Here is a 104,827-nt window from a genome sequence, read left to right as displayed (position 1 = left end):
ACACTACTACACCACAACACATATACACAGCACCTCCCCCTCACACTACTACACCACAACACATATACACAGCACCGACCTCCCCTCACACACTACTACTCCACAACACATATACACAGCACCTCCCCTCACACACTACTACACCACAACACATATACACAGCGCCAGCCTCCCCTCACACACTACTACACCACAACACATATACACAGCACCGACCTCCCCTCACACACTACTACACCACGACACATATACACAGCACCTCCCCCTCACACACTACTACACCACGACACATATACACAGCACCGACCTCCCCTCACACACTACTACACCACAACACATATACACAGCACCGACCTCCCCTCACACACTACTACACCACGACACATATACACAGCACCAACCTCCCCCTCACACACTACTACACCACGACACATATACACAACACCCACCTCCCCCTCACACACTACTACACCACAACACATATACACAGCACCGACCTCCCCTCACACACTACTACACCACGACACATATACACAGCGCCGACCTCCCCTAACACACTACTACACCACAACACATATACACAGCGCCGACCTCCCCTCACACACTACTACACCACAACACATATACACAGCACCCACCTCCCCTCACACACTACTACACCACGACACATATACACAGCACCGACCTCCCCTCACACACTACTACACCACAACACATATACACAGCACCAATCTCCCCCTCACACACTACTACACCACAACACATATACACAGCACCAATCTCCCCCTCACACACTACTACACCACGACACATATACACAGCACCGACCTCCCCTCACACACTACTACACCACAACACATATACACAGCACCTCCCCCTCACACACTACTACACCACGACACATATACACAGCACCTCCCCCTCACACACTACTACACCACAAACACATATACACAGCACCCACCTCCCCCTCACACACTACTACACCACGACACATATACACAGCACCGACTTCCCCTCACACACTACTACACTACAACACATATACACAGCACCAACCTCCCCTCACACACTACTACACCACAACACATCTACACAGCACCTCCCCTCACACACTACTACACCACAACACATATACACAGCACCGACCTCCACCTCACACACTACTACACTACAACACATATACACAGCACCTCCCCTCACACACTACTACACCACAACACATATACACAGCACCGACCTCACCTCACACACTACTATACCACAACACATATACACAGCACCAACCTCCCCCTCACACACTACTACACCACAACACATATACACAGCACCGACCTCCCCCTCACACACTACTACACCACAACACATATACACAACACCCACCTCCCCCTCACACACTACTACACCACGACACATATACACAGCACCGACCTCCCCCTCACACACTACTACTACACCACAACACATATACACAGCACCTCCCCCTCACACACTACTACTACACCACAACACATATACACAGCACCTCCCCCTCACACACTACTACACCACAACACATATACACAGCGCCGGCAATGTCAGCCTCCCCCGTATAACACACATTGCTGGCCCCGGACTCCCGTATCGCGCATGCTCTGGGGCGCAGTAACCGGGTAAACTCTGCGCTGTTATGGCTGCATCATTAATATCGTTTTCACCGACCCGTTTTGGGGCCCCGACCGCTTCTTATTACATCTGCCCTGAATCTGATCACTGGGGTGTGTGCTGGGAGGCGACCCTCCAGGGGGCTCCATCTGGGGACAGGGTCCGCTCTCTGCGGGGGTCTCTCTGATGTCATTGGGTGGGCCGGTAATCCAGTCCTGGAATGTGCCTCTTCGGGGCAGGTTGGACTAGAACTCTTCTTAACCCCTGCTTTGCCAGAGAAATGCGTCATATGTTTGGTGCAGACCTGAACCCATTACTGGAATCATTCATTTCAAAGGGGCCTGTGCTGCCCTCTAGTGGTGGCTGGTCTGTAATTACAATTCATTTTATCCCTGCTTGAAATCAGGTGAGTTCATCTCAGGATGAAAAGTTTGGTGTACCTGCTCTCAGGCAGGGATCTCCTTAAAGGGGCAGTTGTTTCCAGTTGTTTCTCCCGCATGGGGAGGAATAATCATGCAGATCCTGAGAACAGGAAGTTATGATGGCCGCTCCCATGGGATACACATAAAGGGGGGGTTCTAATATATGTATATAGCAGATTTTAACCCGTAAATAAAGTTGTATATATATAGTTATCTTTTTTGTAACCTCATTGACCAATCAGATTTGTCTATGCACCTGTTATAAAGCAGGGAAGTGTTATCTCATTGGCCGCTGCGATACTGTGTGAGGATGCTGCCACCTACTGGCCGGTTGTTTGACTCTCCAGTAAATAAAACCTCAGGAGTCGCGTCATTTTATTCTCCCCTTTAAACAGACACATAAGGGCAGCAACCTATCAGTGCCTGCTTCTGTGTCATGTGACCATTAGGCATTCCCTGAAAAATGATGAGCGAAGCAAAAGTTTAAATTATGAAATTAATTAATTATTAAAGAATCCACCGGCAACTGAAGTGATTTAATGCTGGACTTAGTTACATTCAGAATAGTAAGTGGAACTGCAACTTTAAAGGGCCGGCCACTCCTAGGGCCACCGGGTACTAATGACAGGGACATGTTTAAGGGCCGGCGCCTCCTAGGGCCACCAGGTACTAATGACAGCAACATGTTTAAGGGCCACAGCGGCCCCTGGTGTTTATGTCATTGATATTATATATATAACGGCTGAGTTTCAGGGCTCTGGCAGGGAAGGGGTGCGGCGTTTTGGCTCTGATGCCAAGAAGGATTAAAGGATCAGCGCCGTCCCTCCGCAGTCCCTCGCGGCTCCCATCTGTCTCTATCGGTCTCTCCGATGGAAGACGCCGAGCGCTATGGATTCCTCCCCTATACACCAGGGCTACCTAAAGAAATACGGTGAGTGGGGCGGGGGCAAAGCGGGCGTTATATACCGGGTGGAAGAATGAATTATTATTATTGCCCCTTTGCAGCTGCCTCGGGGGGGGGGTAAGCGGAGCATATGACGCTCGTTTATCATATGATTTAATAATCAGCGTCTGTTACATTATTACTACCAGATCTTTATTCATTGACTTCCTTACTGCCAGACAAAGGGTTAACTCAATGGATTAATAGCAGAAATGATGCGCATGATGCGGGCATCGCCGGCCCGTCGGCTTCACTCAACATAATACCCTCACCACGTTCCGGTACGATGCCCCCCAAACCCTCACCACGTTCCGGTACGATGCCCCCCAAACCCTCACCACGTTCCGGTACGATGCCCCCAAACCCTCATCACGTTCCGGTACGATGCCCCCCAAACCCTCACCACGTTCCGGTACGATGCCCCCAAACCCTCATCACGTTCCGGTAAGATGCCCCCCAAACATCACGTTCCAGTACGATGCCCCCCAAACATCACGTTCCAGTACGATGCCCCCCAAACCCTCACCACGTTCCGGTACGATGCCCCCCAAACCCTCACCACGTTCCGGTACGATGCCCCCCAAACCCTCATCACGTTCCGGTACGATGCCCCCAAACCCTCATCACGTTCCGGTACGATGCCCCCCAAACCCTCATCACGTTCCGGTACGATGCCCCCCAAACCCTCACCACGTTCTGGTACGATGCCCCCCAAACCCTCACCACGTTCCGGTACGATGCCCCCCAAACCCTCACCACGTTCCGGTACGATGCCCCCCAAACCCTCACCACGTTCCGGTACGATGCCCCCCAAACATCACGTTCCAGTACGATGCCCCCCAAACCCAAACCCTCATCACGTTCCGGTACGATGCCCCCCAAACCCTCACCACGTCCCCGTCTGCCCCCGCCCCGTTGCCCCCCGCCCCGTTGCCCCGTTTAGCTCATGACTTCTCAGAAGGATTATTGTTGCCGCTACAGATAGAATTGAATCTTAATCCACGGGAAGCGCTCGGCGTGCAGCGAATGCCACGTAATCCACCAATCAGAGACCGGAATTCATCCGGCCCCCGAATCAAGACAGACGGACAGCCTGCCAGAAACACAGCTAGGCACGGAGGGGAACTCTTTATTAATGTCTGCGATATCGGCGTGACGGGGAGAGGAGACCCCGTAACACCCGGCTCCGGAATCCGACTGCGGAGCCCGAGGGAGCCACTCGCTGTGTCTGGATCCCGCTCCCTCAGCTCTCCCTCGGCTCCCTCAGCTCTCCCTCAGCTCTTCCTCAGCTGCGGAGCCCGAGGGAAGCTCCAGGGTCTGTCAGCCACTCGCTGTGTCTGGATCCCGCTCCCTCAGCTCTCCCTCTCAGCTCTCCCTCGGCTCCCTCAGCTCTCCCTCTCAGCTCTCCCTCGGCTCTCTCTCGGTTCTCCCTCGGCTCTCTCTCGGCTCTCCCTCTGGGTGCAGTTGGCAGCATGCGCTGCATTCACTCCTTACACTGGATCATCAGAGCAGGGATCCCGCCGCCGCGTCCTCCTCATTCTGGTCCGGCTCAGGGCTCTCGCTATTGGCTGAATTGGTCACATGAGAGTTCAAAGTCCCAGAGGTGCAGCGCAGGATACAATCTGGGGGCTACGCATCTATTCTCTGCCGGGGTAACTGCCCCTAATAGCCCTCGGGGTGAGGGGCAGATTCTCGGGGTCACGCAGTCTGACTCCTTCCTATCCCCCCCCCACGGAGATCATATATAAAACCCCCAGTTGGTGTTTTTGCCCCCAGTATTTTATGGTTGATCTCCGTGCTTGAATTCAGGTGACAATTAGGTGTATGTTTATGACAAGTCAAGGTTTCCATGACGACCGGTACCAGAGCCATTCGCTGCATAGTCTTCACGATGGGCTATTAAAGGGACTTCACACTGACATCATTCCCTCCTCTTCCGGCAGGCGGATTCCTTCTCAAGCACTGGAAGGAGCGCTACCTGCTGCTCACTCAGGACGGCCGCCTCTTCCTGTCCCGGGACTTGGAATCGGCCCCTGACCTGGAAATCGACCTCCTGTCGCGGTGCCAGGCGGTGCTGGAGGGGTCGGCCCTGGCGGACGTGCCCAAGCTGCCCGCGGGGACCCGGAGGGACTGCTGCCTGGGGCTTCAGCTCAACGAGGGGAGGAAGCTGCTTCTTCTCGCACCCGACGCCCAGGAGTGCAGGTACCCGGTGCAGAGCGGGGTAAACAGAGAGGGTGGTAGATAAGTGGAGCAGCCTCCCAGCAGAAGGGGTAGAGGGTAATACAGTGAGGGGATAGGCATATGGCTCCTGAATCTGATGATTTTTCTTCTTGCAGTAAATGGATAAACATCCTCCAGAAAGTGAAGGAGGTGAGTATAGAGCAGAGGTCTTTACTACCATCTCCTCTGGTACGTGTGTTACTGCATCTATCACTCCTTTGCCCCACTCTTTGATTTCAGGGCCTGTCCCTGCCTCCCCTCTCCCCGGCCAGCTGCCGACTCCATTCTAACTCCCCCATCAGAAGATGCTGCTGGAGAGACGCCGGCCCCCAAAGCAAGGAGAAGACCCAAGGGAAGGAAGGTAAGTGCCACCTCAGCTGGGAAGCCGCTCCTGCATCTTCCAGCACTGAGTGACGCCAGACTCTCTCTCCAGGCAGAATGCTTCAGTGTAAGGAGAGCTGCCCCCCTCGCTGCCTCCGCCACGGCCCTCAGACCCCCTGGGGGGTGAAGACCGCCTGCGTGCTGATGGGGGAAGCAGCGGCCGGCCCCACCTTGGCCTACATGGTCACCGCCGGCCAAGAAATGGCGTTCCAGCCCCCGCCGGACGCAGGCTGTCAGTACGACACGGACTTCGAGGGCCTGGATCCGGACTGCAGCGCGTTCGACTTCGGGGGATTCGCCTTCTGATTTATTTATACATTATACAGGGGCCGGTCACTGATTTATCTATACATTATACAGGGGGCCGGTCACTGATTTATCTATATATTATACAGGGGGCCGGTCACTGATTTACCTATACATTATACAGGGGGCCGGTCACTGATTTATCTATACATTATACAGGGGCCGGTCACTGATTTATCTATACATTATACAGGGGCCGGACACTGATTTATCTATACATTATACAGGGGGCCGGTCACTGATTTATCTATACATTATACAGGGGCCGGTCACTGATTTATCTATACATTATACAGGGGGCCGGTCACTGATTTATCTATACATTATACAGGGGGCCGGTCACTGATTTATCTATATATTATACAGGGGGCCGGTCACTGATTTACCTATACATTATACAGGGGGCCGGTCACTGATTTATCTATACATTATACAGGGGCCGGTCACTGATTTATCTATACATTATACAGGGGGCCGGTCACTGATTTATCTATACATTATACAGGGGCCGGTCACTGATTTATCTATACATTATACAGGGGCCGGTCACTGATTTATCTATACATTATACAGGGGCCGGTCGCTGATTTATCTATACATTATACAGGGGGCGGTCACTGATTTATCTACACATTATACAGGGGGCCGGTCACTGATTTATCTATACATTATACAGGGGGCCGGTCACTGATTTATCTATACATTATACAGGGGGCCGGTCACTGATTTATCTATACATTATACAGGGGGCCGGTCACTGATTTATCTATACATTATACAGGGGCCGGCTCGCTGATTTATCTATACATTATACAGGGGGCCGGTCACTGATTTATCTATACATCATACAGGGGGCCGGTCACTGATTTATCTATACATTATACAGGGGCCGGGTCACTGATTTATCTATACATTATACAGGGGGCCGGTCACTGATTTATCTATACATTATACAGGGGCCGGTCGCTGATTTATCTATACATTATACAGGGGGCCGGTCACTGATTTATCTATACATTATACAGGGGGCCGGTCACTGATTTATCTATACATTATACAGGGGCCGGTCACTGATTTATCTATACATTATACAGGGGGCCGGCTCGCTGATTTATCTATACATTATACAGGGGCCGGTCGCTGATTTATCTATACATTATACAGGGGCCGGTCACTGATTTATCTATACATTATACAGGGGCCAGTCACTGATTTATCTATACATTATACAGGGGGCCGGTCACTGATTTATCTATACATTATACAGGGGGCCGGTCACTGATTTATCTATACATTATACAGGGGCCGGTCACTGATTTATCTATACATTATACAGGGGGCCGGTCACTGATTTATCTATACATTATACAGGGGGCCGGCTCACTGATTTATCTATACATTATACAGGGGGCCGGTCACTGATTTATCTATACATTATACAGGGGGCCGGGTCACTGATTTATCTATACATTATACAGGGGCCGGTCACTGATTTATCTATACATTATACAGGGGCCGGTCACTGATATATCTATACATTATACAGGGGCCGGACACTGATTTATCCATACATTATACAGGGGCCGGTCACTGATTTATCTATACATTATACAGGGGCCGGTCACTGATTTATCTATACAGGGGGCCGGTCACTGATTTATCTATACATTATACAGGGGGCCGGTCACTGATTTATCTATACATTATACAGGGGGCCGGTCACTGATTTATCTATACATTATACAGGGGCCGGTCACTGATTTATCTATACATTATACAGGGGCCGGTCACTGATTTATCTATACATTATACAGGGGCCGGTCACTGATTTATCTATATATTATACAGGGGGCCGGTCACTGATTTATCTATACATTATACAGGGGGCCGGTCACTGATTTATCTATACATTATACAGGGGGCCGGTCACTGATTTATCTATACATTATACGGGGGCCGGTCACTGATTTATCTATACATTATACAGGGTGCCGGCTCGCTGATTTATCTATACATTATACAGGGGGCCGGTCACTGATTTATCTATACATTATACAGGGGGCCGGTTTATCTATACATTATACAGGGGGGCGGTCACTGATTTATCTATACATTATACAGGGGGCCGGGTCACTGATTTATCTATACATTATACAGGGGGCCGGTCACTGATTTATCTATACATTATACAGGGGGCCGGTCACTGATTTATCTATACATTATACAGGCGCCGGTCACTGATTTATCTATACATTATACAGGGGCCGGTCACTGATTTATCTATACATTATACAGGGGCCGGTCACTGATTTATCTATACATTATACAGGCGCCGGTCACTGATTTATCTATACATTATACAGGGGCCGGTCACTGATTTATCTATACATTATACAGGGGGCCGGTCACTGATTTATCTATACATTATACAGGGGCCGGTCACTGATTTATCTATACATTATACAGGGGGCCGGTCGCTGATTTATCTATACATTATACAGGGGCCGGCTCACTGATTTATCTATACATTATACAGGGGCCGGTCACTGATTTATCTATACATTATACAGGGGGGCGGTCACTGATTTATCTATACATTATACAGGGGGCCGGTCACTGATTTATCTATACATTATACAGGGGGCCGGTCACTGATTTATCTATACATTATACAGGGGCCGGTCACTGATTTACCTATACATTATACAGGGGGCCGGTCACTGATTTATCTATACATTATACAGGGGCCGGCTCACTGATTTATCTATACATTATACAGGGGCCGGTCACTGATTTATCTATACATTATACAGGGGGGCGGTCACTGATTTATCTATACATTATACAGGGGCCGGGTCACTGATTTATCTATACATTATACAGGGGCCGGTCACTGATTTATCTATACATTATACAGGCGCCGGTCACTGATTTATCTATACATTATACAGGGGGCCGGTCACTGATTTATCTATACATTATACAGGGGGCCGGTCACTGATTTATCTATACATTATACAGGGGGCCGGTCACTGATTTATCTATACATTATACAGGGGCCGGCTCACTGATTCATCTATACATTATACAGGGGGCTGGCTCGCTGATTTATCTATACATTATACAGGGGCCGGTCGCTGATTTATCTATACATTATACAGGGGCCGGTCACTGATTTATCTATACATTATACAGGGGGCCGGTCACTGATTTATCTATACATTATACAGGGGCCGGTCACTGATTTATCTATACATTATACAGGGGCCGGCTCACTGATTTAACTATACATTATACAGGGGCCAGTCACTGATGTATCTATACATTATACAGGGGCCGGTCACTGATGTATCTATACATTATACAGGGGCCGGTCACTGATTTATCTATACATTATACAGGGGGCCGGTCACTGATTTATCTATACATTATACAGGGGACCGGCTCGCTGATTTATCTATACATTATACAGGGGCCGGTCACTGATTTATTTTATGGGTTTATAATTTTGGGTAATATTACCGGCTATATGTAAAAAGGGCTGCCTGCCGCTGTCATGTATGTAGCAATAAGACACGTGTAGTATGTTGCATGTTCATGGTTTTGTCGTATATTTGTGGAGATTGGAGTCATTAGTGTAATTCATCCTGAATATTTATCTTCCTAACAAAATAAAATAATAAAAAAATAAATATAATTTCAAGAATTCTTGATTTTTTAATAACTTTATTTTTTGTGGGTGACGGCGACATCTTGTGGCTATCTGGCTAACTGCAGCCACAGCTGCTTACAGTGGAACTGCCACCAAAAACATTAACGTTATTATTATTATGAATTTGCCATTTAATGCACCAGTATTTAAAGCAGCCAGTTAGGATCTGGTGTTTATTAATCCGCGTTGTACAGCGCTGTGGAATATGTTGGCGCTACAGTACATAAAACAATAAATAATAATATATATTATGGCAAGCGTAGAACAAGGCGCATAAAAAACACTAAAAACATAGAATATGCAGGATTTATGCTCTGGACTGCTTTTATTTCCCCCAAATAGTTATAGAAACCCAGAATCTGTCTGCAGATCGGCCCCCATCCGGCCCTCGTCTAGTCGCGACGTAACGACTCAACCCTTAATCAGTCGTTGGTCTCGTCTTAGATTCAGGAGCCGTATGTCTATCCCATGCATGTTTAATCCCCTCACTGTATTACCCTCTACCACCTCTGCTGGGAGTCTGTCCCACTTATCTACCGCGCTCTCAATACTGAATGTATTCATTTCAACAAACCCTACTCACCCACAACCAATTAAGGTTTCCTGGAGCCTGTTTGTTCCCTACTCTTACATTTGTTAACCCAAATATTGTACAGATAGAGCTATAGATGATTGAAATAGTTGAGGAAACGCACGATATGTGGCCCCTCTAGGACACCATCCCCAAGTGCCCCCCCCCCAGAACAATGATAAGTTTTACGGGAAGCAGGCAAGGAGGACGCTGTCAGCATCATCATCGGGATTATCATGGGAGGTGCAGCGGGGAACCTAAAGTGTCCGTGTGGTGGTGACGTACCCCGTATCACCCCGCATCACCCCCATCACCCCGATTGATTGGTCGCGCGGCGGACACGTTTCAGGAGGGGTGCGATTTCTAATAGGGGACGAAGCTCAGCTGGAAGGCGGGGGGTTTCTTCCCAAATCCGCTGTACTCCGGGGAGAGGTCGATGTCGTCGGGAGATGCGGCCGATCGAAGGTCAAACGTCTGAAGGATGGAGGTGAGGTACAGGAAAAGCTCCATCCGAGCAAGACCTTCTCCGGGGCAACTTCGCTTCCCTGGGGGTGAGATTTTTGGGGTTCAGAGGATGGGATCAGGGGGTACAGGACTGGGGGTGAGATTATTGGGGTTCAGGGGATGGGCTCAGAGGTGTAGGGGTTAGAAGAAGGGGGTACAGGACTGGGGGTGAGATTATTGGGGTTCAGAGGATGGGATCAGGGGGTACAGGACTGGGGGTGAGATTATTGGGGTTCAGGGGATGGGATCAGAGGTGTGGGGGTTAGAGGAAGGGGGTACAGGACTGGGTGAGATTATTGGGGTTCAGGGGATGGGATCAGAGGTGTGGGGGTTAGAGGAAGGGGGTACGGGTCTGGGGGTGAGATTATTGGGGTTCAGGGGATGGGATCAGAGGTGTGGGGGTTAGAGGAAGGGGGTACAGGACTGGGTGAGATTATTGGGGTTCAGGGGATGGGATCAGAGGTGTGGGGGTTAGAGGAAGGGGGTACAGGACTGGGTGAGATTATTGGGGTTCAGGGGATGGGATCAGAGGTGTGGGGGTTAGAGGAAGGGGGTACAGGACTGGGTGAGATTATTGGGGTTCAGGGGATGGGATCAGAGGTGTGGGGGTTAGAGGAAGGGGGTACGGGTCTGGGGGTGAGATTATTGGGGTTCAGAGGATGGGATCAGAGGTGTGGGGGTTAGAGGAAGGGGGTACAGGACTGGGTGAGATTATTGGGGTTCAGGGGATGGGATCAGAGGTGTGGGGGTTAGAGGAAGGGGGTACGGGTCTGGGGTGAGATTATTGGGGTTCAGGGGATGGGATCAGAGGTGTGGGGGTTAGAGGAAAGGGGGTACAGGTCTGGGGTGAGCGTACCTGCCGAAAATGCCATGAAAGCCACACTCTTCCTAAACTTGCCGTTCTCATCCAGAAAGTGCCCCGGGTCGAACTCGTAGGGGCTTTTAAACATCGCGGGGTCAAACATGACAGAGTGTAGAAAGGGGATGATGGTCGTACCCTGAGGGAAGAGAGCTATGAATCCACCAGATCCCAGGAAACGGATTGTTACCACGGGACGTTCCTCACTCGGGGGGCCGGTACCTTGGGGAGGGTGAAGCCTCGGAAATGGGTGTCCTCGGTCACGCTGTGCGGGACTCCAAGAGGAAAGAAATCTGCGAACCTCATGATCTCATGAATGACGGCCTCGGTGTAAGGCATCTCGGCGCGATCCTCCATGCACGGCCTCCGGGATCGACCGATCACTCTTTCAATCTCCTCCTGGATCCTTTCTGGGGATATATATGGGGGACTGATAATTACCGCCCTGCATACTGTATGGGTGAGTGATTTGTTGCCCCTGGGGTGGTATTACTGGGAAGAGCGACCCAATGGGTTAAAGTCCTGTCACCTGACGAGGGAGACTTTGATGCGATTTGCTAATTTGTACCTTTCACGCGCGGATGTTTCATTAGGATGAGGAGCCCGTAGGCCAAGGTGCTGCTGGTGGATTCCTGGCCGGCAAAGAAAATATCGAGAGCCGACGAGAGGAGGTTTCGCTTGTTGTATTCAGTGCGAGGATTCTTACTTTCCTGCAGAAAAAAAAATCCCCAAAATAGGGGAAATTACAGGCGCAGACACTGGACGCCACGCGGAAAACCAGGGACATAACGCGTCCACAAACCATAAACCTGAGTAGGGTCAAAGAGGGAGTAAAATCCCACTTAGAATCATAAATTCTGTTTAAATCCCTCACTGTATTACCCTCTACCACTTCTGCTGGGAGGCTGTTCCCCTTATCCACCACCCTCTCAGTAAAGTAAAACTTCCTTCCGTTCCATCTCAGTCTCTGACTCTCTAGTGTTGGATTCCGCTCTCTTGTTGTAACTTCTCTCCTCCTTTGAAATAAATTCCCTCCCGTCTCCTGGTTGATGTTCTTCACTTTTTCCTTCCATGCGCGAGCGGCGGGCGTCTCACCTGCTTCATCTTGACGAGGAAGGCGTCGATGTAATCCCGGGGGTTACCGAGGTCCAGCGTTGCCTCGTGCTCCCGAACCACCTCGTCTACGTACTGCATCTGCTCCAGGTAATTCTCTCGAAGTTTGTAGTGAGGACCCGGCACGAGCCTCAGGAGAGACGGGATGAAGTTGTAGATCTGAGGAACGAGGAGATACAAAGTTACATCCCATCTGTAAAAGTGTTACAAAGTGTCCGAGACCCCCAACAATCTTCAGAACAAAATAAAATAAAATAAAAGAAAATATATATAAATGTAATTTCAAGAATTCTTGATTTTTTAATAACTTTATTTTTTGTGGGTGACGGCGACATCTTGTGGCCATCTGGCTAACTGCAGCCACAGCTGCTTACAGTGGAACTGCCACCAAAACCCCACCTCCAATGAAATGCTGATCCATTGGGGGGTCGTTAAGGTCAAAGAATTCCGTTTGGATCTCTGATGGCGCAGAGGAGCAGAAGACCCAGTAAAAGCCTCTACCTGGACCCAGATGTTGTCCACCCGGCGAAGGTTCTCGGCCATGAGGTCCAGCAGCGTCTGCAGCTTCTCGTCGCTGTAATCGAAGCGTTTTCCGAAGACCACGGAGCAGATGACGTTGGAGACGGAACGCCGGATGAAGAAAGCCGGGTCGAAACGAGACTCTGGAACAGAGGAGACTTGTGTGGCTGTCTCTGAGGGGCTTCAGTTCCATGGATCTTCTGAATCCCACCTGCCCGGCACGCTGCGTTATTTTTATTATCATGATTTATATAGAGCCAACAATTCCTGCAGCTCTTCTTACAGTCCCTACATTCAAAGGGTCTGACCGAACTAGATCGGGCCCCATATATATCAGGTAAGGAGGGTCCTGCGGAGGACTCACCTTGTGTTTCGCTGAAAAGCTCCAGCAGGAACCCGACCTCTTCCTGGACCCGCTCTTCGATACTCCTCTTGCCCATCCCGAAATTGCGCAGGGTGGTCAGAGAAAAGCGCCTCAGCTCCTTCCATCGCTCCCCGTTACTAAAAGCGATTCCTAGAAAACACAAAGAAACACAAAAGATGTAAAAAGAACGCTTTATTGGCCAACTTGCCTCCTCGTGGGAAAGTAACACAATTTGACATCTGGCGCAGAGGGATTTGGGGCCCAAAGGGGGACTGGCCAATATAAACCGGGACACTTGGCAGCTATGAGGCTATTTTCATTATATTTGAAATACTAGCCGTATCCTTCGCTGGTGAGGTCGACTACTGGGACTTCTGCGCGCCCGCTGAACTTCTCTGGCTGCTCCAGCAGCGCTTCCTTCACCGCCTGGTAGCCGCACAGTACGACGGCGGGCAGCGGACCCACGTACAGGGTGTATACCGGTCCGTACGTCTTACTGAACTGCGAGACACAACACACAATCATTCAGAAACCCAAAAGTTCCCACTGGAAGTACTGACCGGTTAGGAAATACCGGTAATTCTTTAATCATGTCAAATTTCGCCGGGAACACTTAATTGTCATGTGATTTAAAAGCAGGCTCCGATAGGTCATTGCCGTAGACACTGGGGGGAAAAGTCTCTTAAAATCTTCCGTGTTTCTGTTAAACCTTCAAGAAAGAATAAAATGACGGACCTGCTAAGGGTTCATCGCTCAACATCCTAGAGGGAGCAATTCATGTTTACTTAGTGGAACAGCGGCTTTAACTGGTATAATGTATTTTAAAGAAAATATCGAACTTTAATGCAATGTTTTAATTCAATTTATGTAAAAAGCGGCATTTTTCAATTCAATGAACACTTTTAAAAGGCAAAAAAAAACCTTGAGGCACCATCTGTCCTGTCGCCAGAGGTACAGAAAGAGTTAATCGATCACCACCAAACGAATCCCGCTCTGGAAATATTTTATTGTCTTAATAAATAAGATAATAAATAAGATAGATTAAATATATGAATAAATTAGATTATTAAATATTAATATTACATTATTTATTATTATTAAATGGTTAAATATAAAGTATAATATCTAATAAAAGATTACATTTTTAATTATTTAATATTAGTGAATTATTAAATGATTTATTATTATTAATACTTTATTAAATATTAATTTATTATATTAAAATTTAATAAAATGTTTTTTCCCGCCTCCTATTCCTTGTAACATAGTAACGATTGGATTGATGACATCACAGTTCATTACCCGGCCTCATCCCGCTCATACACCGTGTCACTGGGGCCTGTACTTCAGAGAATGCCCTGCAGGGGGCAGCAGAGACCAAGGCGTGACGTAACCCTTTGGCTCCTGGCTCCTTTTAGTAATGATGGAGGGGGCACTTATCACACCCCCAGTCCGGACCCCGCAGGAGTTTACTGAGTTCCTTGGTGGTCCCAGCAGAATGTACGCCCCATCGCCCTATCACCGAATAGAAATGTCCTCCCCGATACAACCCAGATCCCGAGCTTTCTAAATATTTTTACAGCCAAACCATCATTAGAATGAATTATGACGCCTAAACCCAATCAGTCGTTGGTCAGGAGCCGTATCGCTATCCCATGCAAGTTTAAAGTCCCTCACTGGGTTAGCATCTACCACTTCTGCTGGGAGGCTGTTACACTTATCTACCTTTCAGAAGTTAAAGCATCAAATTCCCATCAGGGCTTTGTGGAATTGGAGTAACTCGCTCTTGGCAATCTTTACCAGTTTGGGCGGAATTGGCAGTTTTAGTTCGATGGCCCTAGGAGGGACCGGCCCTTAAACATGTCGCTGTCATTAGTATCCGGTGGCCCTAGGAGGGACCGGCCCTTAAACCTGTCGCTGTCATTAGTACCCGGGGCCCTAGGAGGGACCGGCCCTTAAACACGTCACTGTCATTAGTACCGGTGGCCCTAGGAGGGACCGACCCTTAAACATGTCGCTGTCATTAGTACCTGGTGGCCCTAGGAGGGGCCGGCCCTTAAACATGACGCTGTCATTAGTACCTGGTGGCCCTAGGAGGGGCCGGCCCTTAAACATGTCGCTGTCATTAGTACCCAGTGGCCCTAGGAGGGGCCGGCCCTTAAACATGTCGCTGTCATTAGTACCCGGTGGCCCTAGGAGGGACCGGCCCTTAAACCTGTCGCTGTCATTAGTACCTGGTGGCCCTAGGAGGGGCCGGCCCTTAAACATGTCGCTGTCATTATTACCCGGGGCCCTTGGAGGGGCCGGCCCTTAAACATGTCCCTGTCATTAGTACCCAGTGGCCCTTGGAGGGACCTCCGAGGCTTCTTACCTCCAGTAGAGGTTTGTGCGTCTCTCTGCTCTTTAGCTGCAGGAGGTTGCCCAGGAGGGGCAGGGGTCTGGGGCCGGGGGGCAGATGTTTTTGTCTCTTTAATGTCTTCTTGATCAGCAGAACGATCAGGAGAACGAGACCCAGAGCAGGGAGCCCCTGGAGCCAGTCCATGGCGAGAGGCAGGAAGGAAGCTGAATGTATAGACTACTAACCGGGGGATTAAGCAAGAGCTCAAAGAGCATTTCCTATACATCGTCACACCCGCCCTCAGCCCACGTGGGCCGGGAAGAGCCGCTCCCAGCGCTGGTCACCTGACACGTGAATCCACCTTCTGCTCCCACCCGTCAGACCTTAATCATATGTCTATCCCATGCACGTGTAATCCCCTCACTGTATTACTCTCTACCACCTCTGCTGGGAGGCTGCTCCACTTATCCACTACTGTCTCTATAAAGTAAAAAGTAGAGACTTTATTATTTTTGATACAGGGAACTATGTGACCTTTCTGAACTTGCACCCAAACCCTACCACGTGCCCTTTAGCAGGAAGAGTACTTTTCATCGTTTTTCACCTCGTTTGTCAAGCTGCTAAAAAGACATAAGTATTAGAGCTTAACCATTTTTTTGCTCTGTTTGCTAATCTCTGCCACCTCTGCTGGGAATCTATTGTTTGGAAATGTATCAGAATTCCGGTGCTCAATTGGAAATCACTTTTTTTGCCTTCTTCTGGATCAACAGTGAGGGAGATGGGGTGAGCTGATGTAATTTCTTCAAAATTGGCAAAAATCCCCGTTTCTTGCCGAATTTCCCTCCTTTATTCAGGAAATGTCCGGGGTTGGATTCATTGCTTGGGGTCGCGAATAACTGAGCTGAGCAGTCGGTATTTACAGAAATATCACAGAACGCTGAATAAAACCTGCTTTCATCTCGTTTTCTCCAATAACCCCCCCTTTATCTGCAGACCTGGAGCCGCCATCGCTGTCAGTCATGTGATATTTTGGATGACTTTCCCGGCCCAAACACCGCACTGAGCAGATGCTTTATGGCGATGCTAATGAAGTCTGTCTCCAGTTCCCTGCTGTTTCTATACACATTATCAGGGCTTTTAGGGCTGTAGAACCCTGCGATCCCCTCATACCCAGCAAACATTCTGACCTCCTAGAAAAGAGGGGCATCAGGGGGGGGAGAGGGGCATCAGGAGTGGTGGAAGGGTCACAGGGATTTCGGGCCCAAGGAGGGACTGGACAAACTATATAGGTAGAGTTGGGTGAAAAACGTGTTGCAGATCAGGGTTTCCATGACCTGAGAACATAAAGTTAAGGGGGGTCTAATAAATATATGTAGCCCTCTCTAGCTACTGCAGCTTATGGGTCTCCCAGCCTCTGCCAGAACCCAAAATGGAGGAGCCAATTGTTGCTCCCATCCACCCCTGCACATGGGACATGTGATCAGCTGCACCAATCAGGTGACAGGGAGGCTTTCCCGGGTTTTTGAGAGAGGATGTGGGAGGCTGGAGGGCAGAGCGTGAGAGGGAAGCTTGAGGGAAGGACCTCCAGGCTGACAGAGCTCAGGACTAGGCCCAAAGTCAGGCCTGATTAGATTTATGCACTTTCTCTGTAGAAGAGACTGTCTTAGGGAAGCTGGAGAGGTAGGTGTCCCCGTGAGGTACCTGTGTGCTGCTTCACTTTTCTGAAGTCAGCGATGGGTTGATGCCCAACGCTCTCTCATGGCTGCTTATGCAATAGTGAATACCGTGTCAGCCCATCCTCAAACCTCCTGTGGCCGTGCTTTATTCTTCTATATCACGTCGGGAATGTATTATTTAACCTGCGTCTGTCATTAATTGTATTTGTTCTGTAATATCAGGCCTTGGCCAATGGCTACTAGCACAACCCACACATGAAGTCGTCGGTCGCAAAAAAAAAAAACACTTTTGAGACAATATGTGCGTATTGTTATTATTATTTAAACGTTATAACTATAAGAATAATCATAATTAATGAAAAATATTATATAGACATAAATTTTGTTGCTTTAACAACCTTTAGAGCCTACGTTTTGAGCAATTAGCAAACATCATTAAGAGTCCATCACTAAGACGTGTAGGTTACCTGTTGAAAATGGCATGAAAGCGTCATTCTTTTTAAACCGTCCGTTCTCATCCAGAAAGTGACCGGGATCAAACTTTTCAGGGTTTTTAAAATAATTTCTGTCTTTCTAGATTAAAACGGTGAAAGAATACCAGCCAGGACAGAGTTCTAATAACATTGACATGCTTTTGGGTAATATTCATGAAAATTGTACATTTGGGGGGATTTTCTTTAGGAAGCGCTGGAGTATAGGAGTCAGGCTCACCCCGACAATATAGTATTGTAAATAATAAAAAACTAATAGATCGCTTTATAGGCAAAGAGAATAAAGGGGTTGAGGAAAGATTAGCATCTGCATAAAGCCATCATAAAGAATGAATACGTTAAGTGATGTAAGACAGGAGACCGCATGGATCTTGGTTCTTTTCTGCCACCATGATCTATATCCCCGGTGATTGACCCCAGAAACATCTTATTGACCTTGGGGATGTGATAACCTCTGAAGGTCGTGTCTTTGCTGGCTGCATGACTCAGTCCAGCAGGGACAATGTCAGCAAATCTCTGAATTTCGTGAAGCTCTTGGTGTAGTCATTGGGTGTAACTGCCTGATCTACTAAATCAGCCGTCGGCTCGCAGGCGATTAATGTCCTCACGCAGTCCTCGTAAGGACACTTTTCAGCTCGTCGCCTCTGTCAGGATGGGTATAAATAATACAATTGCTTATAAAGCCCCCAAACCTGATTCCAGCGCCAGAAATCAATGTTTTCTGGATACTTTTTCTTTCTTAGGCTCAAAGCATTCGCAGGGATCGGTGATCCATCGGCAACGTCACTGTATTTATTATGAGACGGGACTTTTCTGTATCGGCTTCCAAAGGCTGCTCGATAAAGAACATTTCACCCCAAACCTCAATAATTCATTTTTTCTTTTATCTCATAAATCATTAACTCGCCGTTCAGCTGCTCGTCTTAACATCGGCCGTAAACTTTATTAGAAACAGAGAAATATACAATCTGACAAAATATATCAGCCCGGTTTTGACCTTAATCAGTCGTTGGTCTCGTCTTAGATTCAGGAGCCGTATGTCTATCCCATACCCTCTACCACTTCTGCTGGGAGGCTGTTCCACTTATCTACCACTCTCTCAGTAAAGTAAAACTCCCAGTCTCTGACGCTCTAGTGTTAGATTCCGGTCTCTTGTTGTAACTTTTCTCCTCCTTTGAGATAAATTCCCTCCCTTTATCAAACCCCTTTATTTATTTAAATGTCTCTCCCCCATCCTCTCTTCTGTCCCCCACATGTATACATAATACTCGTATTTAGTGCATTTGTTATGTGCCTGCAGGGGGCGCTGCACCTCTAGCGGTCAATCTGTTATCTGTAGAAATTGCGTATTGTGTTCTTTATCATTTATTTTGCATTAATGGCGACGAGTTTATATTCTGTGCCCCAGACTGAGAAAAAAGAATGAACGTCTTTAGTCAAAAATCTAATCGGAATGAAACACAATCCGCATGTTATATGCCAGGATTTCTCAGATGCCGGTTTGGGTGGGACCCGGGTTTCCTGATGAATTTGATCTGATTTTTTTCTTGCCGGACCAAGACATACGATGGCTCCTTATAGCCAAAAGTTTATTTATATAATACATAGAGAAATGGATGGACCGCCCCCTTCGCTGCTTTTAGCTAAATTCATCTGATAATAGAACAAATCATGTGTGCAGTAATTGTTTCGGTAAATATATTTTGTCATAAAAGCTCTGATTTGTAGCAAAAAGGACCCCAAAAAGTAGCATTATCTAACATAGTTCCTACATAGTTCCTACTATTTCTCACCTTTCCCCTCCCCCCAACCTTGGAAAGGCTGCCTGAACCAATCAACAACAACCAGCAATTTAACAATAGGGGAGAGCGGGAAGGGGTGGTACCCTCTGGCCCAGGGGGTGGGCGAGCCAAGCGCCCTCATTAGCCTCATCTAACTCCTGCTCGGTAACTAACATACACGTTGGCACGCATATTTATACACATACTCGCCCTAACACCCACACACAACACACTCTCACACTGATATACACTCGCCCTAACACCCACACACAATAACACACTCTCACACTGATACACACTCATGCTAACACATACACACTTACACACAGTAACACACTTACACATACTTTCACACTAATACACACTCATGCTAACACTCACACATACTGTTACCTTAACGTGCATACACACACCTACTCACTTCTTTACCCCTTGCCAGAGCCTTCTTTTAAGCCTCTTGCTTTTACCATGTGATCAATAACATCATGTTATGTGGACCCCCCTCACATTTCCACCTGCTCCAGCTCACCCCTAGAGGAGAGATAACTTAATGGGGAGGAATAATACCACAGATCCTGAGAACAAGAAGTTACTCCAATAATAAGTAGTTTCCAGAAGACTTTGCAAAGCGCTATGTAAAGTTGGTCATTCGCAGACAATACTTGGAATCAAAATATTTTGCACGCATAACTGTTGCACATAAAATGACCAGACTCGCGGGGCAGGAGCGTTAACGGGGAATAAAGGCCATTTTGTAAGGTTTTGGGAAGCTCCCCAGCCCGGTCACCTGCGGTGTTACGTCCACCTCCTCAATCGCTCCGGGAGATTTAAAGCTGAAGTTTTGTAGGATGGTGACGAGGAAGAGGAAGAGCTCCATTCTGACCAGCGCCTCCCCCAGGCAGATCCGCTTCCCTGGAAATATATGGAGGACCGATGGAGTTATCAGTAGAAACCACGAGAAGAGGACGGCGGCGGGAGGTGCGAAGGAGAGATCTCTCATACCAGCTGCTCCTGGACACCAAATACCGGTACTAACACAACGAGCGTGGGGTGAAATATAAAGAGGACAAGATAGAAACTCCATTGGTTTGGCCGGGTAGAGCGAGACGAGGTGAATTGGTGGTCACCGTGGCTCCGAACATACAGTATGACACCCGCTGTCACGCGCTCAGAGATCTCCAGTCACCCCAAAGACTCCGTGGGGTTACCTACCTGCAGCCAGGGGCATGAAGGCGTCATTCTTTACAAATTGCCCATTTCTGTCCAGGAAATTTTGAGGGTTGAATTCTGTTGGGTACGGGAAGCAGTCGGGGTCTTTCAGCGCCGTGGTGAGCATCGGAAAAATATTAGTGTCCTGAAAAACAATCATACGGGAAAAAGCTGGAGTGCGAGGTAACGCTGTCATGGTAACCGGCCCATTCTGTGTCGGCGCTGAGACTCTGGGGTGTATTCAAGTGGCCCCTGCATTTGACCAATGGCTTGCATTCTTAGTGAATAGACCCGGCCCTGAAAAGGTCTACACAGGATGCACAACATATCTTCCTTTGCACATGCGCAGTGGGTTCTCATCATTAACCCTTAATGACCCAGGAATTAAAACGAGAGCAGCCCAGAGATGGATGGCCCCCGTTCCCGACCCAACGTCTTCCTTGTTCAACGTCAAGCAGGAGAGCCGCCATATAGTGATCGTATCATGGAGATCGCGCGGTGACCCACCTTGGGAATGGTGTATCCATGAAATTCGACGTCTTTAGTTGTTTTCCGAGGTATACCAAACGGGACGAGATCCACGAACCTCTGTATTTCGTGGATCACGGCCTCGGTGTACGGCATGCGGCTCCTGTCTTGTAAATTTGGGCTGCGATTTCTGCCAATAACTCGGTCGATTTCTTTGTGGACCTCGCCTGATCGGAAGAGAGTAACGGAACGCGAGGTGAAAAGACCGGTGGGGGGAAAACTGGGAACTAGTAACGTTTGGATACCGCGGATGGATTGCCCCGTATTTATCAGAGAATCGGTCAATTATTTGTTCAACCCATTTGTAGCCCTTTACAGGACAAAGACCTTCAACAATAAAGTACCGGGACCAGCAAACCCGGGACAGACTCTGCCTATTGGACGATCCTTGGCCCGGCTCAGCACAGCCTCCATAGCCTGCGTTAGAAGGCGATGCCCACCATGAAGAAACAGAGCTGGATTATGACATCATACCCCGACGCACCATGTCTTAAAGGCAGGGGCGGCTTTTAAAGCCATGAAGACACCAGCGGCAGAGAGATCGGCCGGTGTCCCACATCAGGCCGACAGCATTGCGAGAGGTAAACACAGACGTGGACAGATAGCGGCCAATGTATGGGAACATTTTACAAGAATACGGAGGGACTTTGGCTGTCTGTATATAACGCTCTGGTGTTAGGAGCTTTTGCTGGTCAGAAAGTTTTGTGGCGTTTTGATTAATTACCGACGACAAGAGGATATTTCAGCAGAATCAGGAGACCGTATGTGAGGGTCGTGCTCATGGTCTCCACCCCAGCGAAGAAGATCTGCAGCGTGCTAAACACCAGGTTCCTCAGGGTAAATTCACTCTCCGGATCCATCTTCTCCTATTATAGAGGATTTAAAAAAATAGATATTCTTCTGACAAAAAAACCATTTTACCCAATAAAAATATCTAATACCAATACTCCATAACCCAACCTATGACTCCATATAACCCCCATAACCCCTCCTATGACTCCATATACCCCCCATAACCCCTCCTATGACTCCATATAACACTCCCAAAAACGAATTAAGTAGATTTTTACCTTCTCCATTCTTATGAGGAAAGTGTCCACGTAATCTCTTGGATTACTGGGATCCAGAGTCTTTTGATTCTGTTTCACTCTGTCCTCGACATAAAGCAGGAGTTTTTCCATGTTGTGAAATATATGTTGGTGGTGACCAGGAACGTGCCTCATGACCCTCGGGAACATGTCATACAACTGGGGAGAAATTAGTTTGAGGCTGAGATCTCTCCTTGTTTGTCGCTCCTCGTCCTGTTATCTCGACCCTCTCCCTTACCTGTCCCCAGGGCGAGCTCACAGTCAGAAATGTTTGGTACATGATGTCTAACACGTTGAGAAGCTCTTGATCATCATACTCGTGGCGATTTCCAAACATCAAGGAGAAGATAACGTTGCCAGGAGCCTTGTTTATACGCGTCCGGGGGTCCAAGAACACTTCTGAAACAAATCAAATTCACCCAAAAACATTTTAGACACAGGATATGCATTCTGACCGAAGAATGCATATTAATGAACTGTAATAAACATCCTTCGCCGTCAGGCTATGTGGGACACTGGAGTGCCCTCTTTTATCTGCTTCCTTCATTGTTCCATCTTATGGATTTTGTTCATCATGTTAGGTTATAAAGGGTTCACTCAACTGGAGTCAACTTACGCTAAAACCGAGCCAAGTGTCCTTGAGTTTCATCATTGCGAGCCTCACGATGATTTGGTGTCCACTATGTGAAGTCATCAGTCAAGATCGTGGCCCAGTTAGGTTCTGTTGAGTTTAATAAAGTTCTGGGCCAAACGACCACCTTCTAACGAGGCGACTAAATGACTTTTATTGGCCAAGTTGGTCACTCAACAATTTACATAAATATAGCTGAAAGTATGAGCTGGTGTCAAGCTGTAGTATAAGTATTACTACTAAACACTCATCTTCAGACACCAGAGAAGCCAGAAGGCTTGTTTTTTCCTCAGAGATCTCATGGTGCTGCCACAACCACAATGGATTCTGGGTAGACACATGCAAATAAGGCCAACAATGATCACCTTTTGCCTCTACATCCACTTTATACATGGATCCCTTGAAAGTAATTGCCCCGCTGTACAATACAGCCTTCAGACAAAAGTCAAGTAAGAGATGCAGTAGCCAGATCACCGTTCACAGACAGCATGAGGTTGGGATACTGGATTAATACTTGAGGCTTGACCTTATTTGCATGCGCCTACCCAGAATCCCTTGTGGTTGTGGCAGCACCATGAGATTTCTGAGGGAAAAAACAAGCTTTCTGGCTGTCCGGTGTCTGTAGATGAGTGTTTAATAATAATACTTCTACTACCCTGCTAAATTTAAGTGGAAGGGTTTTCCATCACCTTTACTCACCATAACTTATATAATGGTATTTCTCGTGTTACCCCCAAGCCTCAGGTATTAAGCCGGTATCGCAACATCATGCTGATGATTCCTATTAAAAGCAAAGCCACTGTGAGTGGTGATCTGACTGCTGCATCTTTTGCCCAGGTTTTGTCTACAGGCTGTCTTGTACAGGGGGTGATTACTTTTAAGCGGTCCACATACAAGGTAGATATAGAGGCAGAAGTGGACAGGGATCTTTGCTTTACCCCTAACACGTGGTTCTGGAACCATCTATAGGTTCTTCACCTTTGGTTTTCTTCAGCTCGGCCACCAGACAAGCCGCTTCCTCCTGAATCCGGTCCTCGATGCTCCTCTTACCCATTCCGAAACCCCGCAAGGTGGCGAGAGAGAAACGCCGGAGCTCCCTCCACCGGTGCATGTCGCTGGTAAAAGCAATTCCTGGTGGTTGAAGGAGAAAATGTTTGAGATGGATCTTTGTAGGCTGAGTAGATGTTGTGTTTGTGTCCAAAGGTGCCTTCTTGTAACGTTCCCAAAAAACATTGATGTTGCCAAAATATCGTTCCCATCTTGTTGACTGCATTAGTCTGGGCTGCTCCCCGATCACATGATCGTTATGGAAGCCCAAACAATAAACCGCCTATTTCAGCCAAGATTGAAAAACTGATAATTCTCACAGGAACGATAAACTGCGCCAAATTCTATTCTCTCCGCTCAGAGATTAGGCAACATGATACTGTGTGTGTGTGTGTATGTATGTGTGTATGTATATTTGTGTGTGTATGTATGTGTGTGTGGGGGTGTGTGTTAGTATGTATGTGTATATGTGTGTGTGTATATGTGTGTGTGTTAGTATGTATGTGTATATGTGTGTGTGTTAGTATGTATGTGTGTGTGGTGTGTGTATGTTTATGTGTGTGTGTGTATGTATGTGTGTGTATTGGTGTGTGTATATGTATGTGTGTATATGTGTGAGTGTGTGTGTGTGTATGTATGTGTGTGTGGATGTGTGTGTGTGTGGGGGGTGTGTGTATGTATGTGTGTGAGTGAGTGTGTGTGTATGTATGTGTATATGTGTATGTACGGTATATGTATATGTATGTGTGTATATGTATATGTGTGAGTGAGTGTGTGTGTGTGTGTATAAATTATATAGTGTATGGAAGCAGGAAAGTTGTATCAGCAGCTCACACCAGCAATTCCATTTTGTGTTACAATGTATATAATAATTAATAACAGTTAAGTTAATAGTTAAAGAGCTGCGGCATTATATCAATTGTGAGAAGCAAAAAAAGTATAAACGTTTTCCAGAACCCTAGATTAGTGGGGGACACCGGGGCCCGACTGTCTTCATGTATAAAAGTAAAATACCCCCTCGACCTGGTACAACCCACCAGGCTTTTGCCCCGTTTGCCAGCCCGGGTGGGAATCACAGAATATACAGATTTTGGAACTGGAAACAGCAGTTTGGGTCCGCGGTTTGGTTAACTGGGATAATATAACCAAAATATAGAAAAATATATAGAAAAAGTAAGCTTTTGGGGTGGAACATTTCCCGAGAGACCTCTGAAGACCCGACAGCGCATGTTCTTTTATTTTTCTATGTTGGTCCAATAAAAAAAATCGACTTCAGCTAAAGACGCCGTGGCCAAAATAGGGAGCGGTTCTACCAGTGCACTGATCTGATTTACAGAAAAAATGGAAACAATTATATACATTGACAAGAAATGATATCACATGATTTATTAATTATTACGTGTATTATTATTTTATTTATTTGGTTTTATTATTTCACTCATTTATTTTATTATATCTTTTATTAAATGTATAAATGTTTAGTTAATATTTAATGTTTAATAAATGTAATATTTAATGTTTATTAAATATATAAATGTTTATTATATCTTTTATTAAATGTATAGAGTATTTGATCATCGACCTCTTTCGTGTTCAAAACCTAGAAGAGAATTTGCATACATCGTCATATTGTAGCAATAACCTACTTCTAGTGCTGCTAAAATCTAACTGATTTTGGGGGATATTAAGCTTTTCTAGGGTCAGTCTGTCTGGGTCCGGAATCACTCACCGTAGTTCTGGTAAGAAGAATCAAATGTTGGAATATCCCCCCGAGCCAAGAAGTCGTCTGCTCGATCCACAAGGACTTCTTTCACCGTCTTGTATCCGGACATGACAACCACCGGCCGCGGCCCCATGTATATCGTATACACGTCCCCGTACTTCTCTCTGAGCTGTCGAAGAACGGGAGGAAAATCGGGTCAGAGTGTAGACCGGTCCGACTCATGATTTATAAAGTCGTAAAGTCTTGACCGATCTCATCCTCGATGAAGACCTACCTCCTGGAGGGTTTTTAGTAAATCCCCTTTCCTTAATTGTAAATAATTCCCCAGTAGCGGAAGGGGTTTAGGTCCTGGAGGAAGATTCCCGCTTTTCCCCAAAATCATCTTTAGACTGAAAATCAAGATAAGACAAGAGAGGCAGAGAGACAGCAGCAGAGAGACATCTTCAGACACAAACATGTTGAGATGGCGCTGATAGACCCGGCGCTTTCTCTGTGGGTTTAAATCGTGTTTTGGCTGAAATGCAGAGAATTTTCGGTTTTATATGCAGATGAAAGACGAGGGCGAAGGCGGAGTCTGAAGATCGAGAAGATAAACGCATTTGTATTTTGCAATTACATTCTTATGAAATACCGTATTTGCCCGAATATAGGCCACACCCCCCCACACTTTAGGTCTTTAAAGTGGGCGTGCGGCCTATGTTCGGGGTTTAGCGCAGGGATGCGCAGTTCGTGTCGCCCGACGCTCCGGACATGCAGTTCCAGGCGCCGGGCAGGTGTTTTTGTTCCGTTTTCATTTATCCATGCTGCAGGTAAGCAGCAGGGTTAGGATCCAGTTTCCCCGCAGCGCTGCAGGGGACCTGGACCCTTCTCTTCGGCAGCTGTGGATGTCTGGGCGATGACCTCCGCTGCCGGGCGTGACATAACCTTCCGGTGCTCCACCATAGAAGTGCTGGCAGCGGAGGTTACCTACGCGAATCGCACAGACGTTCACCCGCTGGACCTGCTAGACATCAGGGAGTATGAGTGGGATAGCAGGGGCGCAGAGTGGCACTTCTAGGGTGTATAAAGCATATCTAGGGGGCAGGTGGCCATCTCTAGTGGGCATAAATCTTATCTGGGGGGGCAGGTGGCCATTTCTAGGGGGTAGGTGGGCATTTCTAGGGGGTAGGTGGGCATTTCTAGGGGGTAGGTTGGCATTTCTAGGGGCCATAAAGCATATCTGGGATGTCAGAGTGGCATATCTGGGGGCTTAAAGCATATCAGGGGCAGAGGGGCATATCAGGGGCAGAGGGGCATATCTGTAAGTAAGGTGCATTATGAATTAAGGGTTATTGGTTTTCTGTCTGTAAATAACATGTGCTGACAAACTGATAGATGCCAAAATGTTAAAATACACGTATTCCTGTTCATTCATTAGACAAAATACTGTTTTACCATTACATTAATGTCTACTTTTTCTTGAAAAACATTTTTTTTCTTTAAAATAGCACCAAACTTTAAGGGTGCGGCCTATATTCCAGCCAATACGGTATATTTTCTGCATGAAATGTGCATCAGTGAGTTTTGTCCACTAATTAAATATATTTAAGTTTATATGAAGTTGACCATAGGGTTATGGGTGCTTTTTTTTTTCTATATTTTTTATATGAAGATTTTTTTTATATAATGTGTAAAAAGGGGGCATCGATTCTAGCTGTGGGGGAGGTTGACAAGGCCAGGAGTATTTAGAGTTGTCTTCTTTGGGCTGGAATTGGAAGCAGAGAGGCGTTGAGTTGATAATCTGCCCGATGTCACCGTTGATCCCGTGTCATGTGTTTGCGCACAAACTTTATTTTAATGTCCCCAGATATTTGACATCAGTGCCGTTTACACAGCCTGTCTAAACATTCCAAGGAACAGAGAATTCAAAATATAATCAGGAAAGGAATGTTACCGAGAAATGATTTTCAGGAAGATACAGCATCGCGGTAACAAAAACCTTAAAAGACCCTCAGATCACTCCGTCCGTAGTCCTCGGCTTAAATACAGCGGCTGGTTGGTGGGGTTGCTGCATCGAGATGATGTTCCCCTATCGCATGGTTGTTTCCTCCACTATTGCCCTCCCGTCTTCATCCAGTCCTTTATCCATGGTAATGATTCCTCACCCTATAAAATGCCGTCCTCTTTAGGGTGAGGCTCCCATACGCCCGAGCCTTGGCCTCTTCTCAGCGTCACCTTATCCGAACTTGGCATAAACACTGATATAGATAAACAGATATACGATGGAGGTAATTAGTCTTGAAGAAACCATTTTTTTAATTATATTTTTTGGTTGGTTTCCAACATAGGGTGGCATAAGCTGCTTGGGTGGCACCCATCGGAATGAAATACTCCATACTAACCAACCCAATGGAGGATCCAGACAAATGAATTCTATGCCCAAAATGAATAACAACAACACTCAAGATGGTGGTAATACCTTCATAAAGTGGTGCCACTGCTCTTTCGCACTTTCACTCATGCTCTATCACACTCTCATCCATCTTCGTATTCTTGTTCTTCGTCCTTTTTTCGTCCGCTGCTCCTTGTGTCTTCTTTCCTCGTCAGCTTTTCCGTGGACTCGGCTTCTCGGGTAACTTCCATAAAAGGGGCGGGGACTCTGGGCAGATGCTCTCACTTGATTGGCGGAACAGGGAAGGGGCTGTCCCTGTGACACAGAGAGGCCTCTTTCTTCATTATTCTGGCCTCCCGGGGAACTTTGGCAAAAGGGCGGACAGCCTCTTCTCCGTTCCACCAATCTGCGAAAGTTCCCCCGGGAAGCCAAGTCTATGGAGAAAGCGGATGAAGAAAGAAGATGCAGGAGATGCAAGTGGAATGAAAAGTAGAAGAAGGGAATCTCTTATTAAACAATTTAGGGGCCTTATTTCTTCATGAGGAAGAGGAGGACAGATGAGGGAAAGAGAGAGGGTGTGTTTGTATATGTATGGATATGGTGTTAGAGTGTATGTGTGTTTGTATATGTATGTATATGGTGTTAGAGTGTATGTGTGTGTATATGTATGTATATGGTGTTAGAGTGTATGTGTGTTTGTATATGTATGTATATGGTGTTAGAGTGTATGTGTGTGTTTGTATATGTATGTATATGGTGTTAGAGTGTATGTGTGTGTTTGTATATGTATGTATATGGTGTTAGAGTGTATGTGTGTGTTTGTATATGTATGTATATGGTGTTAGAGTGTATGTGTGTTTGTATATGTATGTATATGGTGTTAGAGTGTAGGTGTGTTTGTATATGTATGTATATGGTGTTAGAGTGTATGTGTGTGTTTGTATATGTATGTATATGGTGTTAGAGTGTATGTGTGTGTTTGTATATGTATGTATATGGTGTTAGAGTGTATGTGTGTGTATATGTATGTATATGGTGTTAGAGTGTATGTGTGTGTATATGTATGTATATGGTGTTAGAGTGTATGTGTGTGTATATGGTGTTAGAGTGTATGTGTGTGTTTGTATATGTATGTATATGGTGTTAGAGTGTATGTGTGTTTGTATATGTATGTATATGGTGTTAGAGTGTATGTGTGTGTATATGTATATGGTGTTAGAGTGTATGTGTGTGTATATGTATGTATATGGTGTTAGAGTGTATGTGTGTGTTTGTATATGTATGTATATGGTGTTAGAGTGTATGTGTGTATATGTATGTATATGGTGTTAGAGTGTATGTGAGTGTATATGTATTTATATGGTGTTAGAGTGTATGTGTGTGTTTGTATATGTATGTATATGGTGTTAGAGTGTATGTGTGTGTATATGTATATGGTGTTAGAGTGTATGTGTGTGTATATGTATGTATATGGTGTTAGAGTGTATGTGTGTGTTTGTATATGTATGTATATGGTGTTAGAGTGTATGTGTGTATATGTATGTATATGGTGTTAGAGTGTATGTGAGTGTATATGTATTTATATGGTGTTAGAGTGTATGTGTGTGCGTGAGTGCATGGTGAGTGTGGTCTCAGGGGTGAGCGTAGGTAAGTGGGTCCGTGTAAGAAAAAGCATGTGCTAGTTACAGACAAGCAAATACATTTTTTTGGCACATGGTTTTAACGACAGGCTCATAGGACGTGAATGAATTTTATTAATATATAGAATCTATCGCTATTAATAATAATATAATAATAATATAATAATAAGACAGACATTGTACGAATTAGGAATTCTTTATGTTCCCTGTAACGTGTTATCTAACCTACTCGTTAAATTGGCGTTGCCTCCACGTCCTCCTTTCTTCTACCTATAATTTACGGAACTAAGTCTGCCCCACTCAGTCTGTAAGCATGTCCCAGCGAGTACGCTCACTTATCACCAGTAAACACCAGTACAACCGCAGGTCTACCAGCTCAGCATGAACTTCTCTGAAGATGTCTCTCTGCTGCTGTCTCTCGGCCTCTCTTGTCTTATCTTGATTTTCAGCATAAAGAAGATTTTTGGGAAAAGCGGGAACCTCCCTCCAGGACCTAAACCCCTTCCGCTACTGGGGAATTATTTACAATTAAGGAAAGGGGACTTCGTACAAACGCTCCTGGAGGTAAATCTTTCTCATGCTCTTTTGTTGAGGATGATTGATTTGTTACTCTTCGTAGTTTGGAATCTGCTCACAAGTTTCGAATATTCTTTGGAACGTTGCCTTAAACGCCCCATTTTATTTAACCCGTTGATAATCCAGCAGAAGACGTGGAGGGGCATACACGGAGGGGTCAGCATAATTCGGCTGGCTGTCACCCAATATCTTTTTGTCTGTGGCCTAAGCCCAATGGTCAGTGGGGGCAGTATGCTAACGTTGGAGTCACCCCTCCCTGGGGTATTTATTTCTGCACCTTCACTTTTCAAACGTCCTACGTAGCAAAGTTCCTGCCCCTTCCCTTTTTGGGCGTGGCGGGGGGTTTCTCGGGGTCTGGCGTCAGTGCGGGGGCTACATGCAGGACTCCCCATGGGATTGCCGTGGGAAGTATCGGTTTCGCTACCGTGCATGGATAAGCCCTCTTATCGTCGATTAAACCTGTCCTGTAGGGCACGGTCCTAGTGAGCGATGGCGCTCAGTTTTGAGTATGCACTTAAGGATGATGTTAGTAGCTGAGGCTGATTGCGGGTTTATGCAAATATTGAGTGGATGTTTACAAGTTTGAAGTTATGTTTATGTTGACGTATATCGCAGGTATTTCATAAATCTGTGACCTTTAAAGTCCAGCAGGTCTCTTGAGTATTTATTGGGTGATTGATGATCGGCCAGGCCCCCGTCACGCTTATTCCCAATCCCCCCCCCCCCAATTTTCCTTTATAGATAAGTGAGCGATATGGAGACGTCTGCACGATATACCTGGGGACCCGTCCGGTGGTGATGGTCACTGGATACAAGGCAGTGAAGGAGATCCTTGTGGACAGAGCAGATGACTTCTTGGCTCGGGGGGCCATGCCAATATTTGACGCTTTATACAAGAACTACGGTGAGTGATTCCTCGTTTAACCTTCAGAAACTCGACCCCACGAAGCTGCACTCCTCGATATCTCTTTGAAGAGAAGGATTATCGCTGAGATATCCCCACGTCGTCCCAGGAACAGCGGTGGGAACATAGTCAACTTCTGAGCTTCCTTTAAATTCTCTCTTAGTTCATCTTCGTTTACTAATCTCCCGGGTCTCTTCCCCATCTAGCCTACCTTATCTACCAGGCATTGCAGGGGTTAACGGGAGCAGAAATCCGTAGGTTCGCCGTCAGGAGCTAAAGGGCATTGTGAACGACTCTGTTGATGGCTGAGGAGGCCCCTGCAGGCGACCAATAGACTCACTGGCACTGCCCTTTATCCCCTGACCATTGGTCTCCCCTCTCCAAGAGTTAAAGGTCTGTACGAGCGACTTTATTGGTCGCCGACAGGGGGCTCGTCAGCCACCAACCAATTAACCAATTAACCTCTTCTTCAAAAAACGAAGAAGAAAAAAAACAAACTCGAAGAATGTACACGAATATTCGCCCGAACCGAACACAGGAACGGGCGAATATTCGCTGAATACGAAGGTTTTTTCCCAACACGAAGAGTTGGCCGGCGACCAAGTCTACTTTTAATGAGTTTGATGCATGATAACATGGAATGAAATGGTTAATCTAGTTTTTTGGGTTTTTTTAATTACCAGATTGTTCTTGGCTCCAGTTTTTTTTGGGGGTGAGGCGGGTTCATTACAAACTGTGTGAAAACGGAACGACCCAAATAAAGTACAATTAAAAAATAAAAGAACAAAACCGGTGGAGCCGGATTCATGAACAGAAATGTGACTTCTGACCTCGTATTTATTTAGCAACGCATGATACTGTATTTTTTTGGATCCTGACTTCGATCGCATGGTCATCACATTATAGGATAAAAGATTAGATTATTTTTTTTCCACAGCTTGACCAATACTAGATTTTTGTGGGAAAAAAAATTCTGATATTTTGCTGCTTGTGATTGCCAAGCGTTTCCATTCCTGGGAAGTTCAAATGTCGCAAAAACTAAAGTTGGTAAAATCAAGAGATTTAGAGCAGGAAAAAAAAAAGATCGAGAGTGCGGTAGATAAGTGGAGCAGCCTCCCAGCAGTGGTGGTAGAGGGTAATACAGTGAGGGGATTAAACATGCATGGGATAGACATACGGCTCCTGAATCTAAGACGAGACCAACGGCTGATTAAGGAAAAAGTTTTGTTCTCTGCTTTTGTAACGTCTCGTCCTTTGAACGCCAGGACTGATTTACACCAGCGACATGCACCGCTGGAAGGAGCTCCGCCGATTCTCTGCCTCCACCTTACGGGATCTGGGTTTCGGAAAGAGGAGCACAGAAGACCGCATTCGGGAGGAAGCGGCTTGTCTGGTGGCCGAGCTCAATAAGACCAAAGGTCAGAAAAAAACGTAATCGCTTCCACCAAAGGCATTGTTTCTGATATGAAAGACAATAAAGGGGAACGGGGAACGGTCACCGTCTTTACTGCCAGTATCATTTGTAGTTTTTGCCCCATAATGTAATGTTTTCAGGCAGCTGCATTTTAGCATTGGTAGATGAGCAGCGCAAGCGCATGACGTTGTGCAGCAAATTATATCCACATGAGTCCAATGTGATTCAAAGTTTCAATCTTTATTAGTCTTCACAAAATCAATAAAGATACAGAGAGATCAACGTATCACGCCTTTTGCCTTAGTGGCTTCATGATAGACTTCATTATCATCGCCATAAAGCATCAGCTCAGTGCGGTGTTTGAGCCGGGAAAGTCACCCCAAATATCACATGACTGACAGCGACGGCGGCTCCAGATCTGCAGATAAAGGGGGTTATACAGCGCTGCGGGTATATTACTGTATACAGTGCTCGGGGTTATATTACTGTATACAGTGCTGGGGGGTTATATTACTGTATACGGCGCTGGGGGGTTATATTACTGTATACAGCACTGGGGGGTTATATTACTGTATACTGTGTGGGGGGTTATATTACTGTATACAGCGCTGGGGGGTTATATTACTGTATATAGTACTGGGGGTTATATTATTGTATACAGCGCTGGGGGGTTATATTACTGTATACAGCGCTGGGGGTTATATTACTGTATACAGTGCTGGGGGTTATATTACTGTATACAGCGCTGGGGGTTATATTACTGTATACAGCGCTGGGGGGTTATATTACTGTATACAGCGCTGGGGGTTATCACTGTATACAGTGCTGGGGGTTATATTACTGTATACAGCGCGGGGGGTTATATTACTGTATACAGCGCTGGGGGTTATATTACTGTATACAGAGCTGGGGGGTTATATTACTGTATACTGTGTGGGGGGTTATATTACTGTATACAGCGCTGGGGGTTATATTATTGTATACAGCTCTGGGGGGGTTATATTACTGGATGCAGCGCTGGGGGTTATATTACTGTATACAGCGCTGGGGGTTATATTACTGTATATAGCGCTGGGGGTTATATTATTGTATACAGCGCGGGGGGTTATATTACTGTATACAGCGCTGGGGGGTTATATTACTGTATACAGCACTGGGGGTTATATTACTGTATACAGCGCTGGGGGTTATATTACTGAATATAGCGCTGGGGGTTATATTACTGTATACAGCGCCGGGGGGTTATATTACTGTATACTGTGTGGGGGGTTATATTACTGTATACAGCGCTGGGGGTTATATTAATGTATACAGTGCTGGGGGTTATATTACTGTATACAGCGCTGGGGGTTATATTACTGTATACAGCGCTGGGGGGTTATATTACTGTATACTGTGTGGGGGGTTATATTACTGTATACAGCGCTGGGGGTTATATTACTGTATACAGCGCTGGGGGTTATATTACTGTATACAGCGTTGGGGGTTATATTACTGTATACAGCGTTGGGGGTTATATTACTGTATACAGCTGTGGGGGTTATATTACTGTATACAGCGCTGGGGGGTTATATTACTGTATACAGCGCTGGGGGGGTATATTAGCCTCGAAGGGTGAAATAGCACACAAAACCAGTGTGACGTACATCTGGGGTTGTTGGTTCCAGATCTGAAATGTGAGGCAGGATCAGAGTAGTACGTTGAAAGACATTTTACCTCCGTAACGGAGCATCTCAGATATACAGTAAGTACATAAAGTAGTTTCTGTCACTGAGAAGACCCTGAGAACATCTCGTGCTTTCACGTCGTAGGAGCTGCAGTTCACCCGCGGTCGATCCTCACCAAGGCTCCGTGTAACATCATCTTCTCCATTATGTTCGGGAGCCGCTGCGACTACGAGGACAAGGAGCTTCTGAACGTGCTGAATTACATCTATCAGTCGTTTGTGATCGCGAGCTCTCCGTGGGGGCAGGTAAGACGCGGACGGAACCCACAAAGGGGGATCGGTAAGAATCCAGCAGATCATTCAGAGAGATCTCTTGCAGTGTTTTGACATGTTCCCGAGGATGATGGCGTTCCTTCCGGGACAACATCAGATTTTTTTCCACTACCTGGGGGAACTCGTGCGCTACGTAGAGAAGAAGGTTGAAGACAATAAGAAGACTTTGGATCCCAGTAACATAAGGGATTACGTGGACGCTTTTCTCGTTAAAATGGAAAAGGTAGAAAAGTACAAATAAAAAGTAATGGGAGGGGTGGTAGGGAGGGGTATATAGCGTAATGGGAGGGGTTATAGGGAGGGTATATGGTGTAATTGGTGTTATGGGGGGAGTATATGCAGTAATAGGAGGGGTATATGGAGTAATAGGAGGGGTTATAGGGTGGGGTATAAGGAGTAATGGGAGGGGTTATAGGTGGGATATATGGAGTAATGGGAGGAGTGATAAGGAGGGGTATATGGTGTAATAGGATGGGTTATAGGGAGGGAATATGGTGTAATCGTGTTATGGGGGGAGTATATGGGGTAATAGGAGGGGTTATCCGGACATATTATTGGACATATATATATAGAGTTACATGCTCTGTCATTTTCTCAGGAGAAGATGGATCCGAAGACTGAATTTGATATGAGGAACCTGGTGTTTAGCACGCTGCAGATCTTCTTCGCTGGGGTGGAGACCATGAGCACGACCCTCACATACGCTCTCCTGATTCTGCTGAAATATCCTCATGTTCTCGGTAAGCGATTCCTCGGAACCCTAGAAATCTTTTACTGGCCACGTAAGAACTGTTTAACCCGCAACACCCACTCAGAACACGTATCGTTTACCAGATCCTGAGACTTTTTGGTGGGTTGGATGGACAGATTTGGTTTCCAGGTCATTGGTTTTTACTTTCCCAGAATCCCCTATTCTTTTAACCCTGAGATCCCTCTTTCAGACGAGGTCCACGAAGAAATCGACCGAGTTATTGGTAGAAATCGTAGCCCAAAATTACAGGACAGGAGCCGGATGCCGTACACCGAGGCCGTGATGCACGAAATGCAGAGATTTGTAGACCTTCTCCCGCTGGGAGTGCCGCGAAAAACGACAAAGGATGTGGAGCTACGAGGATACACCATTCCCAAGGTATAGAATACAGACGTGCCACAGGAACCCTCCTATATCTCCGATGGTGACATATGCAGTTTATACAGGCTGGGGGGCACCCAAGGCCTGGCTGTCTCAATGTCTGTGTTGGGTCTCAGGACGGCTATTAAGCGCATTATGAAACAGATTTAGCGATGGTGGATATCGTTTCCGGTGTAATAATAATTTCTCACCGTAATCATCATGTTTTCCAGGACACTGATATTTTTCCAATTCTCACCACGGTGCTGAAGGATCCAACCTGCTTCCCGTACCCAACCGAATTCAACCCCCAAAACTTCCTAGACGAAAATGGAGAATTTAAGAGGAATGAGGCCTTCATGCCTCTGGCTGCAGGTAGGGAACTCCATCGGATAATTGTATTTTTGAGAGTGAATGTCCTTATAACCCGTTATATCCTGTATATTCCTCATATTATATATTATATACTCTCCCCCCCCGTATAACTAATCCCGTCCTTATAACCCGTTATATCCCTGTATATTCCTCATATTATATATTATATACTCTCCGGACGTATAACTAATCCCGTCCTTATAACCCGTTATATCCTGTATATCCCTCATATTATATATTATATACTCTCCCCCCCGTATAACTAATCCCGTCCTTATAACCCGTTATATCCTGTATATTCCTCATATTATATATTATATACTCTCCGGCCGTATAACTAATCCCGTCCTTATAACCCGTTATATCCCTGTATATTCCTCATATTATATATTATATACTCTCCCCCCGTATAACTAATCCCGTCCTTATAACCGGTTATATCCTGTATATTCCTCATATTATATATTATATACTCTCCGGCCGTATAACTAATCCCGTCCTTATAACACGTTATATCCCTGTATATTCCCCATATTATATATTATATACTCTCCGGCCGTATAACTAATCCCGTCCTTATAACCCGTTATATCCTGTATATTCCTCATATTATATATTATATACTCCCCCCCCGTATAACTAATCCCGTCCTTATAACCCGTTATATCCTGTATATTCCTCATATTATATATTATATACGCTCCGGCCGTATAACTAATCCCGTCCTTATAACCCGTTATATCCCTGTATATTCCTCATATTATATATTATATACTCTCCGGCCGTATAACTAATCCCGTCCTTACAACCCGTTATATCCTGTATATTCCCCTTATTATATATTATATACTCTCCCCCCGTATAACTAATCCCGTCCTTATAACCTGTTATATCCTGTATATTCCTCATATTATATATTATATACTCTCCCCCCGTATAACTAATCCCGTCCTTATAACCCGTTATCTCCTGTATATTCCTCATATTATATATTATATACTCTCCCCCCGTATAACTAATCCCGTCCTTATAACCCGTTATATCCTGTATATTCCTCATATTATATATTATATACTCTCCGGCCGTATAACTAACCCCGTCCTTATAACCCGTTATATCCTGTATATTCCTCATATTATATATTATATACTCTCCCCCCGTATAACTAATCCCGTCCTTATAACCCGTTATATCCCTGTATATTCCTCATATTATATATTATATACTCTCCCCCCGTATAACTAATCCCGTCCTTATAACCCGTTATATCCTGTATATTCCTCATATTATATATTATATACTCTCCGGCCGTATAACTAATCCCGTCCTTATAACCCGTTATATCCTGTATATTCCTCATATTATATATTATATACTCTCCGGCCGTATAACTAATCCCGTCCTTATAACCCGTTATATCCCTGTATATTCCTCATATTATATATTATATACTCTCCGGCCGTATAACTAATCCCGTCCTTATAACCCGTTATATCCCTGTATATTCCTCATATTATATATTATATACTCTCCGCCGTATAACTAATCCCGTCCTTATAACCTGTTATATCCTGTATATTCCTCATATTATATATTATATACTCTCCCCCCACCCGTATAACTAATCCCGTCCTTATAACCCGTTATATCCCTGTATATTCCTCATATTATATATTATATACTCTCCCCCGTATAACTAATCCCGTCCTTATAACCCGTTATATCCTGTATATTCCTCATATTATATATTATATACTCTCCCTCCGTATAACTAATCCCGTCCTTATAACCCGTTATATCCTGTATATTCCTCATATTATATATTATATACTCTCCGGCCGTATAACTAATCCCGTCCTTATAACCCGTTATATCCCTGTATATTACGCATATTATATATTATATACTCTCCCCCCGTATAACTAATCCCGTCCTTATAACCCGTTATATCCCTGTATATTCCTCATATAATATATTATATACTCTCCGGCCGTATAACTAATCCCGTCCTTATAACCCGTTATATCCTGTATATTCCTCATATTATATATTATATACTCTCCCCCCGTATAACTAATCCGTCCTTATAACCCGTTATATCCTGTATATTCCTCATATTATATATTATATACTCTCCATACCGTATAACTAATCCCGTCCTTATAACCCGTTATATCCCTGTATATTCCTCATATTATATATTATATACTCTCCGTCCCGTATAACTAACCCCGTCCTTATAACCCGTTATATCCTGTATATTCCTCATATTATATATTATATACTCTCCCCCGTATAACTAATCCCGTCCTTATAACCGGTTATATGCTGTATATTCCTCATATTATATATTATATACTCTCCGGCCGTATAACTAATCCCGTCCTTATAACCCGTTATATCCTGTATATTCCTCATATTATATATTATATACTCTCCATCCCGTATAACTAATCCCGTCCTTATAACCCGTTATATCCTGTATATTCCTCATATTATATATTATATACTCTCCGGCTGTATAACTAATCCCGTCCTTATAACCCGTTATATCCTGTATATTCCTCATATTATATATTATATACTCTCCCCCGTATAACTAATCCCGTCCTTATAACCCGTTATATATTGTATATTCCTCATATTATATATTATATACTCTCCGGCCGTATAACTAATCCCGTCCTTATAACCCGTTATATCCTGTATATTCCTCATATTATATATTATATACTCTCCGGCCGTATAACTAATCCTGTCCTTATAACCCGTTATATCCTGTATATTCCTCATATTATATATTATATACTCTCCGGCCGTATAACTAATCCCGTCCTTATAACCGGTTATATCCCTGTATATTCCGCCTATTATATATTATATACTCTCCGGCCGTATAACTAATCCCGTCCTTATAACCCGTTATATCCCTGTATATTCCGCCTATTATATATAATTATTATTATTAAATATCGGGTGCTATTAGGGTCACTGAACGTCTGTCTGTATCTACAGGAAAGCGGGTCTGCCTTGGGGAGGCGCTGGTGAGAATGGAACTCTTCCTCTTCCTGGTAACCATTATACAGAACTTCAAACTCACCTCTTCTGTGCCGGTGGAAGAGTTGGACATCACACCCGATGTATCCGGACTCGGGAACATCCCAAAACCTTACAAAGTGTCTTTCACCCCCCGTTAACCCTTCTTCTACCATAGACAAGTTATCAGTTATAAAAAGTTTAAGAACAAAACATAAAAAACTGGCGGATTGAGAGCAAAGATTTTAAAAAATAATTGATTAGATGGAGAAAGCGCTCTACACGGACTGTGTCTAGAATCCCTCTAATCTACACTGATTGGACAGAAAAGGCTGATCTATTTGATTCACCGATTATTTAGCTCAAGACTCTCCCCGGGATCCGCAATCAAACGACTTATTATTGTAACATTAATTAAAATTTAGGATGGGAAATGTACTCTCTGTGCTGGCGGTTAATCTAAAACAATAATTAAAACATCGAGCCAAGAGATCTAATCAAAAAAAATGCCGAAGGATTTAATATACAACAAAAAAGAGGAGATTTTTTGCATAAAATGTTAAAACTGATATATACAATGCTCAGAAAAAGACCGGAAAGATCTAATCTATGGGAATGTTCTCAATACCCAACTGTTTTTATTGCAGGATTATTAAAAAAAAAATAAAGACCCCTTTTGGCCGATATGTTGTGGTTTTAGGCAGAATTGATGGCATTTTATATACTGCAGTAAATATTTATGGCCCTAATGAATGAAATTATTTAATAGAGTAGAGAAAATAAAAAAAAGGTATTCTGTTGGTAGCAGGAGACATGAACAGGGATGAGTGGAGGCTCTGGTGGGCCCTGGGCCGAAAATATAATAGTGGGGCCCCCTCCCTCCAGTATTGATAGAGATTCCTTTAGGTATCTCTCGTACATTTTATGTATGCCGGTGATGTCACGATGACATCACTAATCTCACTGTATTTGTTTTAATTTTTTTAAATTAATTTTGCATTAAAAATAATACTTTTTGAACTGTTTTGCCTTTGTGGGAAGAGGGAGAAACATTGTTCCCTCTGATCCACCCCCTGCATTGATCTTACTGGGATCAGCATACTGTTGGTCATCTCAATGCATGTGATCAGGTAGCGGGGGACAGACCCTGCGGGAGATATCCTGTCCGCCTATGATCTTCTGGCTGATGTCGGCGATGGCATCACACAGAAGAGATCGGGCGATCGGACATTCTTTATGTAACGGCGTACCGGCGCTCACGCCTGCAGCCATTACAAACGATCAGTCAGCAGGAAGCCGGCAATGCTGCACTCGAGGAAATCAGTCTATTGAAAAGCAAACAAAGCTCCTGGTCCAGACAGATATTATTTTTTTAATAAATCATTTCTTCGCGGATTGTATTTTTAATATCCGGCATGGCATATTTAGACAGTCTGTGCAAACGGCAGTAATAACAACTATCTGGGAACATTCAAATGAAGCTAGCGCACAAACACATGACACGGGATCAACGGAATCTTTGGCTTCGAAAGTTCTCTTAAGCTTACAACGTCAAACATTTTCTCCTTTAAACCCCAGGAAAAGCTTCTGCGCAGACGTAGCGAGACTGGCAACGTCCAACTCGAGAGCGCCTGACTCAATCCCACCAAAACGTGACTCGTCACGCCGGTCTAATGCTGTTTGGGTCATCTCTTTGGTGTCAGACTCTCTAATGGATACGTGGAAATTATGATTTTTATTATAATTTTTACACACTTTTTACACATATATATATATATAAAAAAAATGTACCCATAACCCTGATTCAAATAAAATTCTATATATATTTAATTAAGGGACAGAAATCACTGAAGCACATCTTGTGCAGAAAGTAAATTTCATAAGAATGTGATTGCAAAATGTTTATCGTTATCGACCGCCGGCGGTTTTCAGACTCCACCTTCGCGCTCGAAAATTCTCTGAATTGCAGCCAAAACAGGATTTAATTTTTTAAAAAAAACACAGAGAAAGCACCAGGTCTATCAGCGCCATCTCAACATGTTTGTGTCTGAAGATGTCTCTCTGCTGCTGTCTCTCTGCCTCTCTTGTCTTATCTTGATTTTCAGTCTAAAGATGATTTTGGGGAAAAGCGGGAACCTTCCTCCAGGACCTAAACCCCTTCCGCTACTGGGGAATTATTTACAATTAAGGAAAGGGGATTTGCTAAAAACCCTCCAGGAGGTAGGTCTTCATCGAGGATGAGATCGGTCAAGACTTTACGACTTTATAAATCATGAGTCGGACCGGTCTACACTCTGACCCGATTTTCCTCCCGTTCTCCGACAGCTCAGAGAGAAGTACGGGGACGTGTATACGATATACATGGGGCCGCGGCCGGTGGTTGTCATGTCCGGATACAAGACGGTGAAAGAAGTCCTTGTGGATCGAGCAGACGACTTCTTGGCTCGGGGGGATATTCCAACATTTGATTCTTCTTACCAGAACTACGGTGAGTGATTCCGGACCCAATAAAAGCTTAATATCCCCCAAAATCAGTTAGATTTTAGCAGCACTAGAAGTAGGTTATTGCTACAATATGACGATGTATGCTAATTCTCTTCTAGGTTTTGAACACGAAAGAGGTCGATGATCAAATACTCTATACATTTAATAAAAGATATAATAAACATTTATATATTTAATAAACATTAAATATTACATTTATTAAACATTAAATATTAACTAAACATTTATACATTTAATAAAAGATATAATAAAATAAATGAGTGAAATAATAAAACCAAATAAATAAAATAATAATACACGTAATAATTAATAAATCATGTGATATCATTTCTTGTCAATGTATATAATTGTTTCCATTTTTTCTGTAAATCAGATCAGTGCACTGGTAGAACCGCTCCCTATTTTGGCCACGGCGTCTTTAGCTGAAGTCGATTTTTTTTGGACCAACATAGAAAAATAAAAGAACATGCGCTGTCGGGGCTTCAGAGGTCTCTCGGGAAATGTTCCACCCCAAAAGCTTACTTTTTCTATATATTTTTCTATATTTTGGTTATATTATCCCAGTTAACCAAACCGCGGACCCAAACTGGTGTTTCCAGTTCCAAAATCTGTATATTCTGTGATTCCCACCCAGGCTGGCAAACGGGGCAAAAGCCTGGTGGGTTGTACCAGGTCGAGGGGGTATTTTACCTTAATGTGAGGCAGCGGCAGGATTCACCTGGTCAAAAAAAGATAAAACAGTCGGGCCCCGGTGTCCTCCCCAAATCTTGGGTTCTCGAAAACGTTTATAGTTGCGTTTACACTTTTTTTTGCTTCTCACAATTGATATAATGCCGCAGCTCTTTAACTATTAACTTACTTAACTGTTATTAATTATTATATACATTGTAACACAAAATGGAATGGTTGGTATGAGCTGCTGATACAACTTTCCTGCTTCCATACACTATATAATTTATATACATAATTATACACGTACATTAACACCAATACACCAACCCACACATACATACACACACATCCACACATACACACACATACATACACACATACATACACATACATACACATACGTACATACATACACACACACACACACAATATCATGTTGCCTAATCTCTGAGCGGAGAGAATAGAATTTGGGGCAGTTTATCGTTCCTGTGAGAATTATCAGTTTTTCATTCTTGGCTGAAATAGGCGGTTTATTGTTTGGGCTTCCATAACGATCATGTGATCGGGGAGCAGCCCAGACTAATGCAGTCAACAAGATGGGAACGATATTTTGGCAACATCAATGTTTTTTGGGAGCGTTACAAGAAGGCACCTTTGGACACAAACACAACATCTACTCAGCCTACAAAGATCCATCTCAAACATTTTCTCCTTCAACCACCAGGAATTGCTTTTACCAGCGACATGCACCGGTGGAGGGAGCTCCGGCGTTTCTCTCTCGCCACCTTGCGGGGTTTCGGAATGGGTAAGAGGAGCATCGAGGACCGGATTCAGGAGGAAGCGGCTTGTCTGGTGGCCGAGCTGAAGAAAACCAAAGGTGAAGAACCTATAGATGGTTCCAGAACCACGTGTTAGGAGTAAAGCAAAGATCCCTGTCCACAAAAAAAAACAACAAACTGTAAGAGGCACAGAGGGGCCAATTCACTAAAGGATGAGTTTGTACGGCCAATTCATGTATTTAAATATTTCACACCAAACACAACAGAGTCCAAAGTCAAGTTGCACTGTAATCCAAGGCACCAGCTCATACATTCAGCTATGTTTATGTAAATTGTTGAGGGACCAATTTGGCCAATAAAAGTCATTTAGTCGCCTCGTTAGAAGGTGGTCGTTTGGCCCAGAACTTTATTAAACTCAACAGAACCTAACTGGGCCACAATCTTGACTGATGACTTCACATAGTGGACACCAACTCATCGTGAGGCTCGCAATGATGAAACTTGAGGACACTTGGCTCGGTTTGAGCGTAAGTTGGCTCTTTATGCTCTTTGCGTTTGCTGAGTCCAGCGCCTTTAAGCTTTTCCAGTTGCGTGAACCCTTTATAACCAAACATGATGAACAAATCCCAAAATCCATAAGATGGAACAATGAAGGAAGCAGATAGAATAGAAGACTCCAGTGTCCCACATAGCCTGACGGCGAAGGATGTTTATTACAGTTCATTAATATGCATTCTTCAACCGGTCAGAACGCATATTAAGTTGCTTAATTTTAGAAGAAGCTGCAGCACAATAACCCCTCCGTGGTCCCATTTTTATGCCACTAATCAGTAGCGGGAAAGCGCTCCTATTGAAACCAATCAATACGATGTTGCTTATTATAAATATTTAGTAAATGTCTCTCTTTCCTGTGTCTAAAATGTTTTTGGGTGAATTTGATTTGTTTCAGAAACGTTCTTGGACCCCCGGACGTGTATAAACAAGGCTCCGGGCAACGTTATCTTCTCCTTGATGTTTGGAAATCGCCACGAGTATGATGATGAAGAGCTTCTCAACGTGTTAGACATCATGTACCAAACGCTTCTGACTGTGAGCTCGCCCTGGGGACAGGTAAGGGAGAGGGTCGAGATAACAGGACGAGGAGCGACAAACAAGGAGAGATCTCAGCCTCAAACTAATTTCTCCCCAGTTGTATGACATGTTCCCGAGGGTCATGAGGCACGTTCCTGGTCACCACCAGCATATATTTCACAACATGGAAAAACTCCTGCTTTATGTCGAGGACAGAGTGAAACAGAATCAAAAGACTCTGGATCCCAGTAATCCAAGGGATTACGTGGACACTTTCCTCATAAGAATGGAGAAGGTAATTATATGGAGTCATAGGTGGGTTATATGGTTAACAGAAGGGGTGCGTTATAGGTAGGGGTGACCACCTGTTCCATTTTGCCCTGGACAGTCCCGCAATGGGACTTCATATCCCGCCTCATTCCGGGACAATGCTCTCTCTTGCTTTACAATGAAAATTATTGAGTGGGCTGACTCCATTTGTTTTCAGTTACCTCCGTCTGAAAAAGAATTGAGCCCGCTCACTCAATAATCTGTGTGGGCGACGCTGGCACCGCAACGGAAGCCGCAAAACTAGCGTGAAAGGCTGCATATTTTTTAATAAAAGAGGGATGGTGGTGTAGTTCAAATAAAATGCAAGGACACAACCTGTTTTCCATAAAGTGGCTTTTATTTTCAACTGGGGACAGTTGACACTGGGAAGCTGTTAGGGGACCAGTTTGGCACTGGGATGCTGTATGTGGCACAAGGATGGCACTGGGAAGCTGTTTGTGGGACAAGGATGGCACTAGGAAGCTGCTTGTGGGTTAAGGTTGGCACTGGAAAGCTGTTTGTAGGACAAGGTTGGCACTGGGAAGCTGTTTGTGGGACAAGGTTGGCACTGGGAAGCTGTTTGTGGGTTAAGGTTGGCACTGGGAAGCTGTTAGGGGACAAGGTTGGCACAGATAAGCTGTAAGGGGACAAGTTAAGCACGGATAAGCTGTTTCTTGGGACAAAGGTTGGCAATTTACATCTAATATATCTTTTAGTTATACGTTAGGAAACATGTTTTGCAGTTTTTTATTGCGGAAACAATAAAAAAGAGATATTTAACATATGAAAAATTATGACCTTTTTATGTAGCCAGTGATTGCGTAAATACTGAAAATGGGCCGGCAAATATGTTTTCGCCAGTCCCGAGCGAACTTGGAAATGTGGTCACCCTAGTTATAGGGGTTTTATGGAGAAACGGAATGGGTTATAAGGAGGGTTATGTTCATCGTCTGAAGAATATCTTTTTTTTTAAATCCTCTATAATAGGAGAAGAAGGATCCGAAGACTGAATTTACCCTGAGGAACCTGGTGTTTAGCACGCTGCAGATCTTCTTCGCTGGGGTGGAGACCATGAGCACGACCCTCACATACGCTCTCCTGATTCTGCTGAAATATCCTCATGTCGTCGGTAATTAATCAAAACGCCCCAAAACCTCTACTTTCCGACCAGCAAAAGCTCCTAACACCAGAGCGTTCTATACAGACAGCCAAAGTCCCTCCGTATTCTTGTAAAATGTTCCCATACATTGGCCGCTATCTGTCCACGTCTGTGTTTACCTCTCGCAATGCTGTCGGCCTGATGTGGGACACCGGCCGACCTCTCTGCCACTGGTGTCTTCATGGCTTTAAAAGCCGCCCCTGCCTTGCGTCGGGGTATGATGTCATAATCCAGCTCTGTTTCTTCATGGTGGGCATCGCCTTCTAACGCAGGCTATGGAGGCTGTGCTGAGCCGGGCCAAGGATCGTCCAATAGGCAGAGTCTGTCCCGGGTTTGCTGGTCCCGGTACTTTATTGTTGAAGGTCTTTGTCCTGTAAAGGGCTACAAACGGGGTAACAAAATAATTGACCGATCCTCTGATAAATACGGGGCAATCCATCCGCGGTATCCAAACGTTACTAGTTCCCAGTTTTCCCCCCACCGGTCTTTTCACCTCGCGTTCCGTTACTCTCTTCCGATCAGACGAGGTCCACAAAGAAATCGACCGAGTTATTGGCAGAAACCGCAGCCCAAATTTACAAGACAGGAGCCGCATGCCGTACACCGAGGCCGTGATCCACGAAATACAGAGGTTCGTGGATCTCGTCCCGTTTGGTTTACCTCGGAAAACAACTAAAGACGTCGAATTTCATGGATACGCCATTCCCAAGGTGGGTCACCGCGCAATCTCCATGATACGATCACTATATGGCGGCTCTCCTGCTTGACGTTGAACAAGGAAGACGTTGGGTCGGGAACGGGGGCCATCCATCTCTGGGCTGCTCTCGTTTTATTTCCTGGGTCATTAAGGGTTAATGATGAGAAGCCACTGCGCATGTGCAAAGGTTGATATGTTGTGCATGCTGTGTAGACCTTTTCAGGGGCGGGTCTATTCACTAAGAATGCAAGCCATTGGTCAAATGCAGGGGCCACTTGAATACACCCCAGAGTCTCAGCGCCGTCACAGAATGGGCCGGTTGCCATGACATCGTTACCTCGCACTCCAGCTTTTTCCCGTATGATTGTTTTTCAGGACACTAATATTTTTCCGATGCTCACCACGGCGCTGAAAGACCCCGACTGCTTCCCGTACCCAACAGAATTCAACCCTCAAAATTTCCTGGACAGAAATGGGCAATTTGTAAAGAATGACGCCTTCATGCCCCTGGCTGCAGGTAGGTAACCCCACGGAGTCTTTGGGGTGACTGGAGATCTCTGAGCGCGTGACAGCGGGTGTCATACTGTATGTTCGGAGCCACGGTGACCACCAATTCACCTCGTCTCGCTCTACCCGGCCAAACCAATGGAGTTTCTATCTTGTCCTCTTTATATTTCACCCCACGCTCGTTGTGTTAGTACCGGTATTTGGTGTCCAGGAGCAGCTGGTATGAGAGATCTCTCCTTCGCACCTCCCGCCGCCGTCCTCTTCTCGTGGTTTCTACTGATAACTCCATCGGTCCTCCATATATTTTCAGGGAAGCGGATCTGCCTGGGGGAGGCGCTGGTCAGAATGGAGCTCTTCCTCTTCCTCGTCACCATCCTACAAAACTTCAGCTTTAAATCTCCTGGAGCGATTGAGGAGGTGGACGTAACACCGCAGGTGACCGGGCTGGGGAGCTTCCCAAAACCTTACAAAATGGCCTTTATTCCGCGTTAACGCTCCTGCCCCGCGAGTCTGGTCATTTTATGTGCAACAGTTATGCGTGCAAAATATTTTGATTCCAAGTATTGTCTGCGAATGACCAACTTCACATAGCGCTTTGCAAAGTCTTCTGTAAACTACCTGTTGGTCTATGGGAAGAGTCATCTCTTCTGTTTATTATTCCTCCCCATTAAGTTATCTCTCCCCTTGGGGATCATGCCAACGTTTTGAAACTGCCAAGTCTTTCATCTGTTGGTCCCACGTGGGTCTCCCTGTGCCTGCGCTGCTCACCCATACGTGAGTTTTATACCGGGGTCTGTATTTAAATTACTTTGCAATATTTCTGTGTAATTTTTTTGTCTTTTACGTATACATGTTCCTGGGTTAAACGAATCTTCATTTTACGTTTAAGTATAAATCTTTCTTTTTCTATCACTTTGGGTGAATTTATTTATTGTAAGTATAACTGTTTATATGTTAGCATGAGTGTGTATGTGTGTGTTAGAGGCAGTGTGCATTAGCATGAGTGTATGTGTGTAAGTGTACATGTAAATGTATGAGTGTATTAGTGTGTTAGTGTGTTAGAGGCAGTGTGCGTCAGCATAAGTGTGCATGTGTACGTGTGTATGTGTTGAAATGAGTGTGTGTGTGTGAATGTGAGTGTGTAGCAGTGTGTTAGTGTGAGTGTGTGTATAAATATGAGTGCTAATGTGTATGTTAGTTACTGTGGGGGGGCTGATGGGGCCACTTGGCTTTGGGATAGACATACGGCTCCCGAATCTAAGACGAGAGCAACGACTGATTAATGAAAAACCGGGCTGATATATTTTGTCAGATTGTATATTTCTCTGTTTCTAATAAAGTTTACGGCCGATGTTATGACGAGCAGCTGAACGGCGAGTTAATGATTTATGAGATAAAAGAAAAAATGAATTATTGAGGTTTGGGGTGAAATGTTCTTTATCGAGCAGCCTTTGGAAGCCGATACAGAAAAGTCCTGTCTGATAATAAATACAGCGACGTTGCCGACGGATCACCGATCCCTGCGAATGCTTTGAGCCTAAGAAAGAAAAAGTATCCAGAAAACATTGATTTCTGGCGCTGGAATCAGGTTTGGGGGCTTTATAAGCAATTGTATTATTTATACCCATCCTGACGGAGGCGACGAGCTGAAAAGTGTCGTTACGAGGACTGCGGGTGACCGCGGTGTTCAGATGTCGGCCCCCGGCCGGCTCGAAGACAGTCTGGAGAATCGTTATCAAGTTCCGTTATCACTTTCCTTGCTGCATTTCCATTTTTCCGGGAATTATTATTTCCGTTTCTGCCGGCACGCGCCGTCACCACGCCATTTCCTAATATTTAGATTAAAGCTCCAGTGGTTTTCTTTTCTAAACCCGCTTTCTGTAGCCAGCTGGGTGATTCCATGCATGAGGTGAAAGCTTTTAACCCTTACTGAGGTTTATCGATAAATACCCCCTTTGTCTGCGATAAAAGAGGAGAGTAAACAAAGGGTTAACATTGTTACAAACCTTAATATTCCATCAGATAGCCCGACGAGAGCAAAGCAGCAGATTAGTATTAATGTGCATAAAAATATATTTTTTATTTAAAAACAAATAGTACTAAGACATGACCTAAGGAAGGGGCATTTATTACAGGTTACAGATTTAAAGCTGCAGTTCCACCTCCTCTGCGGAATTTACTTATCGCAGCATTCCAAGTCCCGCCCAGAAATCATTCTCTAAAGATGTGAAATTCTGCATTCTTCATGTTTTTTGGTCAGAAACGCAGGCACTGATTGTTGCAGCAGATTCTGGTTACGAGGAATGAAGTCTCTTGGCGCCGGAGATTGGCGTCTCCCGGCATCTGATCCTCCCCGGGGAAGTGAAGGCCCGCAGAGCCCTTTGTTTATAATCAGTCCATTCTTCCCCATTTCGAGCCGGTTTGGCATCCAGTGAGAGCCGCATTGTCAGGATTTTCTTTGAATTGTTTTTTAGTTCCCCCGATCCCCAGTAGAGGGAGCTCCCGCTCCAGGCGTGAGACATGCGCGCCCCGGCTGCACAGCGGCTCTTCTGTAATTTTATTAAACTTCACAGCTCGTTACAGAAGTCGAAAAGCAGTCAGAATTGTGTGCGGCTCCGATGGCGCTGGGACTGGTCGGGACGTTTCTCCTGGTCTCCTGTATCACTGCCCTGCTTTACCTGATCGCATGGAGGGGCAAAAAGAAGCCGGGAAACCTGCCCCCAGGACCCACCCCACTGCCCCTGCTGGGGCATATTCTACAGATCAGCCTCACAGAAGTCCCCCGACAGCTGGTTAAGGTGAGGGGGGTACGAGTGTAATCCGGGGGCATTGGGGTGATACAGATGGCGCCTCAATCCCAAAACGTTACGTTTATCAGCATTTGTATTAATAATAAAAGCGACTTCAAGAACAAAATCCCCAACTGGGCGAGGGATTTTATGTCACAATATCAACTGTCGTAACTTGTTTACACGTTTTTCTGCTCCCATTTTCCTGCCTCCGCTATTCCCATCGGTATGAAGAGCTCACATTTCCTACGGATTATCACTTTAAATTAACCCCGTACACCACCCGTCTCTCTCTATTCCCATTGTGGGTATTTAAGGATTGTGTTACTTCCTATCCTTGTATATATCGGCCTGACACAAAGTATCAACGCCAACCAAAGACTCCAAATTCCAAAGACACAAAATGCCGGATTATTAGTCAGGATGATTTCATCACACATTTTATATCGTAATAATCACAGTGAAATCATATATACCGTATTTCAAAGGGAAAAATAAACCTGCAATATCATTTATATTGACTTTTATTATAGCAATTTGATAATAATTATAATAATAATAATAATAATAAGTGCGGAGTGACACTCATAAGACGCACCCACATTCTGAGCTCAATTTTATGAAAACCAGACCTTTTTAAGAAAAAAAATCAGATTGCATGTTATGTCACGACTACGCAACTCCCGGGGGGCCAAATTAAAAAAAAATAAATCACTAATTGCGTAAAGTCACTTAAAAAATATAGTAAGCGCCTCCAATACATCAGTAACTATGCAAAAAATTCAAATCGAAAATGTAAGTATAATTTCACTGATTCGTGAACTTTACGCGTGCGTAGCATGGTTTTAATATATTATAATTGTTTAATACGTAGCAACATTGAAAGGGTTAAACAATTTTATTGTGTTTTACGAGTCATTTTGTTTTATCCCTCACTATAATTAGCTAATAACGATCTGAAATATTTCTGGCCTTTTTCCTAAGAAAATATTACTTCCCAATTGAACCAAAGTGAATGAATTGAGCTGCTTGCTACAAATGTAACAGTTTGAAGCGTCTCGGGAGAAGCCAATGAGTCCTCAGCTCAGCCTATGGGACGCGGCCATTCATAAAACGTAAAAGCCAACCAATGAATGATAGTAATAAATGAAAAGGGGTGATAGGGGGCGCTAATCAGAAGAACTCTGTTATAATGTGAATAACGGAACGCGGCTCACGCAAAGTACAAATACTTTTATCTACTTTTTGGAAAAACAGGTTTATGAAGTGAAAGGAGAGTAAAGAGCTAAAAAGAAATAATACCTTTTTGAATTTTTTTGCGGCGCATCAGAAAAAAAATACTTTATATTTTATAGATGTACCAGAAAAAAAATAATAAAAAAAAACACCAAAAATGAACGCTCTGTGTTTGGTGAAAAAAAAAAAAAAACCTTCCTAAAATAATTTTGTATTGGATTTACCGTTTTCAGCGCTGGGGGTTCAGACAGATTTATAGATGAGATTCTCGCTCTAAGGGTCTGCCAAAGACACAAAGCATCCGGACTCCGGCGACATCAGAGGACAGACAATGTATCTGTGATGAGAGAGAACCGGAAAACAAGATCCTAAAGTAACCCCCCCGGCAGCCGTCCTTTAGAACCAGGAGCAATGGGAACGAAGAGACGAGGGGTCGTCCGACGCGTTTCGCCATCCTTTAACTGCATGCCCCCTTTCTTCTGTACCTGGATACATTGTCTGTCCTTTGATGTAACCGGAGTCAGGATACTTTGTGTCTTTTGGAATCTGCAGACCATTAGAGCGAGAATCTCATCTATAAAGCTCTCTAACAAGGTTCTTTTTCTGTCTTTGCGCTGGGACCTCAGAGGTCTCTTCTTCAGATCGTGTGACTTTACCCCTTTTTTGTATGCAGCTCAGCCAGACATACGGACCCGTGTACACGCTCCGCTTTATGGGACATGATGTGGTGGTGCTGATCGGTTACGACGCTGTGAAAGAAGCTCTCGTGGATCACGGCGATGTGTTTAACGACCGCGGCAACATGACTGTGACCGATCAGTTTTTCAAAAATAGCGGTGAGTTCATAAAAAATAGTAATTTTGGATTATGGTATCTGGATAATGCCAAAAATGAAAAGGGGAACCATCACAGCTTTTAATGAGTTGCCAAGATATTCGGTTCAAAAATCCACCTCGTTGAAGCTGAGACCGGTGGCGGCCTGTGGCAGATCCAGCATTAGCTGATCAATTTCCTGCCCCAAAACGCTCTCCCATTTCCTTTACGGACCCTTACAAAGGCTGCCTGGACCAATGAGTAACAATCAGCAACTTAACAAAAGGGGAGAGATAACCGAACGGGGAGGAATAATCATGCAGGTCCCGAGAGCAGGAAGTTGAGATCTCTGCTCCCATTGGATCCATATAAGAAGGTGTCCAATATATATTATTACATGGGATTATTTAGTGTGCCGATCCTGGAAAGTAGACCCGTGTCCCAAAAATTCATGGGGCAAGAGTCGATGGGCCGCCAACTGATGAATTCTGCCCCCCCCCATTTACTGTTATCATCGGAACCCTACAGATCGTCCATTATTATATGTTTTCAAAGGGATTCTCACGAGCAACGGAGGAAGGTGGAAAGCGATGCGAAGGTTCACTCTGATGACCTTGCGGGATTTCGGGATGGGGAAACAGAGCCTCGAGGAGCGAATCCAGGAAGAGGCGCGATGTCTTGCGGAGGAATTTGCGAAGAACAAAGGTTGGTCGAGAGAATCCACAGTCTATGGGTTCCGGTCAACGTTGTGTCCAGATCCAATAATCATATCTGTGAGAAGAAGCTCGGAATGAGTGATCATGGCTTCCATAATTATCTTATTATCTCTGCATTCCCCCCCACAGAGAGTCCGTTCGACCCGATTAACCTGCTGGAACAGGCCGTCTCCAACATCATCTGCTCCGTCGTGTTTGGCGAGAGGTTTGCCTACGAAGACACGCATTTTAAGAGCCTTCTGAGCTACATCAGAGGGATCGTCCAACAGCTGAATTCCCTCTCTGGTCAGGTGAATATTCAGGATGTTTCAACCCTTTTTGTGTCCATGGATAGAAATATATCAAATGCGAAAATGTGGAAAAGGTACAGAATTCTGAGATCGCGCCCCCTCCCCCCTCTGATATTCCATCCATGCAATTCTGTTGCAGTTACTTCAGATGTTCCCAGGTGTTCTCTGCCGGATTCCTGGACCTCATCAGAAATTGTTTGTGAATTTCGCAAAGATCGAAGAGTTTGTGGCGGACGCGGTGAAGACCCACCGAGAGACGCTGGATGCAAGCTGTCCGCGGGACCTCATAGACTGCTTCCTCATCAGGATGGAGGAGGTAGCGTCCGCTAAAAAAAAAAAAAAGTATCAAATGTTTGCTTTGGCAAACAGAGAAATGACCTCTAACAAAATGTTCCATCCATATCGTAGGACAAAAATAATCCCAACACAGAATTCCACGAAGACAACCTACTGGGAACGATAAGAGATCTGTTTTTTGGTGGGACGGAGACCACCAGCCTGACCCTGAGATATGCATTCCTGATTCTTTTGAAATATCCAGAGATACAAGGTAACAATACTGAGCGGTAACAGCTTAGGCAACTTATCTCCCCATCGACATCATTATCTAACGGCCTCATCTCAGGCCTCGTTTTGGATTTAGCTCAGCAGATGTTTTCTCTTCATGTTGTCCTCAGAGAAGATCCAGGAGGAGATTGATAATGTCATAGGCCAGAATCGCTGTCCGTCAGTGAAGGATCGGAGCAAAATGCCCTACACGGACGCCGTGGTCCACGAGATTCAGAGATTTGCTGACATCCTCCCCGCTGGAATACCCCGCGAGGCCAGCAGAGACACGACCTTCAGAGGATATCACATCCCCAAGGTCTATGAGATAACATAGATAAACAAAAAGGTGTCATTAGTACCCGGTGGCCCTAGGAGGGGCCGGCCCTTAAACATGTCACTGTCATTGGTACCCGGTGGCTCTAGGAGGGACAGGCCCTTAAACATGTCACTGTCATTAGAAACCGGTGGCCCTAGGAGGAACCGGCCCTTAAACATGTCACTGTCATTAGTACCCGGTGGCTCTAGGAGGGACCGGCCCTTAAACATGTCACTGTCATTAGAACCCGGTGGCCCTAGGAGGGGCCGGCCCTTAAACATGTCACTGTCATTGGTACCCGGTGGCTCTAGGAGGGACCGGCCCTTACACATTTCACTGTCATTGGTACCTGATGGCTGCAAGGAGGGACTGACCATACCATTTTTTTTTTATTTCAGGGAACTTGGGTTTCCCCAGTCCTGACCTCCGTTTTAAAGGACCCCAAGTACTTTAAAAACCCCGAACAGTTTGATCCCGGTCACTTTCTGGATGAGGACGGACAATTTAAAAAAAACGATGCCTTCCTGCCATTCTCTGCAGGTGAGAACTTTGTATCAGTCATTAATATTCAGTGTCATGCGGATCGTTGGGTTATCGACCTTTTTGTCTTCCTCTCCAGGTAAACGAATGTGCGCGGGGGAAGGGCTGGCTCGTATGGAGCTCTTCCTCTTCTTCACCGCCATCTTACAGAAGTTCGCCCTGAAGCCAACAGTGAAGACAGAAGACATCGAGATCACCCCAGAGCCGAACACCAATGCTTCAAGGCCACGTCTCTACCAGATGTACGCCGTGCCGCGCGTGTGACTCTGGTACATGCTTAGTAAACCGTTACGTTCCTCCTCAGAGACACATTATGAAGCAGTTTGTTCTCCTTGGTAGATGTGGAGGTGATTGTCTAATGAGGGTCCTTCATAAACATTAAATACTTTTAGACTGTTAAGGATTTTGTCTATTTCTTTGATGATAATAAAATCCATTCCATGACAAGCCATCTTTAGGCGTCTTCTGACTCCTGCTGCATTATATTGAGATATTTATTATTGTGTGCATTATTACTTTATGAACCAAAACCAAAAGAATATTAACAATGATCAAAAGGTTAAAAAAAAAATTACTAAAACTGAACAAATATTCCTTTTACATAAAGAAACAAGACAAAGTTGCCCACTCTACCCACGATTGTTTATTACTATACTTTCTACCATATAAATTTACCGACTTCTCTGGGCACGCAGACATTGAAATGACCCTAGAGCCCGGCACCGGTGTTCAAAGACTTCAACTTTGCCAGATGTGCGGCATAAAGTCATAAGAAAGAGCCTCCCAGCAGAGGTGGTAGAGGGTAATACAGTGAGGGGATTAAACATGCATGGGATAGACATACGGCTCCTGAATCTAAGACGAGACCAACGACTGATTAAGGTTTGAGTCTTTACAGCAGGAGAAACGGCAGACTAGACGGGGGCCGAGAGGGGCCGATCTGGGTTTCTATTAACACATCAACTACAAAATGGTAAAGAGAGAAGCCATCGCAGACACAACCTTCGGTAGCAATGTTATTAATTACACTATATTTTTAGCCTTCAATTAATGTATTTTGGTGCAAAAAAAACAAGAATCCATGAATTGAACTTCTAGCCTTGATACGAAAGTTAATATTAACGAGGACTCAATCATTAATCTGAATCGCTCCTCGAGTAATAAACATTCCTGATAATAAAACTGCAGCTACTGCTACTAATTCTTACGGGACAAACGTATCGGGGCAAAACTCGGCCGGGTCTCGTGCAAAGTGCTAAATACCAAATGATCCGACCGTCTTCGTGTTGATCGCAGAAAGTTACTTTATACAGAATTCTGTGTATTTTGTGTATATAATAACGCAAATAATACATTATAAGCGCTCCGCTGTGCAGTGTAACCGAAGCAACGACCTATTATTTGTATGAAATATGAAATCATTTAACGAGACCATAGAAATCCAGAACCTGCCGGCAGATCGGCCCCCGGCGGCCCCGTCTAGTCGCCCGTTTCTCCTGCTGTAAAGACTCAAACCTTAATCAGTCGTTGGTCTCGTCTTAGATTCAGGAGCCGTATGCCTATCCCATGCATGTTTAATCCCCTCACTGTATTACCCTCTACCACTTCTGCTGGGAGGCTATTCCACCAATCCACTACCCTCTCAGTAAAACCTTTAGATCTAGATTATGGCCTCTTGTTCTAACATTTCTCCCTGGAATAAACAACAAGAACACACAATTAAAGAAACGCCATCTGCGTACCTTCTGCACAGAATATACATTTTCGATGAGATGATTGTTTAGTGAATATACATTTTTTGGTTCACCATCGATGAGATGATTAGTGAAATAAAACATTTTTTGTTAGTTATGGCGTTGTGCTGCCTGTAGGGGGCGTCTGACCACACGCTGGCCAGCGATCTGTTACGGTTTACTTTGGAGTGTCGCCAATTCGCTGGATTGTTTATAAGGAAAGATCCGCAGAAAGCGGTTTGTTCTCACGATGGCGCTGGGACTGGTCGGGACGTTTCTCCTGGTCTCCTGTATCACCGCCCTGCTCTACCTGATCGCACGGAGGGGCAAAAAGAAGCCGGGAAACCTGCCCCCAGGACCGACCCCACTGCCCCTGCTGGGGAATATGATGCAGGTTTCAGCCACAGAAATACCTCGGGACCTGGTTAAGGTGAGAATAGATAGAATGTTCCATTATATGTAACGGTTACAGCATCCAGATTACACGCAATGAATGTTATTAACCCATTGGGGGGAAAAGGGGTCTTAGGTGAACGGTACATTCTGCAGCTGCGATAGAAAAAGGGTCCGATTAACTTAATTTGCACCCAAAAACATAACAATGCATATTTTTTTAGTTTTGTCCACTTTTCCATTTTTAACCAATTAATCACCTTTAATTATTTGACTTTTTATTGAGGGATTATCAGATGCACAAAAGAAAGCGCAATCTGAAAATAAATTAAAAAACAGCAATATTTCAGGGGCCAAACTTGGAACGTTTAAATAACGATCGTATTCATTGACAGAAGGATTTTGTTTCGAGTCACAATGTTTTGAAACAGATTTTTTTTATTGGATTTCGGGTTTATTAGATTAAGGGAACTAGAGAGAAAATTATATTAAAAGCGGCGTTCCACTGAGAAAAGAAAAACAAACATTTTTTGTAAAAAATAAGTCAATTTATTACTTCCTCAAATAAATCTAAACCAGATTTATTTTCCGTGTCTATGGCAATAACCTATCAGTGTATAACCTGGTTTTGTGTCACATGATAATAAAGTGTTCCCCACAAAAATTTATAAGCGAGGGGCCAAATTTTACAGAATTATTTCTGGGAAGGGTTTTGGGGATTCAGCAGTGGGGAAGATGTTTCTCACGCTGCGCTTTGTTAGTGTTAAATTCCGCGCAGTAGGTGGAACTGCAGCTTTAATATAACAGAGAATGCACTAAGAATGACCCGCAGTTACAGTTATATCGGTAGATGTATCGGCTCCGAGGCTAACAGCCGGATTTCTCAGGAGCGCCACATTCTACACAAATTACCTCTCATTCACTATTTCACCCGAGCCGAGGTCACATTTACTCCCCTGCCCCGGGCTGACCCCTCTCCTGGCTCCCCCTGCTGGATTGTGGATTGTCCCACCGGGGTGAGGGTTCCGGAAAAGGACAGACTCTGAGTGAAGTCTCCGTTTATCTCCGTAGTTGAGCAAAACGTACGGCCCGGTGTACTCTCTCCACCTGGGCGGCCAACGCGCCGTGGTATTTGTCGGGTACGACGCAGTGAAGGAAGCTCTTTCGAACGACGCGTTTGTCGACAGAGGGATCAATAAGGTGATTTATATGCTGTTTAAAGATTACGGTAAGAATGGAAAAAAAACAATATTCATTTCAAAAACAAACTTTACTGGCCGAGGTTCTTGGGTTTACGCCGCGGTCAGGTTGATGATTAATTGGGGGGAGAGTCTTGGTACTGGAGAAGGGGACCTTCTCTGAGTCGGTACCAGCAGCTAGAGACACACGCGGTGCAAAGGATTAGCAGACACACGTCTCTAAAATACAACTCAAACCCCCCCTCCCCGATATCCCTGAAACGCGCCGGGGAGCCAACGACACAAAGGAACCGGATTATTCTGCCGGAATGAACCGTGAACGTGCATCAGCCACCAGAAGTGTGGAAATTCTAAATAAATGTCTATTCCATGCAGCCTTAAGGCATTTTTTTTTTAAAACTTTCGCATCAGATCAAAAATGCATTTTCACAAAAATTGTGTTGTTTTCTTTTTACCCCAGTTGTAGTTTTTGCCCCATAATATAAGACGTTTTCAGCCATTTGTTCTCGCTCTGTTATCTGATCCCAAACTACTTGACAAACCCCCGACTCCTTATCATACGGTGTGTGAGGAACAATTGAACGGCTCAGTCTTAATCACCCAGTCGGACTCTCTGACTAATGAAAGTCTATGGAGCGACGGACTTCATTAGAATTGCCATAAAGCAAATATATCACATGACTGACAACAATGGTGTCTCCCAATAAAGGGAGTTTATTGAGGGTTTGTTACTGTATACAGTGCTGGGGGGGGGTCCATGGGACTTCCACTTATCTTAGCATTTCCCACTTCTGTTCATTTAGCACCAATTTTCCCGTTTAGATATTTGGTTTCGGTCTGGTTGAGTAACCCCCATATTAGTTTACCTGGGGGATCGATGTGCGATAGGTGGAGATGGTCCAGCCAGTCTCACGTAGAAATATATCAGGACCTTCAGCTGGGAAGAGTTACCAGACTTGTTTCTTTGTCACGAATGCCATGGACAGCATTTGGATCAGAACCAGGGCCGGCCCTATAATGGGGCAGACTGGGGCAATTGCCCCAGGCGGCACTTTAGAAGGGGCGGCACTTTGCCGCCCCAAGCACTTTTTTTTTGAAGCGGAGGAGAGAGAGAGGGGCACCGAGTGGTTTTCGCTTACCCGCTCGGCGCCCCTCTCTCTCTCTCTCCTCTGCGGCGAGTCTCCCTGTTCGGTCCCGGTGCCGGCTCGTAATGCAGAGCGCCGGAAGTGACGTCAATTTCCGGCGCTCAGCATTACAAGCCGGCACCGTGGCAGAGCAGGGAGACTCGCCGCAGGACTGTTTAAAGGTAAGTACCGGGGGGGATTGTAGATTATGGCGTCGGCGAAGTTTAAAAAGCCCCAGGCGGCGTTAAGTCTTCGGCCGGCCCTGATCAGAACGTTAGGGGAGAACGGACGCCCACCGCGTATTGGGAGACGCCCCAGCTCATCGTACGGAGCGGAGCCGGCGGAAGGAAAACGCGCCGAGCTGAACCTGAAACACGAGGTTACTGCACGGCTTTATATTTTTTTCAGGGCTCTTCAGGAGCAACGGGGAGAAGTGGAAGGCGCTGCGCCGATTCTCCCTCACGACCCTGAGGAACTTCGGGATGGGCAGGAGAAGCATCGAGGAGCGAATCCAGGAGGAAGCCCGATGCCTGGCGGAGGAATTTAGAAGGAACAAAGGTTCTTTAGAACACAAATTACTTCCTATGTGATTAGTAGCTGGAACATTATATAAATATATATACACAGTGTACATATAGCATATAAATGTTTCTCAACTGGACGACGATCCATAGCTGGCCAAGCCATACATAAAGACCTCTCCAAATCTACCGGTTTCCTTACTGGTGCCAGGAGCTTCTTGGTGTTCTGATCTGATCTGTTTCTTTCTGTCTCTTATTCTCATTTCAGACACTCCATTCAACCCACAATATCTCCTGGGCCAGGCCGTCTCTAACGTCATCTGCTCCGTGGCCTTCGGTGAAAGATTTGACTACGACGACAAGGATTTTAAAAGCCTCCTGGGGTATTTAAGAGAATTTGCTGCCCAGTTCAGCACCCTTTCCGGCCAGGTGACTTTCTGGGTCCTCGTTAATTAACTTCCCCAGATTCTATGACGGGGGCCGAATACGTATCTTTCTTCTCACCTCCGTTGACATGTTTCTGACAGCTGGTCCAGATGTTCCCGTACGCCCTCAGACGCCTCCCCGGTCCGCACCAGAAAATCATACAAAACGCAGAAAAACTGAAACGGTTCGCCAGGGATATGGTGAAGTCTCACCGAGAGACGCTGGAGGCAAACTGCCCCCGGGACTTCATAGACTGCTTCCTCATTCGGATGGACGAGGTGAACGCGCAGGGGGGGGGGTAAAAATATTCCACCGTCAGGACCATCATGTTTTTGGAAAGAATTAGTTGGGGTTTTTTTTTTTAAACAAAATTCTAAATACTTATTTTTCCAGGAAAAAAATAATCCCAACACTGAATTTGAAATTGACAATTTATTGGGAACGATCGTGGATTTCTTCTTTGGTGGGACGGAGACCACGAGCATGACTTTGAGATATGGCCTCCTGATTCTGATGAAGTATCCAGAGATACAAGGTATCTGCGCCGAGTGAGGGGAATTTCATTAGTGATTTTAGAATTTTTTGCATAAATTTCAGCATTAGAAGCATCCTTCCTCGCCGTGTCGAATTCCCAAACCCTGCCCAGAAATTACTATTTTAAATTTTGTCTCATTGAACAATGATTTCATTTTTCAGGGAATGTTTAATTGTCACATGACGCAGGCATTGATAGGTTGTTGCTATAGAAACTGAAAATGTGCTGTATCTTTGTGATGAAACCTTATGTAAAGTATTTTCCGTGATGGGAGGAAATGAATAAGTTTACTTTTCATGCCGTATGTTTTAATCCTTATATCGTCTTCAGAGAAGGTCCACGAGGAGATTGACCAAGTCATCGGCCAAGATCGCTGTCCATCGGTGGAGGATCGGAGTAAAATGCCCTATACAGACGCTGTGATCCACGAGATTCAGAGATTTGCTGATGTTACCCCTGAAGGAGTGCCGCGCGCAGCCAGCAGAGACACGACCTTCAGAGGATATCACATCCCCAAGGTCACCATCCGCTTTGGAGAAATAGAAAAATTAAAGCATAATAACAAATATATCAGTTAAAAAAGTTACCAAAGTATATGATTTTCCCGGCTCAGACACCACACTGAGCTGATGCTTTATGGCGATGTTAATGACATCCTTACGCCATAGACGTTCATTAATCAGAGAGTCCATCTGGTTGATTAAGACTGAGCCATTCTATTGTTCCTCACAGTATAAGGAGTCGGGGGAGTTGTTTAGTAGATCAGGGATCAGATAACAGAGCAAAAACTCCTACAAATGACTGAAAACATTTTACTATGGGGCAAAAACTACAACTGGGGTAATAAAGACTTGTCACCTTTATACAAGTCACTTGATACATGGTGGTCCTAGGAGGGGCCGGCCCTTACACATGTCACTGTCATTAGTACCTGGTGGCCCTAGGAGGGGCCAGACTTAAACATGTCATTGTGATTAGTACCTAGTGGCCCTATGAGGGGCCGGCCCTTAAACATGTCGCTGTCATTAGTACCCGGTGGCCCTAGGAGGGGCCGGCCCTTAAACATGTCGCTGTCATTAGTACCCGGTGGCCCTAGGAGGGGCCGGCCCTTAAACATGTCGCTGTCATTAGTGCCTGGTGGCCCTAGGAGGGACTGACCTAGTTTTTTTTTTACCGTTTAGGGCACTATGCTGATGCCGGTGCTGACCTCTGCCCTAAAGGACCCAGAACACTTTAAAAACCCTGAACAGTTTGATCCCGGGCACTTCCTGGACGAGAACGGACGGTTTAAAAAGAATGACGCCTTCCTGCCCTTTGCTGCGGGTAATAACACCGGATTAGTGAATAATGCCCATTCATTGCTTCATTCATTCGCCGCTCATCTCTCCGCTCTCTCTCTCTTTAGGGAAGCGGATGTGTATCGGCGAAGGCCTGGTTCGCATGGAGCTCTTCCTCTTCCTCACGGCCATCTTACAAAAATTCACTCTGAAGCCCGCCGCGGACACAAAAGACCTTGAAATCACCCCGGAGCCGAACACCAATTCTTCAAGACCTCGGCCGTATCAGATGTACGCCGTACCGCGCTAAACACGCTAAACACGCTAAACATGGCGCAAGTTACTTCTCTACTGGAAGAAAAGTTATTAAACAGAAACCTAGAACCTCAAAGTGTTTTAAATAAATGTAACAATTTTATTAAAAAAAAATGTTTTTACACTGATATAAAGCAATTTGACGAAACTCCTAAGCTTTGGTTTATTTTAAATATTTATAAATGTGAAAAGTAAAGTTTTAAATTGTATTCCTTAAAAAAAATTACATAAATTGAAGGAATTATATAAACGGGCCTCGGCCCCTAACCGATGGATCCATTAAATTACGGATTAGATGCTTAGATTCTAGAACACATATAATAAGCTGTTTATTTGTGCGACGCTGTGGAATATGGTGGCGCTATATCTATAACAGTAAATAATAATTACACTTAAAAATATAGAGAGAATTGTTTAGCTGCACAACGACCTGGAGAAATTTATAACCGTTTTATAATAATGAAATAATAAATACTTTTTTTTTTTTTAACCGGATCTTACGAATATCTAGTACCAAAATCCATAAAAAAAATTCCAAATTTCAGTTGTGGGGGGGGCAGCCCGTATGCATTCCCATCCCCCGCATACAAAATAAGATTGTGAATACCGCCTCCTGCGTGATAGATCTAACGAAAAAAACTGTGGATCTAACCGGATCTAACGAATATCTACCAAAATCCATAACAATACAAAAAAAAAAAAATTAGTTGCGGGGGGGGACCAGCCCCCTTATTAAATATGCAATATCTCAGTAATTAGACTAGATCTAACAAAAATGTTGCCTGATCTAACCCGATCTAACGTGGAGCTATCATAATCAGTAACAGTTTCTTGATTTTTTTGTTGGGGGGGCTACGGGATAGGAATTGGAAAGAAACGCATTCGGTATCCTCAATAAAATAAGGATTTTTATAAACCCCCCAACCTTTCCTCTGCCAGAAGTCATCCCGATTCCCCTCGTTTACAGTCTGTTAAAATGCAAATGTTTAATTCCATCGTCAAACCTGAAAGCGCGAGAAATACGATATTTATTATAAAAATAATAATATTAAACTATATAACCGATAACCCGGACGTGATGCGGACCAAAGAATGTCTCTTTTATTCCCTTTTTTGGTATAGATTTAGCGTCTCCGGGTGATGCTAAACCTCCTGCCCCGTCTGTGCGTGCCGGGTCCAAACTACCACTTATTATAAGGATCTATTGACATATAAGGACATACTATACATGTAACGCTGCACCCTCCCCAGACACGCCTAAACACGGTCACGCCTCGGTCACGTTAAATAGTGCCGGCTGTAATCAGCTGCACCCAACAAACGACAGAGAGACGCGACGAGGCTTCTGCGATGGCTCCGGTATCTCTGGCGACCATCCTTCTGGTGACTGCCGTCACCGTCCTCATTTACCTGATCTCTCGCAGGGCCAGGGGCAGGGGCAAGGAGGTTAATCTGCCCCCAGGACCCAAACCGCTGCCCCTGCTGGGGAATATTCTGGAGGTCAGCATCACAGAGGTGCCCCAGGACATGGTAAAGGTGAGAAGAGCTCCAGTGCTAAGGGGCGCAGGATACCGGGTGTTTATTTTGGGATATAATTCATGGATGTAATAATAATACCAATAACACTATTATTATTACTATTATTTCCTTACTAATATTTTTATTATTATTATTATTATTACTATTATTTCCTTACTAATATTATTATTATTATTTTTATTATTATTATTTTTATTATTATTAATAATAATAATATTGCAAGACAGTCAGAGACTTACATAGAATGGGTGTTTTACTTTAGTAGTAGTAGTAGATAAATGGAACAGCCTCCCAGCAGAGGTGGCAGAGGGTATTACAGTAAGGAATTTCAACATGCAAATGATTTTTGAATTTTCTTCATTTATTTATAAAAACATTAAACTTATCGATGAGACTTTATCACGCTCCGTGTGTCTTTCGGCAGCTCGGCGGGATCTACGGACCCGTTTTCACGCTCCAGATGGCCGGGCAGCGCATGGTCATCTTCATTGGGTACGACGCGGTACGAGAAGCTCTGGTGGATCACAGCGATGTGTTTAGCGACAGGGGATCCCTGGGCCTCCTTAACCTGCTATTCAAAGATTACGGTAAGAAGCAAAGAGATCTTACGCATAACTACCCTCCTTACGCTCCTTTTCTAGGTAATCGCCAGCTTTTTGGGCCGCATAAAATCCTTTATTTATATGAATTTTTAATGTTATGGGTTTTTTTTATTACATTTTTTTCTGCGTCTGTAAATTATTATTATTTTTTATGGTTTCATATAGCGCCATCATATTCTGCAGCGCTTCGTCGGAGTTACTTAATTAGCAAAAATGTGACTCATAAGTAAATATCCTTTAGGAGAATCAAGAGGGACCCTGGTTTATGCCCCGCTTCAACACTTTGGCTTGTTTTTTCAGACGCAGCAGAGTCTTGATGGTTCAACCAATACGCAGAAAACTATCTCTCGTGGTTCCATCAGTCCACAAGGCACGGTGTTGTTTAGTTACGTTTTTTCTTAGATCTATTCATTAGAAATAATTTTTACAGGCATCGCTCTGAGTAACGGCGAGAGGTGGAGGGCCATGAGACGATTCTCTCTCACAACGCTGAGGAATTTCGGAATGGGGAAGAGGAGCATCGAGGAGAGAATCCAGGAAGAGGCTCGGTGTCTGGCGGAAACATTTGGAAATTACAAAGGTCGGTGAAAAATATCTTTAAAAAAAAATCCATAAAGCCAATGATGGAGAAGAAGGTATTTGTAAAATCTCCATTACTTGCGACGGACGACTCCCGACGACCTGCACTAAAATTATATTTATCAGGAGAAGATGTTCTTCACGTCTGGTTTCTTTCCTAGAACCCGGCATACATCAGTATTCCCCGTTTGTCAGATTAGATAACATTTTAATGGTTCTAACAGATACTCCATTGGATCCATCGAATCTTCTGAGACAGGCGGTCTCCAACGTCATCTGCTCCGTCGTCTTCGGTGGAAGATTCCATTATGAAGACAAGAATTTTAAGAGTCTTTTGTTATATTTAAGGGAACTTTTCACGCAGCTAAATTCACTTTCCGGACAGGTGATTATTATTATTATTATTATTATTATTATTATTATCATTATTATTATTATTATTATTATTATACTAGAAAATGAGAAGTTGTGGGTCAAATTTAAAAAAAAGTTCAACGTAAGAAAAAAATTCTTCTTGAGCACAAACTCAGCTCTGAATGCAGTAACCCCCCCAGCGCTGTATACAGTAATAACCCACCAGCGCTGTATACAGTAATATAACCCCCCAGCGCTGTATACAGTAATATAACCCCCCAGCGCTGTATACAGTAATATAACCCCAGCGCTGTATACAGTAATATAACCCCCCAGCGCTGTATACAATAATATAACCCCAGCGCTGTATACAGTAATATAACCCCCCAGCGCTGTATACAGTAATATAACCCCCAGCGCTGTATACAGTAATATAACCCCCAGCGCTGTATACAGTAATATAACCCCCAGCGCTGTATACAGTAATATAACCCCCCAGCGCTGTATACAGTAATATAACCCCCAGCGCTGTATACAGTAATATAACCCCCAGCGCTGTACACAGTAATATAACCCCCAGTGCTGTATACAGTAATAACCCCCCAGCGCTGTATACAGTAATATAACCCCCAGCGCTGTATACAGTAATATAACCCCCAGCGCTGTATACAGTAATATAACCCCCAGCGCTGTATACAGTAATATAACCCCCCAGCGCTGTATGCAGTAATATAACCCCAGCGCTGTATACAGTAATATAACCCCCCAGCGCTGTATACAGTAATATAACCCCAGCGCTGTATACAGTAATATAACCCCCCAGCGCTGTATACAGTAATATAACCCCCAGCGCTGTATACAGTAATATAACACCCAGCGCTGTATACAGTAATATAACCCCCAGCGCTGTATACAGTAATATAACCCCCCAGCGCTGTATACAGTAATATAACCCCCAGCGCTGTATACAGTAATATAACCCCCAGCGCTGTACACAGTAATATAACCCCCAGTGCTGTATACAGTAATAACCCCCCAGTGCTGTATACAGTAATATAACCCCCAGTGCTGTATACAGTAATAACCCCCCAGTGCTGTATACAGTAATATAACCCCCAGCGCTGTATACAGTAATATAACCCCCAGCGCTGTATACAGTAATATAATCCCCAGCGCTGTATACAGTAATATAACCCCCCAGCGCTGTATACAGTAATATAACCCCCCAGCGCTGTATACAGTAATATAACCCCCAGCGCTGTATACAGTAATATAACCCCCCAGCGCTGTATACAGTAATATAACCCCCAGCGCTGTATACAGTAATATAACCCCCAGCGCTATATACAGTAATATAACCCCCAGCGCTGTATACAGTTATATAACCCCCAGCGCCGTATACAGTAATATACCCCCAGCGCTGTATACAGTAATATAACCCCCAGCGCTGTATACAGTAATATAACCCCCAGCGCTGTACACAGTAATATAACCCCCAGTGCTGTATACAGTAATAACCCCCCAGCGCTGTATACAGTAATATAACCCCCCAGCGCTGTATGCAGTAATATAACCCCAGCGCTGTATACAGTAATATAACCCCCCAGCGCTGTATACAGTAATATAACCCCCCAGCGCTGTATACAGTAATATAACCCCCCAGCGCTGTATACAGTAATATAACCCCCAGCGCTGTATACAGTAATATAACCCCCCAGCGCTGTATACAGTAATATAACCCCCAGCGCTGTATACAGTAATATAAGCCCCAGCGCTGTACACAGTAATATAACCCCCAGTGCTGTATACAGTAATAACCCCCCAGTGCTGTATACAGTAATATAACCCCCAGTGCTGTATACAGTAATAACCCCCCAGCGCTGTATACAGTAATATAACCCCCAGCGCTGTATACAGTAATATAATCCCCAGCGCTGTATACAGTAATATAACCCCCCAGCGCTGTATACAGTAATATAACCCCCCAGCGCTGTATACAGTAATATAACCCCCCAGCGCTGTATACAGTAATATAACCCCCAGCGCTGTATACAGTAATATAACCCCGAGCGCTATATACAGTAATATAACCCCCAGCGCTGTATACAGTAATATAACCCCCAGCGCTGTATACAGTAATATAACCCCCAGCACTGTATACAGTAATATAACCCCCCAGCACTGTATACAGTAATATAACCCCCCCAGCGCTGTATACAGTTATATAACCCCCCAGCGCTGTATACAGTAATATAACCCCCAGCGCTGTATACAGTAATATAACCCCCAGTGCTGTATACAGTAATATAACCCCCAGCGCTGTATACAGTAATATAACCCCCAGCGCTGTATACAGTAATATAACCCCCCAGCGCTGTATACAGTAATATAACCCCCCAGCGCTATATACAGTAATATAACCCCCAGCGCTGTATACAGTAATATAACCCCCCAGCGCTGTATACAGTAATATAACCCCCCCAGCGCTGTATACAGTAATATAACCCCCCAGCGCTGTATACAGTAATATAACCCCCCAGCGCTGTATACAGTAATATAACCCCCAGCACTGTATACAGTAATATAACCCCCAGCGCTGTATACAGTAATATAACCCCCAGCGCTGTATACAGTAATATAACCCCCAGCGCTGTATACAGTAATATAACCCCCAGCACTGTATACAGTAATATAATCCCCAGCGCTGTATACAGTAATATAACCCCCAGCGCTGTATACAGTAATATAACCCCCAGCGCTGTATACAGTAATATAACCCCCCCAGCGCTGTATACAGTAATATAACCCCCAGCGCTGTATACAGTAATATAACCCCCCCAGCGCTGTATACAGTAATATAACCCCAGCGCTGTATACAGTAATATAACCCCCCCGCGCTGTATACAGTAATATAACCCCCAGCGCTGTATACAGTAATATAACCCCCCCAGCGCTGTATACAGTAATATAACCCACCAGCGCTGTATACAGTAATATAACCCCCCAGCGCTGTAAACAGTAATATAACCCCCGCGCTGTATACAGTAATATAACCCCCAGCGCTGTATACAGTAATATAACCCCAGCGCTGTATACAGTAATATAACCCCCAGCGCTGTATACAGTAATATAACCCCCAGCGCTGTATACAGTAATATAACCCCCCAGCGCTGTATACAGTAATATAACCCCCAGCGCTGTACACAGTAATATAACCCCCAGTGCTGTATACAGTAATATAACCCCCAGCGCTGTATACAGTAATATAACCCCCAGCGCTGTATACAGTAATATAATCCCCAGCGCTGTATACAGTAATATAACCCCCAGCGCTGTATACAGTAATATAACCCCCAGCGCTGTATACAGTAATATAACCCCTAGCGCTGTATACAGTAATATAACCCCCAGCGCTGTATACAGTAATACAACCCCAGCGCTGTATACAGTAATAACCCCAGCGCTGTATACAGTAATATAACCCCCAGCACTGTATACAGTAATATAACCCCCCCAGCGCTGTATACAGTAATATAATCCCCAGCGCTGTATACAGTAATATAACCCCCAGCGCTGTATACAGTAATATAACCCCCCAGCTCTGTATACAGTAATAACCCCCATCGCTGTATACAGTAATATAACCCCCAGCGCTGTATACAGTAATATAACCCCCAGTGCTGTATACAGTAATATAACCTCCCAGCGTTGTATACAGTAATATAACCCCCAGCGCTGTATACAGTAATAACCCCAGCGCTGTATACAGTAATATAACCCCCAGCGCTGTATACAGTAATATAACCCCCAGCGCTGTATACAGTAATATAACCCCCCCAGCGCTGTATACAGTAATATAACCCCCAGCGCTGTATACAGTAATATAACCCCCAGCGCTGTATACAGTAATATAACCCCAGCACTGTATACAGTAATATAACCCCCAGCGCTGTATACAGTAATATAACCCCCCAGCGCTGTATACAGTAATATAACCCCCCAGCGCTGTATACAGTAATATAACCCCCAGCGCTGTATACAGTAATATAACCCCCAGCGCTATATACAGTAATATAACCCCCAGCGCTGTATACAGTAATATAACCCCCAGCGCTGTATACAGTAATATAACCCCCAGCGCTGTATACAGTAATATAACCCCCAGCGCTGTATACAGTAATATAACCCCCAGCGCTGTATACAGTAATAAAACCCCCAGCGCTGTATACAGTAATATAACCCCCCAGCGCTGTATACAGTAATATAACCCCCCAGCGCTGTATGCAGTAATAGAACCCCCCGTAACTTTCCCGGCTCAAACACCACACCAAGCTGACGCTTTTTGGCGATGCTAATGAAGTCCGTTCCTCCGTAGACTTTCATTAGTCAGAGTGTCTGGCTGGGTGATTAAGACCGATCCATTCTATTGTCCCCCGCAGGCAGTATGATAAGGAGTCGGGGGGTTTAGTAGATCGGGGCTCAGATAACAGAGCGAGAATCATACAAACGGCTAAAATAAAAACAGTATTTAAAAAACAATTATACATTTTTGTTTTTCCAGCTTTTACAGATTTTCCCAAATCTGCTCAGCCGCGTCCCTGGTCCTCATCAAAAAATCTTCGCAAATTTCAACAGATTAAGAGAGTTTGTGATGGACATGGTGAAATCTCACAGGGAGACCCTGGATACAAACCTCCCCCGGGACTTCATAGACTGCTTCCTCACCAAGATGGAGGAGGTAAACCTGTAGCAAGCAAATGGTTAAATAAAAATGTTAATTTTAATCAGCATTAAATAAATATGACTTCTTCCAACAGGAAAAAAATAATCCCGGTACCGAGTTTCACGACGAGAATTTATTAGGATCGGTTCTAGATCTGTTTGTTGCTGGAACCGAAACCACGAGCACGACTCTGAGATACGCGTTCCTGATTCTGCTCAGGTATCCAGAGATACAAGGTAACAAAACCGAAGTGTTACGGCTCTACTTATTACTTCCAATCGATTATCATTCCCATTTTACAATTAATAATTAATAATATACATCGAAGGAAGATGTCACAGGCTGAGCAAACTCATTCGTTTTTTCAGTTTATTTTTAAACCAATAGGATAGCAGAGAGATCGCATGATCGGGAACCTTTATAAAATGGAGCACCAATATCCCTTTCCATCTTTATTATCCCAGATCTTCAAAGTGATTTCTTTCTTTGGCTAAAAGTAATGGAAGGCATGGTTGCCGCCATTTTAATTGTCATGTGAAGGGTTGTATATCCTCATTAAAAAGAAATGCAACAATGTCTCCTACAGAGAAGATTCACGAGGAGATCGACAACGTTATCGGTCGAGATCGCTGTCCTTCAGTGGAGGATCGGAGCAAGATGCCCTACGTAGACGCCGTGATCCACGAAATTCAGAGATTTGGGGACATCATTCCCACAGGACTGGTCCACGCAGCCAGCAGAGACGCGACCTTCAGAGGATATCACATCCCCAAGGTCAGCAGGACTTCAGCATGTCGCTGTCATCACTTTGGCCCCAGGGGGGTCTGACAGCTTTATTTAATCTCTTTCAGGGTTCTTTGATTTTACCTCTTCTGACTTCTGTTCTGAAGGACCCAAAATACTTTAAAAACCCTAAACAGTTTGATCCCGGACACTTTCTTGATGAGGACGGACAATTTAAAAAGAATGACGCCTTCCTGCCATTCTCTACAGGTGGGAAAGTAGTATCGGTCATTAGTAATCTTTGTTTTGTGGACATTTGGAGTCCTTTGGTCACAGATGTCTCTCTTCTTCTCCAGGTAAACGTATGTGTGTGGGAGAAGGCCTGGCCCGGATGGAGCTCTTCCTCTTCTTCACCGCCATCTTACAAAAGTTCACCCTGAAGCCAACGGGGAGGACAGAAGACATCGAGATCACCCCAGAGCCCAACAGCAACGGCTCACGAGCGAGAACTTACCAAATGTACGTTGTGCCACGGTGAAAACACCAGATAACAGCCAGTCGGGTAACATTCTTTGCTGGAAACAAAGTAACATCTCTGACCGTAAATTATATTTTTCATATTAAAATAAATATGGAGATTATACAAAATACAACATCTCTGGATGGCTTTAATTGATTGTGTGTGCTGGTTACTGGGCCTTTTGGGATCTTCACTGGAGGACTTTCTGCTCTGATATAAGATGGTCCTGTGGTCGGACATGCATCATGCTTCCGCCAACGATGATTATGGGTTAATTCTAAAGCTTTGTAGGATGCAACGGCAACCCCCAATCTAAGGGAAGGGTCTGGAGAAGTTGGCGGTAGGGCTCCTGATATTGGGTCAGTTCTGTTGGCCCCACTTTCCTAATATAAAAAAAGTAATTAGAAATACAGGGGGGGGGCATAATCTGGAAACAATGGATTGTAAAAACGACATTATTTTATAACATTATAAAACTGACTGGTGTACAGGAATCAGCATGTGATGAGAGGGTTAATATAAACAATATATTCTCCATGCCCATATAAGGAGATAAGATTACAGTTTTATCAGTTTCGATGCTGATCCTACAGGAAGCTGGTTACAAAGGTCAGCGCGACATGTGACGTTAATGAGCCACGTGCCGATTACATACAGATTGGTGTAAATATACCGAAATATTTACTAAACCGGGACAATATTTAAAATATGAGAACCAATGAATAGGTAAATAATAATAATGGATTTAATAATAATTAATAATAAATTTGGATGAAATATGACTATTTTAATGTGTAGATAGCCCAAGACTATGAACAGCCTCAACTTTCCATTTTTTCCCTAATTGACAGAGTTTTAACAGTTTTTTTAGACTCCCTGGTAACAGTTTTTTTTTTTTTTTTTTCTCCAACCCCCGATGCTACGGACTGATTTGCACTTAAAGGGGGATTAGTGAAGGAATGCAGGTGTCTTGGCAGGTGTCTTAAAATATTAATTTAAAAAACCACAATAAACGGCACTGGGAGGCTGTAACGGTGTTAATAAAAGGGAGTCATGGGCAAAAAATTATTTAATTAAAAAAAATAACTTCCGTCTAGTCGCTCGTTCTTCCTGCTGTAAAGACCAAATCTTAATCGGTATTTGGTCTGAGTTAGAAGCCCTATGGCTCGCTTGTTTTTACAGTACTGGCCCAGAATTAATAATAAAATAGACCAGATATTTGAGATATTTAAGAAAATATTTGATTTCATCTGGAATTAAAAAAAAAAAGAAATAAAAAAAAACACAAGCAATTCTTTGGTATTTTTTTTTTTTTTTTTAAAAGCAAGCCTTATATTCCAAAAACTTAAGTCAGCAACGCCGCCACCTAACGGTTTCTGAGAGAATTCCCGGACTGAGTCACAGGTGAGCTGTCACAGGACAGCCGGTGTATTATTATATTTGGGTTTCCTCCAAATACAAGCCGCTTGTTCCAAGGGGCAGCTGAAAATGTGTCAGGTAATGATAAGTTGATACATTATGTAGCTCTTTTATCTTAGCCCAATATACTAAACAATAGAATAGCTCAGTATCAACTCAGTCAGTCAGACTCTCTGACTAAAGTCTATGGAGGAAGGGACTTCATTAGCACCGCCATAAAGCATCAGCTCAGTGCGGTGTTTGAGCCGGGAAAGTCACCCAAAATATCACATGACTGACAGCAACGGCGGCTCCAGGACTGCAGATAAAGGGGGGTTATTGGAACAAAATGCAGTATACAGGGGGTAGTATGTTATCGTATACAGGGCTGAATTTTTTGTACTATATACAACCCTGGAGGTTATTACTGTATACAACGCTGGGGAGTTATATTACTGTATACAGTGCTGAGGGGTTATATTACTGTATACAGCGCTGGGGTTATTACTGTATACAGCGCTGGGGTTATATTACTGTATACAATGCTGGGGGGGTTATATTACTGCATACAGGGCTGGGGGTTATATTACTGTATACAGCGCTGGGGGTTATATTACTGTATACAGCGCTGGGGGATATATTACTGTATACAGCGCTGGGGGTTATATTACTGTATACAGCGCTGGGGGTTATATTACTCTATACAGCGCTGGGGGGTTATATTACTGTATACAGCGCTGGGGGGTTATATTACTGTATACAGTGCTGGGGATTATATTACTGTATACAGCGCTGGAGGTTATATTACTGTATACAGTGCTGGGGGTTATTACTGTATACAGTGCTGGGGGTTATATTACTGTATACAGCGCTGGGGGTTATATTACTGTATACAGCGCTGGGGGCTATATTACTGTATACAGCGCTGGGGGTATATTACTGTATACAGTGCTGGGGGTTATATTACTGTATACAGTGCTGGGGTTATATTACTGTATACAGCACGGGGGGGTATATTACTGTATACAGCGCTGGGGGGTTATATTACTGTATACAGCGCTGGGGGGTTATATTACTGTATACAGCACTGGGGGTTATATTACTGTATACAGCGCTGGGGGTTATATTACTGTATACAGCGCTGGGGGGTTATATTACTGTATACAGCACTGGGGGTTATATTACTGTATACAGTGCTGGGGGGTTATATTACTGTATACAGCGCTGGGGGTTATATTACTGTATACAGTGCTGGGGGTTATATTACTGTATACAGCGCTGGGGGGTTATATTACTGTATACAGCGCTGGGGGGTTATATTACTGTATACAGCGCTGGGGGTTATATTACTGTATACAGCGCTGGGGGGTTATATTACTGTATACAGCGCTGGGGGTTATATTACTGTATACAGCGCTGGGGGTTTATTACTGTATACAGCGCTGGGGGTTATTACTGTATACAGCGCTGGGGGGTTATATTACTGTATACAGCGCTGGGGGGGTTATAACTGTATACAGCGCTGGGGGGTTATATTACTGTATACAGCGCTGGGGGTTATATTACTCTATACAGCGCTGGGGGGTTATATTACTGTATACAGCGCTGGGGGGTTATATTACTGTATACAGTGCTGGGGGTTATATTACTGTCTACAGCGCTGGAGGTTATATTACTGTATACAGTGCTGGGGGTTATTACTGTATACAGTGCTGGGGGTTATATTACTGTATACAGCGCTGGGGGTTATATTACTGTATACAGCGCTGGGGGCTATATTACTGTATACAGCGCTGGGGGTATATTACTGTATACAGTGCTGGGGGTTATCTTACTGTATACAGTGCTGGGGGTTATATTACTGTATACAGCGCTGGGGGTTATATTACTGTATACAGCGCTGGGGGTTATATTACTGTATACAGTGCTGGGGGGTTATATTACTGTATACAGCGCTGGGGGGGTTATATTACTGTATACAGCGCTGGGGGTTATATTACTGTATACAGCGCGGGGGGGTTATATTACTGTATACAGTGCTGGGGGGTTATTACTGTATATAGTGCTGGGGGTTATATTACTGTATACAGCGCTGGGGGTTATATTACTGTATACAGCGCTGGGGGTTATATTACTGTATACAGCGCTGGGGGGTTATATTACTGTATACAGCGCTGGGGGTTATATTACTGTATACAGCGCTGGGGGTTATATTACTGTATACAGCGCGGGGGGTTATATTACTGTATACAGCGCTGGGGGTTATTACTGTATACAGCGCTGGGGAGTTTTTATTATTTTTTCTTAGACCTAAAAATATCAGATTGTTAAAGCCTTGGATGTGATGTTTTTTGTCAGTTTTATTATCATAACACCTTCCCCGGGCAAAGTGCAGAACGTTATCAGACATTGGAACCCTGCGTTCCAGCTGAGCGGCCCGGACTCCGTGTCAACTGAGTTTGTGGGGCAGTTTCCAGCTGATTTCCACTCGATGCTGACAGATATAACCTGGGCTGCAGGCCATGGATATAGCTAGTGCACGGTGTCAACCGAGTTTCCATGTTCCGTGTCAACCGAGTTTCCATGTTCCGTGTCAACCGAGTTTCCATGTTCCGTGTCAACCGAGTTTCCATGTTCCGTGTCAACCGAGTTTCCATGTTCCGTGTCAACCGAGTTTCCATGTCCGGTGTCAACCGAGTTTCCATGTCCGGTGTCAACCGAGTTTCCATGCCCGGTGTCAACCGAGTTTCCATGCCCGGTGTCAACCGAGTTTCCATGCCCGGTGTCAACCTAGTTTCCATGCCCGGTGTCAACCGAGTTTCCATGCCCGGTGTCAACCGAGTTTCCATGCCCGGTGTCAACCGAGTTTCCATGCCCGGTGTCAACCGAGTTTCCATGTTCCGTGTCAACCGAGTTTCCATGTCCGGTGTCAACCGAGTTTCCATGTCCGGTGTCAACCGAGTTTCCATGCCCGGTGTCAACCGAGTTTCCATGTTCCGTGTCAACCGAGTTTCCATGTTCCGTGTCAACCGAGTTTCCATGTCCGGTGTCAACCGAGTTTCCATGCCCGGTGTCAACCGAGTTTCCATGTCCGGTGTCAACCGAGTTTCCATGCCCGGTGTCAACCGAGTTTCCATGTCCGGTGTCAACCGAGTTTCCATGCCCGGTGTCAACCGAGTTTCCATGTCCGGTGTCAACCGAGTTTCCATGCCCGGTGTCAACCGAGTTTCCATGTTCCGTGTCAACCGAGTTTCCATGTCCGGTGTCAGCCGAGTTTCCATGTCTGTGTCAACCGAGTTTCCATGTCCGGTGTCAGCCGAGTTTCCATGTCCGGTGTCAGCCGAGTTTCCATGTGTCCGGTGTCAACCTTTTTCTAATGCATTTCGCTTACACTGGACTTTCAGGGTAACTCCAATACAAAACCCCACCACACACTTCCTCCGAAATTGAGCACCCACCTGTACCAGGCTCAGCCGCTGAGTGGGGCAGATTTACTAAAGGAAGGGTAGCAGCAGGGCACAAAACTAGAACAGGGACAGAGCAAACGAGTGCAAAGAGCTACATTCCAGAGTCCTCGTGTCTCGCCCTGACTTTCCGCGTGTCTCGTGTCAACCGAGTATCCATGTCCGTGTCAACCGAGTTTCACTGGTGCTCTGGATCCTGCCCCATCTGTTCTGCCCCGGTACCGATCTGGCTTATTTCCTAGAATACTGAACGAGCAGGTTCCGGGGAATAAAGAGATTATAGAGAGGGCAGAGAATACATGGAAAGGTCTCCCGGCAGAGATCATAGAAATGCATTCAGTACTAGTGATACATATAGAAAGCAGATTTATATAACCCAATTACTCCAGAATATGCTGAGATTTTATAAATTCATTCAAAAATACAACATTTTTATTAATGATATAACCAGTTTTTGCCTTCAAGGGGTTATTATGTAATACGTATACATAGAACCTGCTGGCAGATCGGCCCCAATACGGCCCATTATTCCTGCTGTAAAGACTCAGATGTTAAGCAGTCGTTAACCAGAGTATGACATCATATCCTTGGGTTTTATGATGAAAGCAGTGCAGGTGTGTGTGGGGGGCAGATGGGAGGTCCACAAGAGAAGCACCAACGACTATAAAATTGTGGGTAAAACCAGCCTAGCACCCCTCTCACATGGACCCACTACGGGTAAAGCCTCAATATGCCCCTGATCACTCAATCTATTGTGATCTATCATAAGTTAGAATCTTATGAAACACCCCAGGTGTGACTGTAATCAGAGGGCGGAGGATTCCGTTTTTTGGATCTTTATACACTGATCGTTAATTACACATTTCTTCTAATGACTGTAATTTAGAAACGTGGGGCCGTCCCTTTAAATAATTAACCTGTTCTGAGTATAAATACAGAGAGGTTAAAGGAGCAGCACAGTGCAGAGGACGCCTCGCTCCAGAGTTTTATCATCACGATGGCGCTGGGCCTGGTCGGGACGTTTCTCCTGGTCTCCTGTATCACTGCCCTGCTTTACCTGATCGCATGGAGGGGCAAAAAGAAGCTGGGAAACCTGCCCCCAGGACCCACCCCACTGCCCCTTCTGGGGAATATTCTGCAGATCAGCACCAAGGAATTACCCCAGTCTCTGGTTAAGGTGAGGAGGCGTTACTGGGGCATTTAGTGAGATCTAGTAGCTCTGAAGCTGATCCTAAATCACCCAATACTGAACCATAGGGAGATTTATACATAACTGTGTCAGGGCAGCCCTGCCAATGAGGGGGCGAAGGGGAATTGCCCCGGGGCATGCACTAATTTGAAGATTTGGAGCCTCTTAAAGAAGCCCCCCTCCCTGCAGTTCAATATTTAGCCACCAGGGTGGGTCGACTAATACAGATTTTGGACCATTTACACAGGATTTGTCTAAATTATTTAATTTGGTTTCGTACAAAAGCTGAGGGTGCAATTAGGGGGCGTTTTTTTTCCACAAATTGTGATGTTTTATTATCATGTAGCCAGGATCCACCACACTAAAGAAAAAGTTGGCAGAGATTTCTACTGCAATCAAAAATTGTTCATGTTTTTTGCTTAAAAATAATTCACTTTTGGTTTAGCTTTTTTTGCTTAAAAATAATTCACTTTTGTTACAATCGACAAAAAAGCACTTGTTTTGCAGCTTTAATAGGTTTAATTATTTTTAAAGATATTTGTTGTGTTGGAATTAATCTACTTTTACTGCATATACTTTTATATCTTAAATCCTAAAAGAATTCTACTTTTTTTTTTTAAATCATCTTTATTGATTCATATTTTATGCTTTCTTAATGTTTGTTAATAAAACCAGCATTGTGCTTAAGGAATGATATTTGTATCCAAGGACAGGTAAATATGTAATGTTAGTCAATTTTAATTTGAAATCAATAATTTGTAAAAAATACGAAAGAGAAATCAAAAGCAAAAATTTGAACTACAGCTCTTAAATAGTTAAAGAAGAAAAAAAGAGTATTGTAATATTTTGTTATATAATTCACAGAAATCCCTTTTTGGATTGTTTTTGTGCTCTTACATGAATATATAATTAAAGAGAAGATGTTTTCTAATAAGCGTTGTATAAGTTATCCATGTTTTCTAATAAGCGTTGGGAGAAGCCGGTTTTCACTAATTGTGATTCGCTAAAACTCAACAATTCCCACTCAATGTAAATATTTTCTTTCTCGGTTGAAACGTAAGGATCTCACACATACAAAACCCGGTTTAAATACATAATATGAGATTAATCCGTTGGGGGGGATTATGTTACGGGGTTTGTGAAAATCCGTTCTCCTGTTAGTTCTTATTTTGAAAACATCCTTTGAATCCACTGGATAGATTTGCGCAGCAATCACGCGCTCTGCGGCGCTCTTCAGTGGTATTTAAGTACTCGCATTTTTTTATATTTTGCAAGCGTGCGCAATTTAGTGAATAGACCCCTTAGAATTTACTAATCTGTTGTATTATATGGATTCCTACCAGGGGTTTTCATTTCAAGGAACAAGTTCATCTTGATACTCAGTACTGATGTCTCCTGTCATTCCCTCTTCAGCTGAGCGAGCAGTACGGACCGGTGTACACTCTTTACCTCGCCCGCCATAGGGCCGTCATGCTCACTGGATACGACACGGTGAAGGAAGCCCTTATAGATCGAAGCGATGCGTTCAGCGACAGGGGAAATATGGACCTGATTGATTTTCTGTTCAAAGATTATGGTAAAATACACCGTACTTTACACCCACAAATATACAGCGAGGTCCAAGTATCCTTAACTCCTTGACGACGATTGACTGTCCAGGCACGTCACGCAAAAACAGTCAGTTAATGACAATGGATGTGCCTGGACCGTCATGACTTTAAACGGGTGTACAAAGCGATCTATGTTCGCTTTCTTCACCCAAACGATCTTGTTGTAATGCCTCCATGACAAGGTATTCAGCAACACCGACATCAGCATCAGGGGCCATGTCTGGCCCCTCCCAGGGACATCAATGTTCTGAAAAATCGCCACTGTGAGAGATTTTGCCACTCGCAAGATAGCGACGTATCCTTTTAATAAAATAAAACAAAAAAGCTTCCAAAGTTTCTAAGAGGGTCTCTCCAGACCCTCCCAAACAGTCATGCAACTCAACGGAGCCCAGCTTTCTAATCACAATTTGATTAGTAAAATAAATTTCATAATAATAATAAAATATATATATATATATATATATATATATATATATATATATATATATAGGGAAGTAGAAGTATTATCAAACACTCATCTACAGACACCAGGCTTGTTTTTCCCTCAGAAATCTCATGGTGCTTCCACATTCACAAGGGATTCTGGGTAGGTGCATGCAAACAAGGTTAACAATGATCACCCTCCTGCAGGCCTCCTTATGGCCGGGGAGGGAAGAAGGGGTCACATATCCTTTGGGAATGTGAGCCCCGAAGAAAACAAAACAAACCTGGTGTCCACTGTGGCCTTATGGCACTTTGGCACTTTCACTTTTTTTTGTGTTTTTTCACAATGAAACAAGAACCTCGGGGCTTCAAAAAAAACAAAAAGCAGCTGTCCGTGAGCGGTGATCTGGCTACTGCATCTCTTACAGAGTTTTGTCTAAGAGCTGTCCTGTATAAAGTGGAAATAGAGGCAAAAGGTGATTATTGTTAACCTTATTTGCATGCGCCTACCCAGAATCCCTTGTGGTTGTGGCAGTGCCGTGAGGGAAAAGAGCCTTCTGACTCTCTGGTGTCTGTAGATGAGTGTTTAATAATAATACTTCTACTACCTCTTAAATTTAAGTGGAAGGGTTTTCCCATCACCTTTACTCACCATTACTTATATAATGGTATATATACACATGTGTATACGTATACACACGTGTATGTAGATATACCATTATATAATAATGTCCCCCCCCTGCAAGTCTTAAAAAAGAGGTAAAATACTGGCATGGTAAATGCTAATGGGGTAAATGGAATTGGCCAGGTACAACAATGTTCCAGTTGGCAGGATGACCGCATGTCAAACTACAACGTGTGTGGGAAAAATACACACAAAAAAATATTTCAAAAATGGTTTTGAAATAGCAAAACATTACTTGCACTTATTGCCCCATAACGTGCAAAAAAAACCCCCCATAAAAACATTGGGTATTTCTAAACTCAGGACAAATAGAATCTATTCAGCAGGTTTTTTTTTCATTCGTTTTATAGATGAGTAAAAGATTTCCAGGTAAAAGTCAGAAAAAGTCTTTTTTTTCCCTCAAATTTTCACCATATGTTATACTTTGTTAACAGTAAATGATATGATACAATCAAAATAATGACTTGTCCTGAAACAAACAATATATAACGTGTGTGGGTTCAGTAAATGGCAAAAAAGAAAATTACAGCTTAACACGAGCATCACAGAAGTGCTAAAACAGCCATTGTCACAAATTGCACACAAAATAAAATCAGCCATTGTCACCGAGGGGTTAAGGACCGTTACAGTGAAACAAAAAGTACCATAACACATAAATCAATGGAGCAAAGAGAATAAAGTCCTGCATCAACACTCCCCACCGGTAGTAAAGTCTTCTCAAGGAAGCGGTGGGGGTCCCGCTTTGTATTTAGGGCCTCATGCAGAAATTCTAACCTTATGGCACAAGTTTTTTATAGTTTACTGGAGAGCCACTAAAAACAGATAAAAGAACGATTATCTAATCTCAGAACATCTCTGATAAACGATCAGATAGATAATCGTTCTTTAATTTTGGTTGCAGGGATTATTTTAAGCAACGGGGAGCGGTGGAAGGTCATGCGCCGATTCTCTCTCATGACCTTGAGGAATTTTGGAATGGGGAAGAGGAGCATCGAGGAGAGAATACAAGAGGAGGCGCAGTGCCTCGCGGAAGCGTTCAAACAGCACAAAGGTTGGTGGAATTTATTTTTTTTAATTGAAATTATTTGCCACTCTTTAACCCGAACCTCATGGAAGAAAATATTCATAGTTGTTTGCATCTGATCACAAACGAGGTCACATATTATCACATATTATGTTTCGGAAATCCATCCATTTTTGCCTATTTTCACGCTCCTCAATGCTCCTGCAGGATTTACAGTGAAAATATGCAAAAAACTTGAGGTTTTCGGTAAAACCCCCCACAGAAGCATCAACTTTCTCATGTCTTGTTATAAATCCCACTAACATGCGGTTGTATAGATTCAAAACCATAACACCCAATAACTACCACTTTATTGTTGTTATTATAGTTAATTTCATTGTATTTTTTTAGTCAAATCCAAATTATTTAACACATTTTAATATCTAACATATTTTTCTATCTCCCAAACCTCGACAGATACCCCTTTTGACCCAATAATACTTCTAGGCCAGGCCGTGTCCAACGTCATCTGCTCCATTGTATTTGGGGAAAGGTTTGATTATGAAGATAAGACTTTTGTGAGTCTCCTGTTATATATCAGAGAGATCATCACATCGATAAACTCAGCTTCTGGCCAGGTGAACACTTATATGCTTTGATTGTGATTAACCGTGAAGAATCCATTCCATTTTAATTCCATGATTTACTCGTTTTTTTCCAATTAAAAATTCCAAATTTACTTCTGGGACCAAAATTATACCTCGGATATCTAGTCAGGAGCAATTCTTGTGCAAAGAGATGGGCAGAATCAGACGGATCTGCTGGCATCATCTACGTTTCCATAAAAACATTGTTCACCCTGGGTGAAACCGGGACGTCGTATTAATCGGTGGTTAAGATGAATGCAAACATGGGTGGAAACGAGCTCTACTAGAATTAGCTACCGATAGCGAAACAAAAAAAGGTGATATCGTGTCCTGGGCAATACTAATAAATGATTATTTTTTGTTGTAGCTCCTCAATATGTTCCCAAGTGTGTTTAGACATATTCCTGGTCCCCACCGGAAAATATTCACAAGTTTTGACAAAATAAGAGAGTATGTGATAGACTCCGTGAAATCGCACCAAGAGACAATGGACGCCAACTATCCACGGGACTTAATAGACTGTTTCCTCACACAAATGGCCGAGGTAGAGTTGTCAAAGAGTGCTCCTCTTCTGAACGTATGATGTCCCGTTACCTTCTTTTTCTCCGTAGGATCAGAGCAATGCCTTCATTAAACTGTCTTGTTTTCTCGCAGGAAAAAAATAATCCCAACACAGAATTTCATCATGAGAATTTGGTAGGAACCGTAATAGATCTGTTTTTTGCCGGGACGGAAACCACAAGTTTGACCCTGAGATACGGCTTCCTGATTCTTCTCAAATACCCAGAGATACAAGGTCAGCCATGCTGAAAAATAGGAACCCTATAAAATAATTACCATTTGTAATTGCAGCAATATGGTAAATGATACGGTGAGCTGAAATTGCATCACATGTGAGCCCTGAACATTTGCAGATTTGTTTTATCCATTCAATAAATGTGGTGACATAAGTGGCCCCATTTGTTTTGTACTCATGGCACACGATAAGATGATACTCATATGTTACTAATATGATTAAAATATCTAGTATGAAGAAATGGAAAGTTGGGATAAACAAGGTATTAGTTGTTTTTTTTCATATTTGTTTATATGTTTATATGTTGTTTTCAGAGAAGATCCACAAGGAGATCGACCAAGTCATTGGCCAAAATCGCTGTCCGTCAGTGGAGGATCGGAGTAAAATGCCCTATACAGAGGCTGTGATCCACGAGATTCAGAGATTTGCTGACATCGTTCCTGCTGGACTGGCTCATGCAGCCAGCAAAGACACGACCTTCAGAGGATATCACATCCCCAAGGTCAATAAGATGTTTCAGGGGGTCAATCACGGGGATATAAATCATGATGGCAGAAAAGAACCAAGATCCATGCGGTCTGCTGTCTTAAATCACCTTCATCTGCTTAATCCCTTTATGATGGCTTTATGCAGATGCTAATCTTTCCTCAATCCCTTTATTCTTTTTGCCTATAAAGCATTACATATTAGTTATTATTACAATAATATATTGCTAAAATTTAAATGTTTGTTTTAAGTAGGGCAAGTCTGATTCCTATACTCCAGCGCTTCCTAAAGAAAATCCCCCCAAATGTACAATTTTCATGAATATTACCCAAAAGCATGTCAATGTTATTAGAACTCCGTCCTGGCTGGTAATCTTGCACCGTTTTAATCGTTTTATCGTAGGGCACTTTAATATTCCCGGTTCTGACTACGGTCTTGAAAGACAGAAATTATTTTAAAAACCCTGAAAAGTTTGATCCCGGTCACTTTCTGGATGAGAACGGACGGTTTAAAAAGAACAACGCTTTCATGCCATTTTCAGCAGGTAATAACATTGTCTCAGTGGTTAATATTTAAAGCAGGAGGGTTGCGGGGTGTATTGCCCTCAGGTGACCCGGCTTCTTTCTTGCTGTTCCTCCTCTCCAGGTAAACGTATGTGTGCGGGGGAAGGGCTGGCTCGTATGGAGCTCTTCCTCTTCTTCACCACCATCTTACAAAAACTCACCCTCAAACCAACGGTGAAGACAGAAGAGATTGACATCTACCCAGAGCCGAACACCAATGCTTCGAGGCCGCGTCTCTACAAAATGTTCACCGTCCCGCGATGAACAATTTTGCTGCAGGGCACAGAAGCTCCCAAAATGTGTACTGACAAAAAAACATGAAACCAGCAAACTAATTGCAGGCACTAAACGAAGCGAGCTAATAGCAGCTCTTGTAGTAACACCGCTGGCAGAAGCTCCATTACAGAACCTACACGACTAATCATGGACTCATTAAGATGTTTGCAAATCGCTCAAATGTAGGATCTAAAGGTTGCCAAAGTAACAAAATATATAAATTATGATTACTTTTATTCTTACTACTTTTAATTATATTTGCACATATAGTCTCAAAAGTTGTCTTTTTTTGCGACTGCCGACTTCATGTGTGGGTTGTGCTAGTAGCGGCGGTAATAATAGCTCCACTGGCCAAGGCCTGATATTACAGAACAAATACAATTAATGACAGACGCAGGTTAAATAATACATTCCCGACGTGATATAGAAGAATAAAGCACGGCCGCAGGAGGTTAACCCACATAGCAACCATGGTCACAGGAGATTACCCCACGTGTACATGGGCTATATTCCCCAACCAGGACCCTTATAATAATAATAATAATGAGTCAGATGCAAAGGTAAAAGGATTAAATATCATCATTATCAATACCAACAGTGGTAGTAGGGGTATAACAGGAAAAGCAATAATACACACAATAACAGATATATCCAGTCTGTGGATACCCAGCCCCAAATACCTCCCAAACAGTGGGCTCTAAGGCGGATTTAGGTAGCAATACGTTTTTAAAAGGAAGTGAAGCAGCACACAGGTACCTCACGGTGCCCCTGTCTACAGCACAGGGGGTGTGCGGGTAATGGCCGCCTACCGGCCCCTCTCTGTCAGATTCACCGGCGGCTTCCTCCTGAGCAGACATCCCACCATGCTCAGCATGCGCAGCACACAGCACTCACTCTGTAGACTGGGTACTCAGGGGTTTATGGTGAAGCTGTAGCGGCTTCACTAGCTCCTCTCCAGCTTCCCTAAGAAAGTCCCTCCTACAGAGAGAGCGCATACATCTAATCAGGCCTGACTTTGGGCCTAGTCCTGAGCTCTGTCAGCCTGGAGCTCCTTCCCTCAAGCTTCCCTCTCATGCTCTGCCCTCCAGCCTCCCACATCCTCTCTCAAAAGCCTGGGAAAGCCTTGCTGCCACCTGATTGGTGCAGCTGATCACATGCCCCACTTGCAAGGGTGGATGGGAAGAACAAGCAGTGGGTAACGCTCCCACAAAAGTTTTAAATGGTGGGTGGGATGTGACTGCTTCTTTCAGCCTTAAAAGTAGAAATGAGGTGAGCTACAGCAAAAGCCAAAGAGACATCTTCTGAAGAGACCTCTGAGGTATTGAATGCTGATGTGACTTTACGTCTCGCTATGGGAACTAAAAGAGATCACAAACTTATTAAGCCGTTCCTGGGACTGGTCTGTAAATTTTCACGTATGGTTCTCGAGCTGTAGGCAGAATCATCAGCTACATTTAAAGTAATATTTAGCTTCCATGGTTTATTATCACAACAATACCCTCCCCAGGACAAAGTGCAGGGCACTCTGGGCTACGACATCCCGTGTGCCAGCGGAGCGCCCCTGGACTCTGGTCCTTGTTTGTCAAATTACTTCAATTTAGTGGCACTCAGTCCCGTGCCAACAGATATAATGTACCTGATACGACCATCTATACCGTATGAGAGGAGAGACAACGAGAGAAAGAATAGTACAATAATAAAAAAATGTGCGGCTGTCCCTTTCAATAACTAACCTGTTCTGAGTATAAATACAGAGGGAGGTGCAGGGAGCAGCACAGTGCAGAGGACGCCTCGCTCCAATGGCGCTGGGACTGGTCGGGACGTTTCTCCTGGTCTCCTGTATCACTGCCCTGCTCTACCTGATTGCATGGAGGGGCAAAAGAAAGTCAGAAAACCTGCCCCCAGGACCCACCCCACTGCCTTTGCTGGGGAATATTCTGCAGATCAGCACCAAGGAATTACCCCAGTCCCTGGTTAAGGTGAGGAGGCTTTACTGGGGCAGTTACTGGGAGTTTGTAGCTTTGAAGTTGAATCACCCTATAATGAACCATAGGGAAATTTATACATAACTGTGCAATTGCACTCATTTCAACATTTGGGATCTCTTACAGAAGCCCCCTTCCCTGCAGTTCAATATGTTGTTTTTTGTGCTCTTACTTGAATATATAATTAACCCCTTAATGACAAAGCCTGTACATGTACGGGCTCAAAATGCATTGTTTTCAATGGGTTTAGGGACTGCCCATTGTCCTTAAGGGGTTAAAGAGAAGATTCTTTTTATTTTAATGTAATCCATGTTTTCTAATAAGCGTTGGGAGAAGCCGGTTTTCACTAATTGTGATTCGGTAAAACCCAACAATTCCCACTCAATGTAAATATTTTCTTTCTCGGTTGAAACGTAAGGATCTCACACATACAAAACCCGGTTTAAATACATAATATGAGATTAATCCGTTGGGGGATTATGTTACGGGGTTTGTGAAAATCCGTTCTCATTTTAAATGCACTGGATAGATTTGCACAGTAATCACGTGCTCTGCGGCGCTCTTCAGTGGTATTTAAGTACTCACATTTTTTTTTATATTTTGCAAGCATGCGCAATTTAGTGAATAGACCTAATCTATTGTATTATATGGATTCCTACAAGGGGTTTTCATTTCAAGGAACAAGTTCATCTTGATACTCAGTACTGATGTCTCCTGTCATTCCCTCTTCAGCTGAGCGAGCAGTACGGACCGGTGTACACTCTTTACCTCGCCCGCCAAAAGGCCATCATGCTCACTGGATACGACACGGTGAAGGAAGCCCTTATAGATCGAAGCGATGCGTTCAGCGACAGGGGAAAAATGGACCTGTTTGATTTACTGTTCAAAGATTATGGTAAAATACACCGTACTTTACACCCATAAATATACAGCGAGGTCCAAGTATCCTTAACTCCTTGACGACGATTGACCATTATGACTTAAACAGGTGTAGAAAGCGACCTATGGGCATCTATGGACATCGGCATCAGGGACCATGTCTGGCCCCTCCCTGGGGCGTCAACGCCCACTATACACCGCATGGCGCCGGACGCCTGTTTTAGAAGAGCTTAAGCTCTTAAACTTCATTGGTGTCGCTGAAATAACTTGATAGCGAGGCAATCACAGAACCCCCACTCCAAGACTCACTGTCTCGCAAGATGGCGGTGCGTCCTTTAAAACAAAACAAAGTTTCCAAACTTTCCAAGAGGGTCCAATTAGCGCTATATATTCATACCTGGGAACTCTCCGGGTTTGCCCGGAGTTTGCCGGGTGAAGCACCGCTTCTCTGGGTCAAGACCCGAATCCTTCCCTACCCCTTTTCCCTATGAATGGGGGAGGGGTTTTCCCGCTGACATCAGCAGTAACGCCCCCAACATCAGCGGGACCCCCACTGACGTCAGTGGACAGTCCTGGCCGCGTCCCGCAAGGGAAGGCTCCGGGTAGCCGGAGCCCAGAAGTTCTCCGGTATGGCTATATCTTCAACTTATTCTCACATGGAAAGAGTTAAAATACCGGCATGTTAAATGCCCATGGGGTGTCTACTTTTAAACAATGCATGGCGGGTATCGCTGTACTCAGCAGATGTTACAATCAAACTAATAACATCAAATAAAAGAACAGTTATCTAATCTCAGAACATCTCTGATAAACGTCCTTTCATTGTGGTTGCAGGGATTATTTCAAGCAACGGGGAGAGGTGGAAGGTCATGCGCCGATTCTCTCTCATGACCTTGAGGAATTTCGGAATGGGGAAGCGAAGCCTCGAGGAGAGAATACAAGAGGAGGCGCAGTGCCTCGCGGAAGCGTTCAAACAGAACAAAGGTTGGTGGAATTTTTAAGAAAACTTTATATTTAGTTTTGATTGACATGTATTTCTGAGAATACCATGAAGGTTTATGAGATCACGGGGACTCCGGCAGGGCAAAAGTGGAAAGACATTATTTTAGGCAATAAATTACTAAGCGGAACCAAAATAACGAAATATCGATGCCGTAAAACGTCCCCTTAACGGTTATCCGTGGAGCTGGTCAAACTGCCACTCTTTACCTCATATTAGAAAATATTCATAGTTGTTTGTATCTGATCACAAATGAGGTCACAACCCACATTATCAGAAATCCATCCATTTTTGCCTATTTTCACACACCTCAATCCTGTGGGATTTACGGTGGAAATACGCAAAAATATGAAGTTTTCGGCAAAAGCCCCCCACAACTTTCCTATCTCTTGTTATAAATCCCACTAACATGCAGTTGTATAGATTCAAGACCATAACACCCAATAACTATCATTGTATTATTGTTGTTATTAAAGTTAATCTCACTGTATTTTATTTAGTGAAATTTTCATAATATATTATTTTTTTTATTTATATAAAACATTTTAATACCTATTTAACATATTTTTCTATCTCCCAAACCCCGACAGATACCCCTTTTGACCCGATAATACTTCTAGGACAGGCCGTCTCCAACGTCATCTGCTCCGTTGTCTTTGGTGAAAGGTTTGATTATGAAGATAAGACTTTTGCGAGTCTCCTGTCGTCCTTCAGAGACATCGTCACATCAATAAACTCAACTTCTGGCCAGGTGAACACTAACGTGCTTCGATTGTGATTAACCACGAAGAGTCTGCTACATTCCTAATTCCATGATTTACTAAAAACTACATTTACTTCTGATCTCAGATATCTAGTCAAGAGCATTTTTTATGCAAAGTGCAGACTAAATGGGCAGAATCGGGCGGATCTGCTGGCATTGTCAACGTTTCAGTAAAAACATTGTTGACCTTGGGTGAAACCGGGACGTTGTATTAATCGGTGGTTAAGATGAATGCAAACATGGGTGGAAAACGAGCTTTACTAGAATTAGCTACCGATAACAAAACAAAAAAAGGTGATGATATGTTCTGGACAATACTAATAATGAATTATGATTATTTTTTGTTCTAGCTCCTCAATTTTTTCCCAAGCTTGTTTAGACATATTCCTGGTCCCCACCAGAAAATATTCACAAGTTTTGACAAAATAAGAGAGTATGTGATAGACTCCGTGAAATCGCACCAAGAGACAATGGACGCCAACTATCCACGGGACTTAATAGACTGTTTCCTCACACAAATGGCCGAGGTAGAGTTCTATAAATCAAGGAGTGCGCCTCTTCTGAACGTAAATGTCCCGAGGATCAGAGCAATGCCTTCATTAAACTGTCTTGTTTTCTCGCAGGAAAAAAATAATCCCAACACAGAATTTCATCATGAGAATTTGGTAGGAACCGTAATAGATCTTTTTTTTGCCGGGACGGAAACCACAAGTTTGACCCTGAGATACGGCTTCCTGATTCTTCTCAAATCTCCAGAGATACAAGGTCAGCCATACTGAAAAATAGGAACTCTATAAAATAATTAACATTTGTAATTGCAGCGATATGGTAACTGATACGGTTAAGGTTCCAGCTGGAATTCATCTGTAGGACAGGCACATTGATAAAGGTGTTACTCTGAAGCATTTGCACATGTATTTTATCCATTCAATAAATGCGGTGACATAAGTGTCCCCATTTGTTTTGTTTTACTGTACTGAACAAAGAACTAGCAAAAGACCTGATGATTAAAAAATGTAATATGAAAAAATGGAAATATGGGATTAACAAGGGATTTTAGTTGCTTTTTTTTCATATCTGTGTTTATGAATATATATTGTCTTCAGAGAAGGTCCACAAGGAGATTGACCAAGTCATTGGCCAAGATCGCTGTCCGTCAGTTGAAGATCGGATTAAGATGCCCTATACAGATGCTGTGATCCACGAAATTCAGAGATTTGCTGACATTGTCCCTGCTGGACTGGGTCATGCAGCCAGCAAAGACACGACCTTCAGAGGTTATCACATCCCCAAGGTCAATCATGGTGGCAGAAAAGAACCAAGATCCATGCGGTCTCCTGTCTTACATCACTTAACGTATTCATTCTTTATGATGGCTTTATGCAGATGCTAATCTTTCCTCAACCCCTTTATTCTCTTTGCCTATAAAGCGATCTATTAGTTTTTTATTATTTACAATACTATATTGTCAGGGTGAGCCTGACTCCTATACTCCAGCGCTTCCTAAAGAAAATCCCCCCCAAATGTACAATTTTCATGAATATTACCCAAAAGCATGTCAATGTTATTAGAACTCTGTCCTGGCTGGTAATCTTTCACAGTTTTAATTGTTTCATTTTAGGGCACGTTAATATTCCCGGTTCTGACTACGGTCTTGAAAGACAGAAATTATTTTAAAAACCCTGAAAAGTTTGATCCCGGTCACTTTCTGGATGAGAACGGACGGTTTAAAAAGAACAACGCTTTCATGCCGTTTTCAGCAGGTAATAACATTGTCTCAGTGGTTAATATTTAAAGCAGGAGGGTTGCGGGGTGTATTGTCCTCAAGTGACCGGGCTTCTTTCTTGCTGTTCCTCCTCTCCAGGTAAACGTATGTGTGCAGGGGAAGGGCTGGCTCGTATGGAGCTCTTCCTCTTCTTCACCACCATCTTACAAAAACTCACCCTCAAACCAACGGTGACGACGGAAGAGATTGACATCTACCCAGAGCCGAACACCAATGCTTCGAGGCCGCGTCTCTACAAAATGTTCACCGTCCCGCGATGAACAGTTTTGCCTACAGGGGACAGAGGCTCCCGAAAAGTGTACTGACAACAAAACATGAAACCAGCAAACTAATTGAAGACATAAAATGAAGCGAGCTAATAGCGGCTCTTGTAGTAACACCGCTAGCAGAAGCTCCATTACAGAACCCACACGACTTAATGATGGACTCTTAAGATGTTTGCAAATTGCTTGTACGTAAGCTCTAATGGTTGCCCAAGCAACAAAATATATAAACTATGATTGCTCTTATAACTTTTAATAATATTTGCACTTGTGGTATCAAATGGTTGTTTTGTGAATGCCGACTTCATGTGTGGGTTGTGCTAGTAGCGGCGGTAATAATAGCGCCATTGGCCAAGGGCTGATATTACAGAACAAATACAATTAATGACAGACGCAGGTTAAATAATACAATCCCGATGTGATATAGAAGAATAAAGCACAGTTGCAGGAGAGTAGCCCACATTATAACCATGGTCACAGGAGATTACCCCACGTGCACATGGGCTATATTCCCCAACCAGGACCCTTATAATAATAATAATAATAATAATTATAATGAGTCAGATGCAAAGGTAAAAGGATTAAATATCATCAGTATCAATACCAACAGTGGTAGTAGGGGTATAACAGGAACAGAAAAAAAATACACACAATAACATATATATCCAGTCTGTGAATACCCAGCCCCAAATACCTCCCAAACAGTGGGCTCTAAGGCGGATTTAGGTAGTGCTACGTTTTGAAAAGGAAGTGAAGCAGCACACAGGTACCTCACGGTGCACCTGCCTGCAGCACAGGGGGTGTGTGGGTAATGGCCGCCTACCGGCCCCTCTCTGTCAGACTCACCGGCGGTTTCCTTCTGGGCAGACATCCCACCATGCGCAGCACACAGCACTCTGCAGACACCGAGTACTCAGGGGTTTATGGAGAAGCTGTCTCTCCTACAGAAAGAGCACAGAAATCTAATCAGGGCTGACTTTGGGCCTAGTCCTGAGCTCTGTCAGCCTGGAGCTCCTTCCCTCAAGCTTCCCTCTCATGCTCTGCCCTCCAGACGCCCGGAAAGCCTCACTGCCAGAACAAACAGTGGGTAAAGCTCCCACAAAAGACTGAAATGGTGGGTGGGATGTGAAGTAGAAATGAGGTGAGCTAACGGCAAAGGCCACAGAGACATCTTCTGAAGAGACCTCTGAGGTATTGAATGCCGATGTGACTCTACGTCTCGCTATGCTCACTAAAAGAGATCACAAACTTATTAAGCCGTTCCTGGGACTGGTCTGTACATTTTCATGTATGGTTCTCGAGCTGTAGGCAGAATCATCAGCTACATTTAAAGCAATGTTTGGTTTTCATGGTTTATTATCACAACAATACCCTCCCCAGGACAAAGTGCAGGGCATTCTGGGCTACGGCATCCCGTGTGCCAGCGGCGCGCCCCTGGACTCTGGTCATTGTTTGTTAAATCACTTCAATTTAGTGGCACTCAGTCTCGTGCCAACAGATATAATGTACCTGATACGACCTAATTAGTTTTGGTGGGCCCTGAGCCAGCTGAGTTTCCCTGGGTCCTATGTTCTGGGTCCTGCACCATCTGATACATGCTGACCCAATTTATTTCCTGGAATGGTAAATGAGGAGGTTCTGAAGGATTGATAGATTATAAAAAGGGTAGAAAATACAGGGAACAGTTCCCCAGCAGAGATAATGGCAATACAGATGGGATGCAACACTCTATAGCATCATGTGATTTAATAAATTAATGAAAATATTTTAAAAAGTGCACAATATATTCTCTCTCTCTCTCTCTCTATATATATACTGAATGAGAGGAGAGACAGCGAGAGAGAGAGAGAATAGTACAATATAAAAAATGTGTGACCCTCCCTTTAAATAATTAACCCGTTCTGAGTATAAATACAGAGAGGTTAAAGGAGCAGCACAGTGCAGAGGACGCCTCGCTCCAGAGTTTTATCATCACGATGGCGCTGGGACTGGTCGGGACGTTTCTCCTGGTCTCCTGTATCACTGCCCTGCTCTACCTGATCGCATGGAGGGGCAAAAAGAAGCCAGGAAACCTGCCCCCAGGACCGATCCCACTGCCCCTGCTGGGGAATATTCTACAGATCAGCACCAAGGAATTACCCCAGTCTCTGGTTAAGGTGAGGAGGCTTTACTAGGGCAGTTACTGGGAGCCTGCGATTCCCTGAACTGCATTTCACTCTATTTATTCTAATGACCAATTTCTGTGCAATAATGATCTAAAATGGTGCATATTTGCCGTTTTTATACATTGTCTCTAATAGCACAACTCCCCCCACCCCTTGGTAATTTATTTATTTGGAAAAAAATTTACCAGGAGGAATAAGCTGACATTTCTTTAGTTTCAAACTAAATCTTGGGCAGCAGCGCTACGGAATCTGCAGTGGGAACGATATATGGGGGGGCCATGAGATACCACGGTCAAAACTGGGCACTGATAAGTTCCACCACTAAATCATACCACTGACAAAACGAAATATATAGAAATAAGATGGAAAGATACCAGTATGATACATTTTTATTGGCTTAACATATACCTCAAAGACAAGCTTTCAAGAGTTTTCCTCTCTTCCTTGGGTATTGCTTCAGACCTGAAAGCTTTATAGTTTACAAATAAGTGCAGACAGAGCGACAGGCTCTCGTGGTGCCTGGGGAGCAGAGCTATAGTCAGCTCCTTTTCCTATCGGCTAGCAAAATTTGACTTTACGTAAAAAATTTAAACTTGATCTACGAATGATTAAGTATTTAGGATTAGTCAGAAAAACATAATATTTCAAAAATATATATTGACAAAAGTGCTCTTCTTAAATGAAGAGCAGCGTCTTCAACGACTCCACTTGTCCCAATAAGTATCATGAAACAATGACAGAAATGCCAAGGTGGACCGAGACGGAACAGACCGAGACCCAGCATCCACAGAGGCCGCAACTTACAACGGATACAATGAATGGGTTCTTCCGCACCCTACGTGTTTCGTTGCACTCCATAAATTCCTTGGGGGTAAATGCGGGAATTTACAGGTCTACACAATATATTATTTCTTTTGTTTTTCTATATATCATTGGAACGTTCTTGGAAACATCAAATCATTTTGTTTAAAGGTTTAGGAGTAGTCAGTTTGTCACCATAGCAGACAAATATAAAATGAGCATATTTCATCACATATACTATATAGTATGCTATAGTACTTAGAATTCTACTAATGTATAGTCAATAATCAGTCTTCTCCTCGAATTTACAAAGTTCAGATTTCAAAAATAACCAATGTTTGGACACAATGGGATTTAGCAAAACCCAATAATTCATATTTAGGATAAATATTTCCTACTAGAGGTTTTCATGTCTCTGCAGTTGAGTGAGCAATATGGACCGGTGTATATGTTTTACCTGGGAAGCCAACCGATCGTCATGCTCCTTGGGTACGATGCCATGAAAGAGGCCTTTATAGATCATGGCGATGCATTCACTGACAGGGGGAACACGGAGCTGAATGAATTCTTGTTGCAGGACTACGGTAAGACACAAAAACAGCGCATCACCATTAGTGCCGACCACAAGAATCAGGCACAATAATATAACGGTGGTTATGCACCCAGCACCCGCATGCAAGTCATTGAGAATATGTTCTTAAAAATTGAAATTTGTTATTGTTATTGAAATAAAAGTGTGAGAACCATTAAAATATCCTAAGTAAAAAAGTAAAGATTAGGACACAAGAAGTAATTGGTAAAAATATGGGTTAAACTTTTATGTGTAGGAAAGTGAACAGGAAAACGGTGAAGACAAATTTAAAAGTAATAATTATGGAGTCCAAATATCCAACTGATATAAATTAAGAATTATAGCACATTTTTAAAAAATGGCAGCCTGTTGAGAATCATTTTATCAGTTTTTAGGCTTCAACCTCTGACATCAGGTAATCGAACAACTATCTAATCTTAGAACATTTTAGAACATCTCTCATATGTTTTGTTGAATTTTTTTGCTTCAGGAATTATCGCGAGCAACGGGGAGAGGTGGAAGGTCATGCGCAGATTCTCCCTTATGACCTTGAGGAATTTCGGAATGGGGAAGAGGAGCATCGAGGAGAGAATACAAGAGGAGTCGCAGTGCCTCGCGGAAGCATTTAAAAAATACAAGGGTGGGTAGAACTGGAATTTGTTTTGAGAAAAAGTATTTTCATTATTGATTAGGACGTAATGCGAGAAATCCCCTTTAAGGACAAGAGTAAGGAGACAGATCTTTTGAAAAATAATTTTTTTCAAAAGTCTTCTTGTATTATAACTGTAATTCTAAACCATGTTTCCGAGGACGTCATGCATTTGGATCCAAATCTTAAACGCCTTTCAATCATTTTCCAACTTTACGTGACAGGTTCCTCTTTTGACCCTGTACGTCTTCTGGGACAGGCCGTCTCCAACATCATCTGCTCCGTTGTCTTTGGAGAAAGGTTTGACTATGAAGATAAGACTTTTGCGATTCTAATCTCAAACTTCAGAGAAATCCTTGAATCGGCAAACACACCGTATGGCCAGGTGAGAGCTGCCATGCTGGAGATTACAGGGAAGAATTATGATTTTCCCTTTAACACATTATGTGTCCAGAATTATGTTCCAGGTACCATTCGACATAAAGAAAATGTGTTTCTCCACTCCATGTAAAATTATCAAGAATTGGTAAATACTTTACCTCTGCACATTAGTTCAGATCCCGAAATAACATAACTCCAGACACGTTTGTGTAATTACATGTGATATCAAATGTTAAAAGATATCAAAATAATTATCTTCGGTTAGTTTGCAATGCTGGGGAAGCCCGTGTCAGCATCAGACAACACCCACGGTCAAGCGTACAGAACGGCTGGACACGAATACACGGTCAGACGTTCCAGGAGAGCTTTTGTATTCATAACCGTGGAGAGGGTGATGGCGGCACATCCTTATCTAAACGGACAGCGGTCCAAGATTCAGGAAGCCCTGTGCGTAAATGCTATGTGAATACTATGTCCGTCACAATAAGTGCCAAGAAACCAGTAAAGCGAGCAGAAAGATGAGAAAGAAGAGCTTCATGAGCACCAAAGAGCCATAGAAACAAATCTCATCGCGGTGATATAACTACTAATGAAATCTGGGAGGTTCATCTCTATGGAAGTTTATCATATTCATGAAAAGGTGTCTAATGGAAATCATGTTCGGCTCAATATCAATGTTTTTGTTGTAGCTCCTCAATACTTTCCCAAGGTTAATGCGAAGGATTCCTGGTCCTCACCAGAAAGTACTCAAAGGTTTTGTAAAAGTGAAACAGTATGTGTCGGACTCTGTGAAATCGCACCAAGAGACAGCGGACATCAACTACCCACGAGACTTCATAGACTGTTTCCTCGCACGGATGGAGGAGGTAGGGTCTCGTTCTGTTTCTCCTGCATGCTGTAGAAGAAGAATATTAATGTAGAGCTTTACAGAATATGGGGGTTCTATGTAGATTTTTTAAAAAAATGATAACAGTTAAATGTTTTTCTCCACCAGGAAAAGGATAATCCCAAAAGTGAATTTCACAATGAGAATTTGGTGGCAGCGGTAGTGGACCTTTTTTTTGCTGGGACGGAGACCACAAGTACGACCCTAAGATACGGCTTCCTGATTCTTCTTAAGTATCCAGAGATACAAGGTAAGGCACTTTAATAGATTTTTTTTTTGCTTTTAGAAAGAGATCTTAAAACAAAATTACATTGAATGTGAATGCTCAGGTTTTCCTTAATGCTCCACTTGGCATTTATTTGTTCAATTCCGTGTTTTAATTTTTACTAAGGGTTATAAGGAAGGGATTAGTTATACAGCCGGAGAGTATATAATATGCGGAATATACAGGATATAACGCGTTATAAGGACTGGATTAGTTATATCTCGCTAATCAGTGAGAGATCTGATGTCATATTGTGGTTAGAAAAGGAATCTCTTCAATGTGGGGTTGGTTTTTTTGTTGCTTTCTTCGGGATCAGCAGTAGGAAGGAGTTTGATGGACTTGTGTCTTTTTTCAAGCTAAATTACTGTTACCTATAAGTACATGAAAATGTTTATTTGAACTAAAGTGAGCAGATTAATATAGTATTTTAGTTATTATTCCAGACCTGTTGTTGTTATGTTCTATATGTTGTCTTCAGGGAAAATCCACAAGGAGATTGACCAAGTCATTGGCCAAGATCGCTGTCCATCAGTGGAGGATCGGAGTAAAATGCCCTATACAGACGCTGTGATCCACGAAATTCAGAGATTTGCTGACATTTTCCCTGTCGGACTGCCGCATGCAGCCAACAGAGACACGACCTTCAGAGGATATCACATCCCCAAGGTCAATAAGATGCTTCAGGGTGTAAATTATCGGGTCAACGATAAATATGTATCATAAACCTGTTTAACCCCTTTAAGCAGCTGCCCTAATTTATCTGTGGCCGGATTTCACAGGAATTCTGCAATGTCTCCTGAGAGCCTGGAATTCGTTTACTGATGATTGTAATCATTTTATTTTAGGGCACATTTATGCTCCCAGTTCTGACTTCAGTTCTGAAAGACCCCAAATGTTTTAAAAACCCTGAAAAGTTTGATCCCAGTCACTTTTTGGATGAGAACGGACGGTTTAAAAAGAATGACGCTTTCATGCCATTTTCAGCAGGTAATAACATTGCCAGTCATCATAGTCCCCAAAGCAGGCGACCCCCTGTGGCCGTCTAACCTTCTTCTGCTTCTATCTCAGGTAAACGTATGTGCGCGGGGGAAGGGCTGGCTCGTATGGAGCTCTTCCTCTTTTTCACCACCATCTTACAAAAGTTCACCCTGAAGCCAACAGTGAAGACAGAAGACATTCAGATCACCCCAGAGCCGAACACCAATGGTTCGAGGCCACGACGTTACCAGATGTATGCCGAGCCACGGTGAAATAGATTAACCCAGAGCACAATATAGCAAACTTAAGACCGATCCTTAGAGAAATTAGGTCTGAGAAAAACTCAGAATTGAACCTGATATACTTCTATATATTTCTATAAATAAATAAAATGACAAAAGAAAGTCGGTTCTGTCAGGATAACGTGTTTTGTTAGGGCAGTCTTAGTTTCGTAGGGAAGTGTGCAGTTTGGGCAGCAAGGTTAGATTTCTAAACCAGCATTTACATAGCTGGGATCTCTCTGGGTTGCACCCAGAGACTCTGGCTGAGTCTCTCGGGACCGGGGGGGGGGGTTTGGCGTTTACACACGCCCTAGTCTATGGCTATTACCCACCCCCACACAAAAGTAATGTCTTTGGGGCTAGCCCCACCCACAACATAACTGTCCCCGCCTACTGACACAATCCATCGGCCATGCTCACTGACATCATCAGCGTCATCAAACTACCCAAAGAGGAAGGGCTATGGGTTGGCAGAGCCTGGATGTTCTCCGGTATGAGCATTTAGTTACAAAGGAGTTAAATTCAGCAGAGTAGGTGGAACAGCAGCTTTAGTACACATTTCTCAGTGTAAGCTTTGTATACAGTAAATACAGAGTTCTGATTGGCGCAGCCAGGGAAAAGGTACTAGGTTCTAATTGGCCCACATATCTGTCTGCTACACAGGTTGATGGAGCGCAGAATGCGGTCTTGCTATACACAATGGAAAGACAGCTCTATGGAGAGTCCATGTCACGGCCCCCATAGATCCTCTTCCCCTGAGTATCCCCTTTTGGATAGTACCTGGCCTTGCTCCCTTCCTCAGACATGTTTGCAGCATTCCCCTCAACCACAGCATTCTCACAGCATTGATATTAAGCACGAGTGCACGCTATCTCCCAGCACTTTATTCACTCCTGAATGGAGGTGGGAGCGTGTAATTAATTAACCCTTTAACCAATGTTGATAAGAAAGAGATTCCTGTCACAGATGTGCGCATGTTGATATGTGTTTATATTCCATTACACTTTGGTAGATATGTGTTTGTTCTCAGTTTCAGAATATAGTTTCAGATATAGAAGGTAGACATCTTGCTGCTCTCAGCATCTACCCCTTCACTCACCCCGTCTAACTGTCGCTACCTCAAATACAGAATGGTCCTCAGAAATATTTAAACAGTTATAAATTGATAAAACCAAGCACTTGTTCTATTAACAGCAGCCATTCCAGACAGGATAGATATTATCATCACCGCCGACGCCAGCTCAGAAATGTACCACGTATTTTGCCCTCAATCTATGAGTGTACTGCCCTCTGTGCATTTTTGCAGCATCTCTTTTGCTTGCGAAACACAGCCTGTCACAGGAAGCACTTCCTGCTTTCACTACAGACAGGAAGTGTCCATAGAAAAACCCACCTGAGGCAGGGGGAGGTTGGATCTACTCCTCACAGTATCCTGGAACAAACCACCTGAGGCAGGATGTTTAGGAAGATACAGCGCTAATTTTAGCTCATAGAAATAAACTTTTCTTATTTTTGGACATTTTTTTTTATATTTTGTTGGAACTGGATGGTTCCCCTGATTGTGACACTCCTGCGTAATTATTTCTAAATGTTACCACATTTGTATTAATATTTTTTAGCTATTTTTATTGTTTTTCCATTTTTTAAATAATTTTTCAAATATTTTACTAATCAAATGATTAGAAAGCTGGGCTCCATTGACTTGCATGGTTGAATGCAGTACCTGTATTCAAACTGCAGGGGGGTCCTTTTTTTAAAGGATGTCCTAACGTGCAAGAGACAAAATGTCTCCCAGCGGCGCTTGTGATCGCTCTCCGGACTCTCAACCACAGAATTGGCATTTTGTCTATAACAAATGAATCTCCGGGGTCTATTCACTAAAACGTCAGGTTTAGGAGAGTTGCGGTGAAATCCCTGGTGTCACCCGCTTATAGGTAATGTAAGGAAGTTCTACTTCACTGAGGGGGTAGCAGAGAAATGGATCAGCCTCCCAGCAGAAGTTGAGGGTTAATAGATTGAGGGATTTTAAACAGGCGTGGGATAGACATAAAGCTATCCTTTGCTACAGAGACCGAAGACTGACAGGAGTTTGAATCCCTTACATCAGGGAAACGGGCCGACTAGATGGGTCGAACAGTTCTTATCTTCCGTCAAATCCTGTTTCTATGTAACTGCATCGTAGAGGGACAGACCTGCTGAATGTTCCCTGCTGTAGGAGCCCAATGAGACCTGCATTGTATATAGTGAAATATTGAAGACAAATTCATCAATCGCTTCCATTGTCCATGGCGCAGTCCATGACGGTTACTTCAAAGTTTGCATCCATGACTGAGTTTTTTTTAAACATTTTGACTTATAACTTATCAAACTATAACTCTTTGATTTGTATCTTGAGGTAAATCTATGGAGAGCAGGAATGTTAACCAGTGAATTTTAAAAAATTTATATAAAAAAGACTGACTCAAATCATCAACGCCTGGTGTGATTAGGGGTCACACACCCAACTGTATTTGAATGGAGATATCTACAAATGGATAAAATCACATAGAGCTGTATTGCAACACATCCAAAATGGACCAGAAACAGGTGGCTAAAGCTAGCCTCTCACCTTGCCGAGAGCCGGTAACCTGGCTCCAGGGATAAAGAACACGGTACTGACTTAGGGCAGTGCTCCCCCTTTAAGGTGATGGACAGCAGAGTACCTCCCCCGGGTTAGCCCCCCCATATTAAATTTTTTTACAAAAGATCATGGCATTTGTTAGATCTTTGTTAGATCAGGTTTGATCAACTGTTTTTTTCGTTAGATCTACTCTAAAATAGGCAATATTAACAATCTTTTTCAGGGGGGGCTAACCCGTAGCCAGCCCCCCCTCAACAAAAATTTCAACAAAATGTTACTGATTATGATAGCTCTACGTTAGATCAGGTTTGATCAGACAAAATTTTTGTTAGATCTAGTCTAATTACTGAGATATTGCATATTTAATGAGGGGGGGCTGGCCCCCCCTCAACTGAAATTTGGATTTTTTTTAATGGATCTTGGTAGATATTCGTTAGATCAGGTTAGATCAACTGTTTTTTTCGTTAGATCAACCACGCAGGAGGCGGTATTCACAATCCTGTTTTGTGTGCGGGGGATGGGTACACATACGGTCTGGCCCCCCCTCAACTGAAATTTGGAATTTTTTTTATGGATCTTGGTAGATATTCGTTAGATCAGGTTAGATCAACAGATTTTTTCGTTAGATCTACCACGCAGGAGGCGGTATTCACAATCCTATTTTGTGTGCGGGGGATGGGTACACATACGGTCTGGCCCCCCCTCAACTGAAATTTTGATTTTTTTTTATGGATCTTGGTAGATATTCGTTAGATCAGGTTAGATCAACAGTTTTTTTTGTTAGATCTACCACGCAGGAGGCGGTATTCAAAATCCTATTTTGTGTGCGGGTAATGGGTATACATAGGGGCTGGCCCCCCCTCAACTGAAATTTGGATTTTTTTTAATGGATCTTGGTAGATATTCGTTAGATCAGGTTAGATCAACTGTTTTTTTCGTTAGATCAACCACGCAGGAGGCGGTATTCACAATCCTATTTTGTGTGCGGGGGATGGGTACACATACGGTCTGGCCCCCCCTCAACTGAAATTTGGATTTTTTTTAATGGATCTTGGTAGATATTCGTTAGATCAGGTTAGATCAACTGTTTTTTTCGTTAGATCAACCACGCAGGAGGCGGTATTCACAATCCTATTTTGTGTGTGGGGGATGGGTACACATACGGTCTGGCCCCCCCTCAACTGAAATTTGGAATTTTTTTTATGGATCTTGGTAGATATTCGTTAGATCAGGTTAGATCAACAGATTTTTTCGTTAGATCTACCACGCAGGAGGCGGTATTCACAATCCTATTTTGTGTGCGGGGGATGGGTACACATACGGTCTGGCCCCCCCTCAACTGAAATTTGGATTTTTTTTTATGGATCTTGGTAGATATTCGTTAGATCAGGTTAGATCAACAGTTTTTTTCGTTAGATCAACCACGCAGGAGGCGGTATTCACAATCCTATTTTGTGTGCGGGTAATGGGTATACATAGGGGCTGAAAAAATGCATGTACACAGACCTAAACAAAAAGGATCAGTTTTCTGGGTTTTTTTTAATAAACAGTTTACTTAGTATAATAAAACTAAATATTGAAGTTATTTGCATGGTCTAAAACACAACTAAGTAAATACTGTAGAAAAAAATGTGCAGTGCTTTTACAACAATGTCTAAAAATGGAAACATGAAACATCTTGAACATGCATAATAAATGCCCATAGTGTACAAATCCTATGTAATTTGGAAAATCAGAAAAACATTGTTTTGGTGTATGTAAACCAACATGTAGCTCAATTAAGAGGTGTGGGCCACATTTACATCCCATTGTAGCATGTTGATTGCATTTATATGAAAATGGTCTATGAATGACCTTAGATTAACTTTATAAAGAGTGTTTAAAACTGTCTTACATAATTTGTTACATCTGTTATGTTAACAGAAAAAGCTACACCTTAACATATACAACTACCTCGGAAAGTCCACATACTTTGTTTGGGTCAACAGTTTTTACAGTGCGCACCATATCATCGTATACCTCCCAAAAATTGTCTTTTCTTCTACAACATGAAATGTAATGGCCTCCTTGAAATTATACACTGAAATTATACAATGGAAATTATACACTGAAAGTAGTATATATATATATATATATATATCCCATCAGGGCTGGCCCAAGGCAAAATGCCGCCTGGGGCGAATTTTAAAATGCCGCCGCACCGAGAACGAACAGGGAGACTCGCCGCAGAGGAGAGAGAGAGGGGCGCCGAGCGGGTACTGACAGCTTGGTAAGCAAAAACCACTCGGCGCCCCTCTCTTTCGCTTTAAAAAAAAAAAAAAAAAAAAAAAAAAAAAAGGGCTTGGGGCGGTGAAGTGCCGCCCCTTCAAAAGTGCCGCCTGGAGCGGTTGCCCCACTTGGCTCCATTGTCGGGCCAGCCCTGTATCCCATATACAGTAAATCAATACCCACCTTAACATTGAGTTAGTGGTCACACAGGATGTGTTTCTTTAACAACTGTTATGACTGGAGGGAAATTATTATCCAATCAAAGAAGATGTCATACACAGCATTATTCAAATGTCACTAATATCTTCAGGCTGGACATATGCTGACCTCAGCCAGGTTAGTTCACCAATATTAAAGCAACTGCATCACCTAAACATTGCTTATACTGTGAATGCAGAGAATAAAACAAGATTGAAAGTTATCTATACATTGTGTTAGGCAAACTGCAAGAAAATGCCTAAATTCGGAGAAAAATGTGTTTTAAATGTGTCTGTGGAGTCTGTTATTTATGACATTACCTCATACCTCCCAACATCTCGGCAAATTGGGACGCTGGCGCGCATGTGCATTGCTGCCATCACTCTTCCTAAACTGTGAAGATCAGAGTGTCAGCGTTACCGCGCATGCGCGCTAGTGCTGTCACTGAAGCTGGCAGTGTTACTGCGCATGCGTACAATGCTAAGGTGACCCAGGCACCAGAGAACACGATCAGGACCCGCAGGATTCTGAATCCCGAATTCCATGGAACAGAGGTAGAGCTCAGCGGGACAGAGCCTCCAAATCGTGACTGTACTGCATTAATCGAGACAGTTGAGAGGTATGCACCTGTGGCTTGATCAAAAGAATCAAAGGAAGATTGTGAGTAGATAGATCTAACGAAAAAAACTGTTGATCTAACCTGATCTAACGAATATCTACCAAAATCCATTAAAAAAAATCCAAATTTCAGTTGAGGGGGGGCCAGACCGTATGTGTACCCATCCCCCGCACACAAAATAGGATTGTGAATACCGCCTCCTGCATGGTAGATCTAACGAAAAAAACTGTTGATCTAACCTGATCTAACGAATATCTACCAAAATCCATTAAAAAAAATCCAAATTTCAGTTGAGGGGGGGCCAGACCGTATGTGTACCCATCCCCCGCACACAAAATAGGATTGTGAATACCGCCTCCTGCGTGGTAGATCTAACGAAAAAAACAGTTGATCTAACCTGATCTAACGAATATCTACCAAGATCCATTAAAAAAAAATCCAAATTTCAGTTGAGGGGGGGCCAGACCGTATGTGTACCCATCCCCCGCACACAAAATAGGATTGTGAATACCGCCTCCTGCGTGGTTGATCTAACGAAAAAAACTGTTGATCTAACCTGATCTAACGAATATCTACCAAGATCCATTAAAAAAAATCCAAATTTCAGTTGAGGGGGGGCCAGACCGTATGTGTACCCATCCCCCGCACACAAAATAGGATTGTGAATACCGCCTCCTGCGTGGTAGATCTAACGAAAAAAACTGTTGATCTAACCTGATCTAACGAATATCTACCAAGATCCATTAAAAAAAATCCAAATTTCAGTTGAGGGGGGGCCAGACCGTATGTGTACCCATCCCCCGCACACAAAATAGGATTGTGAATACCGCCTCCTGCGTGGTTGATCTAACGAAAAAAACTGTTGATCTAACCTGATCTAACGAATATCTACCAAGATCCATTAAAAAAAATCCAAATTTCAGTTGAGGGGGGCCAGACCGTATGTGTACCCATCCCCCGCACACAAAATAGGATTGTGAATACCGCCTCCTGCGTGGTAGATCTAACGAAAAAAACTGTTGATCTAACCTGATCTAACGAATATCTACCAAGATCCATTAAAAAAAATCCAAATTTCAGTTGAGGGGGGGCCAGACCGTATGTGTACCCATCCCCCGCACACAAAATAGGATTGTGAATACCGCCTCCTGCGTGGTTGATCTAACGAAAAAAACAGTTGATCTAACCTGATCTAACGAATATCTACCAAGATCCATTAAAAAAAATCCAAATTTCAGTTGAGGGGGGCCAGACCGTATGTGTACCCATCCCCCGCACACAAAATAGGATTGTGAATACCGCCTCCTGCGTGGTAGATCTAACTAAAAAAACTGTTGATCTAACCTGATCTAACGAATATCTACCAAGATCCATTAAAAAAAATCCAAATTTCAGTTGAGGGGGGGCCAGACCGTATGTGTACCCATCCCCCGCACACAAAATAGGATTGTGAATACCGCCTCCTGCGTGGTTGATCTAACGAAAAAAACAGTTGATCTAACCTGATCTAACGAATATCTACCAAGATCCATTAAAAAAAATCCAAATTTCAGTTGAGGGGGGGCCAGCCCCTATGTATACCCATTACCTGCACACAAAATAGGATTGTGAATACCGCCTCCTGCGTGGTAGATCTAACAAAAAAAACTGTTGATCTAACCCGATCTAACGAATATCTACCAAGATCCATAAAAAAAAATCCAAATTTCAGTTGAGGGGGGGCCAGACCGTATGTGTACCCATCCCCCGCACACAAAATAGGATTGTGAATACCGCCTCCTGCGTGGTAGATCTAACGAAAAAAACTGTTGATCTAACCTGATCTAACGAATATCTACCAAGATCCATAAAAAAAATTCCAAATTTCAGTTGAGGGGGGGCCAGACCGTATGTGTACCCATCCCCCGCACACAAAATAGGAT

General features: G+C 43.8%; 9 protein-coding genes and 1 long non-coding RNA gene across 12 annotated transcripts; 7 read left to right on the top strand and 3 right to left on the bottom strand.

The window, feature by feature from the left end:
- Positions 1-9,929: 9,929 nt before the first annotated feature.
- Positions 9,930-55,993, bottom strand: LOC128502719 (uncharacterized). The gene is made up of 2 exons (XR_008355160.1): positions 55,893-55,993; positions 9,930-9,987 (listed from the first exon to the last, which is right to left on the bottom strand). It is a non-coding gene; the product is annotated as an uncharacterized LOC128502719 (long non-coding RNA).
- On the bottom strand, positions 10,510-16,153 carry LOC128502698 (cytochrome P450 2G1-like). Its single transcript, XM_053472587.1, has 9 exons — positions 15,930-16,153; positions 13,897-14,059; positions 13,559-13,708; positions 13,177-13,337; positions 12,658-12,834; positions 12,131-12,272; positions 11,785-11,972; positions 11,560-11,701; positions 10,510-10,744 (listed from the first exon to the last, which is right to left on the bottom strand). The coding sequence occupies exons 1-9, from the start codon at positions 16,098-16,100 to the stop codon at positions 10,563-10,565; spliced, it is 1,476 nt and encodes a 491-aa protein (XP_053328562.1). The 5' UTR covers positions 16,101-16,153; the 3' UTR covers positions 10,510-10,562.
- On the bottom strand, positions 20,575-26,527 carry LOC128502704 (cytochrome P450 2A11-like). The gene is made up of 9 exons (XM_053472594.1): positions 26,345-26,527; positions 26,077-26,239; positions 24,279-24,431; positions 22,908-23,068; positions 22,652-22,828; positions 22,306-22,447; positions 21,561-21,748; positions 21,057-21,198; positions 20,575-20,756 (listed from the first exon to the last, which is right to left on the bottom strand). Exons 1-9 carry the CDS (start codon positions 26,525-26,527, stop codon positions 20,575-20,577), a joined length of 1,491 nt encoding a protein of 496 aa, XP_053328569.1.
- LOC128502702 (cytochrome P450 2A10-like) lies at positions 30,463-39,713 on the top strand. The gene is made up of 9 exons (XM_053472592.1): positions 30,463-30,645; positions 31,399-31,561; positions 32,827-32,979; positions 34,787-34,947; positions 35,021-35,197; positions 35,573-35,714; positions 35,916-36,103; positions 36,319-36,460; positions 39,476-39,713. The coding sequence occupies exons 1-9, from the start codon at positions 30,463-30,465 to the stop codon at positions 39,655-39,657; spliced, it is 1,491 nt and encodes a 496-aa protein (XP_053328567.1). The 3' UTR covers positions 39,658-39,713.
- LOC128502705 (cytochrome P450 2A11-like) lies at positions 41,534-47,710 on the top strand. Its single transcript, XM_053472596.1, has 9 exons — positions 41,534-41,716; positions 41,822-41,984; positions 43,398-43,550; positions 44,402-44,562; positions 44,642-44,818; positions 45,820-45,961; positions 46,514-46,701; positions 47,064-47,205; positions 47,506-47,710. Exons 1-9 carry the CDS (start codon positions 41,534-41,536, stop codon positions 47,685-47,687), a joined length of 1,491 nt encoding a protein of 496 aa, XP_053328571.1. The 3' UTR covers positions 47,688-47,710.
- LOC128502690 (cytochrome P450 2G1-like) lies at positions 49,757-54,844 on the top strand. Of its 2 annotated transcripts, XM_053472573.1 has the most exons (9): positions 49,764-49,993; positions 51,894-52,056; positions 52,589-52,738; positions 52,879-53,039; positions 53,179-53,355; positions 53,448-53,589; positions 53,717-53,904; positions 54,303-54,444; positions 54,524-54,844. In XM_053472573.1, the coding sequence occupies exons 1-9, from the start codon at positions 49,814-49,816 to the stop codon at positions 54,706-54,708; spliced, it is 1,488 nt and encodes a 495-aa protein (XP_053328548.1). In that variant the 5' UTR covers positions 49,764-49,813; the 3' UTR covers positions 54,709-54,844. The 2 variants fall into 2 exon arrangements, with proteins under 2 accessions (XP_053328549.1, XP_053328548.1); XM_053472574.1 differs by lacking the exon at positions 54,303-54,444 and having other exon boundaries at positions 49,757-49,993.
- A 423-nt stretch (positions 55,994-56,416) lies between the features above and the next one.
- Positions 56,417-62,190, top strand: LOC128502697 (cytochrome P450 2H1-like). The gene is made up of 9 exons (XM_053472586.1): positions 56,417-56,607; positions 57,642-57,798; positions 59,302-59,451; positions 59,683-59,843; positions 59,942-60,118; positions 60,234-60,375; positions 60,706-60,893; positions 61,557-61,698; positions 61,781-62,190. Exons 1-9 carry the CDS (start codon positions 56,428-56,430, stop codon positions 61,960-61,962), a joined length of 1,479 nt encoding a protein of 492 aa, XP_053328561.1. The 5' UTR covers positions 56,417-56,427; the 3' UTR covers positions 61,963-62,190.
- Positions 62,191-63,307: 1,117 nt separating this feature from the next.
- On the top strand, positions 63,308-71,142 carry LOC128502689 (cytochrome P450 2C28-like). Of its 2 annotated transcripts, none has more exons than XM_053472572.1 (9): positions 63,308-63,503; positions 63,931-64,093; positions 64,539-64,688; positions 64,912-65,072; positions 69,603-69,779; positions 69,859-70,000; positions 70,351-70,538; positions 70,655-70,757; positions 70,844-71,142. In XM_053472572.1, exons 1-9 carry the CDS (start codon positions 63,318-63,320, stop codon positions 71,023-71,025), a joined length of 1,452 nt encoding a protein of 483 aa, XP_053328547.1. In that variant the 5' UTR covers positions 63,308-63,317; the 3' UTR covers positions 71,026-71,142. The 2 variants fall into 2 exon arrangements, with proteins under 2 accessions (XP_053328547.1, XP_053328546.1); XM_053472571.1 differs by having other exon boundaries at positions 70,616-70,757.
- Positions 71,143-76,823: 5,681 nt separating this feature from the next.
- On the top strand, positions 76,824-90,472 carry LOC128503954 (uncharacterized). Its single transcript, XM_053474149.1, has 18 exons — positions 76,824-77,046; positions 78,472-78,634; positions 80,678-80,827; positions 81,257-81,417; positions 81,794-81,970; positions 82,081-82,222; positions 82,537-82,724; positions 83,111-83,252; positions 83,354-83,532; positions 85,302-85,526; positions 86,265-86,427; positions 87,246-87,395; positions 88,002-88,162; positions 88,525-88,701; positions 88,798-88,939; positions 89,281-89,468; positions 89,796-89,937; positions 90,039-90,472. Exons 1-18 carry the CDS (start codon positions 76,867-76,869, stop codon positions 90,218-90,220), a joined length of 3,012 nt encoding a protein of 1,003 aa, XP_053330124.1. The 5' UTR covers positions 76,824-76,866; the 3' UTR covers positions 90,221-90,472.
- Positions 90,473-92,156: 1,684 nt separating this feature from the next.
- LOC128502694 (cytochrome P450 2C8-like) lies at positions 92,157-97,286 on the top strand. Its single transcript, XM_053472584.1, has 9 exons — positions 92,157-92,379; positions 93,611-93,773; positions 94,251-94,400; positions 94,634-94,794; positions 95,480-95,656; positions 95,785-95,926; positions 96,420-96,607; positions 96,787-96,928; positions 97,010-97,286. The coding sequence occupies exons 1-9, from the start codon at positions 92,200-92,202 to the stop codon at positions 97,189-97,191; spliced, it is 1,485 nt and encodes a 494-aa protein (XP_053328559.1). The 5' UTR covers positions 92,157-92,199; the 3' UTR covers positions 97,192-97,286.
- The last annotated feature ends 7,541 nt before the right edge of the window (positions 97,287-104,827 follow it).

Source organism: Spea bombifrons, chromosome 8, assembly GCF_027358695.1.
Source record: "Spea bombifrons isolate aSpeBom1 chromosome 8, aSpeBom1.2.pri, whole genome shotgun sequence".
Classification (NCBI taxonomy): domain Eukaryota; kingdom Metazoa; phylum Chordata; class Amphibia; order Anura; family Pelobatidae; genus Spea; species Spea bombifrons.
The sequence above is the reverse complement of the archived record's forward strand: the minus strand, read 5'-3'. Positions and strand labels throughout refer to the sequence as shown.

Bases quoted from the DNA above. Each gene is read 5' to 3' on its own strand.
- LOC128503954 (XM_053474149.1), top strand. From the start codon at position 76,867: ATGGCGCTGGGCCTGGTCGGGACGTTTCTCCTGGTCTCCTGTATCACT. The intron at 82,223-82,536 runs GTCAGCCATGCT...TGTTGTTTTCAG, and splicing joins CAAATACCCAGAGATACAAG to AGAAGATCCACAAGGAGATC. The intron at 89,938-90,038 runs GTAATAACATTG...CCTCCTCTCCAG, and splicing joins TTTCATGCCGTTTTCAGCAG to GTAAACGTATGTGTGCAGGG.
- LOC128502697 (XM_053472586.1), top strand. From the start codon at position 56,428: ATGGCGCTGGGACTGGTCGGGACGTTTCTCCTGGTCTCCTGTATCACC. The intron at 57,799-59,301 runs GTAAGAATGGAA...TATTTTTTTCAG, and splicing joins TATGCTGTTTAAAGATTACG to GGCTCTTCAGGAGCAACGGG. The intron at 60,119-60,233 runs GTGAACGCGCAG...TTATTTTTCCAG, and splicing joins TCCTCATTCGGATGGACGAG to GAAAAAAATAATCCCAACAC.
- LOC128502698 (XM_053472587.1), bottom strand. From the start codon at position 16,100: ATGGACTGGCTCCAGGGGCTCCCTGCTCTGGGTCTCGTTCTCCTGATC. The intron at 13,338-13,558 runs GTGAGTCCTCCG...CCTCTGTTCCAG, and splicing joins GCTTTTCAGCGAAACACAAG to AGTCTCGTTTCGACCCGGCT. The intron at 12,273-12,657 runs GTGAGACGCCCG...TTTTTTCTGCAG, and splicing joins TCCTCGTCAAGATGAAGCAG to GAAAGTAAGAATCCTCGCAC.
- LOC128502689 (XM_053472571.1), top strand. From the start codon at position 63,318: ATGGCTCCGGTATCTCTGGCGACCATCCTTCTGGTGACTGCCGTCACC. The intron at 69,780-69,858 runs GTAAACCTGTAG...TTCTTCCAACAG, and splicing joins TCCTCACCAAGATGGAGGAG to GAAAAAAATAATCCCGGTAC. The intron at 70,001-70,350 runs GTAACAAAACCG...TGTCTCCTACAG, and splicing joins CAGGTATCCAGAGATACAAG to AGAAGATTCACGAGGAGATC.
- LOC128502690 (XM_053472573.1), top strand. From the start codon at position 49,814: ATGGCGCTGGGACTGGTCGGGACGTTTCTCCTGGTCTCCTGTATCACT. The intron at 52,739-52,878 runs GTTGGTCGAGAG...TCCCCCCCACAG, and splicing joins GGAATTTGCGAAGAACAAAG to AGAGTCCGTTCGACCCGATT. The intron at 53,356-53,447 runs GTAGCGTCCGCT...TCCATATCGTAG, and splicing joins TCCTCATCAGGATGGAGGAG to GACAAAAATAATCCCAACAC.
- LOC128502694 (XM_053472584.1), top strand. From the start codon at position 92,200: ATGGCGCTGGGACTGGTCGGGACGTTTCTCCTGGTCTCCTGTATCACT. The intron at 94,401-94,633 runs GTGGGTAGAACT...TTTACGTGACAG, and splicing joins AGCATTTAAAAAATACAAGG to GTTCCTCTTTTGACCCTGTA. The intron at 95,657-95,784 runs GTAGGGTCTCGT...TTTCTCCACCAG, and splicing joins TCCTCGCACGGATGGAGGAG to GAAAAGGATAATCCCAAAAG.
- LOC128502702 (XM_053472592.1), top strand. From the start codon at position 30,463: ATGAACTTCTCTGAAGATGTCTCTCTGCTGCTGTCTCTCGGCCTCTCT. The intron at 32,980-34,786 runs GTCAGAAAAAAA...TTCACGTCGTAG, and splicing joins CGAGCTCAATAAGACCAAAG to GAGCTGCAGTTCACCCGCGG. The intron at 35,715-35,915 runs GTAAGCGATTCC...TCCCTCTTTCAG, and splicing joins GAAATATCCTCATGTTCTCG to ACGAGGTCCACGAAGAAATC.
- LOC128502704 (XM_053472594.1), bottom strand. From the start codon at position 26,527: ATGTTTGTGTCTGAAGATGTCTCTCTGCTGCTGTCTCTCTGCCTCTCT. The intron at 26,240-26,344 runs GTAGGTCTTCAT...GTTCTTCGACAG, and splicing joins TACTAAAAACCCTCCAGGAG to CTCAGAGAGAAGTACGGGGA. The intron at 22,829-22,907 runs GTAAGGGAGAGG...ATTTCTCCCCAG, and splicing joins TGAGCTCGCCCTGGGGACAG to TTGTATGACATGTTCCCGAG.
- LOC128502705 (XM_053472596.1), top strand. From the start codon at position 41,534: ATGTTTGTGTCTGAAGATGTCTCTCTGCTGCTGTCTCTCTGCCTCTCT. The intron at 41,717-41,821 runs GTAGGTCTTCAT...GTTCTCCGACAG, and splicing joins TGCTAAAAACCCTCCAGGAG to CTCAGAGAGAAGTACGGGGA. The intron at 47,206-47,505 runs GTAGGTAACCCC...ATATATTTTCAG, and splicing joins CTTCATGCCCCTGGCTGCAG to GGAAGCGGATCTGCCTGGGG.